The sequence below is a fragment of the Rattus norvegicus genome, chromosome 11 (genome assembly GCF_021556685.1).
Source record: "Rattus norvegicus strain SHRSP/BbbUtx chromosome 11, alternate assembly SHRSP_T2T, whole genome shotgun sequence".
Lineage (NCBI taxonomy): Eukaryota > Metazoa > Chordata > Mammalia > Rodentia > Muridae > Rattus > Rattus norvegicus.
The window spans coordinates 96,708,346-96,840,329 of record NC_141544.1 but is presented as its reverse complement, the minus strand read 5'-3'; the positions used below and the strand labels follow the sequence as shown (position 1 = coordinate 96,840,329).

The 131,984-nt window shown below is 49.7% G+C and overlaps 8 protein-coding genes and 1 long non-coding RNA gene across 21 annotated transcripts; 4 read left to right on the top strand and 5 right to left on the bottom strand.

Annotated features, from left to right (window-relative positions):
• Positions 1-23,646: 23,646 nt before the first annotated feature.
• LOC120095536 (protein FAM246A-like) lies at positions 23,647-24,961 on the top strand. Its single transcript, NM_001432639.1, has one exon. It carries the CDS (start codon positions 23,689-23,691, stop codon positions 24,379-24,381), a length of 693 nt encoding a protein of 230 aa, NP_001419568.1. The 5' UTR covers positions 23,647-23,688; the 3' UTR covers positions 24,382-24,961.
• Positions 24,962-25,227: 266 nt separating this feature from the next.
• On the bottom strand, positions 25,228-28,269 carry Ca15 (carbonic anhydrase 15). Of its 2 annotated transcripts, NM_001105901.1 has the most exons (8): positions 28,043-28,182; positions 27,801-27,836; positions 27,244-27,414; positions 26,659-26,819; positions 26,484-26,576; positions 25,871-25,937; positions 25,610-25,776; positions 25,228-25,492 (listed from the first exon to the last, which is right to left on the bottom strand). In NM_001105901.1, exons 1-8 carry the CDS (start codon positions 28,104-28,106, stop codon positions 25,280-25,282), a joined length of 972 nt encoding a protein of 323 aa, NP_001099371.1. In that variant the 5' UTR covers positions 28,107-28,182; the 3' UTR covers positions 25,228-25,279. The 2 variants fall into 2 exon arrangements, with proteins under 2 accessions (NP_001099371.1, XP_087432087.1); XM_087575961.1 differs by lacking the exon at positions 26,484-26,576 and having other exon boundaries at positions 28,043-28,269.
• Positions 28,270-30,838: 2,569 nt separating this feature from the next.
• Dgcr2 (DiGeorge syndrome critical region gene 2) lies at positions 30,839-81,329 on the bottom strand. Of its 3 annotated transcripts, none has more exons than XM_087576668.1 (10): positions 80,971-81,275; positions 60,988-61,110; positions 49,680-49,802; positions 48,208-48,418; positions 47,090-47,166; positions 46,580-46,756; positions 40,242-40,445; positions 35,448-35,753; positions 34,402-34,638; positions 30,839-33,231 (listed from the first exon to the last, which is right to left on the bottom strand). In XM_087576668.1, the coding sequence occupies exons 1-10, from the start codon at positions 81,047-81,049 to the stop codon at positions 32,975-32,977; spliced, it is 1,794 nt and encodes a 597-aa protein (XP_087432794.1). In that variant the 5' UTR covers positions 81,050-81,275; the 3' UTR covers positions 30,839-32,974.
• Positions 81,330-82,936: 1,607 nt separating this feature from the next.
• On the top strand, positions 82,937-84,360 carry Tssk1b (testis-specific serine kinase 1B). Its single transcript, NM_001011900.1, has one exon. It carries the CDS (start codon positions 83,053-83,055, stop codon positions 84,148-84,150), a length of 1,098 nt encoding a protein of 365 aa, NP_001011900.1. The 5' UTR covers positions 82,937-83,052; the 3' UTR covers positions 84,151-84,360.
• A 3,000-nt stretch (positions 84,361-87,360) lies between these two features.
• Positions 87,361-88,716, top strand: Tssk2 (testis-specific serine kinase 2). The gene has a single exon (NM_001012019.1). It carries the CDS (start codon positions 87,429-87,431, stop codon positions 88,503-88,505), a length of 1,077 nt encoding a protein of 358 aa, NP_001012019.1. The 5' UTR covers positions 87,361-87,428; the 3' UTR covers positions 88,506-88,716.
• A 728-nt stretch (positions 88,717-89,444) lies between these two features.
• Positions 89,445-99,393, bottom strand: Ess2 (ess-2 spliceosome associated protein). Of its 10 annotated transcripts, none has more exons than XM_087576666.1 (10): positions 99,207-99,393; positions 98,173-98,341; positions 97,995-98,090; positions 95,955-96,187; positions 95,785-95,868; positions 95,311-95,444; positions 94,502-94,604; positions 93,794-93,903; positions 91,565-91,680; positions 89,445-91,007 (listed from the first exon to the last, which is right to left on the bottom strand). In XM_087576666.1, exons 5-10 carry the CDS (start codon positions 95,798-95,800, stop codon positions 90,728-90,730), a joined length of 759 nt encoding a protein of 252 aa, XP_087432792.1. In that variant the 5' UTR covers positions 95,801-95,868; positions 95,955-96,187; positions 97,995-98,090; positions 98,173-98,341; positions 99,207-99,393; the 3' UTR covers positions 89,445-90,727.
• A 1,774-nt stretch (positions 99,394-101,167) lies between these two features.
• Gsc2 (goosecoid homeobox 2) lies at positions 101,168-103,156 on the bottom strand. The gene is made up of 3 exons (NM_001108846.1): positions 102,868-103,156; positions 102,479-102,732; positions 101,168-101,751 (listed from the first exon to the last, which is right to left on the bottom strand). Exons 1-3 carry the CDS (start codon positions 103,154-103,156, stop codon positions 101,650-101,652), a joined length of 645 nt encoding a protein of 214 aa, NP_001102316.1. The 3' UTR covers positions 101,168-101,649.
• Positions 103,157-116,539: 13,383 nt separating this feature from the next.
• On the bottom strand, positions 116,540-119,557 carry Slc25a1 (solute carrier family 25 member 1). Its single transcript, NM_017307.3, is given in 9 exon segments — positions 116,540-117,247; positions 117,353-117,426; positions 117,509-117,624; positions 117,785-117,889; positions 118,008-118,092; positions 118,523-118,661; positions 118,735-118,834; positions 118,914-119,021; positions 119,350-119,557. Coding segments are annotated over 9 exon segments (936 nt in total). The 5' UTR covers positions 119,444-119,557; the 3' UTR covers positions 116,540-117,132.
• On the top strand, positions 119,288-122,135 carry LOC102555762 (uncharacterized). Its single transcript, XR_015633700.1, has 2 exons — positions 119,288-119,865; positions 121,165-122,135. It is a non-coding gene; the product is annotated as an uncharacterized LOC102555762 (long non-coding RNA).
• Positions 122,136-131,984: the final 9,849 nt, after the last annotated feature.

Here is a 131,984-nt window from a genome sequence, read left to right as displayed (position 1 = left end):
ATGCCCAGTTTAAATTTTCATTCTGTCAACAGCTTCCTAGCTTCAAGTATCATCCATGTTGGCAGCTCCCGGGGCCTCTTTTTGGCCAGGCCCTTGTTCTCTGGCCACATAGTACTCTGAGGTCAGCTTTGGTCCCATACAGGGATTCAGCCACCAGAGGGGAGACAGCGTCCAGAGCAGCTGATGGATACAGTGCCCTAAGCTGGCCTGGCTGGGCAGCTTGTGGTTGGCAGCCCTGTTGTCTCTGTGCCAGATGCTTCCCTCGGCCAGGCAGGCACCTTCCTGCTGTGCTCTTGTGGTTTGATTGGCCTTGGATCCATCGAGGCACTAAGTCATACTAGCTGCCAGGGCTGACGTCAGGCGCAGCGCCAGGCAGAAAGGGGCAGAGGCAGGACAGTCAGTGTCGTGTGGAACATTGTTTGGCCCCACTCTTACTCATTCTGTGTCCCTACCAAGCCGTCCTGCCACAATGGCCTCTCACTCAGTTCCTTATTCCACACCTCCATTTCCTTAGTCTGCACTGGTATGATTTGGGCAGTTCAGGAATGTCTCGGTGCTGGCCTGGGGCCTTTCCTCCCACTGTCCAGGAAACCTGACCTGCAGGAGCCTCTCTGTGGGCCTCTCCTGGACAGAGACCAGTGCTTCCCATCATCCGCCAGTCCTGCTGCCTGTCCCCTAGGAGAGTTCCCCTTAAATGTCTTTCACCACCCAGTATTCCCCACCCCCTCTGGGCTTGCACTAGTGCCAGCTCTCGGGGCAGGCGCCACAAAAGGGAACCACGACTGCTGGAACCTCGGTTGCCATGGGGACGGGGACCACAGAGCTCACATCTGGTAGTAATTGAGGAGGAAAAATTATGAGTGGTGGAAAACGCAAATATTTTTTTGTAGCACAGAGCACAAAGGAATGTGGGGACTGGAGAGGGGCCTGGGCTCCGTCTGGTTTCCAGCAGGATGTAGCACACATCACTCAGAGAGGCCAGGCTGTGCCAGACAGCTCATACATGCACACACACCAGCAGTTTCTGTCTTGTGGTACACATACCTTTGCCACTAGATGCATGGAAATACCAACACAGTGCAACACACACGAATGTGCAACAAACCAGAGTAACTCAGAAACACAGAACAAACACGTGGCCGCGTGTGCCCTATGTAACTGCATCCAAATTAAAAGAGACAAATACTCATGGCTCCAGAACTCCCTGGGACACACAGAGGCACCCAGACACACCATCTGCTAGAAATGGACCTTCATGTCCAGTACAAATGGGCAGCAGCACGGTGCATGCAGACCAAGGGACACAGACTGTGCCACACACATGTCTAGACAGCCATAGTCATGCAGAGAGGACTGCCAGCCCTCAGAATACACAAACGAAGGGCAGGGAATACACAGCAAATCCAACAGACATGGGAACACAAGACACCCTACAGCACATGGGCTTCAGGCATGGTGAAGAATCAGACCATACCCTGTGAATCACATGGGCCACCTGGTGCGTGGAAACTGAATTCCTTGAAGCATGCCTACACATAATTCATGGTGCAATGAAAACAGAGGCAAGTTCTGATCCCACACACATAGCCACTACACACAGAAACAGGCAACAAACATGCCACACACTCACCAAACATGTTCTCTGTAACACATACCTCTCTGTACTAGACAAAATGTCAACACGTACCCAGCACTTCACCACACTCAGGAGCCTGCATTTCAACCTGTCACACCGACACCACGGTCACCTGACAAAAACATTGAGAGACACCCCTCTGCTATCTCTGAAACACACAGCAGACACAGACACAGTGACATGATCTGTAACAACCACACATTCTACCAAAGCCAATAGATACAAAAGACTACATGCACACACACACACACACACACACACACACACACACACACACACACACACACACACACCATGACCTCCTGATGTACAAACACACAAAAAAGACTCAGAAAAGCGTATTCAGTCCATAAGTAAACACACATGTGCAGCATGGCCACACAGTAACCAACTAAACCTGGAGGTGTGCATACTCCTGAAACACAGCCGGATGTGTTGGAAGTTACCTGAGTTCTGTGATCCAGAAGAGCAGGGGGTGTAGCATGCACAATGTCCTGGTTCAATCCCCAGCATCACCAAAATCAACAAGACAAGCAACAACAACAAAACAAGGGGGACAGAGGGAACAGAAAGTTGATCAGGATAAGGTAACAGGTCTTCTATATTTGCAAAGACTTGGGCTGAATAATGGACCTTCTTAGCCACTGAAGCTCCAGCAACCTCTGACTAGCGTGGCTGCTGGGGGTGGGTGGCTACAGAAGGATCAGTGAACACAGTAGGTATGAGCTTCTTGTTGCACACAGCAGCATAGGATACACCCCCAAGGACTTTTTTTTCCCCCCAGGTGGTGTTTCATTAAGCTCAGGCTAGCCTTGAACTAGCTTTGTAGCTGAAGATGACTTGAGCTTCTGATCCCCTAACCCCCAGCTGCTGGGATTCATGTCTGGTTTATACAGTGCTAGGAATCATGGTGTTTGCCATGTCTGGTTTATACAGGGCTAGGGATCGAACTCAGAACTTTGTTCAAGCCAGGTAAGCGCTCTACCAACTAAGCCACGTTCCTGAGTAAGGAACATACGTTCCTAAGCTGTGTTCAGTGGCTTTATAATTCTCATTTTATGTGTATGAATGTTTGCCTGGTACCTGTGGAGCTTAGAAGAGGGTGTCAGATCTCTTGGAACTGGAGTTCAAATAGGTGGCTGTGAGCTACCATGTGGACGGTGGGACTTAAACTCAGGTCTTCTGAAAGAGCAGCTGGAGCTCTTAACTGTTCACTCATCTCTCCAGCCCACCCCAAACCCTATTATTTTTAAAGACAGGGTCTTACTATGTAGCCCTTGCTGTCTTGGAATTCTGTGTAGTCTAGGCTCGAACTCACAGAGCTACACCTGCCTCTGTCCCCTGGGATTAAAGGTGTGTACCACAACGTCCAGCTTACAGTGGCTTTTTATTACTGCTTTTCTGTACACTTTAAAGCACATTGAGTGAGTGTTTAAAGCATTCATTCTAGAGGCATGACATTAGGCATTTTCTTTCTTTTTTTTTTTTTTTTTTTGTTGTTGTTGTTGTTGTTCTTTTTTTCGGAGCTGGGGATCGAACCCAGGGCCTTGCACTTCCTAGGCAAGCGCTCTACCACTGAGCTAAATCCCCAACCCCTGACATTAGGCATTTTCAATCACTCTGCTGTCCCTTATGTGGCAGGACACCCTTGATATTTTAGGGCTAGAGACGGGACCTTTTTGAACACGTTGAAATCCATTGTTAGCAAGGTAGAACTGTTCTAATGGTGCCATCTAGTGGTGAACACCAGCAACACCTGGAGCAGAAATGAGTCCTCGTAGAAAAATAACCCAGGGTGTGTTGCTAGGAGAGGACACTGAGGTGGGGATCCAAGGCTCAGGTCTTTGACCAAAGTTGGCAGTAGCCAGCTAGGGGAGAAGCTCAGAGATTGCTAGATGCTGGTGGTCTGGTGGGGTAGGAGTGGCAAGGACAGGAAGACACAGGGAAGTGAGGCAAGAGAGGTGAGGTGGGGGGTGAGTTGCACTGCCCACCTTGAGGGCACCTTCCAGACTCACAGACCTTCTGCTAGGCTTCTGTTTTTTTTTTTTTTTTTTTTTGGTTCTTTTTTTCGGAGCTGGGGACCGAACCCAGGGCCTTGCGCTTCCTAGGTAAGCGCTCTACCACTGAGCTAAATCCCCAGCCCCTAGGCTTCTGTTTTTAAACTTAAAAATAATTATAGTGTTATGTGATGTGCGTGCACATCTCAGTGCAGGCACAAGATACCATCGTGTACTGTGGCGGTCAGAGGCCAGCTTTGGAGAGGCAGAGCTCCCCTTTCACTGTGGAGAGAACCAGTCAGGCTTATGAAGTAATTGTATCTGCCCTGGTGAGCCATAGTGGCTTGTCATTGCTGGAGCACGTTGCAGGCCGCCCATCCCTCAAGATTTTCTCTCTCTCTCTCTGTCTTTCTCTCTTTCTCTCTCTCTTTCTTTCTTTCTTTCTTTCTTTCTTTCTTTCTTTCTTTCTTTCTTTCTTTCTTTCTTCCTGAGACAGAAAGGGTTTGACTTTGTAACCATGGCTGTCCTGGAACTTGCTATGTAGACCAGGCTTGTCTCAAATTTAGAGATCAGAACTGGCTTAGGATAGTTTCCTGGATTCATCAATCGAGTTTCCAGATTCCTACTCCTGTGACCTGGGAGCAGGACTCACGTTAAGGCGGACGTTACACTGTAGATCATCTTTGCTCCCTGTCTTTGCCCTCTGCTGGTTTATCCAGCTTTAGGGGCAGAGGAAACAGGCCATTCGGTAAAGTGCTTACTGCACAAATACGAAGGCCTGTGCTTCATGTCCAATGCTCATACTTGAGAATCCAGCTCTGACAAGGTGGAGGACGGCCAGAGCTCTGGGGTTCACCACACAGCCTCGTCAGAGTCCAAAGTCCTAAAGAAGGATGCTGGCAAATGGTTCTTGAGGAAAGATCCCCGAGCTTCCCAATTCAGCTAGACCTGCAAGCCCTAGGGGTCCTTCTGTCTCTACTTCCCCTGAGATTACGAGCATGTCACCAATCCTGACTTCCTGCGTAGGTGCTGGGGATCTGAACATAGGCATGCGTCGCTAATTTCAACTTCTGTTTATTGGTGTGTGTGTCTGGTGTGTGTGCATGCATGAGTGTGTGCACCCATGTGTTTATTTACAGAGGCCAGAGAAGGACATCAAGTGTCTTGTTCTATCACTCTCTGCCTTTTTCCTTCAAGACAGGGTGTCTTATGAACTTGGAGCCAGGCTAGCAGCCAACAAGGCTCAGAGATCCTCTTGTGTCTCTGATTCAGTGCTGGGAGTGTCTGTGCACTCTGGGGACTAGAACTCAGGTTTTTACGTTGGCACCTCTGTGCCAGTTCTCCAGACCCTTTGTGTGTGTATCTGTATACATATTGGAGTGTGTGCTTCTGGGGAGACACCAGGTGCCTTCCTTTATGGGTTTCTACATTATTTGTTTATTTCGAGACAGTCTCACTATGGAGCTCTGGCTGGCCTGGAGTGCTCTCTCTCTCTCTCTCTCTGTAGACCAGTCTGGCCTCAAACACACAGAGATCCTCCTGTCTCTGCCTCCTGGGTGCTGATATTAAAGGCATGCACCATTATACACTTCATCTTGTCCTACTTTATTTTCCAAGCCAGTTTTCTGTGGCCGGAGGGATGGCTCAGTAGGAAGTACACTGGCTGCTCTTCCAGAGGACCTAGGTTTGATTTCCAGCACCAACATGGCAGCTCAGAACCATCTGTAATCCAGTCCTAGGGAATCTAATCTACTTTTCTGGCCTCTATGGGAACCAGGCACCCAGGTGATGCACTAGCATCCATGCAGGCAAAACACGTTGAAGAAATGCCAGGATCTCACCAGTTAAGCCGAACGGACTGGCTGGAAAGCTTCAAGGGCTTACTGGTTCCTGTCCCGCTCAGAGCTGGGCTTACACCTATCCACTATACCTGGCTTTTAAACAGGATCTGAAGGGGCAGACTTAGGCCTTCGTACTTGCATGGCCAAAAGCATTTTACCCACGGACACATCTACATGGTCCTTATTTCCTTTTAAAGGAAAGTGCCAGCTGGGAGGTGGTGATGCACACCTTTAGTCCCAGTGCTTGGTAGTTCAAAGCCAGCCTGGTCTACAGAGAGCTCCAGAACAACCAGTGCTGCACAGAGAAACCCTGTCTCAAAAAAATAAAGAAAGAAAAATAAAGAAAAAATTTTAAAAAGAAAGAAAATGCCTATGTCTAGTTGCAAAGAAAAAACCAGAAGGAAATGTATGCAGGTGTTCACCATGCCAAATCTTCAGCCAATGACCCAGGAGCTGGTACTGGATGCTATTTTTTTCTTCTTATAATTTTGATCTTTCTTAAACTTTTTCAGTATATATATTTTTTTCCTTGATGTGGGAGGGAGACTGGTTAGAAACAGATTTAAGAATACAGGAAGATTTCACAGAAAAAAAGAAACAAGAGGCATATCCAAACAATTTTCAAGAAAGAAGTGTGATAAAAATAAACCCTGACACTGGGGGGGGGGGGGTTGCTCGGTGGTTATGAATACTTGCTGGTTTCCAGAAACATCCACACCAGGGAGTTCAAGCCCAGCTGCAGCAGACTCACAGCCACATGTATTCAAGTGCACAGACCCTCATACAGAAGTACACACACATACATGTAATTAAAAAAAAAAAAAACATGGCTGGGCATGGTGGTACATTTCTTCAATCCCGGCAATTGGGGAGGCAGAAGCACTACCTAGAGCTCCTGTCTCAAAAACAAAACAAAACAAACCAGACAGACTCTTGTAGACTGGGAAAGGGATTCAGTTGGTCCAGTGCTTGCTTAGCATACATTAAGCTCCAGATTCAATCCCGGCAACACATAAACCAGGCCTGTAATCTCAGTGTATCAGAGGTGAGACCAGACTGCATAGAAACTGCAAGGGCATTCTCAGCTATACAGACCAGCCTAGGCAACAAGAAACTGTCTCACGATAACCCCTCGTTAGTGGACTCTGGCACCACTAAGGAAAGCATGTTGGTGGGATGACTTCAAATCTCTCCCGAGGCTTGTCCCTTCTCTGGCTGTGACCATATCTAGTAGGAGGGAATGGCTTGTCAGAGCCTACTTTAAAAAAGCCAAGCCAGGCTTTTTCTCCTGGAGGGACTGCAGTCTGGCTCTGAAAGCCCAAAGGGCTGCTGACACATGACTTGGGGGAGTTAGGAAGTAACGAGTGGGTGTCACCCTGATTGCCAGGTTTGTTCTCCAGGGGACAGTTTCTATCAGCTGGAGGCTGTTTCACGCACAGCTTTGCTACACCCAAAGCGTGTACCAGGCCCATGCCAATCGCCTTAGTATTCCCTGCTTCCGACAGGCTGCCAGGCATGGAGCTCAGCAGGCACCTATTGAACTGAATGGTGAAGGGCTTCTCCTCATAGTGCAACCTCTGGGGCTCCAGGTGTGAGTTCCAGCCGAAAGCCTCCCCGACTTTGATGAAAGCTTTCTCTCCGGAGTGAACCTTCTGGTGTTTGGTAAGACAGTGGTTCTGGCTAAAGGCCTTGCCGCACTGATGGCATCTGTAGGGCTTCTCACCGGTGTGGACACGCTGGTGCACCCTGAGGTACTAGTGGCAGCTGAAGACCTTGCCGCCCTTGAAGGGCTCGAGCACTTGAAGGGTTCGTTGCCCGTGTGCGCCCTCTGGTGGAGGGCGAGGCGCGCGCGGCCGTGGACGGCCTTGCCGCAGTCCCAGCACTTGGGTTTGTCGCTGTGGTGGATCTCTTCTCGTGCACGGTGAGCGAGGAGTGGCAGGAGAAGGCCTTGCCACCGCCGCACTTGTAGGGCCTCTCGCCCGTGTGAATGCGAAGGTGGTGAGTGAGGTGCGCGCTCTGGTTGCAGGCCTTGCGGCACTCGGCGCATGCGTACGGCCTCTTCCCGGTGTGCGCTCGCGGGTGCGTGCGGAGTAGGGAGCTGCGGCTGAAGGCCTTATAGCAGGCGCCACACTTGAAGGGAACAAAAATATTCACAAGAGGAAATATGGTGACAAAGTTTGGCCAAGAAGTGCAAGCTGACAGGAGCCTGATCTAGCTGTCTCCTGAGAGGCTCTGCCAGAGTATGACAAATACAGAGGCAGATACTTGCAGCCAACCATTGAGCTGAGAATGGGGTCCCCAATGGAGAAATTGGAGAAAGGATTAAAGGAGCTGAAGGGGTTTGTAACCCCATTAGAACAACAATACCAACCAATCAGAGCTCCCAGGGACTAAACCACCATCCAAAGAGGACACATGGACAGACTCATGTCTCCAGCTGCATATGTAGCAGAGGATGGCCTTGTTAGGCATCAGTGGGAGGAGAAGCCCTTGGTCCTGCCAAGGCTCGATGCCCTAGTGTAGGGAATGTCAGGGTGGGGAGATGGGAAGGGGTGGGTGGGTGGGGGAACACCCTCATAGAAGCAGGTGGAGGGGGGATGGGATAGAGAGTTTATGGAAACTGGGAAAGGGGATAACATTTGAAATGTAAATAAAAATATCCAATTAAAAAATGTAATTTTGGTAAAGAGGGCAGAGAAAACAAAAGGAGCTGGGGCCAGAAATAGTCCAGACTTTGGGACTGTGGCTACCACAGTGCCTGTGCCAGGCTGAGGACTGGAGCTGTGAAGGCAGTGATGGCGCTGAGAATGGAAGAGGCTCGCCTGGCCTCTGTACCATGTGTCGAGGCGGGAGTTCAGAACTACACTTAAATCAATTAATTAAACAGTGTTTTGTTTTGAGATAGGTTTCTCTGTGTAGCCCAGGCTGTCCTGGAACTCACTTTGTAGGCCTCAAACTCAAGAGACCTGCCTGCCTCTGCCTTCAAAGGGCTGGGATTAAAGGTGTGTGCCACCACTGCCTGGTTCACTAAACAACTTTTTATGAGAAGTCACTAAAAAGAAAATGTCTGAGAGCTTATAACACGTTCTGGTAGTTGGGAGGCTGAAGCAGGAGGATCACTTTGAGTCTGAGGCAAGTTTAGAGCATAGTGAGTTCAAGACCAGGATGAGATCCTGCCTCAACAAGCCTACTCCCATTTAAAATAATAATAATAATAATAATAATAATAATAATGATGATGATGGAAGTTTTGCCAGCCTCCTACTGAAGATCTGCCCCTGGCTCTCCTTGATCAAGAAGTGGGACATGGGGGTTGGGGATTTAACTCAGTGGTAGAGCGCTTGCCTAGGAAGTGCAAGGCCCTGGGTTCCGTCCCCAGCTCCAAAAAAAAAGAAAAAGGAAAAAAAAAAGAAGAAGAAGAAGAAGTGGGACATGTAATGTGGCCTTGTCCTGCCCCTTCCTGTGCTGCCTCAGTCTTCTGCTTCTCCCACCAGCTCTCACTGAACAAGGTGCATATTCCTCGTCCATTCTCACAGACGCTGCACAGGGCGGAGATTTGGATGCGCTTGTCCACCCTGAAGTGTATTCTTGGGCACACAGCTGGTATTCAGTATATGGAAGAGAGAGGACAGGGCTGGGAGGGGCATAGAGAAGGCATAGATAAGGGTCAAGCAGTAGGGCTGAGGAAAGAAAGAGAGCTCTGACAGGGAGAACTACAAGGGGAAAAGGGACCCGAAGTCCATTATCCTTTAACAGTTACATGCTTACCTGGACAAACCTCTCTTTAAAAAAAAAAAAAAGATTTATATATAAGTACACTGTATCTGTCTCCAGACACACCAGAAGAGGGCATCGGATCTCATTACAGATGATTGTGAGCCACCATGTGGTTGCTGGGATTTGAACTCAGGACCTCTGGAAGAGCACTCAATGCTCTTAACCACTGAGCCATCTCTCCAGCCCTGGACAAACCTCTCTTGGGATCTTTCTGTGCTCCTCCCAGGGCTCCTCACCTCATTCCAGGTGGGAGATCATGTCTGGTCTGTGTCGTGGAGGCCCTGCTTCTGGGGGTTGTTGGGAGGGCAGAGTGGAGGGGGAAACAGCAGGGCTAATGTGCTCTGGTTCTAAGTTAGAAACCTCACAGGGCAACCCATGAACACAGACAAGGTACTGTAAGAGGCAGGGTGTCATCACCAGGGGCATGAAGCCTATGAGTCCCAAATCATTGAAGAGTCTCAGATACACACTTTCAGGTCCATATATGACATCCCCTCTTTGTCACCTGAAAAAGTTCTAAGGCTCCTAGCTCCCACCTTACCTTCTCAGCAGGCCTCCCTCTCTTAAGTGGTCTAGTCTGGGACCAGTCACAGCTCAAGGTCAGGAAGCTGTTTTCTGGGTACTTCTGGCATGATGGATCTGGCTGCAGATGTACCAGCACTGGTGCCCAAGGGCTCTTCCCTAACCTGTAAAGAAAACTGACAGCAGACATCCAGGTTTGGAGGAACCTGCTTACCAAGGGCAAGAAGGTTCTGGTAGTTCTCTGGCATCACCTCTGGATACAGAGCCTTTTGAAGAGAATGCAGCTGACCCCACTCCTCCTGGGTGTAGTCTATGGTCACGTCCTTGAAAATCACTGGTTCCTGAAATGGCATATACATTCTCATTCACCTAGGACAAGAGAGATGCTGTGTCCTTGGTTCCAAGGGATTAAGAACCTTGTAGAGTCCAATGTGAACAGAAGCTGACCTCAGAAGCAGAGAGCACCAGGCAAAAGAGTGAGGGGTGGGGCAGGAAGGGACAGACACTGAATTCTGGGCTTTGGCAGTGAGACTGAGTGCATACCTTGTCATGCTAACAACCCCAGGGACCTGGAGCCTGATCTTAGTTGTGCATGTCTTGGGTGGAATGTTTTATTTTCCAGGGCCAAGAATTACAACCTTAAAACCTTAAACTTTGGAGAGATGACTCAGCATTTAAGAACATTTGCTGCTCTTTGAGAAGATTTGAATTCAGTTCCCAATACCCGTTTAACTACCAGTAACTCCTGATACAGGAGGTTGGCCTATAAGCGTATCTCCAGTACACATAAATAAAAATAAGTATTAAAAAAAAAAAACAGGGCTGGAGAGATGGCTCAGTGGTTAAGAGCACCGACCTGCTCTTCCAGAGGTCCTGAGTTCAATTCCTAGCAACCACATGGTGGCTCACAACCATCCCTCTTCTGGTGTGTCTGAAGACAGCTACAGTGTATTCATATAAATAAAATAAATCTTAAAAAAAAAACCAGAACCTTGAATATATGGTATAAAGAACACAGCAATTTTATTGAAAATTTACCAACTCCAGGCTGGAAATGATTTTTTTTTTTTTTGGTTCTTTTTTTCGGAGCTGGGGACCGAACCCAGGGCCTTGCGCTTCCTAGGTAAGCGCTCTACCACTGAGCTAAACCCCCAGCCCCAGAAATGATTATTTTTAAGGAAGGAAAGTATGTATCAGAAAATACAAGCAGACTGCCATTGACTCCTTTTGGTGCCTTGAATATCCCAAGCAGGATTCCATCTACCACATCATCCCTGACTTGCTTCGTCCTTTAGAGGAGCAAACTGATGCCCCATATTTTTACTACTCCTGGTGAGTCTTAGAGAAATTTAAAGAAGTCCAAAAAGGCAATATTCACCAATGTAATTTGCAATGTCTAATATGCAATCAAGAAAAAAAGAAGAAGAAAAGAAAGGAAAATCACAGGCACCAAGAGAATAGCAAAACAGTGTTTGAGATAGAAACAAAATGGCACACGGTATAGCAAGCAATGGGTGGCAAGGCCACCAACTGAACTCCAACTATGTTGCTAATAACATTCAATGCGAATGGTCCAAACACTCAGCTAAAAGGTAGACCCTGGAAGCAGAGGAGCAGCTTAGTTGGTGAGATGCTATTAAGGGTGCATGAAGACCCGAGTTCAGTCTCAGAAGCCACAGAGCAAAGCCAGGAGAGTGCTGCATGCTTGTCCCAGCAGTTCCTCACAATCGATCGAGTCTGACTGGAAGGGATTCAGGTACCATCTGCACTCCAACTGGGACTTCTTCCACTATCCAAAGGCTCCTTAAGGACTGGAAAGCAGGTGCCCAATTGTGAGTGCACGGCAGACTGCAGATCCAGGGCTAGGCAAGAAACATGGCGATCTTCTTTGTCAATGAAGAAAAGACAAGTCACTCACCTCAGATCTGGCTTCCAGGAGTCTCCAGTCTGATTTATCCTGGGAGTATCTTTGGGAGAAAGAGTAGGGCCCAGAGCTGGGTGGGGATGGAGAGACTTACCAAGAAATGAATCAAGTTTATCTACATCCATCATAGCTGTACTAAAGCCCTTGGCAGAGTCAGAATTCAGAGAAGACAAGGCAGATAAAGGGCAGGGGAGGACCCCATATCTGGCACAGTCTAATACAATCTCAGGGGTCAACTCTGCCTCTCAGGGTCCCAAACACTTCAATTAAGGAGGAAAACCATGGCTGTTCTCTTCCTCTCAAGCAAGCTCAACAGACAAGAGATGCTCCTTCAGGTAACCTGGCCCGACCTCTCTTGAGTGTTATCCTCCTTAGGAACAAAGGTGTACCTGTCTGCTCGGGCTCCAAGCCCAGGGTCTCCATAGGGACCCTTCCAGCGTCACCAGAAGGAGTAAGCAGCTTTATAGCCCCTGCGATCCTGATCAGGTCTTGCTGTCAGGATCCAGGAACTGCAGCCTACAGGGCAGCCTCGAGGTGATCTTTTACCTGGGAGCTCAGGTCCAGAGTGCTTGAGTCTCCACCCTGTCACGGCCACACACCATTACCTACTACTGGAGACAGAATTAGGATTCTGTCACCTGGGGCCAGAGGGAGAGGAGCATGGCTGGCAAGGACACAAGTACAGATAGGCCGATAATTGCTCAGTGGTGCCACAGCCTGAAAATCTGAACCCCATACAAGAACACATAGCCATAGCCACATTGACAGTTGCCGAGGGTTAATGCTCCTGCTGGGAGCAGGTATAGACTACATTTCCCAGGAGGCTGTGCGTTATATAGGCATGGACTCCATTCTCAGGAAACCTGGGGTCCCCCACATAAACACTGTTCTCCCGCCCCGTCCCCACCGCCAGCAAACTATCCGAACCTCTGATTGAGGAGTGGGTAGCATAGGCTTCTGGGAAATATAACTGCCTGGTGTCAGCGCTGAGCTCTATATGTTTCTTCCTTGCACAGTGTGAGAATGCCTGGAGTCAACTTCATCCTTGGAGAATTTTCCTAGCTGGCATGCCTCCTAAGGCCAAAGGGAAAATCCCCAAAAGACAACCTCAGGGTGGCCAGGTGACGCGAACCCGGAAGGTCACTGGACCTCAGCTACTGGAAAGCTCTGGGTATCAGCCCAACTCTTGCGCTGTTCTAATTTTAACATAAGGACACATGGGTACTAAAAGTAACAGCCATTTTTTACGGAGCAGATCGTGCGCCAGGCGTGCTCCCAAGGACTTACCTATTTCCTGGCAGAATGCTTAGGAGGCTTTTGTAATTATTTTTTTTCTTTTTCTTTTTTTTTTTTTTCGGAGCTGGGGACCGAACCCAGGGCCTTGCACTTCCTAGGCAAGCGCTCTACCACTGAGCTAAATCCCCAACCCCGACTTTTGTAATTATTATCCGCACTTGAGAGACGAGGAATCCATGGTACAGGAAGGCCATTTGACCCAAGATTCACAGATAGGGGGAGACATAGTAACCTCAAAACTAGAGTTTATTACTAGATTGGTTCTGGGATATTCAGATTCAAATCCCTCAGTTGCCTACCTTGACCTCAGTCTAAGCTTGGCTGCAGACTCTCACCTGACATCTCTATATCTTGTGCCGGTGCAAGCTTAGCTATACTCGGTCTTGCCCTGACAAGTACTGCGCTAGGGTTCCAGCTGCAGGATTGTGTGAATCTGAGCTGGACACATAATTAGCAAGAGTGCGTGCGTGCGTGCGTGCGTGCGTGCGTGCGTGCATGTTTCTCAAAAATCTGTTGACGTGAGTCTGTTGGCCATGCAGGAATATGAATGTGGACATGTGAGCTTATGTGCTAGTTAGTTAGTTAGCATTGGTGGAAATGCTAGACTTAAGGTTAGGACTATGGATAGCTCTTGGTTTGGGGTTAGGGTTAGTGTTGGGGATCAAATTTAGTTAAAAATTATATCCTTTTACTAAACAAACCATTTTAAACAGTAGCTAGATTTTTCTCAATGCTGTTTGTATGTTTTCCCATTAGTCAATGCCTCTACTTGCTAGAGAACCAGTGCCTAACAGTGAGATAATTGTGTATCTCCCCGGAGGATGCTACTGAATATATAAACATACAACTCACATTGATGAATATACTTGAACTTCCAGGCTCTGTCTGTTAGTAAAAGATTTGATCATGTCTGTCCTCTACAGTTGTCTGCATTGGTGAATACACAGAAAATAAGCAAACATACATTCTTAACCTGACACTTTCATTAATTTTTTTTTAAAGATTTATTTATTTATTATATATAAGTACACTGTAGCTGTCTTCAGATACACCAGAAGAGGGCATCAGATCTCTTTACAGATGGTTGTGAGCCACCATGTGGTTGCTGGGAATTGAACTCATGACCTCTGGAAGAGCAGTGGGGTGCTCTTAACCGCTGAGCCATCTCTCCAGCCCCCTCATTAATTCTTCTAAATCCAAGATCTATTCCTTTTTAAATATTTTTTTTCCAGAGCTGGGGACCGAACCCAGGACCTTGTGCTTCCTAGGCAAGCGCTCTACCACTGAGCTAAATCCCCAACCCTCCTTCTTAAATATTCTTAATCTTATTATTAAATAAATGCTCAGTGTCTTGTATAAAATTTAAAAAACAAGAATAAGAATGTCTTGGTGTCACATGCCTTTAATCTCAGCACTCAGGAGGCAGAGGCAAGCAGATCTCTGTGGGTTCAAGGACAGCTTGGTCTGCATAAAGAGTTCCAAGCCACTTAAGGTTACATAGTGAGACCCTCTCTCTAGAAAGTTAAATCAACAACAATATTAGCTATCTCTGCTATAAGAAGACATATGAAACTATAATACACTTTAAAATACGATAACTAAAATCCAAAACTGGTTATAGAGCTTTTCCTCAGCTCCCAGATTTAAAAAAAAAAAAAAAAGCCAAGTGATTTCGTTAATTGGAAAAAGACAGCATAGCTAAGACACCTTTCAGCCTGAAGGAAAAGAAACCATGCTTTTATATTTTTATATTTATTTCTTTTAAAATAAAAAAATGTTTACCTGGGTTTTGAGCTGGTGTTTATTTATTCTGGAACTCCCTCTGTAGACCACACCTAGGAGGAGGGTTTTGTTTTATTTTTTAAATTCATCTGGTGTTGAAGCCCTATGGTTGGCATCTATGGGTTCCTTTCCAAGGACATGGTGCTTGAGCAGTAGTTGAAATCATGAAGCAGGATCTGTGTGTGTGTGTGTGTGTGTGTGTGTGTGTGTGTGTGTGTGTGTGTGTATGTGAAGAGCAGCCATATCAGGATTCTTGACAATATCCCTAGTGGGAGGACCTGGGATGAAGGAATAAAGAGTCAGAAGCTGGACTCAGGAGGGCTGCAAGGGCTCAAAACGACCTGCACAGCTCTTCCCGTGCCCCTCCAATGACAGCGAAGACAATGGGCAGCAAAGCGAGTACACAGCAGACCTGCGCAGAGCTCACATGCTCTGGGGAGGCAGACAAGCATTTCATATCTTAGTGTTTGCAACATTTGACCACATACATATGGAGGAACTGTCAAGCGCCAAGGCCCTGGCCCCACACCAGAGCTAGCCTTGCCTGGCAGGGACCTGGCTAGGTGAAGGCAGAATGTCCACATCTCATTGTCAGGGGCTCCCAGCAGTCTCCCATCCTGTCCAGCCCCCAACAGAGAGAAAGAGTGAATACAGGCCGCTTTCTTTATCAGTAAGAAACCATTATTAAGCAAACCACACAATACACCAACAATGAAGGAAATGACTGCTAGAATCAGTTGTCATAAGGTTTAAAGCTCTTGTTCATGGAACAAGGCACTCACTGCTGGAGAAGAAAGGTACACACTCCCTTCCATGGAATTCCTGGATGTTGCCTGTTGGAGGATGCTGACTTGAGGAGTTTTCTAGGTGCTAAAAAATCACAATTTGATTGTAGTGAGAATTGTGGATTCTTTTGAAAACACAGAAATATAAGTGTTTTCACTTTAATCCCAGGTGTGGGATATGTGGCTACCTCAGACTGTCCACAGCAGCTGACTGTGGTTTGTCCCATGCACTGGCAGGGCTGTGATTTTTGCTGCAGAAACTTTCTACAAGTGTGTGATGTCTGGAATTCTGAGGACTCTTCAGAGGGTGTATCCATCCTGGGGCCCCAAGAGGTGTTGTGGGTTGTTGGTTGGTTGCTTTGCTTGGTTACTATTGGTCATGATTTGTTAAGCAGTTATATGCCAAGAAGAAACAAGACATTAGATATACTAACAGCAAAGATCAAACTTGCTCCAAGGAGCTCGACAGCCCTAATCAGCAGGAAGTAGTCCAATGATAACAACATCCCCTTTCCTTTCTATCCTTTTCCCTCACCTACCTAGTGTTAGGAGGTTGGATGGGTGGAATAGGATGAAAGAAAGAAGCCAGAGTAGCCAAAAAGCCGCTCGCTGCACGTGGTCAAGGTGTTAGTCTCATGGCTGAACACCGTTGTCAAATTGTATCTGGATATCTCCGTGGGTTATGTTCTACATAAGTTGAATACTTTAATTAATTAAAAATGTTTCTTTTACTTAACTGGGGGGGGGGGGTACACACCTTTAATCCCAGCGATCTGGAGGCAGAAGTAGGCTGATCTCTGAGTTTGAGTTCCAGGACAGCCAGAGCTACACAGAGAAACCCTGTCTCAAAAGGCAGAACATTTTTTTCTTACTTTATATGGATGGGTGTTTGCCTGCATGCATGTCTGTGTGCTATGTGGACTGGTGCCTGGGGAGGCCATAAGAAGACATAGGATCCCTTGGAACTGAAGCCATTGAAGCCCAGATCCCCTGGAAGAGCAGCCAATGCCCTTAAGTGCTGAGCCATCTCTCCAGTCCCTCCAAGGTAATATATCTTAAAATAAATTAACTGAATGAGATGGCTACAATGTATAAGAAAAACAACAAGAAGTAGAAACGAACATTTCACAGAGCAGGAGCTATGCACGATTAACGTGCACAGAATGAAGCAGCTCTGTGTGGCGCCGTGTGGCAATGCATGCTGGGAATCCCAGCACTTTTGGGGGGGGGGTGAAGGCAGAAAAAGCAGGAGTTCAAGGCCAGGTTAAAAAAATGACCTCATAAATTAGCAACAAACATAAACCAGAATGTTTCAACTGTCCATTGCTAGAAGTATAAATAATTCAGTTGAAACACTACACAGCAGTTAAAATAAATGGCTAAAGCCACACAAGGACTGAAGTGCATCTCAGTGGCAGGGGACTTTCTTGGAGCAAGGAAGACAGCCCTGTACAAAAACGAAACACAAAAAGGAGTGTTGTGTTGCACAGCAAGTGCCAGAGACCACATACAGCATAAACCAATTTAAACTCAGAGACAGGCAAGCTGAGGCATACACGGTTTAGAGGTAATACTTGGTGACCCTGGCACAGGGAGGGAGCTGGGGGTCACCCTGGTTAAATAGTTGGTTTACCCATGTGCCTTAGGTAATGAGGTTTTGCTTTAAGCAGACAGTGGGTAGTATTTTGTGTTCTCTCGCAGTTTACAGTAAATGCATAATAAAAAAATAATTAACCAACTTCAGGCTTCCTCATTTGGACACAGAAGCTGGGGGGAGGGGGGAGTGAAACTGGTGGGGGAGGGGAGCTGGCTGAAAAGGTGCAAATGTCTGAAATAACCTGGTTCAGGTCCTGGGAGAGGTCTGTTGGCTGGTGACACAGTGAGCGCTCAGATGGTGTCTGCTGCTGGGGCCTCCTCAATGACCCCTCCTGGTTAGAAAGCAGCAGCAGCAGTCCAAGGGCCACACTGTCTCTTCTCCCCTCCTGAGATGCTCAGTTGGGCAGTCTCTGCCTCTCGGCTGAAGAAGACAAGAGCGGAGCAGTGTGCCCTGGGTTCTCACTGGGCAGGAGGCGTGACGATGGAGCCAGCACCAGCACCTGGCCCTGCCCAAATATTTACCTAATGCTTACTGAATTCCAAGCCCTGGGCTCACGCTGTATTGACAAAGAACATGAATTTGTTTATTGTATAGTGTGTGTGTATATGTCCCTGTGTGTGAGTATATGCATGTTCCTGTGTGCACATGTTCCTATGTGTGAGTGAATGTGTATTTATCAGTGTGTATATTTTCATGTGCAAGTGTGTGTACATGTTCCTGTAGATTGTGCATATGTGTACATGTCCCTTTGTGTGTCTCTGTGTATGTTCCTGTGTGTGTGTGTGTGTGTGTGTGTGTGTGTGTGTGTGTGTGTGTGTGTCTGTTTCTATGTGTGCATGTGAGTTCAGAGTGCAACCTTGGGGAGGTTCCTTACCTCCCGCTTTGAGGTTTCATGGCCAGGCTAGCCCGTCAATGAGCCTCTTCCACCATTTCTGAAGTAACATGGACTGGGCTTACAGGTGCTCTTTCTACCATGCCTGGCTTTCATGAATTTGAACTTGAGTCCTCGAAAGTGCTTTAGCAACTAAACTATGTCCCCGCTGACACCGGGGCCCAGCAAACAGAGTCATTACCAGGTAATGACCTCATTAGGAGGTCAGACAAGGTCATGCTATATATGGGTGTTTCTCCAAGAGTCTGAAAGTGTAGACAGACACCAGTCAAAAGGCAAACAGGACAGGAGGGGTCACAAAGAGAAGTAGGCACAGACTAAAGAGAGGGGCGGTTTGCACAAGGACGGATAAGGGACATGGGAGGCTGCTGTGACAGGGATGTGTAAACTGTCCTGAGGCTGAGCTTGTTTACGTGACGTTTTCCACACACACAGCAGGCACTTGCTGGAATGGGAGCAGCACAGGGTGCCCCACTGCAGTGGCACAGCCAGGGCCTCAGACTGGCTTCCTTCTCCAGGAACAATGAAAAAGATTCCTCCATAGTCTGGAAGATGGCCATGGAGGGGACAGCTTAGCAGGCAGGGGAAGGGAGACTTTGAAAGACTGTCAGACACTGGACACATCCTTCCCAGGTGACTAGCCACGCTGTGTCCCGCTACAGCACCTTACATGTTGGCCCTCTTGTGTCCGGGGCTACATTTAGAACGATTCAGAGGCTGGGTGGTGGAAGTGCACACCTTTAATCCCAGCACTTGGGAGGCAGAGGTGGGTGGATCTCTGTGAGTCCAAGGCCAGCCTGGTCTACAGAGCGAGTTCTAGGGCATCCTGGGCTACACAGTGACCCTGACTTGAAAAAAACGAAAACAAAAACCAAAGCCAAAGAAACAAAAAGAGTCAGCCATATATCTAGGTAGAGCCCGGCACTGTGGGTGGTGGTGCAGGTTCTGCTGTGGGAGGAAGAGATGGGATTCATCTCTGAACACAGAGTGACAAATGGGAATGTATAGCTGCGTAGCAGGTAGGGGCTGTGAGGAGAGTGACACAGAGGACCAGGTAAGGAGGGGGCTCTTTTTGAAGATGGATGAGGCCACCAGGTCGTCTGGGACACAGTAGAGGCTGAGCTGGGTAGACATTTGCCCTTGCTAAACGGCCTTAGCAGAATTCCTATTTGGTTTGTGTTTCCAGAAACAGGGTCTCTTTAGTCCAGGCTGGCCCTGGGACTCACTTTATAGCACAGACTGGTCTTGAACTCACAGCAATTCTCCAGTTTCTGCTTCCCAAACACTGGGATTACAGGCATGAGTCATGAGTTAGGCTGAGAATCCAGAAGGACCTAGGGGACTTTAGCAGCTGAGTACGTTTGGCTGGGCAAAGGATTTTCATCACTGTCTGTGGTAAGATGGAGCACAGCTTGAACAAGGCCTTCTCCACCCAGGCCTTTGGGAGGGGCAGTCCGTAGGAGCTGAGGCACACCTGTGATGGTGGGTTCATTTCCATCTCTCTCCCAGACAGGGGTTAGGGCCCAAGGCACAGACTGGTCAGAGCCACCTCAAGCCAGACATTGCAGGGCTGGGAGGCTGGTGACGACAACACCCAGCAAACAGAGTCATTACCAGGTAATGACCTCATTAGGAGGTCAGACAAGGCCATTACTGAGTAATGGGTCTGCCCCCTGCAGAGTCACCTGCCTCAGTACAGTTCCCAGAAAACCTCACTGTGGCCAGTGCCCAGGGGTGTTCAGGGCAAGATATGCCCATGTTCAGCCTCCATGGAAGGAAGCCATGGACCGTGCAATGACATGTAGGCCCCATTCTCTTCCACTCAGTTTGCAAACAGAGTCCCCAAGTCCAAGAGCCAGAAGTTTGCGATTCTGTGTGAGGACAAACACGCTTTTCCCCCCATGTTACTTTCTGGCAGCATAGACTCTCACAGAACTGACAGGAGGGGAACTAAGGTAAGGCAGTGGGAAGTACGACTGTCTAGCAGGAGCTAAGTCGTCCTCAGGAGATGTGTTTGCACACTCCCATGTGGCTATCAGACTGTTTGAACAATTAAGGAATTAGAATTTTCCCAGAAATTTAATGCTGGAGGAGAGGAAAGCCTAACACACCAGCCAGAGGGGCGCTTGTCTCCCACAAAGAGATTTCAGAGTGCTGAGAACTTGTTAGATGGCCTCGCAGGGCAGACTACAGCAGAAACAGCCGCAAGTCAGTAACTGACCAGGATGGCTTAGCTGTTGTACTCCCTGCTCTCCACTAAACCTGAGCCTACCAGAGTCACCCGGGGAGGTCACTGGGTCCCTTGCTCCTCTTCTCAGTGTCACCACAGGATCTCTCTCTCTCGTCTCTGCTTTTCCGTACTACTTGTCATTTTCTCTGTTGAGAGTGAACTTGTTAGGACTGCCAAGGTCCAGCTTGTACCCTAGAAACTCTGGTGACAGGGCCACCGGAGTTGTATGTATGAGCTGGGACCCTGATCCTGCTCCTTCCAGATCTCCTCACTCCCTGTCATGTTCGAGAGGCAATGCCAGAGCCCTGGAGCTGCACAGATGGCTCACACAGCCAGGCAGCTTCACCATGAACCAAGACAGCTTGAACTTGGCAGGTCTCCTGGGTTTGGGGGTACATGTGCTCTGAGACCCTCTCCCCAGTAAGGATGTGAAGCTAGTGCTGCATCCTCCTCTAAAGCCACCAAAGCCCCTCCATCATGGCTGAGTGCTCCCACATGCCCCTCTGGCTCTAAGAAATAAATCCTATCTTGGTGACTGCCAGGGCTTAATACCAAGAGCATAACAGTGGCAGTAGTGACGACATTTAAGTCACAGGAGGGGGTTGCCATCTCCATCCCTGCCTGGAGCCCCAGGTGTTCCACCCCACTGGCCTCGTTCATGAGTTAATGAGGGGTTTGGTCACTGACTGTCCTTTCAGGAGGTCCCACCTGGATGCACAGGGTTAAAGCAGGGGTCAGATGGGGATAACTCTGCAGCCAGGCTCCCTGGGCCACAGCGCCTGGCCACGCCCTGGTCTAGTCAGCCTCTCTATGCAGGGAACTAAGGATCTGGCTGACTCAGAGGCTCCCAGGAGGAAACAGAGGCTAGCCTGCCCTGGCTTCTTGTTCTGTGCCCTCCAGCTCTGTCCCTGCTTTTAGCCCACCTCTTCCTTTCTGAAGACAACATCCGAGTAACCATCTGGTAAGGGCTGGTGCTCTCCCACCACAGCTTCTGCCTCCAGACCTCAGCATCTGCTCTAACCCTGCCACCACCCATCAGACCTGGGCCAAGCACCCCACAGCCTTACCGTGCCCACCCCCAGCCCTCCGTGCAGGGCAAGATCCCAGGGTTTTGTTCACATGAGAGACAAACCCTCCCATCCTTGCACACACACTTGCCTTTCAGCTCTCATCTCTGCAGCTCTGCTCTGGAGTCCTAGGGTCCTCTGCCATGAGCATGGGACCCCTTGTCTGCAATGTTAGCAAGGGACAACGGGGACCTCTCTGTAGCTCAGCATATTCCTAAGTGCCCTAAGTCAGGTATTAAAAATACTGAGTCATTGGGGGCTGGAGAGATGGCTCAGTGGTTAAGAGCACTGACTGCTCTTCCCGAGGTCCTGAGATCAAATCCCAGCAACCACATGGTGGCTCATAACCATCTGTAATGGGATCTGATGCCCTCTTCTGTGTCTGAAGACAGCTACAGTGTACTCATATATAATAAGTAAATAAAATATAAAAAAAAATACTGAGTCAGCCACTACTTGACATAAAGTACTTCTCTAATGCTGTCTGCAAGCTTAGAGTCTCTGGCAGCCTCTCTCACCTTCCCAGTTGCTAGGCTTCCTGGGTGCAGACTTGGTTCAGAAAGGGGAGAGCTCCTGGGCCACACAACCTGGAAATCAGGCCTGGGGCAGGCATTCAGGGCTTTGTAGTCAGCAGCAGGGGTTTGGGGAGAGGCAAGGTTAATGAGCTCTAGAATTCATCTGGGCCAATACAGGAGGGCCCAAGGGAACAGGTAAATCAGCAAGAACAGGGGTGACACTGAGTGTCACATTCTCATCTCCTGGCTTTAACTACATGAGCCAGAGTGAACGAACTAGAAGGGAAACAGGTGGTCCCTACCAGGCTGCCACACACCGCCGGCAGACAGCACCCCACCCCCATCCCTGCACTTACGCACACATGCAGTTGCAGGGATGCAGAGGCTACCCTCTCTGCATCTGGGCACACGGATCCAGCCTCCCCTCCCAGCACTGCTGGATTTCTGCAGAGCTCTCCCTCCTTACAATTTTCTTGGAGGTCCCAGGGCACTGAGCACCCAGAGTGCTAACAATGCCCCAGGGGTACAGTGAGAACAACACGCTTGGTGGGAAGATCCTGCCCTCTAGAGGGATATAAAACCCATTGTACAAGGCATGAGTGCAGCTCAAGTCCTACAGGGGCAGGAAAGGACCAGGCTCCACAGAAAGAGAAAGGGTAATAAAGACAGTCAGGAGAGGAAAGATTAGAGTCTGGGGACACCACCAATCAGGCATGTGGTTCATGACACACAATGTAGGCAAAATGCTCATTTGCATAAAATAATAAAAAGAATCTAAAAAAAAAATCACCCTCAAACTAAACAAAAACCAAAGCCAGCTGGTGATGGATCTCAGTCAGTAGAGGGCTTCCTCAGCTAGAGCGAATTCCTGGGTCGAATCCTCAGTCTGTCTGCATTAACTGGGCATGACGACCCACACCTGTAACCCCAGAGGCAGAGCAGGAGGCCCAGGAATTCAATCAGTCCTGGCTACGTAACCCCGTTTAAGAAACAATGAATGTGGAAGTTACCTGTGGTTGAGGCTCCAGTTACTTGTGAAATTGGGTGGGTAAGGAAGGTTCAGTGTCCTAGTGGGAGAAGCAGAAGCTGTCGGCAGGGGGAGGCATGGAGCCTAGGTACGTAAAGACAAGAGGATAGCTAGGGTGCCTGGTCAGAGGAGGTTAAACAGGATACAGTATGAGATGGGCTGGGGCTCAGCAGTCTCTAAGCCCCTCAAAGTTTTGTAGAGGGACGAGAGCTTGGGGTTGGAGATGCCAGTGAGAAAGATGAATTCTTTTTTTTTTTTCTTTTTTTCGGAGCTGGGGACCGAACCCAGGGCCTTGCGCTTGCTAGGCAAGCGCTCTACCACTGAGCTAAATCCCCAACCCCCGAAAGATGAATTCTTGTGGCTGATGTGCTATGTGGGAGACACAAGAGACAGAGCGGCTAGAGTGGCTTGGGTTGCTGTGGCCAAGACAACGTGAAAGAATGTGAGGTGGGCTTTGATCCTGGCCTTACAGTGTCTAGGCTTTAGCAGCTGTTGTGCCATGTGCTATTGCCGCTGCCTAGAGGCCAACCTAAGTCCCCTATGGGGGCCCCAGCCGACAACACGGTCCCTACGGCCAAGTTTCAAATACCCCTGCCTACTGGCACAGCCCTCCCCCATACTCGTGGCCTCCTTGGAGCTCCAGCCACTCAGGAATTGGCCCTGCAGGGGTTCCCCCAGGTCTGGTCGTTCCCACAGACGTCCCAGAGGCGCGTCCCCGCGGGCTCAGCGGTCGCTAGGCTGCAGGCTGGTGCCCTGACCCTCTACGCTGAGCTGGCAGAGAGCGGTGCAGGCGGCAGCGCATGGCGGCAGAGTCCGGGCGTTCGTGGACTCAGGTGCGCGGCGCGTACGGCGTTAGAGAGGCGCTGAGGCGAGGCGTGGCCCGCCGGCTGGACCCGGACTCGCAGCCCAACGGTCCGGTTCCCGAAGATGCCCGCGCCCGGGGCCGCCTGGCTCGCCTGCGTGGCCAGCTGCGGGTCGAGGCGGCGGCGCGAGTCGAGGCACCGCGGCTGCTGCGGGTGGTCGAGCGCGCGGGCGCGCGAGCCGGGGCGACGGGGACCGGCGAGAGGAGCGAGGCGCGCAGCGGCGGCTCGGTGTGCTCGGTGTGCGGGGAGCCGCGCGGCGGCGCCACCTACCCCGCCGGTGTCCTAGAGGTGAGCGAGCGGCGGCTGCAGGAGGGGCTGGCGGCCGTGCGAGCCGAGCTGGGCGCGGAGCTGGAGGCGCTGCGTGCGGAGCTGCGGAGCGAGCTGAACGCCCTGCGCGCCCTGCTGCCGCCGCCGCCTCCACCGCCGCCGCCGCCACCCGCCCGCCGCGAGCCCCGCGGTCCGGCCCTGCTGCGGGTCCTCGGCACGGTGAACGCCTTGGCTTCGTCCTCCAGGGCCGCGGATAATGGCCCGGACGCCCCCGCGGATGGCCTGGCGAACCGAGTCGTGGCCCGCAAGAACTACAAGAAAACTCCAGTGCCTCCAGCGGCTGCCCAAGGCGGCGGAGACTGAGGGGCTCCGGTGTCCCCAGAAGGGGGCAAATCGGCCGATGTGCGGTGCTCCTATAGACTCCCCAGATGCCTCCAACTGACATTCCATTATTTAGAGGGTGGGCGGCAGAGGCTATGCAGATGGTTTTGCGGTGTGGTTGATGACCGCCCGGGACTGAGTCTGGGCTGTAGAGCTCCTTTTGGCCTTGGAACTGGGGAAGAATCTGGACTAGAGTGGCACTGCCTGAGAGGAGCAGCTGGCCGAGCCAAGGGATCTGCAGCCTGGAGGCAAAAGCTTGTCTTTTTCTTTAAAGTCCTCGGACTCAGCCTCAGACACTTACACGCTTACTTAGCCTCCCAACAGTAGGCCAACACCAGCTTCTCTTTAGAAAAGACTCCACAGGGCAATTATTTGGCAGGCCTGGTTTTGTAACGCTTGCTGTCTCTCACAAAACCAGCCAACTCGGTGACTCGTGTCGGACCCTGCTTTTACTTTTAAAGACTGGCCTTGGAATTTCAACCCGGGTCATCATTTTAATCGGACACAGTAACTCCCCTTGTTGATCACCCAGATTGTATAATAAAATGCAATTTCTGGAGTAGGTGGCATTTCTAAGGTGCACTGACTTTCTCCCTTTCCTCTGACCGGAAGACTCAAATAGCGTGTTGTTGCCAGTGCTTATCTTGACTGGGTCTCAGTTTTGGTTGAAGTTTCTATGGCTATGGTGGGCAAGAGGACAGTCACTCGGGAGCCTCTCGGTTCTGAGGACAGGAACATTGAAGCCGCAGTGAGGTTAAGGAGGATTCTCTATCCGCCATATACTTGACCACTAGGCACACAACCCTTCCCAGCCACATTAGGCCCAGGTCACTGTGCATGATTTATTGTGGAAACACTATTGTGGAGGTCACTGTGGATCCTAGGGACCCTGCCAGAGCCTCAGGCCAACTCCCAAGCCCAAAAGAGCCAAGTGCAAACAGGGCCGGATAGGGACTGATGATCGGATGGATGCTCCAGGAGAGGCTGATATTCTTCGCCCTCCAAGAGGCTGCTGGGGGCGGAAATTATCTGTGAGTGGTCTGGGGTGCAAACCTGGTGGCCCAGTCTGGGGCACGGCCTGGAACTGGACTACCTGAGGGTGGGCAAAGATGGGTCAAGATGTGACTGGGCAGGCAGAGAAGGCAGGGGTAGCAACTGAGACTGTGGGAAAGAGCCTGGTCGTGGGGGGGGGGGAGGCAGTGGCTCCCACCTGCGCATGCCCAATGGGTACGGTGTTTTCAAAGACAGTCCAGAGCACCGCGGGCTCGCAGCCTGGCGTGGTCAGAGACCCAGAGTATCGGTAGTAGCGCAAAAGTCCCAAAGCACTTGGCAGCAGAGAGGCCAGCGCAAAGGTGGACGTCAGATTCACAGAGACCCCTGGACGGGGGAAGAGAAGCTGGAACTTGCCTCTGGTGCTCTTGCTCCTCATCCACCTAACTTGCAGCCCAGAAGGGACCCCACGGCTCCTTACCAGGTGAAGATACATTTTTCAGACCAGACACGATGGCAGAGAAATTGGTATTGTCCTTGTCCTCCTCCTATGGAAGTTTTAGTAAGAGACGCTTTGATTCTCTCTCTCTCTCTCTCTCTCTCTCTCTCTCTCTCTCTCTCTCTCTCTCTCTCTCTCTCTCTTTCCTCCACCGCCCCCCCCCCCCGTGTGTGTGAAGGTAAAGCAGGAACACCAGTGGGTAGGGCGCAGTCGGAGGGTCTGGGAGATCTAGGAGTGAGGAAGATGACCTACCACGAGGTCCACCAACACTCCATTCCTTTGGCCCCCGCCTCCTTGGTGGGGAGTTCCCTGGCCATCCAGGGAACTGACTGTCCTCAGGGGCTGTGGCTAGTTTCATTTATAGGGATCTCTTACCACCTCCCTACATCTTGTGTAGAGCCTCCTCTGCTCTGTTCACAAGGATTTGGACTCCCCTGTGCACCCCATTCTTATAGATGACTAGCCCATTTGTGTGCATGTGTTAAGGGGCAGTGAGCTCTTCTGAGTTCCCTAGAGACCTGAAGATCCCTGGTCTCTCCACACAACTGTTTTCCCTCTCTCTGGAAACATGCACAGGCCACAGCCCTTTCCTCACCACCAATAGCACAGCCAGTATAGCCAGCCCATCTGGTTGGCTCCGCGCATGCCCCATGCTCTGGTACTTTGTGTTCATGTGGACCATGTGCATCTAGGGAATACAGACCAAAGCTGGTGTCCGGGCGCTCTCTGCTCGCTATGCCCGTCTTTCTCCTGGTCCCCCCTGAACCCACCTCCATAGAGCCATGCTTCTCATCCACACTGTGCTCCGAGCCTTTGTGCCCTGGGCTTCCCCAGTGGAAATGCAGCTGCAGTAACCGGTATTCTGATGATGGGAGCCCAGCACCTCGGATGGCTGGGCAGTTCTGCTGACAGGAATGTACTCGCAGTAGCACTGAAGGCAGGGAGCACATGAGAGTATTTCTCCCCAGCAGTCCCCCCTCCCCCGTGTAGAATAACACTGTCACTAGCAGTTTGGTTACGAGGACTTTGACTTCTTTCCAGCATCTTGGCATCTAGACATGAACTGACTGACTGTCCTTGGTGGTCATGGCTAGTTTCATCTATAGGGATCTCCTGCCACCTCCCTACATCGTGTGTAGAGCCTCCTCTTCTCTGTTCACAAGGATTTGGATTCCCCTGTGTATCCTGTTCTTATAGATGATTAGCCCATTTGTGTGCATGTGTAGCGGGCAGCGAGCTCTTTTGAGAAGTTGGTCTCTCAGCTTGTCTGAGTCCTCATCGCTGTGCATGTGAGATTCCTGTAAGGTGTGTGGAGTCCTGCTTCTGGGTAGCAGTCTTAACCTCATGGTGCTGACCTGTATGGCCATCATTTTCCAGGATCCAAGGATCTTGAGGTGCTGAGTCATAGCCGTGAAAGATGAAGGGCTTAAGAGCGTAGTCCCGCTGGACCAATCGAAGGTCAATGTTGACAGGGGACTGGGTTGGGCCCCCACAGGCAGGTGCTAGCTCCTTCCAGTGGGCAGGGCCTGAGGAAACAAGGACTGGAGTCTACAGCAGGGGCGTAGGAGGCAGTGTGGGAGTACAATGAGGAGGGTGGATTCCATATACCCAGATGCCCTCCCTCTGCCCTCCACACATCTGGTTGCAGAAGAACCTTATCTGACTTAGCTACCAAGTCTGCACACATACCGGCCCACAGAGAGATTAAGTAGGTGGGTTTGGGACATGGCTGCATACTCATGCTGAGGACCATCCCAACACACACATGGTCTAGCCACACCCATAGGCTCACAGACCCCAACAACAGACACACAGAATCACAGCGTGCCTGCTGTCTGGTGTCCAGTCCCTTGGAGCACAGGAGCTAACAGAGACCAGACAGATCCACATAGCCTGTTACAACTGTTCTCACCACACTTTGGGTCTTGGGAGTCATAGCACCAGGTACCTGCAAACAGGAGGCAGGGACTGACTGAGCTGAGAACCACTATGTGGGTCTTTAAAGTTTCATCCTGGCCTCAGTCCAGGAATGGAGCCAGGTTAGACAGCAGAGGCCGTTCCCCTGTCACTGTGTCTCCTCCCAAACTCCCCACCCCCAGTGGGTAGATGTATCAGGTAGCTCTAAGAACACACAGGCAGAGCCTTGGTGCTCACCATTGGAGTCCACCTGTGCCGCCAGCATGAGGAGGAAGCAGAGCCGGAAGCCCAGGGCCCACATGATGCCGCAGTGACTGACTCTGGAGAACTGCAAAGTGGACGAGGAGTGTACAGGCAGACTACTGAGAAGGCTGCTCATATCCATTGGTAGGTGAACTTGAGGTCTGGATAAATTCTGTGGACACCCTGGGGTGGGGCTAGAGTGGGTGGAGTCCAGGTAGAGCCACTAGAAATGGAGGTGGGCTGGAGCCTAAACTTCAGAGCTGCTGCAGCCAGTGTAAGGCTTGGCATTACTCCTTAAGGGTGTCTGGTTATTACTCTCCCAGCAGTGAAAATGGGTGGCAGAGAGCAGGAGTGACGTGCCAAAGCCACCAAGGGCACTTTGGATCCTACTGCCTAAGACTTAAGAGGCTAGGGCAGGAGGCATGGATGTTTCTTGTGACAAGTTTGAGACTCCAACCCCTGTTCCAAGTCCAGGTCTGCACCTGCCTTCCTACCGATGCTCCTGTCTGAGGACTACCCTACTGAAAAAAGGGTCTTGGGTGAAGCTGCAGCCCTCCTGTGGTGGGGATACTACAGTAAGTAGTTCAAGCCCCTGACACTCTGGAGGGAAGTGTCTGACTCCTTGCCTTCCCGATGTGCCATGTGGTCACTTGACAGGAGCTCTGCACATGGGCACCATGTCTGTGGGTGTGAGCAGCTTAGGCTGAACAATGACCTCCAGAGCATAGACTGGAAGGCTGCCCCTCTCAGTCTTCCAGTCTCAGCATCTCTTTCCCATAGCCCTAGAGAGGCAAGGTACAGCTTAGTGGAAGAGTACTTTCTTAGCATGTCTCCCTGGACTCACTCTCAGTGCTGCAAAAACTAACAGCAACTACTGGAGGACCAGGTCCATCCCTGCAGAGGAGGAAAGGGCGGTGCTGACAGTGACCTAGGCACCCGGATTCATATGTGCTGAGGGTAGAACGAGGCTCCAGTCCCTACCAAAGGCCTCATAGGTCCTTAACGCCAACCCCTTGCCAGCCTTTGTGGCAAGCCTGGTATCACTGCCCCTTCTGAGCTAGGTTAAGCTGGTTAGGATAGTGAACTTGATCGATCACAGCTAGAAATCTAGTTCCCAAGTTTAATCGAGGGCTCTTGTATATATGGGGTGCTAAAACATACACTCAGGCACAAACACACAAAAAACTATCAAAATTAAAATATGCGGGGCATGGAGGTACACACCTTTGTTGTGTGTAGATTTAAAAAACACACCACCGCCTGGTTCCCTTTTGTTCCAACCGGCTTAGCTCCAGGATCATTGAAACCAGTCCTAATCCTGTTTCCTTTTCTACCAACCTTTGCTCTGGGAGGGGTCGTTACCAGTCCACCCCCCAGACCATAGAATCCGAGAATTAAAGACACACACTCAGCCTTGTTACCTTGACTGCTAAGCACAATTGCTGGCACAAATATCTCCTGCCTGGAAATTTGTGCTCTTTCAAATTTATTATCTCTGTCTCTCCTTCTGCCCTAAAGAATGGCTAGTTCCAATTAGCCCCTGCCAAACATCTTTGGTGATTTGCCTGGAGGGGGGCTGCAGGCCCTAGCTGCCCCCAAGGTCCTACATGGTTGCTGCATCCCTTTTCCTCCAAAGCATGGCAGAGAAGCCCTCTCCTTCCCTCTTTGGATCCGGATAATAAGTTACCAGTGGGCTGGTAATTCGACCCCTCCCGGAGCAAAGGTGGGTAGAAAAGAAAGCTGGGTTAGGGCTGGTTGCGATGATCTAAAACGGGCAGAACAAAGGGGAGCCAGAGGGGCTGGTAGAACGGCAGCTTCCAAAGGTAGCAGGTTTTTTTTTTTGTTTGTTTGTTTGTTTTGTTTTTCGTTTTTTTTTTTCTTTTTTTTCCGGAGCTGGGGACCGAACCCAGGGCCTTGCGCTTGCTACCACTGAGCTAAATCCCCAACCCCTGTTTTGTTTTTTTTTAAACTACAGGTAACACACCTTTAAATTCAGCCCTTGGGAGGCAGGTGGATCTCTGTGAGTTCAGTGCCAGCCAAGTCTACCATAATGAGTTCTAGGATGCTATACCATGCAGAGACACTGCGCGCGTGCGCGCGCACACACACACACACACACACACACACACACACACAGAGTTTTGTTAAAAGGTGGACTTAAGGACCCCTTCCAGATACTGCTCTCAAGAACCCTGGTATCTCACAGAAATGATAGAAATAATAGTGTATAGGAGCCTACAATGCTGTCCCTGCTTCTCACCCCGACAGGCCAAGTGCCATAGTGAGTGGGTGTAATAACCCATCTTTAAAGGAGGGGCCCCAGCCCAAGCAAATAGCTGTTAGTCTTCAGCATCTCAGGACCTCTGGAAGAGACAAGGTCATCTGATCTTGTATGGAGGGTAATCTTCTCAGAGAGCTCTCGCCTTTCCCGCCCTGTAGGAAGGGCACTGTCTAGCCTAGCCTTGGGTGTGCACCTACCCTCTGAGAAGCAGCTCTTGCTGGAAGGAGCTGCGTACACCCATCTGAGTGGCTGGAGACAAGTCCCAAGCCCTTCCCTGCTCAGCTCATCTCACACCGGTGGTCATTAGTAACTACATACACCAGCCCTGCCACTGACTGTAGTGAAACTTCAGAGGGAGTAGTGTGGCCATGTACCCTGCACAGAGGCTCCAAGCTCAGCCATCTGGTCCTCAACCAAGGGCTGTCAGAAGCCAACTGGATGCCAGTAAGGGCTGAAAACTTGGGAGAGCCCTGTTGATGGGGCTGGGCCACAGCAAGAACTGACCGTGCTTTTTCCATAACACAAGTTTATTTGGCATTGGATGAAATGGTTCTCACAGCATCTTAAGAAAAGATCAATGCCAACCCGACCAAAAATACACCCAAACTAAAACCTTTAATGAAAGGAATATGTAAAAACAGGCATTGAGACAATGTACAGTATCAAATTCCACTTCAAGGCAGGTCAGAGGGCACCTGACCTCTCAGAAGAGTGGCAAGGCAGGCCTGGGAAAGGGGCCTCCTAGGAGCCTGTCCCTCTGGGGCCTTGTGGGATGGGCAAGGAAACACCAACATCAGCAAATCCTGGATTTGGGATTATTCACCAGTAACTGGAATCGCAATAGTGCGAACAGCCCCAAACACAGGCCTTCCATGCACCCTGAAGGCATGGGGGACGGGGACCCCCGCAATCCTGACAGGCCCACCACTGCAGCACCAGCCCACTTTAGACCACCCTCTCCACCTGGGCCTCCTATTCTCAACCCCAGCAGCCATTTGGTCCCCACTTAAGTTCCAGCCTGTACAGTCTTCTGAGGCACTGGTGTGTGGTCCTTAGGGTTCTTTTGGGTGGCCTGGCACCAATACAGTTCCCAACTGTTGCTCTGGAGCATGGCTGCCCAGTGCCTAGCACTTAACACTTGCTGGAGGCATGATGAACTTCCTGCTGTTCTCAGCAATGGGGAGGGGCAAGAGCCCTCTGGCAGAGGGACTTCCGCAGCAGCTGGTCTGTGGGCGCAGACATGGGACAGATTATCTGTGAACAATCATATACCCGTCGGCCCTGGGGATCTGGTCTGAAGATGCTCCGTATGGAAAGAGGAAACGTAGGTTTCCAAGTGGTGTAAGGCTGTGCTCAGAGCTGTGTGGGTCTGATCAATCCCAGCAGACCGAGGTTAGTCACCTCCACTCCTGTTCTCACCTGGACAGGAATTGCACCGAAGTCCCACCAATCACAGCCTAGAAGAAGCTTAGACAGAGGTGGAAGAGTGGCCCCAGGGCAAATGGCTCATGTAGGGTATTGGCCCTGTCCTGAGCTCCTGTGAACCATTATCACCTGCAAACATTTGGCCATGTGAGGACACACACAGATACAGAAAGACCCAGACATCCAACATAGAAAAGACAAATGTGCTAAAAATCGCACAAACCTTGCTCATCTCCAAACCTTAGAAATGCTAAAGGCCTGTGTTGGGAGATGAGACCACTGCCCGGAGCTGGATCTGGATCTGGAGCTGGGGCCTTTGGGCCAAGCCCGGGGACCCCATTGCTGTGGAGGGTCAGGAGGCAACGTATGTGATGTATGTGGCTGGCAGGCGCTAGGCTCCAGCAGTGTTCATGGGCGAAGTGGACTCAGATGACACAGCACAGGATGTCCACTTGACCATTCTCTTCCCAAACAACCGTGTATGGCACAGATACGGTGAACGGGCATGGCTAGACACAGCGGTCATGTGCCAGCAAGCAGAGCACAGGGATCTAGAGTGTGGCAGAGAAAAGCCAGCATGCCCAACCCTCCGCAGGGGCTAGAGTCTACTCCTGGGGAGCCATGCAGAGGTATACATGGAAGAGTGCTAGAACGAGCAGGAGCCTCCTGCCACAGTGCTGGCCTCAAAGCAAAGCTAGAAGTGGTGTGGCAAGTTCAATTTCCTCCCAGGGATGGGCACCTTGAGAGCTGCAGTTGGACCTGGGCGGGAAGCCCCCGAGAGCCAATCAGCAGCTGCGAATGCTCTCCTCCGGAAGCAGTCCAGACGCTCTGCTGCCTCTAAACAACCCCTAGTGCTAGCTCTTCTGTCTACACTGGCTGACGACTGGCTTCTAAGGGGAGAGAGTGCAAGCCCATCCAAAGATGTATTTGTGTGAGTGAAGCCCACTGCCGCTGCTCTCTTGGAAACGTGTGGTTTCAACGCCTGTGTCAGTCCACCATTTAAAAACGAGACTACCAGCCCCCAGGGAAAGACAGCACAGGCACTTGCTCCTCTGAGTGCCTGGCTTCAGTTTCTATGTACACACCTGTGCTGGTGGGGATGTGGCAGTCAAGTAGGTCTAGGCTATGACAGGACCCCTTCCAGTCCCCCACTGAGACAGGTGTCTTCTGAACAACAAACATTCACTCCTAGCCCATGGGGGTGCCACAAGCTGAGCCACCTAAACCACAGTATTGAGGGAGCCACGGGAAAGGCGCCCAGCCCCTGGAGGTGCTTCTGTAGCTGGAGTGCTTCCACTCTGGGCAGGATCAGGAGGCACCAGCAGGGCACTGCTACTGTCTGTCGAGTCTTCCAGATCTGCTAAGGAGGTCTCTGCAGGGGGCAGCGGCTGATCCAAGTGCCTGGGCAAGGCACCTTCAATGCCACCATCCCTTGGGGTTGGCAGGCTGGCCTCCACGGGCTCAAAGGCATCGTCATCTGCGGGGGAACAGAAGGATGTAAGAAGTAAGTGAAGGCCCTGTCCTAAACTCACCTTCATTTCTGAGCACTCAAAGGACCCAGGGGAGCTCCCTGCTTAATGTTCTGGCAGACTAAGTTCATCCTGCTACCCGTTTATGGTAGGTGAAATGCAGTGACCAACTCGTCAGAACAAAGGGGGAGCAGAGGGAAGCCACCTCTGGCTCAGCAGGGACACAGCACCCAGGGGTGCAGCAGAACTACAGCACCTAGAGCCAAGGGGGCTGGGTGGGAGCAGGTAGTCTGAGAACGACTGGTGTCAGCAGACATCCAGAACAGGGCACTCCTTAAATCTACCCTGCCTTGTACTCTGGGCTGTTTCCAAATGCATTGGCTATGAGCAGTCTCCAGGACTCCAACCCTGCCCTGAGGCTGGAAAGAGTGGGGATCTATAACCATCTAGAAGTCTTGGCAGAAAGCTTTCTATCTCAACCCCTTTGTGGTCCAAGAAGGGCTCCTATGCTAGGCCAACACATTATCAGTTGAGCTGTGCCCCCAGCTGTGACTGTGGCCTCTTAGAGGAGTTTCTGACAATCTGCTCTGAAGGGAAGAATCACATTCTTAGAGCCCTAGACTAAAGCAGTGTTAAAAGTGCCACAGAGTGCAGGTCTGTAAGGAGCCAGGCATGTTCCACATAAGAAATAGGCAGGACTCCTGTCTAAGGAGCCAGGCAAGGAGCGCACATGGAAGGGGCGCACTGGACACTCCTTAGCTATACAGTCTAGGAAGGACAGCTCTACAGCCAGGTGGAGAACAGCAACCCTAAAGCAGCTTTTTGACACGACAGGAGGAACTGTTACAATGGTTCAGTATACACTCTTGAGCTGGGTCAGGACCAGTTCTGTCCTTAGAATCCCTACTGCCCACAAAGATGGGCTGAGAGGTCTGAGGGCTGTACCACTAGTAGGTGCTCATAGGAGGAAGAGAAGGATGCTGTCCTCTGGGTCCCCAGAACTCTCAACACCCCTAAGGAGGCCAGGACCAAGCGTCTTCTGCAGGGGCAATCTCAGAGAGGGCCCTAAAGATTGGGAAGGCAGCCAGAAAGAAAGGAGGGCCCCCAGGTCCCAGCAAAGTCTGAATTCCTGGTAGCTTGACAATTCCATATTCCCTCTCCCTAGGGTGAACAGGCACCTGCAGGGTCATAGAACACGCTGTCTGGGTTGATAGAAGCCTCGTAGGGTGGTGGTGGATCGTCCGGCTGGTCCAGGTCTGGGCACTTGTAAGCAGTATAAGGAGGTGGAGGGTCATGGAAATGGAAAGTCCCACCTTCCCCATCGTCAGAAAGGTGGAGTGGAGTGAGTCCTGTGCCAAACCCATCTGGGCCATAGTCAAAGCCAGGGATCCTCCGGCCAAGGTTGAAATGGTGCACTGAGCCATCAAACAAAGAAAAAGGAGGGAAACTGTGTGACTCAGAGCAGGCTGCTGGCTCCTGAACCTCCATCCCAGTGTCACTAGCTCAGAACCAGCCACCCCCTTGCCAGCCACATCCAACATGTCACATGAGACCTCCCATCCCTGGGTCTCTCCAAACAAAGTGCCCTCACCCCACTTAGATGCAGCCTGTCTTAGCCCTGCCACTTGACTGTAGGAGCAACCTTTGCATTGCTATAGCCCCAGGCCCACCTCACTTTTGGGTATCTATGTGCTATGGAAGCTTAAGGAAACATAAAGGCAGATTAGGAGAACTGCTGCCCATGGCTAAAATCAAGGCACTAGTTAGTGATGTAAACATCAGCCATGCCCTAGGAAACACTGGGGACCCCTTCAAAGAATAAGTGAGATCCCTCGTAGCTGCTGGCAACTTGCTCCCGAGCCTCTTATCGCTAAGGAAGGACAGGACACTGAGCCTCCCCTTCTCACAGTGGCCACAGTCACGGCTCATTACGAGAAGTCCATGACTCTTCAGGGAGGCTGTTCCTGATACAGAGCTGGGAGGACAGAAGGCCTACCTTGAACTTTCAGCCCGTGTGTACCCTCTCGGGTATCTTGCTTCTCTGCTTCCCCAGGGTGGGGTCAGCCCTGAAGAAAGCAGGTGTGTGGCTACAGAGGGACACCTTTTCCTCCTATCTCACCACAGATTCCACTCTGCAGGGATACAGCTCAGACAGGGGGACCTGGAGACCTAGGAGGGCTGGGCTGTGTGTGTGTGACTACTGTGGCCCTTGGAGGACACTCACAGTTTGCTCCAATCAGGGACTCGATGCGCTCCCGGCGCCGCTGGCGCAGCCGGTGGACCATGAAAAGCAGCAGCGAGAGGATGAGGAAGGAGGAAACGCAGCTGACGACCAGGCGCATCCCACTGGCCATGGAGTCAAACAGGCTGCTACCATCTATGAGGAGGGTGAGGAGGAAGGAGACCAGCTGCTCTGAGAGGAGGAACGTGCAGGGGTACGGGTGGGGCAGACAGATGCAGGCATGCTCTGGGTACTCGGGCTGGTCCCGGCTTCTCCTAGACCCAGTAGCTTTTACAATGCTCTTGACAACTTTTTAGTACAGAGGAGAAAAGAAAACTTTTCAAAATTGAGAATATTGACGCAACACTGAAAAAGCAAGAGAGGGAATGGGCGCAGCCCAGAAGTTTCCAAAGGAACTGCACGACGCCTTCTCTGCTTAGGGAGACAGTGGCTCTCTGGCCCCACCCCGCCCCTTCTCACCTGCCACTGTGTGAAATGCTGCTGTAATTGCCACTAAGCAAGGAAGCAGAGACTTCTGTTCTTGACTGAGGTAGCTGGGCTGTGACAAATCTTGGGGCCAGGTGGCTTCCCTAGGGTATGTGTGTCTAACAGCGATGGAATGACAATACGGGCAGGACAAGCCTGAACTCTGCAGGACTGCACGGAGGACAGGAGGGTTGCTGCTACAGTGTTCTCCAGTAACTGTCTGGGCCAGGACTCAGCAGGACAGCTAACCTGGTCATTGTCCACCAAGTTTTTCACTGCAGCTCTGAGTCCTCTAGCTGCAGCAGAGAAGTAACATCTCAGTGCACACAATGCCCTGCAGCCTGTTAGCTCACACGGGACAGCATCCGTGCCCGCTCTGCACACAGCAGGCTTTCTACAAAAGATCCAGTCTACTGTACACACTTATGCAGGTGCAGGAGGGCAGGGCAACACCAGCAACCTCTTTACTGGATCACCTTTGGGAAAAGAAGATGCTGGATTGGCCTCCCATTGCACTGGAGATCAAGAAGCTGGCCCTGCCTGTGGAGCCTTCCCCAGTCCTTCTGTTCTTTTAGTGGTCCTGACTCAGGGAGGGGGCACTACTGGCATTTAGTAAGTCTAGGTCACAAGAAAGGTAGCCAGGAAACCCCTTACCAACTCCACATTGGCTCTGTACGTCTACACACCAAGATGGACATGGCACACACCGGGTCTCTCAGGAAGCAGGAGGCCCTGCATATGTGATGACCTAAGCTTCAGAAGATCTAGAGCTATCTACTCCCCACCTCTACAACAGTTTTGGAAGGCAGGTCCCCAAAGACTGGTATAGAAAAAAATTCCCCACAACTCACACATGAACAAGCCATTAGAGCCTTAATAAACCCTGCTTCTAGCCAGCTTGATCTAGACAAATAAAATTGGCCCAGGTATTTTTGCCCTCTTCTCATATGACCAGGAAGTGATGCTTAAAACTGTGGAGTGGATACATGAAAATCATCTACCCAGTCAATCAGCTACTTCTTTGCCTCTAATGACCCTCCAGGACCCTGCCAGTGGGATGGTGATGGGCCTGTTTGGTGGAGGCTAGCACCAAGTTTCTAAACAAGCGGCTTCTTTGTAAGACTAATTTCAAACTGGTTCTAAAAGCAAGCGCCAGGGCTGGCTTTTCGCTGTGGGGAGCAAGAAGACACAACTTCTAAGACCAAGCCGTAGTCAGGTACAAATCCAAACCGCAGGCCCAAGGTCCTCAAGGAATCATGAAGTGTTTAACCACTCCACACCAGGACTTGGTGCTATTAAGTTTAATGCTTTTCCTGGTCCACATAGATTTGTTTCCCATATGACTGATACTGAACATTTTATAATTTAAATGACTTTTAATACAGTTGTATTTTCTTATTATGGAGGTTTTAGGAGATTTTGTCTGGTTTTTTTGAGACCAAAATCTCACATGTCCCAAACTGGCCTGGAACAAGCTCCATAGCCAGGCAGTGTGGCCTTCTCCATGCTTCAGGCCTGTGCAGGGTGCTCTACTTTGCTGGAGACCAAACCCAAGGACTCGTGTGTGCAAGGCAGACACAGTATCAACTGTTGTGTTCCCAGTCTCCAGAGGTCCTCACACATTCCGGATGTAAGAATCCTGACGGACTTGTTGTAGACATGTTCTTGGTAAGTGCTGCATGTGTCTTTCATCTATCGATGGACATAAAGCAGTAGGTTCAGAGTGTAAGGACTATAACCTAGCAATCTTTTTAAGGGCCAGGCTTGTCTTTAAATTTCATTACATTTTCAAATCTGACGAATGAGAATTTCAAGTTACTTATGTGTGGTAGCAGGTGTGGCATTAAAGACCTGTATGGACAGCTGTCTGTCCCAGCACCGTCTGTTCAAAGACTGCTTTCTCTACTGAGTTTCTCTTCCTTGTTATCAAACACAAATGGATCACACTGGGGTTACTTCTGTTCTTTAATTAATTCATCAACCACAGTTCTTAGCTCCTATCTACAGCTCACTGTTCTGATTAATAAGGCTGTAGTCTAATGCTGTAAATCAGGCATCACAGACCCTCTTTCTGGGCTCTCCTACGATTTTCCCATATTTTGTCGTTCCGGGTAAGTCTGAAGACCAGCTTAAGAACACACCAGCTGAAGTCTGCTAAGGCGTATGCTTGCATCTACAGTTAATCTGGGAAGAATTAACACCCATGAACATTTTTAAGTCTGGTCTTGTTCTACCCCAGTGTTCTATGCTGGCAGCATGTATAATGTGCAGGACTTACAGCTAGACATTCCTGTGTTGGGGGTGCTATTTTACGTGGCACCTTCTTTAAGTTTTCACTGTTCAACTGTTATAGATAGCGTATAGAAGTACAATGGACGGTATAATGCATTGACAATACATCTAAAAAAAAAAAAAGAAAAAAAGAAAAAGAAAAAACAAACAGAAAAAGGGGTTGGGGATTTAGCTCAGTGGTAGAGTGCTTGCCTAGCATGCGCAAGGCCCTGAGTTCGGTCCCCAGCTCCAAAAAGAAAAAAAAAAAAAAAAAAAAGAAAAAAGAAAAAGACAATACATCTAGGCCTTGCATTAGTACTTCTAGTTTCCTGCAGATCCCCCAGGACTTTCTTTGTAATTATACCATTTGAAAAGAGTGATGTTTTCACTTTTCTCTTCCTCCTGCAATGACCCTGGCCTTGAAGAGATGCTGACCCCTTGCATTGCTGAAAAGAAACTAAAGGTGATTGTGGAGACTCACTTCCTACTGTCTCCACTCCAGGTGGCAGGTTGGCTCCTTGGTGCAGTGAGCAATTCCTGGGAAAGGCCTCTATGAGAAAGACAAGAGCCTGTGGGGACAGGCACAGCAGGGCAGATCCTAGTGAAGCCGCCCACCTGCACAGCAAAGCAGCCTGCTCAAACTCTGGGCCTGCCCTGACACACCAAGGGTTCTGCTCTGCCGAAAAGTCGCCGGGGTGGGCAGGCTTACTAAGCTAACTGTACCACAGAGGGGTCACCTGTCTAGCCTTGTTTCTGCAGAGCCCAACAGAGTGGCAGAGTAGCACTGGAAGATTTCTAAGGCGTGGAACCATAACCCTCTATCAGGTAAGCAACACTATCAGACGATACAGCTTGTGCAAGCTCCAGTTTGACTCCCACAGCTGACAAGCTGGAAAAATGTAGCAATGTGGCTGGCTCACAGGAAACTTTGTGACTACCCAATTAGTATTTGTCTGATCATGATGCTGGATAGATACATCCATACAATGAGAAAACTGATTATTCTGTGGAAAGGAAGAGGCCCAACTGTCAACCTCCCTGATCTGTTCTTCCTGTTCTCTGCACCCTGGTGTGTTTTGCTAAAAGCACAGCCTCTGCACTGACTGCAGTCATCTGCATGTCTGATGTACACGTGCCGGAACGCCTGCCTCTAAAGGACCACTCTATTCTCCCTACCTAAGCTCCTCTCCTGAAGGGACAGTGATGACACTCTGCTCAGGGGGCAGTACTCACTGTCATGCCTCCCTTCCACAGAGCTCCTGGAGAATGAGGACTTAATTTTCATGCCTGCCTAAGCTGCTATTCTGTGGGGCTACCCACATCACTTTCACACAGTGGCATCCAAGAAAAAAAGAAATTCATGCTTTTAATGCATACTCCCCAAGACCCAAGTTCATGCTGAGACATCAGTGGCTCTGAGGTACCACAAAGGAGGGCACCATGTGGTGTTCTGAGCAGGACTCAAACCTGCTGGGTTTCCTCCCAGGAGTGGATATAGGGCAGGGCTTTGCACATGCTAGGTAAGTGCTCTACCACTGAAAACTTCCAGCCCCATGAACGTCCTTTTGTTGCAAGTAGAACAGTTATCCTGAAAGCTGACTATGCAGTGTACACCTCACCAGCACCACCTAGTGTTGAGTTTTGTCTTAATGCTAGGGCACAATCTTTAAAACACGACTGACTCTAAGCAAGGATTGTTTGCTGCTTTTCATATCCCACCTTAACATGAGGAGGAGGAACTCAAACGCACAAGTAGATTTCAAGTTTAGCTCTTACTTTTAGGAAGTGAAAGACAGGTCTCAGGCTGCCAAGTTGACCTGTAAACAGTCAGCCACCGTGAGATTCAAGTTTATTTGTAAATATTACCTTAGAGTGAGGAAGCAGGCAACATGAAGGGTGACAGTCACTGGGCATGCCACAGATGCCCACTGAGGCTCTGAGCCAGCTATATCAGTATATGTTGCCAGCACTGCTGTGTCACCGACAGCAAGCCCTTGAGAATTCTCATCACTGCTTTTGGCCACGAGGTGGCTATCTCACCTGGGTCCAGACACATGAACTTGCAGCATTCCTTAGGGTCTTTGCGGTACTGCTGGCATCCCTGGGGCCGCTCACACAGGGCAGCAACACACATCTCAGGCTCCCCTCGATGGCAGGTACAGCTCAAGCATGGGTCATCTCCCTTGGGAGTGAAGTAGAACCCTTCATCCACCACATTGTCTTTGATATCAACACATGTCTGACCTGCAAGGGGCACATGTGCACGGATGTATGTGTTACCAGCAGCACCGCGCCCCAACTCCCCTCCACCACCTGTACCCTTGAAGAGAAAAGGGCAACTGAGGAACTGGTCAGCTCTTTTGAGTCTTCCCTGTAGGCATGCTATGGACCTGAGGTGGCCATCACACAATCTGGAGAAGCACAACTAGCCAAGACAGACAGGCAGTGCCCACTGCCTCAGGACAGGGGCAGCAGGTTTCAGGGCCAAGGTCCCCTGCACAAGTCTTGGTTAGAGGCACCTGGCTCATTTATGGTGTTTTCTAAGCATGATGGACATTAACTATTTAAAACTTGGAATGTGTTTAGAATGAGTCTCTAGGCACTGCCTACAAGAAGGTCCCCTGAAACAGACATGTGTAGTAAACTGCACAGAAGTGACCTGGAGACTAGAGCAGGGCAAAGAGCTACAACCAGCCCCTTAAGCCAGTAAGCAGATGTGACAGATGCATGGGGAGGGGATGGGCATGAGGTAAGGAAACCAGAACAAGAAGCTTAGTCTACTCTCCAAATGGCATGGAGGTGTCTGAAGAGAAGTCTGACAGTTCTTCTCAGTTAGAACTGGATCATCTTCTCCACATGGCCATCGTGTTCAGGGGAAGACAGAGAACATTCTCTGCTACAACAGAGAACCATGGGTGCGACTGAACACCCCAAAAACGCTAAGTACCACCATGTGTCCTATGCAAGCACCAAAAGGAGAAAGGAAGCAGAAAAGCAGTTAAAAATGATGCCTGGGAACTCCTCCAATCCAGTAAAAGCAAAACCCTACATCAGAGTGTGCAACAAACTCCAAATAGGATTAAAGACAGAAAAATTCGGACAGGTATTTACAGTAAAAATACTGAAAATCTAACATCCAAACTTCTGACATCATCTACGAATGTGTCAGGCCCCAGAGCTACCTTGTGATCCATGTACCTGTAGGCCTAAAAAATTTTTTTTTAATATTTTCTTTATATATATATATATATATATTTTTTTTTTTTTGGTTCTTTTTTTTTTCTTTTCGGAGCTGGGGACCGAACCTAGGGCCTTGCGCTTCCTAGGCAAGCGCTCTACCACTGAGCTAAATCCCCAACCCCATATATATATTATTAAGGCAACTCTTATGAAAAAAAAAAACATTGAATTGGGGGCTTGCTTACAGTTTCAGACCTTAGTCTGTTACCATCATGGTGGGGAGCATGGCACTAGAGCAGGAGCTGAGAGCTGGATCCCAATCCATGATGGGAGAGGCACATGACAGACAGACACAGACAGACAGACTGACAGACTGACTGACTGACTGACAGACAGCGGGCCTGGCCTCAGCTTTGTAAACCTCAAAGCCCACCCCTAGAGACACACTTCCACCAACAAGGCCACCCCTCCTAATCCTTCAAACAGTAGCACTACCTGGTGACAGCATTCAGACACCTGAGCCTACAAGGGCTATTCTCATTCAAACACCACAGACGGGAAGTTTAGTCACCCTTTAAGAGGGCCTTGAGCACACCTGATGCAGCAACGGGAAGCAATGACACCAAGAGGACATGGTAGAAGATGCCATGTGTGACTCTGGACCGGACTCAGAGGCTGGAAAAAATTAGCTTAAAGGACATTACTGGAACCACAGACAAAACTGAACCAACACATTGTTCATGATGGCAAGGTGTTACAGTCAAATGAAATGTCCTGAGGTTGAAAAATGTACTATGCTTATTTAAGAGTGTGCCTTTGTTCTTAGTGAATACACTGTATTGCTACACGTCCATGGGACTTCTAATTTCGCAGATGTTGAATTGGTAAGATAAACACAGGCACGTCTCATACATGCATTACACTCCTTGCAACTTTTCCCTAAGTTTAAAATTTTATCTAATAAGTTACCCGAGGTTACCCCTGCTCTCTCTGCCCAATGCAGATGGTCCTATAAGTTCTTATGTATCAAACACTCAATACTCATGTTGTGTATTGTCAACACATATAGATTTAAAGACTGGCATGGAACTGCTTCCCAATTTACATGATAAAATGAATATGAATGCTGACAGAAAAGCGAGCCGCAGTCTGGGTGGTGAGGTGGTCAACCTGCTCTGCTGCTGCTGCTTCAGCTTTCCAGTCCCAACCCTGAGGGAAGCTGCTGTGGATGGTTAGAGCTCTCACTCGTCGCCTGCTGTGCAGCCAGTGGCAGGACAGACAACACAGACAACACCAGGCTAAGCTGGAAACAGCCACAGTTCACTGTCTCTTCTGCGTTGCTGCTGAGGACTCAGCTAAAGTAGGTGATCAAAACTCCAAAGGAGGGTGATAAAGTGACTTAAAAATCTACATACACAATGAGTGGCCTTGCCGCCATGGTCCAGCTGAAGATCTCCGTCCAACGGAAAGGGTTGGGATCTGTGAGCTAAGGATGGAACCTGAAGGCCATTGCTCTGCGTCTGTTAGATGTTACCTGCCTACAGCAGGAAGGACCCGACTGCTCAGACAGCTGAGTCTCTTAAGGCTCCAAGCGCACACAGGCTGTTCTTACTCTGGCTACATTCTAAGTCTCAAGCCATGTAGGAGAATGGGCTTTGATGAGTGTTGTACCAGAGAGCAGAGGAGCCACTGGCCGGTTCCAGAGGTGGAAGGGCATCTGACTGGCGGCTGTGTGAAGCACATTCTAGTCACAGGACAGGGTTACTGGATGCAGCAACTGCTGAGAGACGCACAAGTACGAGCCCTGTAGAAAATTCACGCCAACTGCTAAGGAGCTCAAGTACTGCAGCTCCGTCTGCCCTGCAGCTCCGTCTGCCCAGACTTGGTCAAAGAGTCTAACTAGTACAGCAAGGACAGTGCAGACTGGAATCAACAGTACACTGAAGTCAACTTGATTTAGGAAAAGAAAGATCTTGGGGAAGACATTTGTCTTCCAAGCCAATGACCTGAATTCAATCTCCAGAAACCACATGATGTAAAAAGAAAACCAACGCACTTCTGACAGTTGTCCTCAGATCTCCACATGTGTATACACGTGTGCTCACAAAAATAATCTTTCCACTAACACTGAAAGAGATTCTTAGGACCTGAAGCTTAAAACAAAAAACAAAACAAAACAAGACAAAATCCAATTTTAATTATGTGTACATGTGTATGTGTAGGTATGATCATGTGCGTGGGTGCCTATGGAAGTCAGGAGAGGGAATCCAGTCCCTGGAGCTGGACTTACAGGTGGCCGTGACTGGCCTAACATGGCCAACTGTGTGTTGTACATGGCCTTAACCACTGAGCTTTGGCTTCAGCCTTTGGAAATCATTTTTCTTCTTGAGTTTGATTTAACATAACCTATCTTGAAGTTATAGATGAAATAATTCAGAAATCCTAACGGGTATTGATGTCCTCTACAGGAAGACTGACCTGAGCCATTTTCAGGGACTCTGGCGTGGCTGGCATAGACCACAGGGATTTGAACAGAGTGCAGACGCGAGGCTGAGGCTGGAGAATGAGCAGTGACAGCCTGGGGCATCGATGCAGGCCTCCAGAGACCAGACCCAGTGTGTCATCACAACCCTGGGTCATGTCATAAAGTCAACTTCATAGTCATTATGGTTAGGGAGACAGAAGAGAGACAATCTTTCTAATGACCTCGTAGGTCTCGATGGTTGGTATTGAGATTTTAATCTGATGTGAAACAGTAAAAGTAAATATTCTCACACAGAAATGTGTAACGAGCACATCGGAACACAAACCATTGTGCTTAACTTCAGACTGAGAATTTGCAGCTTATATGAATTAAATACAAGTGTTTAGTTCTTTTTGTACCCTGATATTTTGCATATTACTCAATTGTCTAAGATTTGATGGGATATAATAACATGTAGATAGTTCGATAGATAATGCTCAGATTGTTTTCCCCCCCTCTCCCTGGCTGCCCCACCCCTATTTTCCCAGCCTGCCAAGGGTTGTTTTTTGTTTTTTTGGTTTTTTTTTTTTTTACAAAGGCTTTTGGAGCTAAGAAGCTTGTCTCCTGGATGCCTCTTGATTACTTGCCCTTCTTGTTTTAAAAGAAAAGACTGCTGGAACCGCACTATATTGCCATTTAAAAACAACCAACTTGGGTACAAAAATTGGTATATTCAAAGCTTAATGACTTTCTCATGTTGTGAGACTAGGTCTCAGTGTAGCCGTGGCTGGCCTAGAACTTCAGAGCCCTACCTGCTCCATCCTTCCAACAGGCCCAGCAGAATGTTACTTTTTATGTACTCTACACACATTATTTTTAAGTTTCAATATGTTTAGTAATTTCATTTAGATGACTGGATCTCTATTTGATATTTTCATTTCTATCTGAAAAACTTTTTTAAAATTTTAAATTATATTTATTTGTGTGTGTGTGTGTGTGTGTGTGTGTGTGTGTGTGTGTGTGTGTGTGATGGGTATGTATGTGCCATGGTGCAAATGTGCAGGTCAAAAAAACAACTTGGGGTTGGGGATTTAGCTCAGTGGTAGAGCGCTTGCCTAGGAAGCGCAAGGCCCTGGGTTCGGTCCCCAGCTCCGAAAAAAAAAAAAAAAAAAGAACCCCCCCCCCCCCCAAAAAAAAAAAACCAAAAACAACTTGAGAAAGGTGGCTCTCTAATACCCAGTGGGCCCTGGGTACTGCACCCAGGTTGTCGGACTCGGCAGCAAGCACCTTTACCTGCCCAACCATATCCCGGTCCTTGGGGATATTGTTTAGTGCCAATCACTGACTTATTTATTGTGGGAGACTAATTTTCTTCACATCTTACAATCTGGATTATGAAGAAAAAGTTGTGACAATAAATGTGAACTTTATTTAGAAAACAACAGAAACAGGAGCCAAGGAGAGAAAGCAAGCACAGAATGAGAATGCACTGGGCCCAGCTCCCTTCTTAGAGAATCATAAAGAACGTGAAACCAAGTGTCAGCAAAGGAAATTCAGCAATGTACGACACACAAATCCACAGGAATGGTTAAACAGCAGCTATGATGGCAAGGGCTTGAGCTCCCAGCTACTTAGGAGGCTGAAGACGGTTGCCTGAGCCCAGGTGCTCAAGATCAAAGAAAATCTAGATCAAAACAAAGTCTAACAAAAAATGAACCAAGTAATGAGATTAAGGAAGGAAACCCCACATAACTCCAGAAACTAGAGAGGCCCTCTAGTAATGCACAGTGTACTCTTGTGCTCCTGGACAAGTAGGAGTAGAAAACCAACTGCTCTTCTCCCAGGACCCATCTAAAACCTATAGAAATCAGTAAACTTGATGCTGACCCACTAAAAGCATGCTTGGTACTCCCAATCACCACAGCAGTGGAGTCCTCGGCAAGGAGAACCCTAGGAGTAGGATTCTAAAGTCACAAAACTGTATGCACAGACAAGTAAGAGAACCCCACACTAAAGGAATGAGTAAAAAAAGAAGAAGAAAGCCAAAAGCCCTAAAACTGGTGTAGAAGAGAAGGCCCAGAAGAGCAAGAGGCAGAGAGAGTGGAAACACATGCCAGACACGGAGGTCCAGCCTGACCTGATAGCCCTTGGAGTGTGGTACTGACACAAACTGACAGAAAGCAAGGGTCATAATAGGCCAAGACCTGGAACACAGGCCCGTGACAAAGTGGGGAGGCCGGGAATATCAACACTTCAGCTGAGGACACACCTAACCGGAACCATGTATCAACAGCTGTCAGCAGGTGTCAAGGCCAGTCGTGCTCCTCAGCCCTTCCCAGAGGACTGGCTGTAGGAGGGGCAATCCTAGCTTTGCTTGATATGGCTACACTGTGAGTAGAAAGAATCCTTGATGTAAAATTTGGATGGATGTGTTGGCAAAGGACTGGAGGGCTCCCAATCCCGTATACTAGGGAAGAGGACTCACACAGAGCACACAGCCAAGAGGGTGCCCAGCTGCCTGCCACAGGCTTCCCAAGTCCTCAGATCGCTATTCTCACCCACTGTCTTGAGAACATGGAAGCCATAAAGTGAGAATTGTCCCTATTAGGGGAAAGGGAAACAGAGGCCAAGAACTCCTCCTCTGTGGCTGCCCAGGCCACAGAGGCCAGGTGGGTAGCGCTACTTCAAAGCACCATGAGGTGGGTGCCTACTGGAGGCTGACCGAGGGACTCACTTCTTTTACACAGAAATGACGACTTCTCAGAGCAGCTCTCGGCGTGCCAGCTGTGGAGGTCATGGTGCCTCAGGGTAGGAAAGTGGAAGCATTGGAGCTGGGCACAGAACACGTTGTCATTCTCAGACATGGCGGAGGCAAAGATGGGATCTGGGGGCAGGAACACTTCTGGGGAGCCTGTAGGAAGACTAAAGGTGAGCCCAGACACACCAAGCCTTCAGCACATTGTCACACACAGTCCTCAAGGAGGTCCTAGTGTCAATAGGACAGCAACAGCAGGGCTGGAGGATTGCCAAGAGTTAGAGGCTGCTGCAGCTCCAGAGAAGGTCCCAGAAACGCAGGACCTGACAGACCTGACAGAGGGCAGTATACTGGTCCAGGGGCCTTCTCTGTAAGTTCCCCATGTCCACGTGCCTTGTCCTACTCAGTGGAAGGAGACAGGGAGACTCCAACAGTACCTTCTGAGTTAGGGTAGCTCCCTATTTCCAACTTAACACCCACACTACTTACCTTTGAATGCCACTTCCCAGCGACCTTCTAAGGAATGGTTCCGGCCAGTAATGACATACTGATAACCAACCCAGAGCCTACAGTGGACAGAAGGAAAAGCCTCAGCACCTGAGCAAACAGCCATTGATGACTACATGTGTACATCTAGGAGTCCTGAGGACATTTACCTTTCCTGGTCCCGGGCCTTGAGTTTGCGAGGCCAGCACTCTACTCCTGCACAACAACGGTCTTCATTCTGGGGCAGACTAGAACCGAGCTTTTGACTCTACTGGCTCAGCTCTATAAGGAGCTGGTTTGCCATACACTACATAACTGAACTTTATCTTGAAACAGCCCTCTGGCCACCTGCCTCTTAGGTCATCACGCTCTCCTGGCAGAATGGCAGCTGCGCCATTGTCGGGAGGCAGCAGGTGACTGGCAGTGAACACTGGCCATTGTTTGGACCCAAAGAACTGTGCTTCCTTCTAGAGAAGGGGAGACAACTGGCTACCATTTCCAGTTTCTGCCCCTCCAGCATGGATAGGGTACCTTTCGATGTGGTTTTGAAAGGCAGCACAGTGAGGATTTTGGTACATTCTTGTTCCTTAAACACAAGCCCCACAGATGCTGAGCCACTTCTCTGTTTCCTCTGGATGAGCAGGTCCTGGAGCTCAGGTGGCTGGCTCTGGGCAGAGGCTGGCTCTGGGCAGACTGCCTGAGCACATGCCTGGCACATGCCCCCGCACCCAACGTCATATGTGCATGAAACTTGGAAGCCTAAGGCTTTTGAAAGGTAAGACTCAGCAGGGCCCCAGGAAGCACCCAGCAGAGCTGAGAGTCCTCCCTTTCTCAGAAGGCACCCCGACCTGCCTGTGTGCCCTTCTTATCATGCCCAGAGCCCCATGTGGAGCAGCTCCATGGGAATCAAGCTAGTACACTCTAGCCACTAGCCACAGTCACCAAGTGTAGCTGTATCCACAGGGAAAGCCAACAAGGCCCTGTCCTCCTTTCTTCACAAGCCCTCTACTTCCGCCGTGACTCTGCCACACTCTGCCCTCCCCTGCTGAGGGGATGCCTTCTTCAAGTGTGGCTGCCGGCGAGTGCTCAGTAGCGAGCGGACTCTCGGCCCCAGGACTCACTTGCGCTGGTCTTTCCAGCCGAAGCTCCGCTCTGGCTGGTCCCATTCCTGGGCTAGGACGAAGCGCAGCTCTTGGTCAGTGGAGAAGGTGGCAAGGGAGCCGTTCACACGCTGGCAGGTCTGTGCGGCGTCCCAGTAGTTCTCTCCACTGAGGTAGACCCGGTAGCAGCTGGCTGTGCCTTCATAGTGGTGCCACCCGCTTGGGCATTTCCCTAGGAAGCATGAAGAATGGAAGGGGAGTTTCCCCAAAATTAGGATCATGATTTCAAAAGTAAAATCACACGTGCTGCGTCAACACGAGTTTTACTTCAGAATCCCCTTGGAGAACTAGGGCTGTGTTTTTATGTTCGTCTCCTGAGTGTGGGTGTTTTGTCTACATGTCTCTGTAAACCATGTGTCCAGGGGCCAGAAGAGGGCATCAGATCCCTGGCCCTGAAGTTAGAAGTCACAGCCGTCTCACCAGCCGAATCCTCATGTTTAGGTTTCAAGTGTGTGACTGACTTATTAACAGACACAGAGTCGGAGGGAGGAACAGGCAAGCTGTGCCCCAGCTGAGGCATGTGAGTCACACTGTGTGCGAGGATGGCAAGCTAGGCAGCACATCTGCTCACTGTTCATGCCTTAGGTAAGCACAGGTGAGTGCACAGGGACTAGGAGCCTCCTGGAAGAGACAGTATGGCTCAGTATACACAGGACACCTTTCCAAGGGTAGGGATGGGGCAACATTTAATTCAAGTTTCTCACACACACTCAGATACCTGCCTACACATTCCCACATTCACTTAGTCCCACTCAGACCAATAACTATGGCTCCATGAAATGGTAGGAGCTTTGAGGTATGCTGGGGGCCTGCAGGGTCTGTCCCTAACCTTCCAGGGCCATCACTGAATGGACTGTGTTGGGCTTAGGTGGTCACTGTAGGTTGGTAGCCAAGCCTGAGCACTGGTGATGGGCAGCACAAGCGACAGGCACAGGCTGAGTCCGCAAAGCGGCTCTCTTCCATGCTGAGGCTATGAGCTCAGAACTAGCACAGACAGAAAACAGACCCTGTGCTCAGTGAGCAGGCACGTTAGACATGTTTGCTAACAATCCGGCTATTCTTGTACATAAGAGAATGCTATCCCCTTAGCATTATGCCTGCTCAGGGTAGGGGAGCTTTAAACTACGCTTCGCACGTCTTCATCTTTGTCCACTCATTCACAAGTTTAGTCATGGTTACTGTCTCTGAAGGTAGCCCCGTGAGCACAGGCAGCTTGGTTTAAAGTCTGCCTGGGCACCAAGTCTCCTTTACCACTTGGGAGCTAGATGCTCCTGGCAGGCCATTCATGTTCTCCAGCCCTTCCAGGGCAGCTTTAGTTCACTGATCCCCTCAACGATGGCCTGAAGAGAGCCAGGGCTGAGTGAAGCTGCAAACTCAAGGTGGACTAACAAACACTTTAGTGGGGACTGCCTTAGGGCAGGTCTGCAACTTACTGCTGAAGCGGACAGGCTGAGCCACATTCACTGTGTGGAAGTGTGTGGGGTCCCCTCCTCTGGTTCGCCCCTGCCGCAGGTCCACAGTTTCCTTCCCATAAGGACGGGCCTCTCCAGTCACTTCTGAAAGCACAGGAAGTATGCTATGAGCTTATTAGCAGCAACCAGGACACAGTGCTGGAAAGGCCTGGTGGGGGTGACACCAGGAGTTACATTTGACCTTGTTTGGACATTCCTATGAATAGGACAAGCATGTTTCTGGTGAAGTGTACCTTTCATTTTATTGCCATTATGAACAGGGTCTTGTCCTTTCTAAGCCCTCGTTGCACAGCCCTGAGTCAGCTATGCCTGCTTCATAACCCTCGGCCTACAAGCTCTATAGGGCACCTGGGGAGGCAGTTCTTCCATAGGTCCAGGCTGCCCTCCCCAGCCTCAGAGGCCTGGGAACCTCCTGGTAAGCGTGCAGGGGACACCACCACATGCAATCTTCTACCACACTGCCACTGGCCTGTAGGTCCTGAGTCTGTTAACCTTCAGACCAGTGCCTCAGGATACAAGGCACCTGGCACAGGTCCTGGCGTGCAAAAGATCTCCAAGTATAGTTAAAAGTCTAACTAGGAGGCTGAAGATAGGAAGAGCCTTCTAGCTTTACACAGAATGGCCTAACAATTTTCAGGTCATTCCTTTCACTTCGCGAAGGAAGACTAAAAGAAGTGAGGCAACTGACTCAAAGTCTTTGAGCAGGAGACACCAGAGCCAATATGACTTCCTGGGCTCACCCCCTCCCACTCCACCTATATGAGGGCAAGGTGAAGCCAAGAACAGTGGGTATGCATGGCTGCCCTCAGACAGGAAGATTAGACCAGACTCTGGCTGTAATGGCTAGCCTGAGACTGAAGAAGTGGCAAGGGATGACCTACTTCCTTGATTTTATCGCTGACAGATTCTGTTACTATCCTGGGCTCTAAGTTATTTTTACCTAATAGAATTCAACCCTCTCATTATGAAACAATATTCAATGTAAAATATTTAAAGTGCTTAAGTTTGAAAGTTAAAATGTATCAACCATTACTACATTAAGTCTCTCTTAAGTCTCTTAAGTTTTTCTATGCAAATCCTTAAAAATCCTGGGCTGAGGTCTGTGGAAGTACAGCCGGTGAGCATGGGTCTGTGAGCTCATCTTCACATATGAAAAACAAAGAGGCCTAGCAAGCGCAAGGCCCTGGGTTCAGTCCCCAGCTCCGAGAAAAACAAAAACAAAAACAAAAACAAAGAGGGAAAAGCGGGGAGGGTGTCTAGTTATCTTTCTACTGCTTTGAAGAGACACCATGACCAAGGCCACTTGTAAAGGAAAGCATTTAATCTGGGGCTTACAGTTTCAGAGGTTAGAGTCCATGACTGTCAGGGAGCATGGCAGCAGGCAGGCAGGCGTGGTGCTGAAGTAGTAGATAAGAGCTCATATCTTGAGATCCAAGCCAGAAACAAAGAGGACAAAGCTAGCTGGGAAGGAGGGAGCTTTTGAAACTTCAAAGCATTCCCCAGCAACATGCCTGCTCCAACAAAGCCACTCCCACTGATTCTGTCTTTTGTACTTGGATTGAGCTCACCTTCCCTAGACTTGGGACATTTTCTGCTGTTTGTCCTAACTTATATTCTACGCTTCTGGCGTGGCCTTCCTCTCTGGCTATGCCCAGTTTGTAGACACGGCCTTCTCAGTGTTCCTTGCACATGCTGTTTGTATGTGTTTAAGATCTTTTTCGAGTTCTTGAGTGATACACTAAGTCCTTTCTCTTGTCTTTCAGCCCTGATGTTCTGCCTGCCCACGGTCCACTCTATCAGTTAGGCTTTCCAATGTACTGGTCATCTGCCTCCCTAACTTTGTTTTCAGTATCATTTCAGTTTGCTTTCCCAGTACTGCTCTTTATATTTTCATTCTGCACTCACTTCCTTGTCTCGCTCATCTTTGTCTCCTTGACTTCACTCTTCAGTTCCTTGAAGTGTTTCATCATACTTCTGAGTTCTTTAGAAATTCATCTAAGTCACAGTCACTGGGGGATTTGATTCAAGGATTGTGCATTTTAGATGAAATGTGTTGTGGGAGTCAGGCATTTGTGCTCTAAAGTTTTATTGTGTGTGGGTCAGAGGACAGCCTTCAGGACTCAGTTCTTTCTTTATCCCTGGGATCTGGGGATTAAGCTCAGGCTGTCAGATTAGTGGCAAACATTTACTTGCTGAGCCATTGTGTAAACCTTCATTCTACTTGTGTTTGGGATTGGAATCAGGAATTAGATTACTGGCTAAACTTTTATTTTATCACCTTTCCTAAGGAAAAACTAGGTAGTAATAGGAGTTGAAGTATTGCTTTTGTTACTCTAGTGTTTAGAGTATGAGGCTCCATTAGCACTCCTCCTCCATTAGCAGAATTTTCTGCAACAACAAACAGTCAATATGTAGGGATAAACCCTCTATGAAAATAGTCAACTAAAAGTTATCGCCCTCTGAAAAAAAACTACAAACAAACCCCACAAAAACAGACAAATCATACCCCCACACACACACGAGCAAAAACTCCTCCCCAAATAATCATCCCTTAAATTCTAATCTGACATGTTAATACTGTGGGGATTTGTATGTCAATATGGACATGAGTAAAAAGAAAAGTAAAAAGACTCTGCCTGTCCCCCACTCCCCCAGCAAGATTGGTGATCAGTGCTGGAATGATGGAAAGTAGAGGAGACAATAGAAGGGGAAAAAAGCTGGTGGGAGGGAACATGAGGGAGGTTTAGCAAAGGTAGACTGGTATGAGGAGAAAATACACTCAGATAACAGTTCCATCCCAGGAAGTCAAGACACAGAGACCCAGTGAATCCAGCCAGATTGTGTTCTGGTAAAAGCAAAGATTAAGGAGAAATATGAGGAAGGGAGAGGGAGAAGGAGAAGGAGAGGGAGAGGGAGAGGGAGAGGGAGAGAGGGAGAGGGAGAGAGGGAGAGGGAGAGAGGGAGAGGGAGAGGGAGAGGGAGAGAGGGAGAGGGAGAGAGGGAGAGGGAGAGGGAGAGGGAGAGAGGGAGAGGGAGAGGGAGAGAGGGAGAGGGAGAGGGAGAGAGGGAGAGGGAGAGAGGGAGAGGGAGAGGGAGAGAGGGAGAGGGAAGGAGAGAAAGGAACCTGGAGCAGGTCTCCTACATTACACAAAGAGGGAGACTACAGGTAGAGACAGACAGATCATGGAGACCTACTGGCCTAGTTGTGAATTCCCTCGAGTCTCTTGCCTTCCTTTTTGGACTTCTTCCCACTCTTCTGCAGTAGCTTTTCTGCTAGTTACTGTTCCTCCCTCCCAGCTTCCCTCGGCATGATAGTGATGTCTCGAGAGGGTGGTCAAATCTCTGTGGTTCCCTTCAGGTTCTGAGTGCAAATGCTGACCACACTTCTAAGCAGCTCTTGCCAGTGTCCTGTGTGCTGCTTGGAATCTGTGCAAATTCCCACACATACTTAAGTTCCTACCAAAGGTTTTCAGCCGGCTGAGTACTGTGCAGATCTGATTTTAAAGTTTTCTTTCCCACAGTCTCACCGGATTCTACTTGACAGGTTTTATTCTAGAGTACCATGGCACTTGGCTCTTGGGTGGCCAAACTACCACAACAGAACTCTTCTGCTCTGTAGAGCGGCCAAAACCCAGCAAGGAGAGAGGGGTTTTCCGGGCTTCTCCATCTAACTGCCTCTTGTTTTCTTGAGTGTTTATAGAGTGCCTAGGACACTTTTAAGACTGTGCCTGAGTGTCACCTGCCATGTTCCTGAGGGAAAATGTTTTTACTCTTCAAGGCAGTTTCACTCTGTCACATGGGCTGTCACGGCCCCCGGAACACTAAGAAGTTGTTCTGGGTTTGGACTTCTCAGCTTGTGGCTCCCCTGGAAGCACAAAGCCCTACTAGGCAAGCATTCTGCCCCTGAGCAATAGCCTCGACCTGACTTCGTTATTTCACTGTTTCAGGTTTTTGTCCATACTCTCCTTTGGTTCCTTCAACACACATTTAAGATATTATTCTAAAGCCCGTATTTCTTATATAAAAAAAGACATGAAAATAGAAAAGGAACTTCATGGAAAGAGAGGCATGAAACAGAATGATAGGGAAGGACTAAAACGTATTATATACATGTATGAAACTGCCAAAGAATAAAATGAAACATGGCTGCTAGGCAGTGCTGGCCACACCTTTGATCCAGCACTCAGGAGGCAGAGGCAGGGGGAATCTCTATAAATCTGAGGCCAGCCTGCTCTACAGAATGAGTTCCTGAACAGTCAAAACAACACAGAGAAACCCTGTATTGAAAACCTGATTGACTACTTAATTAAAATAAATAAAATGAATATTACCTTAAAAAAAAAAGAAGACTCTTGTTTTTCTACAGAGATAGGCCATGTTCTCCTTTTGTCTGGGTAAAAGTACCTATTTGTCCTAGTCTTTAAAGACTTGCCCTGTGCTGGAGAAGACAAAGGGCTTGGTGGGAGCCTTGACTCACTGTGAGATGGCGTTTTTTAAGGTCTTCTCAGATCTCTTTGTGCATGCTCTTACCAGTGCCCATGTGTAAGTTTTTCCTGATTTCCACACGTACTACTTTATTTATGTATATGAGTACACTGTCACTGTCTGCAGACACACCAGAAGAGGGCGTCAGATCCCATTACAGATGGTTGTGAGCCACCATGTGGTTGCTAGGAATTGAACTCAGGACCTCTGGAAGAGCAGTCAGTGCTCTTAACCACTGAGCCATCTCTCAGCCCTTTAAACACACTACTTTAAATGTATTCACCTCCCTCAGGCAGCAGCTCTTTACCTTCCTAATTATATGACCCTTTAACACAGTTCCCCACATTGTGTGACCTTCAATCAAAATTATTTTCATTGTACATCATAACTGTAATTTTGCTACTAAACTGTAATATATATTTTTGAAGACATAGGTTTGCCAAAGGAGTCACAATCAAGAGAGGGCGGGGGGGGGGCCCGGGGGCGCAGTGTGTTTAAGATAGGATTTCTCTGTTGTATCCTTGGCTGTCCTAGAGCGAGCTCTGTAGCCCAGGGTGGCCTCAACCTCAGAGCCCTGCCTATGTCTACCTCCAGAGTGCTGGGATTGAGGTGTGTACCACTCCCCTGCCCCAGACACCTGCAGGTGCACAGCCCTTTACTTTCAGAACAGCTGCAGCTGCTCTGCACAGCGCCTTCCTACCCGCCACATTACATCATCAGGAGAGACCGACGTCTGTGTCTCAGAAGCCCTATCCAGCTAGGGACACTGCACACAAGGCTGGAGGTAGACACTAGGACCAAGTGGAGTAAACACAAATAAAAACAATGTTGAGCTGGGCATGCTGGTGCACACCTTTAATCCCAGCACTGGGGAAGCAGAGGCAGGGGGATCTCTGAGAGTCCAGGGCTAGCCTGGTATACATAGCCCATTCCTCCCTACATAAATACCTTGTTTCAACATGCATGCACACATACATGTATGCGTCCTAGTGCAAACTTAAAAGAGTCAGATCAGATCAGAAAGGCTAGCCTTTCCATCCTCTTGCCTCTATCTTCCCAGTGTTGGGACTCCAGGCATGTGCAACCATACCTAGTTCATACAATGCTAGGCTCAAAGTCTACCGACTCAGCTGAGCTCCCAGCCCTTCCCGTTCTGTTTGTTTTAGACAAGGTCTTGCTATGTAGTCCAGGACAGCTATGAACTGGCATTGCTGCTTCAGCTTCCTAAGAGCTGAGACCAGGCATGTAACCATCCCAGCAGCTGAACATAGCTGTGATGATTCGAATATGCTTGGCCCAGGGAGGGGCACTTTTAGAAGGTGTGGCCTTGTTGGAGGAAGTGTGTCACTGTGGGGGTAGGCTTGGAGACCCTCCTCCTAGATGCCTGGGGGTGCTCAGTCTGTTCCTGGCTTCTTCCTTTGGATGAAGATTTAGAACTCAGCTCCTCCTGCACCATGCCTGCCTGGATGCTGCCATACTCCCGCCTTGATGATGATGGACTGAACCTCTGAACCTGTAAGCCAGCCCCAATTAAATGCTGTCCTTTATAAAACTTATATTGGTCATGGTGTCTGTTCACAGCAGTAAGACCCTAACTAAGACAATGGCTTTGTCCTAACTAGGTGTCTTCTTGGTAGATGCAGACTTCCGATCTTTCCCAGAGAGGCTACAGAGTGCCTTTGTCCAGCCTCTGGTTGCATTGGAATGTTTCTGTGGCAGAGTGAGAACTTAGAACTTCCTAGACTGCCATTTTGTTAAGTAAGAATATACATGTGCATGTGTGCGTGCGTATGTAAGTGTGTGTACACGCACGCGCGCGTGCACATACACACACACACACACACACACACACACATGTATACACACACAGCTTTTTTATTTTGATACAGGTTTTCTCTGTGTAACCCTGGCTGCCCTGACCTCAAACTCAGAGATCCACCCACCTGCTTCTGCCTCCCAAGTGCTGGGATTAAAACCATGTGCCACCGCTGTGTGGCCAGAGTATATTTTGAAGTTCTCGTTTACTCCTTAAGTTAAGATAACAGTGCTGGTTGTCTCCACTGTAAGATTACTGCGTGCTACGCCCTTTTCTAAGGACCTCACTGTTCCGTGTATCCTGTTATCCAGCAGACATCCTGGATTTAACCACTATTTCACATGCTGCAGTTGCCTCAGTTAATCATGCTCTGACTCTCCTGGCTTAGAATCCTGGGTCAAGTCTGTTGAGCATCCATGGAGTCCAGACGTACTGATTGTTCTTCATGGGTAAAAGGAGCGTGGTTGAGGTAAGGCAGAGTGTGGGCTCTTGAATGAGGCATAGCTTTTTAGCTGGGAACTTTCCGTGATGGCTATTCCTGTGACACACCTGTTTATCTCTAGATAAGACTCTTCTGTCTCTTCTGAGGTAATCCTTCTCGATTCTTCCCTATCTATGTGTGCCCAAGTAGCTTCAAATTCCAACAGAAAGAGAACGCAGCCAGCTCTTCTTTGACAAGTAAAAAGGACCAGATGAATCTCGGCTTGCAGCCTCTTTATAGGCTTAGCCGCTGGTGCCTTCAATTCTAGATGTGCACTGCAGCTGCTAATTGCTACATATTGTAGACTTCCCTCAATCTTCATCCCAAATAGTCCTTTCAGGTACCTGTCTCTTACCTGTGTGCCGTGAACTCGCTGTTACTACTGGATTGCACAGGACTAGAAAATACACCTATGATGTTTTGGTGGGAGGAGTCAGCTGTGCAGAGGGCAGAAAGAAGGGTGTAGTACCGAGACTCTCACCTGTCACCTCTCAGTTTTCAGGGACCCCACAGGGCAAAGTGCAGTCCTTATTGCTCTTTTCAGGAGGTCCGTGCTGTGGCTGCTGTTGGGGTAAGTCAGCCCACACTCTGCTCCTACTCACGTGCTTTAAAAACTACAGGCTCGTGTCTATAGCTTCAACACTTAGACCTCAGGCAGGAGGATCTCGTGAGCCTAAAAGTTTGAAACCAGTCTGAGCAGCATAACTTTCTTTCCTCAGACAACAATGGCAGTCTACCCCAGCGTCCAGAGAATGAAAGCTATAAGCACAAGTGAGATAGAATACTGAACAGAGGCTCACCTGATGAGCTCAACTCACGATGCCTGCTCCTCCCACTATCTGTTCCTGACCCCACCCAGGAGGGAGCCAGAGTAACTTTGGAGGAGCCGTCTGCCACTGAGCCATGACTCCTGTGCAGCTCCTGAGCCATGACTCCTGTGCAGCCCTGAGCCATGACTCCTGTGCAGCTCCTGAGCCATGACTCCTGTGCAGCTCCTCTGCTTCCTTCAGCTTACCTCATCGGCTACAGCACAGAAGGACCCACGCCTACACTCCACTGGGTGCAGTTTTCTGTCAAAGTTGCCTACTGACATAAATGTTGATACTTATACCCAATACCATTCTCTGTCACTGGCACAAAATATCTTATCATGTGATCATGTGCGCTGTTTTCTAAGATGTTAGTACAAGAATGCTAAAAGCATGTCTCCAAAGTTCTCCCAAATAAGAATCCATGATCACGAGACGGTATGACATGGAAGACAGACCTGTTTTCTAAAGCAGGCAGATCAACTTACCCTCCTTACTCAAACAACAGCAGAGCCCCAAGCGATCACAGCCCCACCACCTAGTTTGGCAGTCAACTTAATTTCTGCCACCCTCAGGTGTGTAGGCGCCATCTTACCCAGCCTTTAGAGTGCTGGCTTGTTTAACTCTGCCTAATGTAACTGTAACTTCTCTGAGAAGTAGCTATGCCTCAACTGTGGTCTTTTGGGCACAGACTCTCACTGGGACCTGGCGGTTGCTGATTTGACCAATAAATCCTAGGGGTCTGCCCATGTCTGACCCTCACACGTGCCGGGATAACAGCCTTAGACCACAGTATGGGGCTCAGGACTCAGCTCTCATGCTTGGATGGCAAGCACCTCACCAACTGGTCCCTGCCTGGCTTCCATTGTCCGTTTAGAGCTAATATTTTCATCTTTTATTAGTGTCCTTTTGTTTGTTTGTTTGTTTGTTTGTTTTTCAAGACAGGGTTTCTCTGCATAACCCTGGCTGTCCTAGAATTCACTCTTAAAGTAGGATGGCCTCGAACTCAGAGATCTGCCTGCTTCTGCCTCCCAAGTGCTAGGATAAAAGGTGTAAGCCGCCACTGCCCAGCTTTTACTAGAGTCTTTTAACAAAGGGAAGATATTTTTAACCTCTTATCAGAGTTGATAATCACTTAGAGTGCCTTTAAATTTTTTTCTTTACCCTAAACTGTTATTTTCTATGTGTTATGAGTTAGGGATCCAATTTCATTTTTCCCCCAGCTGTCACAGGGCCATAATGCAACTCTGCCTCTGCTGTGTGGCATATGTCTTGCGTCTTTCTGTAGACAATAAAATTTTCTCTTACACGCTATTTGGTGCCTCCCTAAAACAACTCTGAAGTAAAGCTAGTTTCTTGTAGCCACAGCTCTTTACTCCTTCAGAATGAGCTAAAGAGATGCCCCCTCACATCTTAGAACTGAAGTCCCATTTCCACAGAGCCTTCTGGAGGAACACAACGTTGTTTACTATATAGAGAGAAAGACTCCCCAAGTGGGAAACAAAGCCACAGAGGAGTCGAGTGGACACCTCTGCCTTTTGTTTCACCTCCACAGCCAACCCTGAATGCTGTTGGAAGCTAACATCAGAGGTGCTCTTAGCTCTAAGGCAGCTGGCGATCATAGCAAAAAACTGTGCTCCAGTCAAAGCTGACGCTCTCACGTGATGGCAGGGAGAGCGAGTCTTGCCTTCCCTTGTCCGCACCTCCTAGAGTCAAAGGATACACTAAAGGCTGCTGGCAGGGTCCTGAGAAGCGAGTTTAGTCTTCCAGTTTCTGAAAGACCAGAGCCCAAAAGGCCACAGTGCACTAAGAATGTCCCCCATTTCTATTTTCAAAGCCCATGAAGCCGGGCACATTCTTTCTGTGATGGCAGCACTGGGAGAAGAGTGGGCTGGCTTCCATCCTAGGCTTTAGGCCAGCTCGGGCTACACTATTTGTCTCAAAACAAACAGTACCAAGGCGAAGGCTGCAATGGCTCCTCTCAGACTGCACTCACTCTCTTTGTTTCTGTAACATTCTATCCGTATGCACTGTTTAGACATGGCTTTGGAGGGTAGGGCCATGAAATCATCTAATGTGGCCGATTCAAGAAAAATCTCATGTTCATACACAAAAGTGGCCCGCTGAGAACGGCTGGGGCTTTCCATTGGCTCATTTATACACTATGCAGGAAGACCACAGCTTTTAGAGCACAGTGGTTACACACACACACACACACACACACACACACACACACACACACACACACACACACAATAAATCTAGGGAAAAAGAGAAAAAGAGATATACCTCTAGCAGCCAGCCCTGGAGGTGAGTAGAAAGTTAAAGTGGAATACAGTAGAGAAGACTAATCACTAGATACTGACTTAGTGAGTCAAGCACTTAAGCACTGCTGTACTTCAGACTTGCAAAGGCACGACTTCACTTGTCTCCTGAACAGAATGATCAGAGAAGCTGACGTGATAGGCTATCGCTCTTAACTGCCTGCTGTCCTCTAGACCTCTGTGCAACGTTGTTTGCATGCTTGTCCATCTTGGGGTATCAGAGAATAAACGAAGTGCAAACTGGGCTTGCATGGGTGACATTTGCTCTCATCCATGCTCACTGGTGTCAGAGTGCTTTTTCTACAAAGATTTCCACAAGAGGGTCACAACTATCATTAAGTCCAGGCCTTCCATAAAGTCCTCTGCACTCTCTTGTCAAGAAAGACATAACTCTGTCAGGTGGGCAAGATGACTCTGTATAATAATTACTTAAAACAACACACTGGTGTACTTAAATAATTTTGGTAATAAATAATCTTTGCTATGTAAACCTATCTGCCCAAGCTAAGCCAGATTTGCAGCCTCCTGTCTTTGTTTAAAGTATTCAAGTGTAGCCTGGGGCTGGAACTCAAAAGAGATTTAAGGATGCTGGTGTATGTAGAATGCATAAGCCTGAGGTGTATGAGCTAAAGAAATCTTCTGTTGGGAGTTGATTGTTATTCAGGCATTAGACCAGCCACTCAGGGGCTTAAGTAAAGAGTGTCCCTTCACCTCTAAGGGTGTGGAGTAATTTCTCACTGAGAAAACAAATTATTTCTATTACATGACATGCCTTCTGCTGACAGGCTTCCTCAAAATCCTGAAAGATCCAGAATCAGTGTGCTCATGTGCTCATCAATGTCAACTATGACACATATGTGATGCTGGCCCTCCCACCTATCACAGGGACTGATGGGTGGATGAATGCTAGTATTCGTGGTGCCTTAAATTCATCAGGATACTGAGGTGGAAACCAGTGGATATCCAACAACATCAAACTTTTGTGGCTCTCCATGCCTTCAGGCCCTGAGAAAACCCAAGTGCCATGTTACTAGAGAATGCCTTCCCAGGCAAGGGAAGTAAGGGCAGTGCTGGCTGACAGTTTACACTTGTCCAGCCTCAGCAGGCACCAATACCCAGAGCCAGTGAGCACACACGCGCTCCCTCTCAAGGTTCTTTGACAACAGGGCTAATAGCACCCCATATCCCCAGTGCTGTCAACTCATGAGTTCTAGCTCAGTCTGTGTCCAACACTTACTTTTACAAAGCGAAGAGTGGGTCAGCACACACTACCCTCCCATGTGTACAGAGCATAGGACTGCCTCCCTCCCTGTGGGAGACTATGGCCAAGAGACAGGTGGATCCACACACTTACCCGGACAGTCGGCTTCATCACTCTTATCCTCACACGTTGGCCAGCCGTCACACTGCCAGGGGAGGGGTATGCACTGGATGATGCCACTGTGACATGCAAACTGCCCGGGGTGGCACCGAAGCTCTGTGAACAAAGGGTAACAGGCTTTGAGGAAGTAGCACAGAAGCAGAAACCTAGAAGGGAAGTGCTTGGTCCGCACCACCGTAGGGGTGTAGTAGTCTGGGAGCTGAGTAGGACTGCTTCCTCAGCAGGGTCTGAGCATGCTCCAAAATAGAAACAAGAGGTTATAACCTTTTATCAGAATATACAGAATATTTAAATGGTGTGCCAAAACAAGGCGAAGTCAGGGGACTCTGGAACACCTTTCTAAAAAGGTGGAGCTTGACCGGTTTCCTAGAAAGGCGGCACTTCCATATGTTCTGTGTGGTGTGACAACAACAATGGTTCCCGAAAATAAGGGCTTATAAGACATGTTGAGGTGACATGTGAACAGATGGGACCACTCAAGAAACTGGAAACCCAGCTGTCAGAGGTTGCAGGCTGAGATTCCTGACTTTTATGGGCACATTGCAGGAAGCCAGGTTACTAAGGCAGTAACATGAGAAGATGTGCTTGAGTAAGGTAAGTGGCAGTGGTTTCTGACATGATAAAAGTGCTAAACAAACCCAGCAAAACACAGGCTTCAAGAATAGGCAGCAACCGACATGAGCCAAGTGCCCAATTCTTCCCTTGTTGACTTTCCCTTTACTCTCCCCTCATGCCCTTTTCCTTTGGAGACGGGCTCTCACTATGTAGCCCAGGTACACACCAGCACACTAGCGGCTGCCTGTGCTGGGCTTGGAGCCCAGGCCTTGTGCACAGAGGGCAAGTGCTCTCCCTGAGCTTGGCCGCGAGCCTGTCTGACTTTCATACACTGTGTATTTGTTATGTGGATTATGTGTTTTTCTCAGGTGCTATCCACCTTCTTTTTTGAAACAGTTTCTCATTGGCCTGAGATGGCTGTTTAGGGTAAGGCTAGCCAGCAAGCCCCAGGGCTGCCTGTTTCTGCCTCCCCAAGCACCCAAGACAGTAAGTATGCACTAAGGGTGCTCAGGATTGAACCCAGGCCCTCATGTTTACATAGAAACACTTTACTGACTGAGATATCTCCTAGACCACAATGCTGTTTTATAGAGAATCTCTCCAAGATTAGGAACTGGACTTAAGGCTTCATCTTTTGACAAAGAATATGAGGAGCAGTGTGGTGGCTGAGTGGGTCAAGTGGCCTGCAGCCAAGTCTGGTGACTGAGTTCAATCCCTGGAGCCCACACAGTAGGAGGAGAGAACTGACTCCTGCAAGTCATTCCCTGACCTCTACATGCACCACGGCATGCATGCACCGACACCCACACCAAAAGTTTAAATGTAATAAAGTTTTCCCTTTAAAGGGGTGTGTGTGCGAGTGCGTGCGTGCGTGCGTGCGTGCGTGTGTGTGTGTGTGTGTGTGCGCGCGCGCGTGTTGGAAAGATGACTTACTGGTTAAGAGCACTGTCTGTTCTTCTAGAGGACCTGGGTTTGATTCCCACATAAAGCCTCACACATGCCCTCCTTCTAGGGAATGGATCAAAAGAAGGGTGCACCTCCAGCTGGGGTGCAGAGCTTACACCGCGGTGGTTAATCCTTTTTATTGCGTGTGTGGGTATGTGGCCATGGATCATTTGCATGCAGCATCCTGGAGGCCAGAAGAGGTCATTGGATCCCTGGAACTGGAGTTATGGATGGTTGTGAGCCACTGTATGGGTGCTGGGAACTGAACCTGGGTCCTCTTCAAGAATAACAAGTGCTCTTAACCACTGCAACATCTCTCTAGTCCTGTTAACTTTGTTTCTTTTAATTTAAATTTTATTTTATTAATGAACACAGGTGTTTTGGATGCCTGCATGATGCCTTTGTGGAGGCCAGAAGAAGGTGCTGACCTCCCTGAAACTGTTGCCAGTTACCATTCTGGTGCTAGGAATCAAACCCAGGGTCTTCTGAGAGAGCAGCTAGCACTGTGAACCACTGAGCCACTTCTGCCACCCTCAAATTTAAAAAGAAAAAAAAAATCTTAAAAATAAAATAAAATTAGAACAGTGTGAAGAAGCAGAGAGGATGACCCCCAGACAGACCAAACCTGCGCGCCGCTGTATACCCGTGTTCAGTGCCACTGCCATGCCCAAAAGACAGGCTGAAGGTGCTCTTAACCACTCAGCTGTCTCTCCAGCCCAAGAAATTTTCTTTAGCAAGCAAAAATTAAATATGAAGAATAACTCTTTAATTTTATGAAAACCATAACAAATCCACAAATCTAAGAAATCCAATGAGCCTTCAACACTAGAAACAGAAGAAAATGACTTCAAGTCACATGACAATTGAACTGGTTAAGAACTAAGAAAGCTGGGGCTGGAGAGATGGCTCAGCAGTTAAGAGCACTGACTGCTCCTCTAGAGGTCCTGAGAGTTCAATTCCCAGAAACCACATGGTGGATCACAACCATCTGAAATGGGATCCGATGCCCTCTTCTGATGTGTCTGAAGAGAGTGACAGTGTATTCACATACATCAAATGAATAAATAAATCTTAAAACATAAAAGATTATTCTATAAAAAAAAAAGAAAGCCAGGCTTTCTTGTATAGGGTTTTATTTGTTTTTGTTTTTGTTGTTGTTTTGTTTCAAGACAGGGTTTCTCTGTGCAGCCCTGGCTGTCCTAGAACTCTCTGTAGACCAGGCTGGCCTCCAACTCAAAAGATCCACTGCCTCTGCCTTCTGAGTGCCAGGTGCTGGGATGAATGGCACCACTGCCTGGTCACATTGCTTATTAGAAGTAATAAAAACTGGCAGGCAATAGCTTTTTTAATTTTGAAAGGAAAAAGTTGTCCTAACTACAGTGATAAAATTCCATAACCAAAAGACACTTAGGAAAATGTATCCACACACAAATGTGCACACAAGGAGCACACCACACACATCAAGACCTCCTGTTCTCTCATGGGGTGCTTCCTAGGTGGTAGGCTGGGCCTTTCCAGCCACTGGCCATCAGCAACTAAATTATGTAGACAATGAACTCAAGCTTCGTACTTTTTTTTTTTTCTTTTTTCTTTTTTTCGGAGCTGGGGACCGAACCCAGGGCCTTGTGCCTGCTAGGCAAGCGCTCTACCACTGAGCTAAATCCCCAACCCCAAGCTTCGTACTTTTGTGTGGCCACAGAAGTTGCTGCTGCTGCTCTGGGTGAAAAGTGGAAGGATTATGAGGTCTCAGTCCCCATCAGTGATTGGAAGAACAAGGCTTCCCCATGAATCAAGGTGTCCTGACCCATAGCAGTGTGTTTGCTGCTGACTGAGAGGCATTCTTGTCCTAGACTAAGGAGAACTGGAGAGAGGAAGCACAAGCCTCTTCACAGATGCAGTGTGAACACCAACTGGAGTGTTTTCAACTTGGTTACTGTTTAGAAAGAAGAGAGGAGGGGTTGGGGATTTAGCTCAGTGGTAGAGCGCTTGCTTAGCAAGCGCAAGGCCCTGGGTTTGGTCCCCAGCTCCGAAAAAAAAGAAAAGAGGAAAAAAGAAAGAAAGAAAGAAAGAAAGAAAGAAAGAAAGAAAGAAAGAAAGAAAGAAAGAAAGAAAGAAAGAAAGAAAGAAGAGAGGAGACTCTTGGACTGCTACACGACTATGTCCTAGTGACTGGGGACCAGGAGCTAGCAGCATCTGAAAGTCTTCTCATCTCTGTCTACCAGTGTTGTCAGGAAGCCCTTAAGCAAAGGTGGTGAGACCAGGACCAAAGCACCCAGGATTCAGTGTTACTCCACACTCCTGCAACACAAACACACTAAGAAAGACGAGGGAGCAAAGGAAGCTAAACATTCTAGCTAAGAGAATGAGAAAAGCCAAGGGCAGATGCAGGAGCAGACGGCCAAGAGACATGAAAGGCTACCCTTGCTGAGAGCTTCTGCTTCTGAAGACTTGCATTATTTCTAACTGCATGTGTCTGTTTATCTGTGTGGGTAAATGAATCCAACTGGCACCAGAGCTTCCGGCACCATAGGCAGTTGGGCACTGTGCTGGGAATCAAACTTGGGTCCTTTGCAAGAGTAATACATGTTCTTAACCTCTGAGCCATCTCTCCAATTGGGGACTGTCTACTTCTAAGTCTGAGTCCCCAAAGATTAGTGTTTAAAAGTACAAAAGTTGGGTGTAATGGATCAGACCTTTAATCTTAGCACTTAGGAAGCAAGCAAGCAAATTTCTGTGAGTTTGAGGCCAGCTTGGTTCACATAGTAAGTTCCAGGATATTTAAGGGACACAGTCAGATCCCATCTCAGAAAACACCCTCCCCAAACAAACAAAAGAGTAATAAATAATCAGACCCTTGGGGGTAGGGGGAAGAGGCTCCTCAATGCTTACATCTCGGTCAGTAAGATCGGTGGCTTTCTCTACAGCGGGCTGCCTTACCTGGACAAGCTGAGCTTGGCTCACAGTTCCCACCTCAGCTCCAGAGCAGGGATCAGGTAGTCACAGTGCCAGGGCTGGCTGACTGCCTACCTGCTGAAAACTGTATTTAATGAGGAATGAGAGTCTCTTCTGGTCTCAAGTATCTATCCGTAAGCATTAAGTCAGGTACCTAAGATACTCCATTCTTCCTATTCTATGCCATTCTAGGCATTCCAGATTTTTTTGGTTAAAAACTAATTTCTAAACTAAAATCAGAAAGGAAAAAAAAATTAGCTGAGACCTTTGGGAAATGGTCTTCCCGTGAAGTTTTCTTTCCAAACATCCCCATTATTTCCTTTAAGTCCAACTGTTTTTGCTTTGTGGTCAGCATGCCTGCTGGGCAAACAGTCCCTTACTTCCACACACACCCAGCTTTATTTGCTGCTCACTACTTAGCACTTGGGGGTGAGGGAGGTTGTTCTGTTTTCTCACTTTCGAATGCAAACTCCTTCTAGCAAAGGGTCCTGAGGCTCCAACACTAGTTGGAAACTGCCTGTGTAGACTATTAACTGCCTGGATGGGCAACTCTGTCAGACATTGGGAGTTGATGTTGAAGCATGACCACCTCAAGCTGTGTGTGCACCTGATGCAGGATGAACACCAGGGAAGATTGGGACCCTTCCTCAGTTCAGAGAAAGGAGCCTCTTCCTCCTACAATTTCGATAAAACTGCTCCTTTAAACTTTTATTTAAAGAAAAAAATGTTGTGGGGAGCAGACAGCTCTCAGCAGGGTCCTTTGTTTGCCTCATCCTGGCCTCCCTTCTCTGGCTTAACTGGACCTTAAGTTTCAAAACACACCCTCTTCTTAGAACCTTTCCCTCCTCCCCAGTGGGGTTGTTGGATCTCTTACCCCAGTCTGTCAGTAAGTAGGCTTGCGTCCTTATCTCCTTTAGCAGGCATCAGTACACTCTTAGAGGTGGGCGCGAATTCCCACCTCTGTTGGGTTAACTCCATGTACCTGACGGAACTGTGTTGCTCCAACACCTTCCTATAAGCATTTGTGGATGACCGAGTGTTGAGAAGGAAGGTTCCTTCCTGAACCCCTCTGAAGGAGAGAGGCTGTGCTGGGAGCACCTGAACAGGTGAGTTCCTCACTAGCACATGGGAATCCAGGCTTCTAACAGTGTAAGGAGTGTCTGGCCTTAGCCAGGAGAGTGGGCTGCTGAGGTATGCAAGTGAATTCCAGCATCTGGAGTCTGCATCACTCACCAGACATACACTCAGGAGAACTGAGAGCAGAGACTCTAACAGGTAGTTGTGCACCAAAGTCCACATCAGCACTTATTATGGAAGCCACTCATATTCATCAGTGGAGGATGAAGAGGAAATCCACAGTTTCTGATCCGTATAATGAGGAAACTGCAGGAATATGTAGAGGTATTGGCTATATAATAATCTATATAATAATCTGGATGTACTATATGCCACTGAACCACGTGCTGGCATAGGCCCCACAGTTAAGGGCTGAAAAGATGGCTTAGTGTGTAAAGCATGAAGGACCTGGGTTCAAGTCCCTAGAACCCTTATAAAAGCTGCCTGTGATATGGTGTTTCTGTAACCCCAGTGCTCCTACAGCAAAACAAGAGGCAGGCAGAAATATGAGACTCCCTGGAAGTTAGCAGGTATAATGGAGACCCTATCTCAAACAAGGTAGAGGGCTAGGACAGATACCTAGGTGGTCCTGTGACCTGCACATGCATGTCCATACTCATATAAACTACATAGTCACACACATGCACAGACACATGCAAAACCTAACACAGTTAAGGATGGGAATGTAGCTAAGGCAGAGTCATTCCCAGAATTTACAAGGAAGGCCCCTGGGTTTAACAGGACAGCAAAAGTGAAAATAATTAAAACAGTTAAGGAGCTGAAAAGATTGAGAGCAGGCTTTGCACAGGCTCTCAATAGGTACCAGATGTTTCGAGGGAAAAAGTATTTTTTCCAGGACCACACTCCAAACCACAGCAGAGCAGAAAGGATCTGAAAGGATATCTGATATGATAAATGTCATGTGATGTATATTGTACCACATTTTTTAAGTCTTTAAGAAGAGAGATCTCCAGCACTTACCTCATTAACTTCAAGAGTAATGAGATCGTATCATGAAGGCTCCAGAAACACTAATGTTCGTGTGGTAAGATGAGCGGCAGACGATACTCTGAAGTGAGCAATTTTCCTTCTGGATCCTGACAGTCAGGGATATCATAGTGGCCCCTGGGTATTTGGAGATTACTGATAATACATAGTGCTGTGGGTGTGAACTGAGAGTTTTTGTAGTTTGTCTCTGTCTTAGCAATAAGATTCTTTTTCTAGAATCACCTTCTCTGTCAGCAAGATTTAGCCTCGTTTTAAATTATGTAAATTGAGTTGTCTCAAAGGCCTGTAGGAAAATTTAGAATACTTTCTAAATCATTTGAATGAATTTCTCTTCAATATTTGCCCACAAAGTCCATTAGCACAAGTACACGTCACATTCACATCACAAAGGACATTAATTTCCAGCAAAGAAATTGCCCAAGACAATGAGGACACGTGGAGAAGTGGTCATGCACAGCTTGTGCCGCAAGACCAGGAAGTGCCCTGTGCAGGCCTGCCATTTACCCATCATCCCGCTCTAGACTGAGCTAGCAGCTGCGTCCTAGCAGGCTTTGCACAGGCTCTCAACCTGTACCAGAAGCGTCTAGAAAAAAAGATATTTTTTCTAGGACCACACTCCAAACCAGCAACAGAACAGAAAGGATCTGAAAGGATCTCTAGAAGACTCCTCCTTTTCCATTTGGCCACACTATTCTGGACAACATCAAGAAGAGACACAAACCACTGTTAACAATAGATAGCTAACATACAGAACAGATCCCATCCTGAGGTAAGTGAAGAAGGACCCAAATAAGGACTCAGACAGAGGCCAGCATCTAAGCCACCGACACTGCCTAGGGCAATCCTACAATCAGCACTGCAGCCTGGACAAGAAGTAATCAGTAGCTAAATGGTACAATAAAGAGGGCCCATCTATGTGCAGCACAGAGGACTGAGCCTAGCTGCTTCATAAAATATGGTCTGGCTTCAAGGCCTGCAGCTGCCAATGAAGGGGAAAATGTATCAGAGTGTTTGTCCAACACATGCCAGGGAAGACAGAGCCAGGAAGGGAGGACAACCATGATCAGACCTTTGTAATGTTTACAAAACTTCCCACGACCTTCAAAAGTACCATTTGTGCTTTCATGAGAGCCAAGGGACATTTACACCCTTTCCTCAAGAATCCCACCATCTTCTTAGGCTGATCTGGCAGTCTCCGCAACTCTGTAACCACGTAGCTCTTGTCTGGTCACTGCCATGTACAATTACCTGGCCCTACAGCTCCCTGGGATGGTATATGAGGAGATCAGTAGAGAAAGAGGCACCAGAAACCCATCTAAGACTAGCTCAGCTCCAGACTACTATCTTGTCAGGCCACATTCCTTGTTCTGAGTTGCATGGAGGTAACCATTCCTGGCAGTCCTGAGGGCTGAGAAGAACTCACTCAAGCACTGCTCCTTACTTAAGTCTCAAGTGGTCTGCTGCTAGCAATGACCTTGAAGAGGTGAATGCTCTGAAAAGGTCCCCTAAGCAAAGGGGAATCAGAACCTAGGGTTTTGCAGAGCACAGCTCACTGCTGGGTCTTTCCAGTAAAGCCCTGGTCAGGGTGGCCAGTTCCCAACTGAACCTGAAGCCGAATAAATTCAGAGGCCACCTGGCCACGTACCTTGGTGACTTTCTATTGCTATGAAGAGACACTATGAGCAAGGCAACTTACAGAATAGCTTAATGGAGGCTCACAGTTGATCACTGCTGACTTCAGGGTGGGGAGTATTGTCTCAGGCAGGCAGGAATGGTGCTGGAGCAGTGGCTGAGAGTTTGCATGTAGAGACAACATACGAGGCAGTGGTAGTTTCTGAAACCTCAACGCCTACCCCAGTGACACACCTTTCCAACAAGGCCACACTTCCCAGTCCTTCTTAAACAGTTCTACCAACTGAAAAACAAGCATTAAAATACATGAGCCTAGAGGGGCCATTCTCACTCAAACTATCGTACCTACATAGCTGAGTTGAGGCTTCATGAGACACTGCCTCAAGAAAACTTAACTTTAGGACTGGCAGACTGTGCACATGCACACACATGGACACACACACAAACATGTAAATTTAACAAAAACAAGAAAATTAAACTTTGCTCCCCCGTATCTAGTAAACAGCCTTCTACAGTACATTTTAAGTACCATCCCTATTAGAGAAAAAGAGATGAGGTCCCCACATGCCTCTGAGGACCAACTTTCCAAATGCAATGGCAGACAATTACCTGAATCACAAAGCAAATTCAAGATATGGAAAGATTTCAAAGTCCTAGAGGTAAAGTTTTTGTTGTTGAGACGAAGGTTTTGGCTTTGTAGCCCAGGCTAACTACCAACAAAATTCTCCCTCCTCCCTGGTAGTGTAGGGTGAAGTCAGGACCATGTACACACACACACACACACACACACACACACACACACACACACACACACACACACACACACACGACAAGCACTCTACCACTAAGTTACACTCCAGCCCCACATAAGGGCAATACTACATTAAACAAGGAAACCCCTGAAGCAAAGCTGGGCTGAAGTTCTGAGGCATACAAAAAGATGATCTAAGGCCAAGCAGCAATGGACAGCTTTACTCTACCCCTCTAGATCTAAACAGTATCACCCCCGGTCTCTGCTGAGAGTTCTAACAGCCTAAAAGCATCATTTCATATACTCCTTGGGAATCTTAAGTCAGCACAAGACCAACACACCAGAAACAACCTGAAAAAGAATGTTATCATTTATGGTTATCTAGGCTGTGCACCCAAAGTGCTTAACAGAGTGTGGGATACTCAGACATGATGTGGAGGCAGAGGGACAAAGACAGAGGGCAGCTATGCCCAATACAGACTGTAGGACAGGTGAGATGTGCTCAGTTCCTGACAGGTTGAGTGTGAGAATTTCTGAAGGGCAATGCTGGGCACAGCAGCAAAAGGGAACAGCAAGGACAAAGAGGATTGTGGTGATGGTGACAGGTGGCAGAATGTGGGGGCTGAGACTCAAGATGAAGAGGTACAAGATGAGACAGAGCCAAAGGTCCCCCACAGAGCAGCACATATCAGAGCGCTGATGTCAGGCTTAGACTCCAAATGTTTGCTCTACTTTACCAGGTGAGCTCTGGAGCTGTGTAACCTTGGCCAAGTAACTTAAGACCCTGCATGTCTGTAAAACAGGGTTAAATCCCACCTCACATGGCAACTATGAAATACAAACATGTAATAGCATTCAGCTATAGTTTTATGTCTTTTTTTGTGTTCTAATCATCTTTATAGTTGCTTTTTGGTTTTTTGTTTTGTTTTAAATCATGTTTTGGGCTGGAGAGATGGTTCAGTGGTTAAGAATACCGACTGCTCTTCCAGAGGTCCTGAGTTCAAATCCCAGCAACCACATGGTGGCTTACAACTATCTGTAATGGGATCCAATGCCCTCTTCTGGTGTGTCTGAAGACAGTGACAGTGTACTTATATATAATAAATAAATAAATCTTTAAAAAAAAATCATGTTTTACCTTTAGTTACAGGACCTATTTCCTTTTAAAATAGCTTTTCTTAAGTATGGTTCAGGAAGTAAAAAATTAAATAAGTAAATAAATAATAAGACAAAAGTCTTGCTACACAATTCTGACATCTAAGCCTGATCCCTGGTACGTGTGAAAAAGCTGCAAAGAGTAGTTCACAGCTGTGATCCCAGCAATCTCGGGTGAAATGCGGGGCAGAGAGAAGAGAACTGAATCACATAAGAAACTCTAAAAGAAACAAGGAGAGACAACTATCCCTCAAAAACAAGGTAGAAGAGGCTTCACTAACCCAGGCCAGTCTGGTCTACAAAATGAGTTCCAAGCCTCCTAGGCTATACAGGAAGACTGTCTCAAACACAAATTGAGGTAGGATGAGAAAACTGCTTCCCAAAAACTGATCTCTACACAAAGATTGTTTAAATGCCCCCAACAGCGTGCGTGCGTGCGTGCGTGTGTGTGTAGGTAAATGAGCTCCAGAACCTCTCTTCACTTTTCACAGCTGACCCATACTGTTGTTCCAATTTTCATGTGCTTGCTAGGGATCAAACTCAGGTCCACAAACTTGCTTAGCCAGCATTTAACCAGTCGAGTCATCTCCCCAGGCCTAGGAATACTTGTTTTCAGTGACGGTCTCGGTCACTACAGAGTCTGGGCTGGGCTGGAACTCACGAGCCTCTCTGGCCCTTCTGGGTGTGGTTGAGTAAATACCCTTTTCTGACCCTTTACTTTCACAGAAATGTCTTCAAAGGTAATATGACCTCATGGTTCAAAATACAGTCTACATAAAAGGTGACAACAAGGTTAAAATTATGAGCAAGTCTTCCAAGCTTGTAGAAATGCATGCCATGCAGGTGTTCTTTTGAACACAAAGATACTGTGGTGAGATCACAGGCCGAAGCCACTGATGGACTATCCTGAGTTGGTCACCAGGCCAAAAGAATTGTAAAGCATTAGTGCCCACCCTTTGAAAACTATGGACACTGAAGGGTCTCTGCCCAATGACAAGGTACCTATCTTCAAGCAGGAGGACTCTGCACTCCTCAACTACTGAGTGCTGTCATCTGGTTTTGGAATTGTGACACAGGAGGCAGAGCACACTATTACACTGGTCCTGAGTGTCCTTCTGTTTCTGTTTCTGATTAAAATCTAAGTGATGCCCTCTCTGATCTCTAGGGACACCTGTGTATAGACACACATAAACAGAAGTAAATATTAAAAACCAAAACAATGGGGTTGGGGATTTGGCTCAGTGGTAGAGCGCTTGCCTAGGAAGTGCAAGGCCCTGGGTTCGGTCCCCAGCCCCACCCCCAAAAGAAAAAAACAAAAAAACAAAAACAAAAACAATAACAACATACAAACAAAAAAGAAAAAGGGCTGGGTGTGGCAGCACATGCTCACTTGGGAGGTTAAGGCAAGAGAATCACCACGGGTTCAAGTTCTGCCTATGCTATGCAGTAAATCCTAGGACATCTGGGCTGCAAAGTAAGACCCCGTTTCAAACAAAACAGATTTAAAAGCCAGTTGGTAAAAATCTTACCATGCAAGGACTTGAGTTCAATCCCAGAAACTACTTTTTTTTTTCTTTTCCTTTTCTTTTTTTCCGGAGCTGGGGACCGAACCCAGGGCCTTGCGCTTGCTAGGCAAGCGCTCTACCACTGAGCTAAATCCCCAACCCCCAGAAACTACTTTTAAAAACCAGTTGTGGGGCTGGAGAGATGGCTCAGTGGTTAAGAGCACTAGCTGCTCTTCTAGAGGTCCTGAGTTCAATTCCCAGCACCACTTGGTGGCTCACAAACATCTGTAATGAGATCTGATGCTTTTTTCTGGAGCTACAGTGTACCCATATAAACAAAATAATAAATCTCAAAATAAGCAAAAACAGCTGTGGCAAACTGGGCATTGTGATGCATGCTTTCAATCCCAGCACTTGGGAGACAGAGACAGGCAGATCTTTTGAGTTCTCAGCCAGCCTGGTCTACAGACTGAGCTTTAGGATAGCCAGGACTATACAGAGAAACCCTGTCTTGAAACAACAAGCCCTAAAACAATAAACAAACCCAGCTGTGGTAGTGTGAGCTTGTAACCCCAGTGCAGGGAAGGGAGGCAGAGGTGGATACCTGGCTGGCTTAGGGGGATGAGTACCAAGGCCAGGGAAAACTTCATAAAACCAGATTGGGGATGTGGAAATGGCTCAGTCAAGAAACAGCCTTTGTACACACATGAAGACCTGAGTTTGGTCCCAGAATCTATTTAAAAACTGGTGTGGCAGCATGTGCCTGATCCTAGCACTGGGAAGGTGAAGACAGGACTGTATAAGGCTTACTGGCCAGCCAATCTATCCAACTCCATGTGCTCTGAATACAGTGAGACCTTGCTTCAAAAACCAAGATGGAAAATGGATTGAGGGGCAGTCGATGCTTTCACACATGCACACATGTGCACCTGCACCCATCTCCATATGCATGCATTGGAACACAAACATATATACACATACCATCAGATGGTGGTACCTAAGGAGGGAGAGCGGAGCTTGATCCTGGCTTCCATACTCATCTGTTCACAGTGTCCCAAGACCCTCCCACACCTATGGCTATGATCCCCTAATGTTCCTTCAGGAACAAGAGTGGCAGGACCACCCCGAGAATGCTCTCAAGCCAGCTAACTCACCTAGCCCACACTCAGCCTTGTCCTGCCCAACAGAAAGCAGCCCCCCAGCTGATGGAGACAGACAAGCTGAGTGAAATGATGGCTGACCTCAGCAAGCCGAAGTCAGCAGAGAGGGAGCAAGGAGAGTAGAGGTAGAAGCAGCTCAGGATAACTGAAGTAACAGCTTCTCTGGGCAGGAGAGGGAAAGTGCAGCTTCATATCCAAGCCAGCCCCAACCAAGGCTACTCGATGAGCTGCCCAGCTCATGCAGTCAACTCTGTTCCCAAGTCCAGATGCCAAGCCACACCTCCTTTCTCTGGGACATGCCGTCTGTACTACAGACTGAGTGGCTGGTAAGCTTTAGGAAGGATCCACATTGGCAAGAATCCCTCGTTCTTTGTCTCTCAGTATAACTAATACCCAAGGAGCAAGATCCACCAAACATGAGGCCCAACCAGATGGCCCTGCCTCCTCCCTCATCCAACTCCCATCCCTACAGAATGACTACAAGGACCTCATCCTCTCTGCCACCTCCATTAGGGCAGCTGCAAGGCAAAATGACTAAAGGAACTACTGTCCTTTATGTTAAAAAGATACAAATAGCCATTTCCTCTTATTTTTTTTTCTTTTCTTTTTTTCGGAGCTAGGGACTGAACCCAGGGCCTTGCGCTTGCTAGGCAAGTTCTCTACCACTGAGCCAAATCCCCAACCACAAATAGCCATTTTAATATGTGTGCGTATATACACACACACATACATACATACGTATGTACATACATACATATAAATTTTATTTTTATTTTATACACATTCCTGTTTTGCCTGCATGGATGTCTGTGTGAGGGTGTCAGAAGCCCTGAATCTGAAATTACAGACAGGTGTGAGCTATGGTTGCTGGGAAGTGAACCTGGGTCCTCTGGAAGAGCAGCCAGTACTCTTAGCTGCTAGGCCACCTCTCCAGCTCCTCAAAACTGGTTTCTAAGTGCCCACTCTGTGCCTGTTCAGGTACAGGGGACACACACAGAATGTGTCAATGAGTAAAACCTGTCACTGTGAATCATCCTAGCATTGTGAGAAGTGTAGTGGCTGCATGTTTGCTCTTATTTACGGATCCTAGCTCCAAATCTTTACAAGCGTGTGTATAGCCTAGAGTAACCACAGAAAGTAAAGGGGGCGTGGCCCTAGGGAAGGAAACAGTAAGACCCAAGTACCATGAAAGGAGAATGGGAAAAAGAAATGGGGAGGCTTTACCTGGGGGAAGGAGAGGGCAGGTAATATAGAGGGAAGAGGGATAAAGAAGAGAAGGTAAACTGGAGGCAAAGGCAGTGATGGATCTGTATGTGATTTGAGGCCAGCTTGGCCTACATAGTGAGCTCCAGGACAGCCAGGACTGTAGAGGGACCCTGTCTCCAAAAACAAAAAGTAAAATAAATAAATAAATAAATAGTTTTGTGCTTATTTAAAAATATGTGCACATATTAAATAAATCGAATGAGTTCATACGACTTGGGAGTAGTAATGCTCCTCCCAAGAGCTATGAACTAACGAAAACTGAAGTACCAGGCATGGAAAACCTCCCTTCAAAGTACTGGTTAGGAGAGTCTAAGAGACTCCCAAAACAATGCAGGGTACTGCTGTTACCCTTGGTTGCTTTCCAGAACTTGAAAGTTAAGCCCCTATTGCTGAAGACACTATACATTTTGCATGCATTAGGTAGAAAAGTTGAACTGGAGCTGACCTTGAATCCTTCTCACTGAGGACTAGCTAACATCCAAAGGTGTTACACCAGCTGCCAAGGGAGAAAGGCAATCACCAGCCTTACCCAGCTGTGAAAGCTATAGAACACAGTAGTCACCTGCATAGTAGTCACCGAGGGCAGCAGTGGCAATCGCACCTTGGAAGTAACCAACAATGGTTTACTAGACTCAAGGAATTCATGTCAAAATACAGAGAACAACTGAGAAAGAGGTGTCCATCCACAGTGGATAAACAATTCCTACAATCAAGGCTTAGGGAACACACAGAAGAGGTCACAGACGCTGAAAGGGACTGGGAGTAGGGCAGAAAAACTGTAAGAGCAGAGGACCAGGATATTTTTTTTTTTTTTTTTTTTGGTTCTTTTTTTCGGAGCTGGGGACCGAACCCAGGGCCTTGCGCTTCCTAGGTAAGCGCTCTACCACTGAGCTAAATCCCCAACCCCAGGACCAGGATATTCACTGCAAGATAGTATCTTTATGACAGGGAGCTGCACCCACGAAATCTTAACACTGTTATTTCCTCAAACAAGACTGCAGAGAGACTACCAACTCACATCCAACCTGGAAGAGCTGCCACAAGGCGCCACAGCTAGAGGAAGAGCTACAGGTAAATAATGGTTGCTAAGAGAAGAAAATCATTCTTCTTTCCAGAGGATGAGCCCAACAGGCTATTCAATCCCAAACAGTCAGCACACAGACCTTCATAGACGGCCACACTAACTGACTCAGCAGTTGTATTTATGTACACGTATGTATATGCAATAATAATCAAGAAAAAGAGGTCAAGAATTTCTAGTGGGGACACAGGCGTTGGAGAGTGGGGGTAAAAATGATACACAGTATTCATACATGACATTCTCAGAAATAACTAAAATAATGTGAAAACAAAGAATACAAGGTGAAAATGAAAAAGTGGGATAGCAAAGAAAACCCTGCAGTGGTTGCTATGTGTGTGGCACGATTTAAAACCACTGCACTGAGCTCGGGGCCTCCTAGAGGGAGGCCTGCTGACTGGCATGCACACACCATCTGGTTCATAGACTCCTCCAAATCTACCTGTGAACAATATCAGCAGATGATCTGGGTAAAGCACTTGCTTTCTATCAGACACCTTTTGGAACAGCTCCTCACCTTGTTAGTCATGGAGATGTAAATCTCCATGAATCCATACCTTGATGCTTACTTCAGAGTGAGGAAGCTGAAGCACAAAAGCAATCTAGCAAGGAGGGAGGGGAGGAGGGAGAAGGACGGGGACAGGGGGAAGGGAGAGGAAAGAGGAGAGGAGGAGGGGAAAGGAGCAGATGAGAGGGAGGAGACCCTAAAGCACTATGACAACATTGACCTGGCAGTGTAGCTTCAGGGTACACGGTTTGAATCCACAACCACCAGTTATTGACTAGAATGAGAACAAGACCTTTGCATAACTTGTCATAGTTTTGTCAACTTGACCAGCAGGCATGTCTGTAGAACATTTTCTTGATTACTAATTGATGGAGAAGGGAAGAGCCCATGTGGGCAGTGCCATGCCTAAGGTGAGTGGGCCTAGGTTCTATAAGAAAGATGAGGGAAAGCAAGTCTATTCCTGCCTCCAGGCTCTTGCCCCAGCCTCCTCATGATGGACTATAATCTGTAAAGTGAAATAAACCCCTTCTTCCCCTCATTGTTGTGGCTGTGGTATGCAGCACAGCAACAAAGCAAACTGTAACTTGCACTCCTGACAGACAGCTCACTCTTCTACCAGCATAGCCACAGGCCTCCATGTGCACAGCCACACCACCAAATCCACAGGCCTCCATGTGCACAGCCACACCACCATAACCACAGGCTGTCCACATCCATAGCCACACCACCATAGCCACAGGTCTCCAAGCTACCTACCTCCAGCCTGGGTTTGTCCTACCAACACCTGCCACTGCAAAATACGACCCCACCTCCACTAAACTTTCTGAGACAGTTGGTGAGTCAAGCCAGAAAGAAAACCAAAGCTGTCACAGGATAACCACACTTTACACTCAGGTATCCCTCTGCTCAGTTGCCTGGGACCTCAAATAGAGCCTCACAGGTCACCAGTATGCTCTGTAGGCTGGGAGGAAACCAGAGCTTAAGACATCCTCAGCACACATGAGCACAGGCAGTGAACACAAAGATGACAGAGCTGCACACCTAAGAAGACATCTGCTTAGTCATGGCTCTTTATCGGGCCCTAAATATTGTTATTGACATTTCAGAATCAGAAACCCACCAAGAGTCAGCGGCTCAGCCCACAAGGGCTGGATTGCTGCCATCCCTTAGAGGGCCTGTTGTCACTGCCAAGACGACAAAATGCACAGCTAGATCAGCTCTACAGTATGAGAACCCACAGACAGACAGCATCTGCCATCGCTGCTAGGGCACTACCTGGTATCCAGACATCTCTCCTGACTACAAAGGGGAGAGCTTCTGTGAAGTAGGCCAGGGAGAAGCAAGTGGTTTCCTTAGTCACTCCCAGCTGGGAGCAGCACAGCTGGGATACACAAGCTAGCTGTCAATGCTACTACCTCTCGGGGTGGAATACACAAGCTAGCTGTCAATGCTACCACCTCTCGGGGTGGCCCAAGCAGCTTTCAGGGGCTAGCAACCAACCGGGAGAAGGACGAGGATTCTTGGACTGTGGCCCTGCTGGGAAGGCAAGTTTTCTTAACTATGAATGTTGGAATCACCCCGAAGAAAGCTATTGCTGAAACTGTGGCATAACTTTGTTTCCCAATGAGAGATTAAACTTAAAACAGTACTAGGGTGAGCAAAAAAAGTATAATGCTGCACTCCCTTTATAGGTGCATAACGATCAAAGCAGCCATGTTCCCAGAATTAAATCTCATCTAGGTCACTTAGCTTTATTAAAGTTTTCTATTTTAGTTTCTCTGTCTATAAAATTGAACTAATAACAGTCTTCCAGGGACCACTTTAAAGTTATCACATACATTAGTACTTAGAACAGTATCTGACATGTAAATATAATACCCTCAAGATTAAACATTTTTTTTAAAGGAAATTTGGGGGCTGGAGGTAAAGATCAGTGGTAGAGCGCTTGCCTGCCATGCATGAGGCCTTGGGTTGAATTACTTGGCACCACAAAACAGTAGAAAACGAGTTTAGACAAGTGAAGCCCAACTCTACATGCTGCCTCCCCTCATCACCACTGGAAGATTTAGCCTGCATCAAAGAAGAAACCCACAACGCCCTGGCTCTCCCTCACAACACTGGGTAGGATCAAGAGGAGAGCCCTCCGCCTCCCTCCTAAGAGGTGAATTCTAACTAGTCCACCTAAGGATGGTTCAGACCTTGGACCTTGAAAGGAAGCAAGGAAATCTAGAATAGGACTTTCATTTTGCAAAAGTCAGCTACAAAGACTGCCCAACACTCCCAGGACAGACATGATGGACGTGTAAAGAGACATAATAGCACACAAGAAAAAAACTGACGCAGCAAGCCCTGTCTTTGCTCCCATGTCAAGGGACAAGAGGGTGCTTAGAGTTTTGCAGGACAACTTAAGACAGAACCGGGGGCTGATGCCGAGTTCCGACCTAGAAAGCCATGGGTTCAAGATCACATTATTGCCTCTACTGAAGTTCCACTGTATGTCCCATTCAGGTTGAATGAGGGCTCCTTGCTGTACATGTACACATGGGTGGCCTCTGCCATCTCCCCAGGAACACCCGACACACAGGCATACACTGAAGAATTCATACTTGCTCTCTCCTTCAATATTGAGCACTTTTAAAAAGAAGGCTGTGTTCTCTGCATTTGAGTATCTCTACCATTGGACAGGCAGCAAGGACTCATGTCCTTTCTGAACTGCTCTCAGCCAGCTGACAGGATCTATGACCAGACTGGCAAAAGAAAAATGGTTAGGGACATCGGACGCCTATGCCATCGAGTCAAGAGATGCTGGCCCTAGAACATGAGGCAAAAAAAGGGCAGATGTGTGGACCTCACCTGCAAAACTGGACCCAAGAATCAGAATGGGTTCGCTATAAGCAGAGGTATACAAATGTGTTTACCAAGGTATAAACCACAGGACTGGAGAGATAGCTCAGCAGTTAAGAGCTCTGATTGTTCTTCCAGAGGTCCTGAGTTTAGATCCCAGCGAGCACATGGTGGCTCACAACCATCTGTAATGGGATCCAATGCCCTCTTCTGGTGTGTCTGAAGATAGCAATAATGTATGTACTCACATACAATAAATAAATCTTTAAAAAAAGAAAGAAAGAAAGAAAGAAAGAAAGAAAGAAAGAGGTGTAAACCACAAGATTCCAAAAGTCCACTATCCCAACAAGAGAATCAAATCCTGGGTTCCTGGCAGGCTATTTTACAACCAGTCGGCTCACTCTGCAGAACAGCTGGCTGTTCCTCCTGGAGCCCAGGGAAACACTCTGTTCAGTAGAGTGTTGGCTTAGGCTAGGTCACTGAAACACAGACGTTTCCACATGGGACAAAAGCAAAAAGCCAAGCAATGAAATATGTTGCAGGATGGGAGCTGGACTAGGTCACTGCTGAAGGTGCACCCACCTATTCTGATACCCAGCCATGATGTCACCCACAGAAGACTTGCCTTGGGCATTCCTTAATGGGAACCTTCCTCTGCTAAAAGCATTAAGAGCTCTACTTACCCCTGCCCTAGCACAGAAAGGAGTTTCTAACACAGAGTGTGCACATTAAAGCGTCTCCTCTCCCTTGAAAGTTCAAAGACAAGACCTTCCTGCTGTTGGTAAAACTTTTCCACAGATCCCTAATGGGACAGTGATTCCTGTGCCTGATGGGTAAATCACCCTGCTTTGTTTGGGAAGTGGGGAGCAGTGAGGGGTTTTTGGCACAGTTCAGAAGTATCTGAAATAGGTAGAAAAAGGACCTGAGGTTCCCCACCACACAAAACTCCAAGGGAGTACCAAAAGTAGTTAATCACACCACACAAAGCACTAAGTGCCAGGCACCGCTGAGAGCACTCTCCCCTGCACAAGGCGCTCGGTTTACTCCCAGTACCTCCTTTGGGCCGGGCGGGACTTCTGTGATACAGCGTTTCACTAAGTGGCAATAAGCAACCAGCCATCGCTGTCCAGGGCTGAAAGGCTGGCACTAGGCCACAGTTGGGAGGACACTTGGGGCACCAGGTGCCTCCACAAGCTGCTTCCCAGACTTCCACTCAGCCCGGCAGAAGGGTGCGCCGAGACGCAGCTCCTGGCCATTGGGTCCAAGAGCACGCGGCGCTCGGTAAACCTGGGTCCAAAGGCGACATCCTCGAGGCTCTGAACCCTGGTACACTCCAACTTGTGCCGGGGCAGGGGACGCCCAAAGGCCCGCAGACAGGCCTCGCCTGTGTCCGGCCGAGGCGCAGTGGCGCCCAGCAGCCGCCGGTGGACGACCGCCGCAGCCCCACCCCCGACCGCGCCCCCACCCTCAGCGCCGCGCACCTGGCCGCAGCGGCTCGGTGACAGTGAGAACCAGCAGGAAGAGCAGCAGGAAGGCACCGCTGTCTGCCTTGGGCACCATTTATCCTCCGTTCATCGTCCCCGGGGCAGCCGCGTGACCCCGCGGGGAGGCCGGACCTGGCCGAGAGGAGGGGGTGAAGGCCGGACTCCGGCCTGGGGCAGAGGGACGGCAGGCAAGGGATCCAGCTGGATCGCAGCAAGAGAATGCCGACTCGCGCACACTCTAGGCCGCAGAAGCGGGATGAGATTCCGGCTCGCGCAAGATGGCGGCCGTCCTGCTCCAGCCCGCGCTACCCCGCCTCCAACCAGCATTAACCAATGAACGCAGAGCTGGGCGGGAGGTGGCGGGGGTGGGAGGCAGTACCGGAGCTTCAGACGCCGGGCGGGGCGTGAGCAGGAGAGGTCAGACCCAGGGACTGAGCGGCAATGGGCGTGGTCGTGGGCGGGGCTAAGAGAAATGAGACGTGCCACTGGCTGAGCCGAGAGGCGGGACTCGGGGGAGGGGGACGCAGAAAGGCTGCAAGGTACCCAAAGGGGACCCTAGAGCTGGTAGGGTCACCGGGACTGACAGTGTTGGCGCCAGGGCTGGGGTGGGTAGGAGTGGAGATCGGGGATTAGAGAATCAAAGAAGTATAGCTGGACTTGAATGATCTTTATTCCTGGAAGCCCAGGTCTGTCCCAGTGCCAACACATTCCCTAAAGTGGTCTTCTAAACGCGGAACCGCTGTGAAGACAGTGAAGAGCTCTAGTGAAAATAAAGGACCAGCAGGCTCTGTGGATGGGAAAGAATACAACACAAAGAATACAACAGAGGAGGAAATGGTTTAAGGGATGTCAGAATAACAAGAGAAGCCCATAGTCTCTGGACCCGATCTAGGGAAGGAGCTGCCTATACAATGAAGATAAAAGCCCAGGCAGAGACCAGACTAAAGCCTGGGAACAAGGCTCCTCGTGTTAAACTCACACCTGCCTTCATGAACAGCATGTACCTGGAAGGACAGACAGCAAATGAAGGACCAATCTGTTCAGGGGAAGGAAGTGAAAAGGGGGTAAGGTCAGTCAGCTCCAGCATACCTAACTCACTATTGCCCCTCCACCAAAGGCCCAGGATTCCAACCAATGATAGAACCGTGGAACTGTGCGAGTGAAAGATGCTAACTCTTATAGGTGGATAAAGCCAAGGTCGAACCATCAGATATTCCAACTTTCCCAGGTCTTGGCCCAAGGCGTTGGATATAGGTCTTGTCACAACAGAAAGGGAGCTCCTTGCTGACAGCAGCAGAGGTACCTGTCCAGTACTACCTTGGCACTTGGAGAGTTTTATGACACGTTCCCGGCACTCAGTACAAGATCCAGGCTTAGCCTTCTGCCCCCATACCCACCACCACTGCAATCTGCCCTGGGAGCTCACTCAGAGCTAGGAGTTGGGCAGGTCCTTTGGAGGGAACTCAGCCAAATGCAGACTTCCTGCCAACTGTCCACCTGCAGAGCCACCGTTAAGAGTCCAGGAAAGGTTAGGAAGAGAAAAGAGCAGGACAGGAAGTAAGAAGTCTGGCCGAACGGTACGGTGAAAGCACAGTGTTAACTCCCTAACCCACCAACCACCACCACCACCACCACCACCACCCCTGGGCCAGGAGATAAAGAACTCGAAGGATCTTCACAGCTGTAGGTCAGGTCTGTCTCAGGGCCCCAAAAATTTAAAAGTGGTCTTTTAAAAGATGAACCCCCTTACCTCAGGCCAGAGCCAAGCATAAACCATTTTGTTCACTTTTAGTCTGCTCCAGTAGAGTGGCAGACCTTCCAGGTTCGAAGTCAAAGCACCCCAGGCAATAGCTGCATTTCCCCCTGGGCATTACTCCTTTGTGACTTCACCCACTGAAGTCACCCGGGAGACGGCGCTGAAAGTTCCATGTTAGAGTCTTGGGCCTCTTAGGAGGCAGGGACAGCAGGCCTGGCCAGCTCAGAGGACTCTCTGTCCACAGTATAAATGAAAACACTGCTGGCCCATGTCTGGCAGGGATGTAGAGGGCAGCCTCAGAGGCACTGGGCACTCCCGGCACCATGGATGACGCAGCCGTCCTCAAGCGACGAGGCTACATCATGGGGATAAACTTAGGAGAGGGCTCGTATGCCAAAGTCAAATCCGCTTACTCTGAGCGCCTAAAGTTCAACGTGGCGGTCAAGATCATCGACCGCAAGAAAGCCCCCACGGACTTCCTGGAGAAATTCCTTCCCCGGGAGATTGAGATTCTGGCCATGCTAAACCACCGCTCTATTGTCAAGACCTATGAGATCTTTGAGACGTCAGATGGCAAGGTCTACATTGTCATGGAGCTTGGGGTCCAGGGTGACCTCCTTGAATTCATCAAAACCAGAGGAGCCCTGCAAGAGGATGATGCTCGAAAGAAGTTCCACCAGCTCTCCTCGGCCATCAAGTACTGCCACGACCTGGATGTCGTCCACCGAGACCTCAAGTGTGAGAACCTTCTGCTTGACAAGGACTTCAACATCAAACTGTCTGACTTTGGCTTCTCCAAGCGCTGCTTGCGGGATGATAGTGGTCGGCTGACATTAAGCAAGACCTTCTGTGGGTCAGCAGCTTATGCGGCCCCCGAGGTGCTGCAGGGCATCCCCTACCAGCCCAAGGTGTATGACATCTGGAGCCTGGGTGTGATCCTCTACATCATGGTCTGTGGCTCCATGCCCTACGATGACTCCAACATCAAAAAGATGCTGCGCATCCAGAAGGAGCACCGCGTCAACTTCCCACGCTCCAAACACCTGACTGGTGAGTGCAAGGACCTCATCTACCGAATGTTGCAGCCAGATGTCAACCGGAGGCTGCACATTGATGAGATCCTCAGCCACTGCTGGGTGCAGCCCAAGACTCGAGGTCTGTCCTCTGGAGCCATCAACAAGGAAGGGGAAAGCTCCCGGGCCGCTGAGCCCTCATGGACCCCTGAACCTGGTGCTGATAAGAAGTCTGCCACCAAGTTGGAGCCTAAGGAAGAGGCACGAGCTGAGGCCCAATCTGAGACAAAACCCCAGGAAGATAATGTGCAGGTGGCCAGGCAGTCAGAGAACGTGGGCCTCAGCAGCGAACTGAACAGGGCCACAGAGGAAGGGCATCCCCAACAGCCTTCAGAGACACATACTTAGTGAGCCTCTTGCAGCCCAGGGGGCCAGCAGGGAAGGAGGCAGAGCTCATGGCTTGAAGCCTGAGCCTAGAAGTCAAGGGACGAGAGAGAGAAGGAAGACACTCCCGGATGAGCTATTTTCGTCACTTTCTTCTCCCCCTCCTTTGAACTTGGTAACTCACATGGCTAAAGAAGCAATAAACCACTATATGGGTGCACACCCTCAGGTGAATGTCTTTACCCAGATCACTGTAGTCCTGGGCTCCCCTTGTCTTCCTGTGAGACTGCAAATCGTCACTCATAGGGAAGTCCATTCCTGCGCCCCAAGCCCAGACTGTGTCCTTAGGCCGAGGTGAGGCAGTTGTACCAGTGAAAGGCTGGTTGGGGGAGGGGGGGCATTTGGAGGAGCAGAGCCCACGGAAGATAAGAAGAAGATAACTTCCAGAGGGAGGCTGAGGAGTGCAAAGAAGGGTGGAGAGAAGACAATGGGAGGCTAGCCCAAGGATGAACATGACTGCCTGTAGAAGAAGGAGGGCTGGAAGCCAAAGCCCTGTCTTGCACCAGGAGAGCTGGCTTCCTGCATCAGGGGCTCAGGGTCAGGCAGGTGTTTTAACACTATCCCAGGGCTGCAGGCTGCATGACCATGCCTGAGGGCTGGGGAGAGTACAGAAGGCATACTGACCAGCCCTATAGTCCCTCTTGGGACTTGCTTAGCAGTCCAGCCTAGGACACGTTCCTCCCTGTCCAGCTGGTACTCAGTCCTCAACTGTGCTCTAAGTTGCTACACACTGCTGTTTCCCAGCCCAGGAGTAGGGGCTCCACTAGCTAACTCAAGCATGCCCCACAGCCCTGTATAGCTTTTGACTGTATCCCATTCCCCTCCAATCATGCCCCAGTAGAGCTGGAAGCTGACCTCTGCAAAGCAAAACTGGCAGCATGTCGGAACTCTATGGGCAGGAAGGCGGCTATTGGTATTCCAAATGGGCATAGCCTGCACCTGACACCACTGGTTCCCATGTGCTGCCTGCCTTGCTTACATCATGACCCAGGCAGTCCTCACCTTGCCGTTGTGGCCCCTTCCTTCACCTCACTCTGGGCAACATCATGAACATCTATGGGTTTAATACACAAAACCAAAAACATTTAGACTCATCTCAACCCTGAACCCACCTATATCTCTACCTTGGGAAGACACCAGTGCCAAGTACCCTAGAAAAGTGGTGTTCAGTGAGTTCCTGGACTTGTCCTTGCACCCACACCACATCCAGCCCACCTTTGCCCTACTGTATGCTTTTCTACCCATTGCCTCCCAGTGTTCACAGCAATACCCAGGCTACATCCTCCCATGCTCAGACAGGATTTCAGTGCTACCTGCTGACCTGCCCATCAGTGCCCCACCCACCCCAACATGTACGCCATAAGCATACTTGCCAATTCACCTTTTTTTTTTTTTTTTTTGTTCTTTTTTTCGGAGCTGGGGACCGAACCCAGGGCCTTGCGCTTCACCAATTCACCTTTGAAGACTGCCCATCTCCCCAGGCTCAGCAAGGGGGTTTGTCCTCAAAGCCTTCTGGGACCAAACAACACTTTACAGCCTGCTTCTGTGAACTTTGCTGTGAGAACCAAGTATCTAGGGTTCAGGCATAGTACAGACTCTGAGCAGCACTGCCATGAAGAAACCTGCATGGGGCAGAAGGCTCCAAGACATGGGGCTAGTGGTGGGGTGTTCTGAGAAGTGTGTAGGCACCTGGCTTTTCACCTCTGTGGTTTTTGCCAAGGTTTTGGGGACAGAAGACACCAAGGTGGCCTGAGGCTGCTTAAAATTCAATGAGGAGACAGTTGAGATAGAAGTGACACAAGGGCTCCTGCTGTGTGTGTCACTCATGGGCATTAGAACCAGAACTTCAAGGTGGCCTCTATGGTGTATTCTTGTTCCCCTCTGCGCCTATGTCACTTCCTGTTTGATGCTGTCTGTCCCACCTCCCATCTAGAAATGGGCCTTCTTGCTTGCCCTCTGAGCACAGCACTTACACATTCTGGCAACTCACTGAAAGTGTTTGACTTTCATCTGTGGGATGTGAAAATGAGCATGGGACTTCTAAAGGAGCCAGGAAGATGGACAGATGATGCCACCTTGCAAAACAAACATCCATGCACAAAACACAAGACACTCCAACTGCGAATAATGAGCATTGCCACAGCCCTTCATGTGGCCTGGCTCACCTGCTCACAAAACTCCAAGCTTGCTCTTCATGGGCAACGCTAAGGGCTATCAATCCCTGGGCTGTCCAGCACCAAGCCTAACACAGTCCCCTCCTCACTACCAGGCCCATTGGCTTTTCGTAACCCTCTCCCCTCCCCTCGACCCTCAGATGCCTGCTCTGGCCCGAGGCCCTGGGGCTCCACATGCATCCCAAAGTCACCTGGCTTCTCTTCCTAACAGCAACCATCTTAAAAGGGTGTTAGGCTCTATAGGGGCTGCCGATCATTTGCAGACAAAAGCTCCATGACCTTTTTCTTCCCTGACTTACACTTGAACCATTCTCAGCGCTTGTCTGCTTGGGTACCTCGCCACCTTGTACATCTGGTTGAAGTCTCCCTATCTTCCACACCGCACTCTCCCAAGCATGCACCTGCCTACCTGGACCCTCAGTCCATCCTCTTGTACAACCTACCCTCCCACCCCCACACACCTGTTCACCAGGGATGTGGGTCATCTGCCCACTCTGTAGCCCAAAGACCCTTGCCAACTCCAGGCCCCAGACACGGGGCTGCTTTCATCCAGTAGACTGGAACCACCACTGGACTGACTGGACCTGGGCAGCTTCCACTGACTGACACAAACTCATAGGAAGTTTTCTTCAAACCCCAACCAACTGGGTCCAGTCAAGTGAGGACCGACACAGGCCCGACTCCCATGGCCCCACAGTGAAACAGAGACTGAACCTGTATGGCTTCTCTTTGGGCCTCACTGGTGACAACGAAGTCACAGCAAGAAAAAGGGCCAGGGAGGGTTACCACAGGCCTGAATGCCAGCTTCATTCCAGTGGGTGGGGAGGGGGTGCTCCTTCTAGGCCTTCCTGGCTTCCGTCCAGGGGCCCCATTCCCCCAAGCCTAGTCCCCACTCCCAGCAGCCCAGCTTTATGACTTCATTCGCTGGTCACTTGGTGACAATGCTGAGCGTTCCACTCCAGGCCCAGCCCAGCCAGACGCCTCCCCACAGTGGGAATGAGGACAATGCCTGCTGGCCCGTGTGGGGAGGGGATGTAGAGGGCGGCGGCACCGGCCGCTCCTGGCACCATGGACGATGCCGCGGTCCTAAGGAAGAAGGGTTACATCGTGGGAATCAATCTGGGCAAGGGCTCCTATGCAAAAGTCAAATCTGCCTACTCAGAGCGCCTCAAGTTCAATGTGGCAGTCAAGATCATAGACCGCAAGAAAACACCCACTGACTTTGTGGAGAGATTCCTTCCTAGGGAGATGGACATCCTGGCGACTGTCAACCACCGTTCCATCATTAAGACCTATGAGATCTTTGAGACCTCTGATGGACGCATCTACATTGTCATGGAGCTGGGCGTCCAGGGCGACCTCCTCGAGTTCATCAAGTGCCGAGGAGCCCTGCACGAGGATGTGGCACGCAAGATGTTCCGCCAGCTCTCCTCAGCCGTCAAGTACTGCCATGATCTGGATGTCGTCCACCGAGACCTCAAGTGTGAGAACCTTCTGCTTGACAAGGACTTCAACATCAAGCTGTCTGACTTCGGCTTCTCCAAGCGCTGCCTGCGGGACGGGAGCGGGCGCATCGTCCTCAGCAAAACCTTCTGTGGGTCAGCAGCTTATGCGGCCCCCGAGGTGCTGCAGGGCATCCCCTACCAGCCCAAGGTGTATGACATCTGGAGCCTGGGTGTGATCCTCTACATCATGGTCTGTGGCTCCATGCCCTACGATGACTCTGACATCAAAAAGATGCTGCGCATCCAGAAGGAGCACCGAGTGGACTTCCCACGCTCCAAGAATCTAACTGGTGAGTGCAAGGACCTCATCTACCGCATCCTACAGCCAGATGTCAACCGGAGGCTGCACATTGATGAGATCCTCAGCCACTCGTGGCTTCAGCCCCCCAAGCCCAAAGCCATGTCTTCTGCCTCCTTCAAGAGGGAGGGGGAAGGCAAGTATCGAGCTGATTGCAAGTTGGATACTCGACCAGGCTCAAGACCCGAACACCGGCCTGACCACAAACTGGGGAGCAAACCCCAGCACCGGCTGCTGGTAGCACCTGAGAATGAAGACAGGATGGAGGAGAGGCTGGCGGAGACTTCCAGAGCTAAAGACCATCACATCTCTGGAGCTGAGGTGGGGAAAGCAAGTACCTAGTGGCGGAGAGGGCCCTGGGGGATCATGGTGTGCAGTCTGCACCCACATAAGCTAAGTAGGAGGTAGGAGCTGAAGAAGGCACAGGTGCAAGGAACAAGTAAAATCCGTCAATTAAACCACTATTTTGATTACGTTCTATTAGCTTTCTTCCACTTCGTAGCAAAGCCATTAATTACTGACCACCAAATAAACCACAAAGTGTATACAAGCATTGAGAGTGCCCAGTGGGGAGTCTTTTTCTCTAGGACTCATCCAGCGCGGGGATCTCCAGCACAGGGGTTTAGGAACCTGTACACAGGCACAGGCAGACTCAGTGAGGCCTGTGGCAGGGGGACCTCTATCAAGGTCCTTTTGCTAGGCTCACACATGTTGGCTTCTGACTTTCCTCCATCCCCAAGGCCTCTAGCACTGGACAGCTCCATGCCTCTCTCTTATCTTAAGCAATACAAGCCACCCCGCCCCTGTTTTGTTCTTACACAGTGCTCATTGTCCATTCACTTCAGGGGCAATCAAATTCAGACCTTTCCTGTGCAAGTCTCACCCTCACCATCCCCAGGAATGGGGCAGCCCGCCTGGAAACTTGTTGCTATTTTACCCATTCTGTAGACCTGCAATGTAGACCCTTAGCAGCCCTCAATCAAAGTTCCTTAGGCACCATTTCCTGGTTCCACCTCTCCTTAAAGACTCCCTCATACTGGCCAAATGCTGGAGGTGGCCAGCACCCAGATCACACCCATTCTCCCTGTCTCCAGTATCTGCTTTCTCTTACTGGAGGAATCCTTGGTTTAAATCTCAAGCTTCCTGAGCAGAAGATCCCAGCTCCAGCCCTGAGGGTCCCAGGGTTGCCTCACTGTGGGGAGCTTCTGGTTAGTAGAGGCCTGGCCTAGTTTGTCTCTGTTGCCTTGATAGAAAACACTAAACACTTGATAGAAAAGTAACTTAAGGGAGGAAATGGTTTATTCAGCTCACACATTCAGGTCACAGTCCATCACTGAGGGAAGCCAGAGCAGGAACTCAAGTAGGAGCTGAAGCAGAAACCATGAAGGAGTGCTGCTTCCTGGCTGGCTTCCTTTCTAGCTTCCTCCGAGGCTTTCTTACACAACCCAGCACCACTTGCCCAAGCACCACTATCAATTAGCAACAAGAAAATGCCTGCAGACATGCTGTCAGGCCAATCTGATGAGGTAATTCTCCAATTGAGGTTCTGTCTTCCCAGGTGATCCTAGCTTCTGTCAAACTGACAAAAACTAAGTACAAGGCCCGAGGAGGAAGGTACCCAACCTTGGTGGTCTCCAGAGAACGTGAGTGCTGGGCTTGATAGGCCCAATGCCAGCAGACTAGAAAAGGTGGCTCTCATGGAATCGAAGCAAGATCAAGAGTGAGAAGACTCTGGTGTGCTTCAGGCTGCCTCAACAGCTTGGGCTGTTCAGAGGGCGGCCCTAGGAAGCCACTTGAGGCCTGAAAACTAGATCAGTGTTTTGACTCTGTTAGGCTGAGCAGGGACCCTTTAGGTCTTTCTGTAGGCACAGGCTCACAGGCATAGCTGGCCTCTAGTTTGCAGGTAGTCCACACTCTTCTCAGAGTACAGCTCAGGCTGAGGTAAAGCTGGTGTCTCAGCAGAGTCCAGTAGGCAGAGCTGAAAACACTGGGAGGCAGCCAGATTGCTGGGAGGAACTTGCTCAAGTCACAGGAAGAGGATTGGTTCTGGTGAGCCTCCCATAACCAACAGACCCAATGGTCAGCCCTGGCTGAGAGGCCCATGAGCGCAATGGTGCAATGTTTGGGGTCTGTGCTACCCTTTACAGTAGAAGGCTCTGGGGTGATCTCAGCATAGAAGGCAGCTCTGTGAGCCAAGGTTTCCTCCCCTAGAGCCCCTTGCTTCTAACCCCGAGATCCCAAGACACCCACATGGGCCCCAGGACATGGATCGGCAGCCCGGCCAGACAGTGCCAGGTGTTCTTTAATGAGATTCAATTGGGGGTTTACTAGAAGGCAGTTTCAGCAGGGCCCTGGGGGACAGCACCAACGCTATACTCCCAAGAGAGTAGTTAGCATGATGTGCCACCCTGGTCATGCAGCAGCACTGTATACTTGTGGTTCCTGGAATAGTCAACTGCCTGTGGCCTGGGGCTCCAAGGCCTGGATCCTCTGAGGAGTACAAAGCTGCCCTCGACGCTCCACAGTGTCCTACAAAATATCCACAGGTCCAGCCAGGCCTGGCTTTAAAAGAAGTCTGAAGCTTTGCGCCGGGCAGGGAGCTGCAGCAGATTGTCTGTGATGGAGGCTGGGTCTTGTGTGAGAGGTGTGCGTGTAGCAGACCCAGGGGCTGGTGTGCTTGTGGGTGTCTGCGGCCCACCAGCTGGGGTCTTGAGGTGGGTAGAGCGTGCTGGGGATGGTGTATAGCTGGCCCGCAGGGCACGATCCGTATACTTGCTGGCTGTCCTGCTTACGAGGCGCTGTAGGGCTGGGGACATGGCTGGGCTCAGGCCTTTGGGAGTAAGACTGTAGAGAAGGAGCAGAAGAAAGCAACCATGTTAGGGGTAAGGGCTGCTTAATGCAAGGCCTCCTTCAGCCCTTCAGGAGGAGCCCTATCAAGAGACATGGTCAGTCTGAGCTGAGAAGGAGAACACTGTTCACAGAGCAGTCAGGCCAAACCTGAGGCCCTATGGAACTGCTTCCTTTGGCTGTGGGGCTGAATGAATCACAGACTTTTGAGAGCCGGAGTCTCCCACCCATAGCTATGTAACTCGAATGACATTGACTCCACAGGACTAACAGGAGCTCGTGTAGTTGGGTAAGGAGCCAAAAGGTATCTCTTAGGGAAAAGCCAAGGATACTGAGGAAAGATGAGAGAGGACTTCCTAGCCTGCTCCACATAAAGCCACACTCTGCAGCAGAGAAGCAGCCACAGCACTTAGAGAAGAACCCTGTGGATGTCCTCTGGGCTCTGTTCGTCAAGCCATGTACACACATGGCCTTGGAGGCTGAGAGAGTAGGAATGAGACAGGCACAAACTTATCTCTGCTCCCACGCCTAACCAGGGACCCAGCCGCTCTCACCTGGCCAAGTTCTCTGTCACTCTCCTCAATGCTTCCTGCTTCTTGGCCCGGTTTTTGGCAGCTGCTTCATTGGCCATCTTCAGGCCCAGACGCTCCCTGCGTCCTGGCTCCAAGATCTACAGGGAAGCAAGCATGTGGGTGACCTGTGCTGGAGCTGCTACCTGGCCAGGCAGTCCATTATCCAGAAGAACAGCTATTGTGCAACCTTTTCCTCATGGCTGCTACAATCCTAGTTACTCGTCTTTCCCAATAGCCTATCAAAAGGCTTCCCAATACCCTCACCCCCAAGTGGACATGGTGGTCTATTCCTGAAATTCCAGCAACTGGCAGAAGACTGTAGAATTTGAGGACACCCTGGGCTACACAGTGAGACCTTGTGTTAAGAAACAAACAAACAAAAAACCCAAAATGGCCAGTGGTAAAGGTGTTAAGAGACTGACAACTGGGTTTGGATCTCCTCCTGAGACCCCACAGGGTGGAGAGAACCATTTTACAGGCTGTCCTCTGACTCCACACATGTGCTGTGCCATGTGTTACGTATGCTTATACACATGCTCACACAAATAAATAAATATAAAACAAAGCAAAACAAAGGGCTGAGAGCTGGAGTGGTGGTGCAAGCCTTCAGTCTCAACACTCGGGAGGCAGAGCTCTGAGTCTAAGGGCAGTTTTGACCCACATAGTGAGTTTCAGGCAAATTTGAGCTACATGGTAAAACCCTGTCACAAGAAACAAAAATAAACAAAAGCTCGAGTCCCAGCCCTTCAGATGGGAGGTGTGTACAGGAACCAGGTCCTGGGTAAAATACCCAGCACAGCACAAAACAAGAACAAGATTAAACAAACAGTAACAGTTTAAAGCATGTTACCTTCTAGCTGTTTTTACAACTGTTTATGTTGAAGGTCTTCACTTTCTGGAACTTCCTTTGATGCTACCAGGACCTAGTTTACTTTATCTGCAAAGGCCAGGCCATCCTGCACCATCTGAAACATCGTCTGTTCCATACCCTCCCCAGCTTTCATCCTGCTTGACACTTGGGCAACAAAGGACACAGCTACACTTGCCCTGTCCCCTGCAGAGCCAGCCCAGGGCTTATTTTGTCTCAGAATTCTCTGCTTTGGTAGAGGCCACTGGGCTCTATTGTTGCTTCCTGTGCACCCAGTCAGAGCCTAGGCCACACAGCATCTTGGTTGTTGTTTTCTCCTGTTACATCCTCTTACATCCCAGACATGGTAACAACCAAGACCTTCAAAATCTTCACCTATGATTTGTCTAGGTGTGTATGTAGTACACAACCTCTACACTCTGCTCTAGGGACCCCAGGGCCATGTTGGGGGCCTGTGGCTTGGATGAGGCCACAGCAGAAGTCTGATGCTCACTTTCTGAGAGCTATGCTATCCTTGGTGACTCTGACTGAGCTGCTGCACTAACGGGATCCTTTCCCACTGCATTCCAAACTGATCACAGGCAGTTTGGAAAGGTCTGGCTTAGGATGATCTGTGACCCAGCCACTAAAGCATATCTGTCTATTTACTCAGCACTGCACTGATCCACTGGGTTTCCAAAGAAGATTCACATTCTTGGCCTGCCCATGCATACTGTGAGTCACTGGTCTCAGCATGCTCATAGTACAGATGCTCTCAAGTATCAGAGACCTTTCTTTGTTCACTTTCCAAACTACACCAGACATTGTTTTACACATAAACTTCCAGAAGCCTTTTCCCCATAGCTCTCAGGGGCATTATTGCTCACCCACACACCCAAGCCATCAGAGGCCCCCTGATGGGATGTGCTGTCTGCCTGCCTTTAGTTTCCTGCTCCACCTGATAGGGCCACATGATGTATACCAAGCCCTACCTGACTCAGACTTTCTGGTCTGCTCTAGGTCTTGACCTCCATTCAACCCACAGCTACAATACTGGGTTCATACTGTATCTTTAACTATGCTATGTAACCAGAGGCTAGCACACAGTCCTTCTGGGGACACACATGGTATCCCATAGCCTTCATGACTACAGTGCATTTGGAGTTCCTGGTCTGAATGTGTGACAGTAAAGCCTCTGGGCCTGCCTTGTTGCCTTGGCATGGCCTCCACTCTTCCACATCTGTTTGACAGTACTACCAGAACGCCCTCTTCTGCACAAGTGCAGTGTCTGTGCTGAGTGCCAAGCAGCTCATTCTAAGGCATTCACATAGAGCCCCAGACTGACTCTTGCTAGCACAACGCACCTTGAACGTGGGTCCAGGTGTCCTGTCCACATAGGGGCTCTCAGATCCTTCAACTCGCAGGGGTGTGTTCTCAACCTCTCCCCACGTCATCAGTGGGGACTCATTCATACCTGCAAGGGGAGAGCACACACCTTAGGCCAGAGTACCTAATTCGGCAGTTTTCTTGCTTCCTAATACATGTAGCCTAGCTGACATTAAGGCCAACAAACACCTCTCCTTCCCTCACCATTTGATGAGAAAATTCAACGACAGCAGAGCACCAAGACAAGATAACTGTATTCTGTATTTAGGTCAGGGAAAGTGGGTCTATTGGACACTATCCTAGCACAGGGCCAGGGGTGTCAACAGAAGAAAACATTTGCTTTCCAAGGTTTCCTAAATGCCAGTGCAATCATATGGTGCCTTCACATGTGACACCCTACGGTGTCATTACAGCAGCCAGCTCCTGGTGTGGAGGCCAGTGTGCAGTGCAGCACTAAGGACAGCCAAGGCTCACCTGCCTCCCTTGCAGAGACAGTGGGATTAGTGTCCAGAACCTCCCCACCTACAGAACTCTCCAAACTTACATCTATAACTGTGCATACCTGCAGCAGTCTGCCCATTCACCCCACAGGCAAGACCAGAGCAACCTGAGGCATTTCAGGTCTCATGTAGGACTCTAGCCTGTGCACAGTCCTGTCTAGCCTGGGCTTATAGCCTATTTCTTACCAGGAGCAGGAGAAGGAGTAGCAACGAATCCAAAGCCACCCACTCTGGGGGACTCCTGGGGAATGAGCTCCTTGCCATCAGGGCCAACCTTGCCCTGTTTGTGCTGGAAGAAGCAGAGACAGACCAGTGTCAGGGGCTCTACGCAGCTGACTATGGTAGGTGCTGAGGTGCACACAGGAAGCACTTCTCCTCCCCGGGAAAGAGCTGCAGCTCTAGGAGAAACCCCATTCTCACCTTTCCCCAAGGACATTGAGGAACTGTAGCAGCAAACATCAAGTAAAGGGTGCCCCTCCCTCCACCCAAGGAAGAGCCTTTTGGGTTGCAATGCTACAGAGGGCCAGTGCTGGCTCTCCTCTGCGGTATCTGAGTCTTCCCATCTCCTGCTTCGCCTCCAACCCCATGATGATTGGGGATACTGAGGGCACTCACTCATCCTGATCCCAGGCTCTTAGTTGCAAGGCTATTTCCCAGTATACACGGCTTTCCTCAGCTCCCTGAGAGCTATATAGTATGACATGTATGTACGGTATACGAATATAGGTATGGCGTCCAGAAGCTTCTCTCCTCTCTGGTCAACATCTTAGGGGTTGGTACAGGGCTGGACCCCATAGGTCATATGTCTAGCTCCAATGGAAGGGGCCAAAAGGAGGTACAGGTCCTGCCACACAGGGGCTGCATAGTTTTGACAAGTAAGCTCCATCTAGCCTCGGGAAAATCCTAACTTGAAGGACAACCAAGATAGGAGAGGCACACCTCTCCACAGTCTTCCCAGTGTACCTACTCAGCTGCTGCTGGTTCTGCTAGCTCACCTGGGCATTGAGGGCAGCTGCCTGCTGAAGCTGGGACCTGCTCAGAGCCTGACTGAAGGGGTCCCGGAGGAAACGTGTGTTCTTGTGTACTATCTGCCGTGGCTTCTTAAACAACTGCTCTTCATCAGGGACACCTATCAATGAAGAATAAGGTAGCAGAAAGCCAAGGGGTAGGAAGCCCTATGCCTCACCTCAGCCTTACAAGTCATGCAGCCTGGAGGCTCAAAGTTTACCTCCTCAGCTAAGTCACCCCTAGCAGCAGAGACACCTTAGCTCACAGACCCTGAACAAAGCAGCAGAGGAGACCACAATGTCCCCAAAATGTCACACATTTCCCCAACCCCAGGATGAACCAGGACTTGTCTATGGTCCACGCTGCAAGTGAACGCATACACACAGACTTTAAAAGCTGGCTCAAAGGTAACAAGACAGACCACTTGTCTTCTGTCCTGTCCCTCCGCCCTACTCACTCACCCTCGGGATAGTACATGAGAGAGTTCTTGGCCTTGTACTTCCAGGTCTCCACTCCAGCCTGACTGCTCTCAATGGCTTGGTGCTCTGCCGATGGGAGTTCAAGATTATCTTTCTGTCGCTATAGTGACATGGGGGGAAAGTAGGGTCAGAGAGGCACCCAGACCCTGTACCTGTGGCCCTGGGACTCCATCCCAAAAGAAGGTGCCTTTGTTTTCAAGCTCCAGGGCTACCTTCTCAAATTCCTCCTCAGCCTGGTACAGCCACGCATGGCGAGCATGGCTTTTTTCCTTGGCCACCTCCATGATCTCCTGGAAAGAGGCATTGTCCTCGCTTGTGTAGCGGCTCAAAAAGACATCCAAGCTGGGCAGCGGCTCCTTCTCCTCCTCCTCTCCAGCCTCTCCTGCTAAGGGGTCACAAGCAGGGAAACACAATACCACACACAGCATGATTACCACTGTAGGGCTGTGGAATATGACACAGCTAACCTCAGGAACCACCCCACTCTGTAAGAGCTAGAACACTAGTTCCTGCTGGGTGACACAACAAACTCCGACTGTTCAGGCAGACCCAGGTGGCAACCACAGCTGACTGGCCAGCTCCATTCATCTTCTGGATGCCAAGAGAAGTTGGGGTCTGGTTGACTAGGGAAGCGGCGGGGTCAGACACTAAAGCCAAAGCTCATGACAGCTTAGTAGGCTCTTCCGCTGCCCAAAGCGCATTAATCATGTAGATTCTACCTCCAGAGCCCCACAAGCTCCTCTTTCCTTCCTGGAATTATCTTTGCCTTCCCTTTCTGATGGATATTAAAGGTGAGTAGAGGCCACTGATGCCTCAGGGCATGACAGTTAATTCCTAAGGCCCATATGACCCAGGGAGCACCACACAGACCCTGGGCCAAAAAGCCAATCAACCACTTCAATCCTGCTACCCAGATTGTAGAGGTAGCACTGCAAATTTCAGGGGGGCATGTGAAGCTGAGGTTTCTTGTCCGTTCTACTGACAGTCTTGACCACAGGCTGTGTGCCAGTCAATGCCAAACAATGGTTATAAGTTCAAGTCCTGAGGCTAGAAAAGGGCAAACTTGGGCCAGGTGGTGGTGGTGGCACATGTCTTTAATTCCAGCACCCAGGAGGCAGGCAGAGGCAGATGGATTATCTGAGCTCAAGGTTAGCCTGATCTAGGAGCAATCTCAAGGCCAGCCAAGGCTACACAGAGAAATCTTGTTTCAAAATAAATAAATAAATAAGGAAGGAAGGAAGGAAGGAAGGAAGGAACGAACGAACGAACGAACGAACAGGGCAAACCTGGGCTCCATTCTACTGTTATTCCTCACACCTACAGAAATTACAGCCTTTTGAAGCCCGTTTCCTGCATGTGTAATTACACGAACTCCTATGTTTACTGGAATGTATAAAAAGAACATCTTCCAATTGCCCTATTACTCTCCTGTATTTCAATTAAGGGCTAAGCTCCAAGAATAACTACTAACATAACATGTCCATGGCAGAAAAGGCTGGGCTGTTGACGAAACAGGCTTCATCTGTTCTACATGTGTCTGCTGAAGGTACGATACACCATGTGTCCTAAATGTGCACTAAATGTGGAGCACACTGGTGGAAGCAAGACCTAGACCTTGCTCTCCGGGAGGGCTTGCCAGTTAGTAATTAGGGGGACAGCAATAAACGGAAATGCCTCCTGAACGGTGAAGGAAACACAGTGAGACTCTCTGGTCTCAACAAAACAAACAAATCAGAAAACCAAAGACAGTGAGGATTAGAGTCCCAGGTGGCTCCAACTTTACACAAAAGATCAAGAACTCAGCGTCCAGACGAGCTTCTGCCTCTTAGCCCAAACAATTAACACCTGAAGGGAGAGAGACAGAAAGGAGGTAGAGGGCCCTGAGATGTCATCAGAAGACGTCAATGAAGAGCCTTGTAAGCCCACAAAGCCCACAAGGCAAAGGCTGGCACACTGGACGCAGACTGGGCTCTCCTTCCAGAGATAGGCCAGAGGCAGAGAACATAGCTTCTCCACAATCAGGAGCTGGCCTCGGCTCTTCTGCCTCCCAGACCAGTGTCTCTGATCCCAAAAGTTGATACTTAGGAGACCCCCTCAAAGATGAAATGAACCCTGAGAAAATTCACAAGAATATGATTCCCAGGCAAGTCTTGACCATGAGACCAAAGAAGTGAATTCACTCACACACTCACCATCCTCTGGGTCTCGGCCCTGGGGCCGGGGCTTGCTGCCTAGCACACCAGAGCCCGGGTGTACCTCAGGAGTTTCAAAGGTGGCTGGAGTAACGTCTGAGGGAAGCAAATTGGAAGTTAGAGTGAGTCTTAGGTGACAACAGGCCTCCCCTAAGCCCTTACAGCAGCCTCCTCTTACACGGTGGCGGAGGTTCCCGAGAGATCTTGCCCAAGGCAGAGCCAAACTTGATGGCAATCTGGCGCATGCGCTCCAAATCTCCATTTTCCTCAGCCTCCAGGTACTCCTTCTGTGCCTGTAGTTTCTCCACATCAGGGAAGAAGTCTCTCTGGATAACTGTTTGAAGTCCCTGCAATCAGAATAAAGCCCAGAGTTGGCATCACGTTCCACCCCTTAGACCTCTCCCTTCTGATTACCTGGACGACTGTGATCTGCAAGACAGTTTAGAGGCGTTTTTTCTAGTAAGGCTGTTCATCCCACATGGCTCTGATGTATTATTTAACATGACTCAACGATCTCTTGAAGCCCATGAAACCCCTCACTAACTGCCCTTTCTCTTTGCTGGCCCCATCTAGAACACCAGGACAGACTAATGTGTACATTGTCACCCTCATCCCACCCATAAACTTTCATTTCAATCCAAACCTTTCTCTTGAAAGCCTGTCCCCACTACCACCACCACCACCACAGGATGAAGTCCGCAAGATTTCATCTCCAGCCAGACCTTGCTGTGAAGCTGCAAGTCTGTAGAGTCAGCTGCACGGCGATAGTACAAGCCAGCATATCCCAGACGTGTCCTAAATCTAACCAGTCTAAAACCAACCCTATGTCAGCCTGTCCTCCAGCGTGTTTGCAGTGGAACCCTTAATTCGAAGAGCAACTGAGACCCACTCAATGACGTGGCCAGTTCCACTGTCTAATTCCGGGACCCCAAGCCTTTGACACTTTACAGCCTTCCAGGAAATCGTCCTCGATAAACTTGTCAAAATTCTACCTATACTACAAGAAACTATTTCCTTGACCCTCAGCAGAAAACTAGATGCCCATTTCTTCACTGTTTCCTTGGTTTTCAATGCTTTCCAAACTCAAAGACAGTTGTTACGCTTCCATGGGAGGCTGAGAGTGGCAGGACCAGAAAACATTCAAAGGACTAGAGAGTGACGCGAATCGGGGGAGGGGCCCGGAAGTCGCCAGTGCTCGCACTGAACTGGTACCTCGATGTACTCTTCTTCATCCAGGACCCGCTGCTTGCTTTTCGCAACCCCGGCCTCTCCGGCCTCCCCAGCCGCGCGCTTCCTCGGGGGCGCGGACGCAGAGGACAGAAAGAGAGCACCCGCCGAGACCCCGGGCGTCCCCATCGCTATCCCAGAACCGCCCGGGCGGCGTCGGCACCGCTCCAACAGTCAGCCAATGGAGAAACAGTATTTTTGTAACAAAGCCGGCGCTCCAATGATGTCACTGGAGCGCCGGATATTAAGGGAGTTGTAGTCTTTTATCCCGACCGCGTTGCTTATGCCTGTCTAGACTGTGGTCACTAGGGGGAGCTGTGGGGTGACTGACGCCACAGTCCCTCTGTTACAAGCAATTCTTAAAATATATGTATTGCAGATGCTTCAAAGACATTATAAATACTTCAAAAAATTCTGTTATATATGACTTCCAAACTCAGAAAAATAACACTAAGACAATTCTTCCCATAGAGTTATCTAACGAAATTTAAATGAAAAGAAAGAACAAAAGGGTACTTAAATCTCTGGTTGGATTTATTAGTTCCCTGCCCGCCAGGGTGGGTTTCCCAAAAGAGGCCTTTTCTCCTTGAAAGCATTCATGGCGCTTTCTTCCTAAGGGAGGTCATGAAGTAGGCGAAACAACCTCTAGCCCAGAATGATTTGTTACAATTTTGCTTTTCCAATGATCTCTTCCTTCATTGTGAGTCACTGGGGACTTTATGACGATGTCTCTGCCTCCATAGAGTTGACCATACAATAGAAAAAACACATGTTAAGTCATCCTGCAAATGTGTAAAATTACATCTGTGACCTGCAAGAAGTCTGCACTCAGAGACATGTTCCCAGGCAAAACATGTTTGTAGATGGAAAAAGTTAATGAATAGGCATCAGGCAAGTGAAACTGGTAGACACGTGCAAAGGCCCAGGGGATGGAGCAAGGCAAATGCTAAAGCAGATCTTTGGTTACACAGTGCACTGAAGGATACGACACCAGAGGGGTAGAGCCAGGTTATACAGTAAGTATCTTTGCGGTCCTGGCAAGAAATATTTTTATTTTGAATTCAGGGAGGTCAGAGTTAGCTCGGGTGAAAACCAGAGAAAGCTGCAATGGTTGTCGTGCAAGGGGATGCAGCTTTCATGGGGTTAGCTCCCCTGAAGCTGCAGGGGAGCCAGTTTAGAGGTGGAATCAGCTGGATTGGCTATGATTAGGTAATGGACAGAAAGCAATCAGTGATGGAGAACTCTGTGATTCATGTGCCTTAAACACATGTGAATGGAGAGATGACTTGCTGTATATACGGTGCCTGCAAGGAGCTTGTGGGCTTCCAAGTGTCGTCAGAGGGATAGACTGTCAAATACCTAGCTCAGAGGAGACAGGCCTGGACTGGAGACAGAGATATATGTGACAAAGAGGTGGGAACTTGAGCCCAAGGATGGAGAAGATACCTCAAGAAGAGTGTGGAGGGGCTGGAGAGGCGGCTCACCCTTTAAAAGCATTTGCTGCTCTCCCAAAGGGTCTGGGTTTAGTTCCCAGTACCCACGACTATCCATAGCTCTACTTCCAGGGTTCCAATACCCTCTTCTGATCTCTAAGGGCACCAGGCAAACCTGTGGTGCGCATGTAAGCATCAGGAAACACACACAGGTGTGCTCTTGCACACGCGAACATGCACACACAGCCAAGGATTCCTCCCATCTGTGAAGCCGCTTGGTAGAGCCTAGAGGCCCGAGGTAGCAAATCTGCAGGGGGCCTTGCCACCACCAACTGGTTTTAATTCTGATGGGGGGAACTTGCTACTGGACTGAGGACTTGTTGAGCTGTGCTTTTCAGGACATGTTGATCCCTGCCTCCCAGCTCCCTGGAAAGGGGGAGAGGAGCCAGCTCCTCAGTAGTTGTGGAAACAAAGCCTGAGACATGGGGAAAATTGGCATCCTGGACTGTTTCCTGGTCTTTGTAATCTCGTTTATGTCTTGGCATCAGCTCAAGGCTGAGAGGAAGGCTCAGATGCAGGGATCTGGAAATTACCAACTATAACCTTCTTCCACAGGTCCTGACACCAGGGCCCAGTGCAGGGCCTTTGAGGACAGAGTAAGCCCAGAACTGAGCAGACAGCACTGCCTTGCATAAGAAGGTGGAAGGACAGAGAGGAGGCCAGTCTTGAAGACTGCCATGAGGTGGGGAGGGAGGCTCTTTATCCTGTGTGGCTTCTCTAGGTGGCCGAGGAAGTTAACCTGCTCTGTGTCTGCCCTTTACCTGCAGGGGGTCTCTGGTTCCTGCCCCGCATCCCCTCCCTTCATGGGTGAGAAGGCTTTGGATTCCCCGTCTCTCAGTACTGACAGCTTTAGTTCCTGTTCAAGTGGGTCTGTCCCCCTCCTACTTCCTTGTGCTCCACTTCACCGCCAAAGCCAGAAGAAACTCCGGACACCATCAACAACTCTCCTTGTGGGGCTTCCTAGACCCAGGCGCGAGCCTCGATGAAGAAACACGCTTTTGGTGTCGCCACTTGGCCCTGCGGTTCTTGAACCAGACCTGAGGAGGAGGAAGACCAGGACAACTCAGGCCCCAAGGACCTACCTACCATCCAAAGAACCTTGGAAGGACTAATAGGTGGGCCAGGATGTAGGCTTCACCATGGAGATGTAGGTGAATGGATTCGTGACACAGCCTTCCCTCACACACAGAAGAAAAGGACCAAGACTTACTATTTTCCTAGTCTCCCCAGACTGAGCAAGCAACCAAGCTCTCTCTGTCTCTGTCTCTCTGTCTCTCTGTGTCTCTCCCCCACCCCACCTCCCCACTCTTTCTCTCTTGTGTAAACCGTGTGACCGTGCAACCTAGGTGGCTTCTCACTATGTGAGGAGAAAGACTTTGACGAACTCACGATCCTCCTGCCTCCATCTCCCCAAGTGTTGGGATTACAGATGCATGCCATTAAGCACTATGCCTGGCTAGTTATGCACATTTCTTAACTTTCTCACATCTGGGGCAGGAACAAACGCGTATTTCTTCACCATGGGAAACTGGGGAGGCGGACAAAGTCAGAGAGAACGACTCTAGACACCTCCGAGTTCCAGCGACATCCAAATAGTGTGTTGGAAGAACTGGCCCCGCGCCCCTATCGAGTGATCATGGGGTGGGGCTGGGAGGTCTCCCTCCAGTGTAGAAGCCTACAGGTGAAGCACCATCGGAAGGTAGGTCTTTGAAAGAGAAGAGGTGGCGCTGGAGTTGGTCTCCAGGCTGCGGGCGGAACACCCACCTCCACGCGCTCCTCCCGCAGGCGGATGCGGACTGCCAAGCGTTCGCGCGTGCCTACGTCGGGATACTGGTTCTGTACGAAGAGTGCCTCGAGCGCCTGCAGCTGCTCCTCACTGAAGATGGTACGGTGGCGCCGCGTGCGCCGCTGCGGGCCGGGGCCGCTTGTGCCAGTCAGCGCCGGAGATCCTGTGCTCGGCGCCGTCAAGGGGGAGGGCGACTCGGGCGCCAGCCTCAGTGGCCACCCTAGCCTCAAGCCTACAGGGCGGGCGGGACGGGGCGGGGCAGGGGGTGCGGTCAGGTGTGGGGTTAGGGTTAGGTTGGGAGCCGGGCTCGCCCTGCCGGCCGCCCTGAGAGATCCCCGTCTAGCCTTACCACTCCGCGCGCACTCACCCGGCCCGGACGCGGTCTCCGGGGTTCCGCGGGGCGCGGCGCGCGGGTTGCAGCAGCAGCAGCAGGCGCAGGGAGCAGCGGGGGCCGGGGCCTCGGGTTCGTCTGGCTCGGCGGGGTTCCGACCACCGACGGGCTGCGGTGGCCGCGCCACGGGCCTGCGCTCGGGCAGACTAGAGAGGATGTGCTCGATGGAGAAAGGGCAGGGTCGCCCGGGGTCCCTGTGGCTCGCCGCGCTGCCTGCAGTCGCCATGCCCGCGGGCGGCCGGCGCAAGAGGCGCAATATATACATAGGGGGGTGGGAGGTGCGGTAATCCCCAGACCGGCGCCGCGTTCGCGCGTGCTAATCCCGTCTCCAGTCCTCAGAGAGCTAATCCCCGGCCACGGAGGAGGGCGAGCCCCTCCGTCAGAGTACAGGGTGCTGCATTGCGAAGAGAGAGCCTTGCTCTCCGCCACGTACAGAGCGGGAGGGAAAGAAAGGGCTCAGGAGCCTACCTTCTATATCTCCTCTGGCATTGCCAGGAGATATGCCAAAACCCTGGAAACCTCTAACTCACAGGGTTCCGCCACCGCTCTGCCCCTGACTTCCTTAGTTCTGTCGCTACCCTTGAAACTGGAGATTACCGGAATGAAGATTTCTAGCTCCCCTACTTCCTTGAGCTCAGAACCTTTGTCAGTAGGATAACCCCACTTGGCAGCTCTTGCCCACTTTGAAGCCCCGGTCTGAACCTCCTGTAGAAAAAAAAAATACCATCTCCAGAGTGGGAAGCTGAGGCTGACTTCCAACGCTTAAAGATTCTCTTGCTTGTCTCTTGAGTGCCGGAATCAAAGGCACCAGCCGCCAAGTCTGTGCCTTCTTTCTAGAGTTGAGAAGGTTTTCCTAGTCCTTTCTAGGGCTGTTACTCTTGTTATCTCCTGTCTTAGAAGGTTCCCAGGCCTTTGCCCGGCTCCGTGGTACATCGACAGCTCTCCCACAACCACTTTGTCTAAGAGCTGTTTCACGTGCCCCTGCCCTACCTTTTGCCCAGGCCAGTTCTGCTCTGTCTGTCCGCTATTCTTTCCAACCCCGAGCAAATACTTGGCCCTATTTATGTCATTCTCAACTGTGAAGCTTTGGACCTCTGGCCCTTTGCTTAAGACACATCGCTCTTGGGGCTGGGGATTTAGCTCAGTGGTAGAGCGCTTACCTAGGAAGCGCAAGGCCCTGGGTTCGGTCCCCAGCTCCGGAAAAAAAAAAAGAACCAAAAAAAAAAAAAAAAAAAAAAGACACATCGCTCTTGATCTCTGAAGGTATGTTGTGCGTCTTGCAGGACAGAGCACCAGACTGCCTCACTTTTACTAAGCTCCGTGGCTCATCTAATGTCATAATACTGATCAACTATCTCTTCCCAAGGGGACAAATGTTGAGAATGGTGGGCCAAGTCTATAGTCGCAGGATTCCAGGGGCTCCAGAGGCTGAGACAAGAGGATTACTGGGAGGGAAAGGCCAGTCTGGTGATATCTGGTTTTCGTTTTTTTAAAAGCCTGGTATGGTGGTACCTTTAATCCCAGCATTTGAGAAGCAGAGACAGACATATCTTTGTGAGTTCCTGGCCAGTCATAGCTACATGGCAAGACCCTGTCTCAAAAGTAAAATTATTTGTTCTTAGGGTTTAGGCAGTCACTGGGTGTGAGGAGGGCCCAGGAATGTTAGCTACCACGGTAGGCAGCATACTCAGTCACCCATCTCCCACACTGCCAAGTCCTCTTGTAAGTTCTTCTGTTGACTGCACTCTAGTACCAGTGACGACTCTGTGAAGCTGAAGTGATGGACATTGCTGGCTCCTCTCTGTCACGAGAGTCCCAGAATGTGTTCATATGAAAGGCTTCCCTAAGTAGTTAGCACTGCTAACTCCGTGTGACCTTTCAGCCTGTCTCCTGGTTACAGAATGGCTGCCACAGCCCCCAGAACTCCTATGTGTTCCTTTGGTTGTAGAAACCTTGTCTAGCAGAACTTCATGTAGAACCATATAGAACACCTGTGCCTAAGCACACCACAATGCCCAGGGGTGTGGGGCGGCCAATTACTCACTCAAACTGGAGTTCTGCTTAGAATGGGACAGCAAGGCCAGGGGCCAGGAAGGCCTCTGTGATATCTTCCTCTTTCCCTGCCCATGGCCTTCTTCCTTTCTCTTGTATTTCTCTCCCTGTAGCAAGACATGGTGCTCTGCCAAGGCCGTGCCCTTGGGAACTTCTCCCTCAATGCTGCCATTGAGGACCACGTTGAGGTGAGCCAGTCCCTGTGCAGGTAGCAGGTATGTGTTCACGTGGCTCATTTGTGTCTTCTGAATTTGCTTAGAGCTGATTGGGGCAATGCCATTGTGTGTGTGTGTGTGTGTGTGTGTGTGTGTGTGTGTGTGTGTGTGTGTGTGTGTGTGATAGTGTCTTGTAACACTATTTCTGAAAGTATCAAGCAGACAAGCATCTACTTACCCCAATTGGGGAACCAGTGATAGCCTAAGTAAGAACACTACTGGTCTAAGGTCTAACTTGGTAGGGTTACTGAGAATATGGTTGAGGGTTTACCTACAACAACAGAAATGACTCAAAGACAGCTGTGTCACTGTGATGGATTGAGTGACACTAGCCCCCATGAGCTCAGATGTTTTATTGATCCCAGTAGGTGGCACTGTTTGCATAGGTTTAGGAGGTGTGGCCTTGCTGAAGGATTAACATCACTGAGGGTTTTGAGGTTTAAAAGCTGTGATAGGAATGAATTCTTATTCCTCTAAAACTGTAAGCCCACAAACCCTCCTTTTGTAATTTGCCCCACCATGTTTTATCACAGTAATAGACAAATAAGTAGTGCAGTGACTAAATGTCCTGTCCTGTATGGGTGACAGCTCTTAAAAGCTGCAGGCAGCTGGTCTTTCTTTGGTTTCAGATGCAAGACAAGGGACCAAAGCAGACCTAGCCTCCAGGTTCTCCCAGAATCCCCCAGTCCCTACCAGGCAAACCCTGCCCCCAAAGGGAGTGGGAGGAGGGCTGTCACTGAGCTGCCCTTCCCCTAGAGGGAAGGTTCCTCTCTATGTAATTCAGAGATGGCCTCTGCTCATGAACATTCTCTCTCTCTCTCTCTCTCTCTCTCTCTCTCTCTCTCTCTCTCTCTCCCTCCCTCCCTCCCCCCTCCCTCCCCTCCCTCCTTCCTTCCAGCCTTCCCTACCTCCTCTCTCCTCTCTCCTTTCTCTGCACTCCAGCCTCTTTCTCTTTCTCTCTTCCTACCTTATTACCCTGTCCCCATGGTGACTTCCCTGGCCTTCGTCCTTGGGGCCAGTGAACTCACCCACCTGAAAGCAGTTTCTCTTTTTTTCTTTTCTTTTCTTTTTTTTTTTTTCTTTTTTTCGGAGCTGAGGACCGAACCCAGGGCCTTGCGCTTGCTAGGCAAGCGCTCTACCACTGAGCTAAATCCCCAACCCGAGAGCAGTTTCTCAAATGAACCTGCCTCTAATATAATCTAATCTGACTTGAATTGGCTAATTTCAGTGGTGGAGAAATAACCTATTAGTCATGTCTGTTTTCTCAGTGGCTCTTACTGCTTCTACCATAATGGGTAGGGAGAGGTCTTGTGAATCTGGTTAGTTTTAGCAACTTCCTGAGATTCTTAAATTGTTTCCTCCCTTCGTCTTAACAAGGTTCCCTTTGAAATGTCCCCCTTTAGAACTTCCTAAGTCCCAACAAGACCTTGGAAGACACTGCTGAACAACAAGAAAAGAACAAAAATATTTTAAAAATTGAATAAACCAAATTTACTTTGTCTTTGGTTGTGTATGTTGGTGGTGCCATAGCTAAGAAGCCACTGCTATATCCAAGACTTACTGCTAGGGGATGGGGATCTACTTCAGATGGGAGAGTACTTGTTCAGAATTCATGAAGCCCTGGGATCCAGGAGCGGAAATTGGGGCAGGGGTGTTGCAGCCTATAGTTGTATAAGCTTTATGCTTTACAACTCTTACATTGATCCATTTAAGTTAAGTTTTGTAAATAATGTAAGATATGATTTAATACCACCTTCCATCTCCGTCTATGTGGTGGGGATAGAACCCGTGGCCTTGACCACTAGGACATATGCCTACCCCACCCCCAACCCACGGTTCAACCCTTTTCTTTTGTGTGGGTCTATGCTTTGTGTTTTTGGGTGTTTTGCTGTTATTTTGAGGCAGGGACTCAGGTATCCCAACCTGGCCTCAAGCTCACTGTGTATCTGAGGATGACTATGAACTCTTAGCCCTCCTCCACCCGTCTCTGGGAGTACTAGGAATACATACATGTGCCCCACATCTCACTAGGATCACACATGTGTGCTCCTTATCTCACCCCGGCACCATATGTTAACAAGCTTATTCTTTCCCGATTGAGTTTTGTACTTCTGTGAAAAACCAATTGACCTCAGGTGCGAAGTGCATCAATTTATTTGTTGGCCACACAGAATAGAACCTTGGGCCTCATGCATTCTAGGCAAGCATCCACCACAGAGCTGCAGCCCTCACCCGTGAAGCTCCTTATTGCAATTCTACTCTATCAAGCTACCGCTTTACTTTTTAAAACAACGGTTTTATCGCTTATTTTTATTTTTTATGTGTGTGGGCGTTTTGCTGGCAGCCTTGTTCATGTAGCCCATCTGTGCAGTGCTTGAAGAGGTTAGAAGACATTGGACCACCTGGGAGTGGAGATACAAGCAGTTGTAAGGTACCATGTCGGTGCTAGGAATGGAACCTGGGTCCTGTGGAGGAGCTGTAAGTCCTTTCCAGTCCATGTATGTTTATTCTCATGCTAGTATTATGCTGCCCGTTTTTTAATACTGGAGAACGAACCTAGAGTCTTATGATGTGGAGGCAGGTGCTCCTTCACTGAGGAGAGGCAGGTGCTCCTTCACTGGTGTGAGGACACCATAATGAGACTTACAAGCTTGGAGGAGGGGCACAACAATTAATAGTCTTACCCAGCTATGATGCCTGTGGACAAAAGCAGCAACCAGCGTGGCACTCACACTGTGGTAGTAACCAACAGCTCTCGAATAACACTGGTGAAGTCATGAACCCTGGAGGAGAACCCACAGCTACCATTTAGTAAACGGATGGGGAAACAGGAAAGCAGTGCGAAGGAAGAGTTGTAATACTTTATCTCATGGGTCACCCCGCCATAAAAGGTGCCATGCACACTGGGCAGGCTGGCATTGTGATGCAGGCCTGTTGGACCCTCCTGGGCCTCTGTTATCCCAGTATGTGGGAGCTGGAGACAGGGCGTTACTCCATCTGCTGAGCATCTCTTTCCCCTGGAAAGAACTGAACCCCATTAGCATCGTTGACTTTTAGCACAAAGACCCTCTTTTGATATTTCTTTTTTTTTTCTTTTTTTTTTTTTTTTTGGTTCTTTTTTTTCCGGAGCTGGGGACCGAACCCAGGGCCTTGCGCTTCCTAGGCAAGCGCTCTACCACTGAGCTAAATCCCCAACCCCTTGATATTTCTTGAAGCTCATGACTGAAGGTCATCTCAGCTTTGCTTACCTAAAAGTGCCTTTATTCCACCTTTACTCCGGAAGGATCTCTTTTGATGTTAATGGATTCCTGGGTGTGTGGCATTTCCCCCACCCTATAAATATGCTTCTATTCCACTAGGAGGGGGGCTTGCTTGCTTGTTTAGGGACAGGTTCTCACGTATCCCAAGATGACCTTACAGAGATTATTTATGTAGGAGAATGATCTTGAGAACATGTCTCAAAAAGGAAAGGAAAAATTACACATGCACACATGCACACACACCCATCAGTTCTGTATTTAAAGCTAGACATGGCGGCAAACATCCCTACTCTCAGAACTTATGAGACAGAGCTGGAGGGTCAGGAGTTCACAGTCATTCTTAGTTATATAGTCAGTTTTAAGTTAGCCTGAACCACAATGAATTCCAATTGCAAAACATACAAAACCTAGAAATACCTAGGTGGAGCTGGGTGTGGTGCTGAGGCTCCCAGTACTCAGAGGAAGAGGCAGGCAGACCTTTTCAAATCTGAGGGAAGCATGGTCTTCCATAGTGAGCTCCATGCCAGCCAACGCTACATAGTGAGACCATGTCTCAGTGAAATGAAATGAAATGGAGTGAAATGAAATGGGACTGTGATATAGCTTACTGCTGGAGTGCAAGCAGGAGGACCCAGGTCCCATTCCCCACACTGCTGTGCAATACAGGTTGTGTCTTTAGTATTACTACCTTTTACCCGAAGCGTTATTATCTGTAACTGAACTGTAAAAGGTAAGGTGTTACATTGTAATTCCTGTAGATACCAGTAAAAACAAAAACAAAAACAAAAACAAAAAAAACCAACAAAGTGGTATAGCTAATAGAGAAACTAAAGTGGCCGGGACAGATGACACATGCCACTACTCCAGAGACGGAGACAGGAGGATCATTCAAGCCCAGGAGCTTAGAGCCAGCCTGGGTAACATTGCAAGACTGTCAAAAGGAAAGGGGAAGCAGAATGGGCTGGGGTGTAGCTCAGTGGTGGTGTAGCTCAGTGGTGGAGTCTTTGCCTCCCATGAACGAGGCCTTGGGTTTGGTCCTGAGCACCATAAAAAGAAGAGAGAGGAAACTGAAAGAAAGAAAAGTGGAGTGGGTTTGCTGTGTTAAAACAACTCAAGGGGCTTTCCCCCTCTCCTCCTCCTCTCTCTCCTCCCTTCTCACCCTCCCCTCTCCTCTTCCCTCCCTCACGTCCTCCCCCTCCCTTCCCTCTCCTCCTCCCCTCTGTCCTCCTTCCCTCTCTCCTCCCTCTCCCTCTTTTTGTTTGCACTTCTTTTGTTTCTGTTTAATGTGCTCTGGTGATTGAACCCAGGGTCATAAGCACACTCCTTGCCACCCACTTGGTTTGTGTTTTGAGACAAGTCTTACTATTGAAACCTAAACTGGTCTCACACCACACAACCAAGGCTGGCCTTGAACTTGATCCCCCTTACCTCCAGTTCTCGAATGCTAAGATTACAGTCAACTGGCTCAAGTTGACGTTTTGTTTTTAAAATGTAAGACCTAACTAGGAGGGATTTACTTTTAAGAGAAAGCCACCGATGAGCTAAAAAGGAAGATAATGAATAGACACATAGCATGCCTAGAAAAGCTAGATGCTTGTTACCCCAGTACCCATGAGTCACGGGGGTGGGGGTGGGGAACGGAGACAGAGACAGAGAGACAGAGAAAGATTAAGAAGAAAAGAAAGGAAAAAGGATTGGGCAATGGTGTAGAGCACAGAGCATTTAGCATGTCCAGTAAGATCTCATCCTAATTAATCTTAACTGCAGCTACAAAGGCCATATCTGCAACTTCAGTGGTCCCTGGGGTTAGGGTTTTAATACGCCTTTTTGAGGGCTGCACAAATGCAGGTATACTGCAAATCCTGACTTTCCCAGGAATTCTGCACGTTTAGTGTTCAATGTCCTGTTCTCTCGAGAAGTTTCTTTGATCTAAGACTACTGACAGTATTGATTAGTCACCCTGGGGAGAACAGGGCTAGCTGATAGAACAGAGGAGGCAGACAACAATTAAGCGGAAGGCGTTCTCAGGACCAGTCTCCAGACAGAAGTCCTTGGGCTTCATCTGTGACCCACTCTGAAATCAGAGCCAGCCTTTGGTGGGGGGGGGTCTGAGGAGTCATAGCTAGTTCTGTTCAGGGTTTGGGTGGCTCTTATTCAGATAATGACCCAAGGTCAGCAGCAACCCTCACGAGCCGGAGGGCTGATGAGTCAGCTCTGGACAGAGCCACAGTACACATCCTCCTCCTTGGTATGGCCTGGCTTTTTTTTTTTTACACACCAGTAAATTAACATGTCAGCTCTTGTTTACCTTAGTAAATACACACTTGTCCACCCAAGTGGAGAGCACCCCATCTACATGTCTTGGAAAACTCTCATGAATTCTTGCAGCTGCCAACCCCTCACCCCTAGGACCTCGCTTAACCCTCTCCCAGCCCTAACCTTATCAATACCATTTCAGCCATCTCTGCCATCTGCCCTTTTCTTTGATGAATGATTTTTTTGTTTTGTCTTACTTGTTTAGCTTTATTTGTGTTTTTTGGTTTTTTTTGAGACGAGGTCTTATATAGCCCAAGTGGGTCTTGAATTCACCATGTAGCTTACTAACCTTCTAGATTTTCCTGCCTCTACCTCCCAAGGACTGGGACAGAGTCAGGAACCAACATGACAGCCCAGGAATAGCCTCCCACTCCATTTCCAGCCGCTTCCTCTCCTAACCCCATGCTTCAAGAATGGTGATTCTACCCACACAAGTCCCATCCTGAGGCTTCCTTGCTTTGAACCCCCACTACCAGTAGTCCAGCACTCTCCACCTCTCCTACCCACAGGTTTCTCTTCACTCTCAGCTGCCCAAGCCTCCAGCGTGTAGACCTCATGTCTAGCCTAGCTCTGTGAAGCCAAATCCCAGAGCCTTGCTGGCCTTTACAATGGCCCCTTCCTGGAACTGTCAGTTAGTCACCCCTCTTTTTAGTACTCCACTAGGGACAAGTCCAACAGTGCCTGTTTGCCACCCTTCCTTTTCCCAGTCTGAAGAGAGCATACTGTTTTCAGCATCATCCCTGCCCAAAGAGGACAGATGAGAGGACCCTACCACTGACAAGCTCCGGGTTCTCCACAGGCAGAGAGGTTGAGCAGGCAAGGGCAAATAAAGCCAAAGCCAAGGTCTTGAAAGTGCAATGGTGAGGCTGGAGGTGGGGTGGACCCTCTTGCACTCCAAACATTCAGAGCTGGGGAAGATGGGTTGGAGATGTCTGAAGAAGCCAGGACCCACGATGCCTTCTGCTGGGCCTCGCTGCCCCTCCCCTTGTCCTGTAGGACTCGGGCGTCCCCCTCTCCTTGTTGTCCTCATTCGCTAGCTGGTTTGGACCAGGCCATCAGGATTCCCCTGATTGCATTCTTTCATGCCAGTACCTTTTCTACAGCAAACGTCTGCTAATGCCTCCTTTATCACAGAATTAGGGGATTTGGGGCCGATTGCACAAAGGGTCCTCGATAGCGCGGTAATCAAACGCCAATCGGCCCCATCTCAGGCAGGCAGGGGAAGAAAGCAAGCACCGGGGATTAGCACGGGTTCGCTGCCAGGCGGGGCCGAGATAGCATCGGCGCGGCTGCAGGCGAAGCTTCGGGAAGGGCTTCAGCAGGCCGCGGAGAAAGGCCGGCTTAGCGCCTCGCACCGAGGATTCTGAAACCATTAGAGGGGATTAACACCCAGGTTAATCTGCTTTGGCCGCTCAATTGTCACAAGCAGGGAACATTCCTGAGCTGGACAGACCTGGGGCCAGCTAACGGGTCTCAGTTTCCCCAGTTGTTCAGAGGCAGATCCCAAAATGCCAGATGGGGGTGGATCTGGGCAGCTGCGGAGTGTGAAACCTGACTAGTCTTTTGTTCAGTGCCATCCCTTTCTGGGGACCAGCAGGGTATACAACATACTTACTGCCTCTGCCCTTTCCAGGTAAAAGGAAGAACAGTTCTTGCCCCTTTATGTACCCACTCCGCAATGAGGCTCCAGTTTTCCTAGTTGGGCTCCCCAGGAAGGTGCACATACCTCCCATTGTGCAGCTCTTCTCATCTATCAATGAGGTTGGCCCATAGTAGACGGGGCCAGGCATGTAGCAGGTCCAGCAATGCAGCCTGTATACACTGCTGCCTTCCATAGAAATATAACTTCCTTCTGCAGCTACAACATGACGCAGAGCAGGGTACTCAGGGATGTGCCTGCACCTGGTCTCCTTCCCCATGGAAATACAAATACTGTGCCTCTGATAAACCCACAATTGCAATAGGAGCCTGGACTGGAGCAAGCCAGGTAGGGAGGATGTGGAGACCAGCACAAGAAATAAGTGAAGATCTTTGGTCCCCAACCTGTACCCCAATCAGCACTGGACCATTAAGATCCAGAGGAAGGCAACGATATGCTGTTTTTCTTCCTTCGTTTAATAGTGAGCAATAAGTTTCCAACCTAGTCGCTGTAGAGGGAACACTGAGGAAGAGTCACATTGTCATCAGTGAGTTTGGATATGAACTCACAGGAAGACAAACAGATGAGAGAGTAGTTCAGGAAAATGATTAAGTTCCTGACCTGCACATGGATTACACAGGACCTTATGGGCAGTTAAAACCATAGGGCATATACGGAGAGCCAGAAAGCATGGTCCAGAAGGAAGGAACCACAGGGGGCGGAACTCTGGGACTTGGTGGGGAGTGTCCCCTTAAACTGAGCGGTTAGGAATTGCCAGGGGCTTCGTCAGGCTCTGGAGAGTAGACTGTGGCAGCTGAGCAGGCCAGTGTGGTCGGGCTTGCAAGCGAGCGCGGGAAAATCTAAGGACCCGGAGTGTCCGCGAGGTGCCTCCAGATTAGACTGGCGGCAGAGAGTGAAACCGAAGGCTACGGTAGTCAGATCTATTGCAATTCCTGCATCCACGGCCGCCGACAGAGCGCGTGCGCGGCCCCTGGCTACGGGCGCGTCCTTGTGATGTCATCAACAAGCGCCGCTTGGCTTATTAGCTGGCTTGCTCCGGTTTGGGGTGAAGTGCTTCTGTCTTGGAGGCCGTGTTTCCCTTACTCCGGTGTTTCCAAGGCCTTGGAGAGCGCTAGGTAGCGTTTCTTCCAGAAGTGAACTCCCGGAAACCTCGCTCGCACACTAGACGGTCTGTGCTCTCCATGGTGCACGTCAAGGCAGGCACAGCCCGTCTCTTGTGTTCTGCTCCGTCCGGGTCAGCTTTTGGATCATGGGAGCAGCGTTTTGTTTTTCCTATTTAGAGCACCGGGAGAATCTCCCAGACACCCGAAGAGCTGGTCACTTGAGGTGCTGTCTTGGTGGAGAGGTCCTGGCACGTGGCCAACTGGTGTAGGTCTGTGTGGGCCTTTGTGCAGGCTGGCCAGAGAGCCTGAGCTGTCCCCTACGAGTCAGTGCTTGAAAACTTCCCCGAAGCGTGGGAGCGCTAGGAGGCCGTGCTGCTCTGCTAGTCAGGCTAATAAGGTAGGCATTTCAGCAAGGCTGAGGACCGAAGGGTGGTTTGTTCCTGGGGTCACTTAAGATAATGCCTTTGGAGCATAGGGTACTTAGGCAGTAGCTTCCAAGTTAAGCGTCACCTTGGAAGATAGAATGTGGTGGAGAGGTGGCTAGCCTCCACTGAGAAGACAAATGTGACAACGGTGTTAAAGGCCATGTTGGGGACTCAGGGATCGCCACAAACAGATCAGAAGGGAGAATGCTCTCAGTATTGCCAGGAGAGATGTGATAAGTTACAGGGCCATGCTCTCCAAGGCTGCTTCCACTGTCTTTTTAGGAGATGTAGTGCCAGCATCCCCATTCATTGTCTCCTGTCTAGGACCTCGTGGTCCCCAGTCTTGAGGCCACGAGTTCCTCAGACTCTAACTCTGTGCTGTATACCTACGAATGTATAAGTCCAGGAATCTGTGAAACAGGAAATTAAAAGCCAGCAAGGAAAATGTTGAAATCATAAACCGAGACTGTTTTCTTTCTGAGTTCTGGGATACAACGTGAAAGCAAGAATTCTTTTATTTGCCTAAAACGAGACAGTCCCTGGGCTAGGGCATGGCTCAGACTCTTTGAATCTCTTAGTTTTCTACTTTGTCTTTTTTTTTTTCCTCTCAGGAAACAAGCATTTTTCCAAAGTGTGGCTTCTTTGAATTATAATTGTGATTTGCCATTTCATCACCTTCACAGGGGCACACATAGAAAATACCAGGGGCCACCCATACAGCTGTAAGAGAAGCTTCATAGAATTTAGAATGGGACAGAAGACATCAGCTTGGGGTCCAGCACTGTCCCTCTGTCTAAGCACTGTCCTCACTCTGGAGCTATTGTTCCTCCTGGCACAATTCTATGAGGATTGTGTGCCTCTGCAAACTTAGTCACCTTCTGGGATTCTTCCCTAGATAAACTCTGTCTGCCTCCAGGATTTTAAGAACAGGTAAAGTTCCATTCTGTAAGTTGCATTTGTTCTGCAAAGCATCTTGATCAAAGACCCACATTACATAATCTAGATAATTATGCTATCTAATTAGCATAATTACTGCTATCTAGAGAGGCAGTGGCCCCAGCAAGATCTGGGGACAGTCAAGGGCCATCAGATATAGCTATGGGTTCCTCCTACAAAAGGTATGGGCCTCTATAAGTACAGTGACTGATGATATTACTGTGACCAGAGGAGGATATAGGAACTTGTCTGGGGCAGTTGCTGGCCTTTTCCTGTCTCAGTAGCATCAAGCTCCTGGGGAAACTACAAGCCACTTCCTGCAACTCAAGAAAAGCAACCCTTGTGAGGTTTCCAGGTGCCAAGTTCCTCCCTACAGGAGTCATTTTAGATACGAAGCCTAGTGGTGTGTTCTTTTAACCCTATTTCTCAGATTAGGGAATTGAGGTTAGGTAACTTGCTCAAGGTCATGCAGAAAATGTGGGCGGGAGGAGCAGAGCAGGACTTTCATCCTTCTCAGGTGCTTCTTGGGTGTGGACTTCAAGGCTAGTGCCACTTTACCACCACAGCCAAGGCGGAGGAGTCTGAAAGTGGCCTGTGCCGGGTCTATATAGCAGGGGCAACCCACTGGTGGAGGTAGAAGTAGGCTCTGTTGCTTGGGGGCGAGGGCACCTTTCTCTGTTGAGGACTGGGATAGCCGTGACCACTGAGATCAGTCTACCTAAGTTCTACTGAAGGCTTCCACACCATATCCATCTCTTATCTACTTTGCACTGACTTCTCACCTATCATGTGTTCCACCTAGAATTCACGGCTATCTCCACCTCATCTGCCAGGCTCCCCAAAGGCCCCGGCCTACAGGGATGCTTATTCTGTCAAGTGTTCCTCAGCTCTGAACAAAGAGCTTGCCACTCCCATCCCCCTTCCCTAGCTTCCAGGCAGGAAGCTGCCTTTCCTAGCATAGCTGGGAGTACACTGGCCCTGTCCATTTGGGTTCCTACTCTTAGCCCATGGTTATGGCAGAAGGGGTCAGGGTCAAGGCCAGTGACTTTACTTCAGCTATATAGCTGCCAGCCTCGAATTGCCTCTCATCTGTGCCTGGCAAGGGACTTCCAGGTATAGGTATTCCATTAGAATACCTGCTGATGCTCAGGGGCAGGGAGCAAGGCACCAAGATGTTCCCTGGCTTTAGGGACCCATTCCTGCACAATAGCTGTGTCCTCCCTACCACCTCAGCTGTTCATAACCTTAAGGGAGCACAGGGTCAGTGTCTCCATGCCTCAGCCCTGAGCACCTACCTGTCCTTTCCCTGCACTTTACAGGGTGGGTTGGCTACGCCACAGCAGACAGGCCAAGAAGCTCTACAATTAGCCCTTCTCAGCGATGGGCAGAGGCACCCTGGAAACACTATCCAGTGCCAGCCCTCTATCCTGCCAGTTCACCGAGGGCCTTGTGGACAAACCCCTTCAGCTGATGGCAGGACCCCAGTTGCTGTATAAAGCCAGGAAGCAGCACAAATCCCTTTTGGTTCCAAGCTGGGCCTCCTAAAGGAGCTCTCACTAGGGGCTGCTGAGCTTTCCGATTGCCCAGCCAACTGCAGTGAATTCAGGTGGAGGGGAGGTTGGTCTCTAAGGAGGCTCAGTCAACAATGCCCCACCAACTACAAAGGGATGGACAGGAAAAGTGCAACAGGATCCGGTTTATTCTCCTTGGCAAGGTGGTCCTGAGAGTGGCTGGTGCCACCCTGTTCCGGGCAGAGGGAGGGCCCGAGGGCCATTTAAGGCCAATGGCGGGAGAAGCAGGGGGGCCTATAGCCCCTGGAATGCGGTGAAGCCAGGCCGAAGCCCAGAGGCAGCTGTGGTAGGCCAGGGCAGGGCGCCCTTGCCATAGGGGGTGGAAGGCACCGGACTGTGACCTGACCATGGCTCCAAGGCCATGGACCAGGGCACATAGGCACCCCAGGAAGTGGGGCACAGGGTCACATGACATAGAACATGAAACAGGCACATGGCTCACAAGCAAGCACATGGGTAAGTGAGCACGTCTTCACAGGCCAAAGAGACACCCAGCCACGGCCAGGCTGGACACAGATACAATAGTAGTGTTACACATAGACCACATGGGAGTACAGTACTAAGGAACACATGACAGTCACTATGACACACCAGGCCACAGAACTTGAGGGACAAAGGAAGGGGCCTTTTGGCACTACTGCACTGGAATCGTCAAGAGTAGGTGGCCTGGAGGAGCTGGGACGCCCCATTGCACCCTCCAGGGTTAGTCCGTCTTCCACACTTTATTGAGCAGCTTCACCACTTCATCATAGATGACGAATACGATGGCCACGTCCAGGCAGACTCGGCCCAGCCGGGGAACGGTGCCCTTGTAGAATCTGGGTAGAGCAGAGAGCCTAAGGTGAGCAACGGAGGAAGACCCCACCTAGGGCAGGCAAGAGGGCCTGGAACGGGGACGACAGCTCTGCTTTTATCCTACTCACGCCTTGGGCCCCTCATTCTTCAGGATCTGCACTCCACAGTCCAGGGTGTTCCGGTATTTGTGTGCCTCCAGGCCCTGCAGGACGCAGCAAGCCATTGCTTAGCCACTAGCTTCTGACTAGGGCTCCTGTCCCCACTCTCCCAGCCTCCATCCATACCTGCATCCTGGTCTTGATCACATCCAAGGGTGTGTTCCCAAAGACACTGGCTGCACCTGCGACAGCTCCAAAGACCCCGGTGATCAGTGGGTTCATAGGCTTGTTGGGGTTGTCTCCTGGATGGAGTACAGTTGCAGTCAGAATACTGGGAGGATTAAGTCAGAGGGGAGTTTTTAAGTCTAGGAAAAATCTGGGGTAGCACCAGATGCCTGCCTCCCCCTCCAGCATCAAGCCAGCCTTCAGGGTTTGGAATGTGTCTCTGGGCCACAGATTTACCTTGGTACCAGTTGCGTAGGGAGGTCATGACGAAGAATCGGATGGCTTGGTTTGAGCCCTGCTTCAGTACAGTAGCTGTGAGGCCTTGGTATGTCCCCTTTAGCCCTTGGGGCAGGCAGACATGGGTCAAGCTGGGGCCTTCCAGGCCCCTCCTGTAGTCAAGAGGGAGCCACTCAAGTAGAGGCTCTCCCACTTGGCAGAGGTCTTGATTCTCCAAGCTTACCTTGTTCCCGAACAATCTCTCTAACCCCATGGAAAAATCCTCGGTACTTTGGATTGGAGGAAGTCTGGTCATGGATGAATTTCACCTAAAAGGAAGGAAGCAATGGCCCTGATTCCTGGCCACATCTGGACTTTAGTTAGCAGATCCAGGACCCCCGAGGTCACGCCAAAGCTGGGAATTCCCAGCTCTTCTGCATGAAACCTTCCCTGAGGCTGTTCTTGAGTTCCACTACACATAGGCCTCAAGACCTCCGGGGGTTCCCCTGGCTGAAGGTCCTCCGGGATCACATTTGCTAATTCCTAGACTTTGAATAGTTATGCTAGGTTTCCTATCAATAGAAGTAGCTTTAAAGACATTGCTTATGCTTTTGTTGTGGATGGTCAGCCTCCACGTGAAACCCTTTCTGTCTCCCATTCACCATGAACCTGGTGTGTATATATGGGACCGTCCCCACCTTGACATGGCCCTTAAAACCTGGGACACCCTGGCTGTCCCTAAAAGACTCAATCCCTCACCTTCACGGTCTCCATGGGGCACACGACTACCACTGCCTCTGCCACGCCGGCACCCAGACCGCACAGCAGTCCTCTCCTGCTGTCCAGTCTACCTTGGGCATCCCGCATGTGGTTGCTGAGGAACTCGAACATCCCAAACCTAAAGAAGAAGTCATGTGAGGGGGCCGCTCTGGCCACTCCCTCCTGGTCGTTCCTGCAGAGCCGAGTCTCACCTGACAGCCGCCTTGGGGATGGAGCCGTAGAGCAAGGAGCTGAGGCCGCGGTACAGGCCCAGGACGCCATGGCTGCGGACAGTTTGCCGCACGCAGTCCCCTACGGGAGGCGCGGTCAGGACCCTAGCTCCTCTGCCCCGCAGTGTCGCCCTCGCCGCCCCCGGCAGCCCCCTCCTTACCAATGCCCCGGTACCGCGGTGGGTTCGCGCGTTCATCTAGCTGTAGTTGAGTCTTCACGTATTCGGTCGGGAAGGTGATGCAGATTTCGATGCCTCCAGCCAGGCCGCCTGTGGGGATCAAACATCCGTGGCTAGGGATACCCTTGCCTAGTGGACCCAGCCGCCGCCGCCGCCGCCGCGGCCGCCGCGCAGCCCCTCCCCCGCCCGGACTTTGCCCGCGTCGCTGCCGGCGTCCGAACGATGCCCACGCCCCCACCCCGTGGTCTCCTCCTGGAGAGCCCGAGAGACTCCGGGGGAGAGCTGGCGCGTGGGCTAGGGGCCCGGGTCGCACCCCAGACACCTCCGCCCCTCCGGAAGTTGGGCGGGGCCTGGGTGTCCCCGGCCCACCCGGAAGCGCGGTCGGACAGGCTCTGAGTTGGGGTTCCGAATGACCCACCTGCTAGGATCGCCTTCCCGGGGTGCGTCAGTTTGGCTTTCCCGGACCCGGGAGCGGCAGCCGTCAGAGCGCGGGGTGCGCGAGGCGCAGCCATGGCGGGCAGGAGGAGGGGCGCCCGGCGTCGACCTCGGGTCCGAGCCTCCGGCGCGGGGCACTCGGAAAGCAACGGGGCCGGAGGCTACAGAGACCGCAACCAATTCTGGTCCCGGAGGCGGGGTGGTCACGTCAGCTCCCCGGCTCCGCCCCGCGTGGCCTGAGCTGAGCCCCGCCCACGCCACGCCCCGTGCCAGCCGGGAAACTGAGGCTTGGGCGGGATGCACCGAGGCACGCGTCGGGGCGGAGAGCTGAGATCAACCAATGGCCGGTGCTGGGTTCCGGGGAGATGGAGAACACCGCCGGAGGCGTGGTCTCGGGACAGCAACTCTTTGCCAAAGCGGGTAGCAGTGGGTCAAGGTGCAGTTTCTATTAACTCTTGAAGTGGAGACACGTGCGTCTGGAGCGCGCCTTGGTGTTAAGGTGGGTCTCGAGTGACCGGATTCTCTGAGATCCTGGAGGCGGTGGGGGCACATCCTTCTCTGTTCGTGAGTTCAGCCTTCTGGACACATTGTAATCACAGAGCTTCTGCAGCCTACCGGGCAATGATCACTCTGCCCTTCCCGGATACGTCCGGAAACAAAATTCTAGGCAGGTTCCCCGGACAAATGCTGGTTTCCCTTCTTCTCAGTTTCTAGCGAATCTTTGAAGGGCCTATTAAGTTGGCCTTTGTCCCTCCTACCCACACAATCACCAGGCAAAGCTGCTTTGCTCTGATAAACACGTTTTAATATTTATGGTCGGCAGGAGACTCAAAGTCTTGAGAAGTCTTTGTTGCCATTCATATCCTCAAAGCCGCCTGGAGGGGGCAGCCCTAGCCGGCTTGGGGTGAAGCTCCCAGGAGTCTTTGCAGACCATAACCTTTGCTTGCCAAGGCCTAGGGGTCCACCTCCTTGCGGTCTGAAGAAAGCAGTCGCTTTGGGTGGTCAGTGACATCCTCAGGCTCTGGGTTGGCTATCATTGGGCTTTAGCAAAAACAAAACAATGTCCAGACATTGCACCTCCCAGTTGGAGTCCTTTGTGACTCCCGGAAATGGTTAAGTGGGTTGAGGGTTGGGTGTGGACACAGTACCCAGTATAAACAAAAGCACTCAGAGAAGGCTCCACGCAGACAGGAGCTAGAGTATTACTAGGGGAAGCCTACTGGCTGGTGGGCAGCAGAGGAGAGCCTACAGCTAGCCTGGCTTCTGGCCTGTAAGGGGAGGAGCTCATAGCCAGCACAGATCCTGCCACCTGGTTTGTTTGGGGATGGATTCTCATTCTGGATGCCATTGAGTGGTCAAGGGCAGAAGGAACTCAGTTCCACTCATCAGAACATGAGGCATCGGCCCAGCTGATGTCTGATGGCAAGGAGTATGGGGGTGTCTATTGGGGGGCAGTGGGAGGCTGGCCAGGCTGGAGGTGAAGTTGGACCCCCAAACTGGACTCTTAGTCCAGTCTGGTGAGGGCCAGCTGGCATACTGTCCTCTCTCACCAGTGTTAGCACTCATTATACCCAATGTACTCAGGACCCAACAGCCTCTGAGGGGCTTGTTCCATGCAATCCCGGGTGGGCTTCCAATGCCAAGCCCTTTCTAGCACACATCAGAAGAACTTCCCTCCCACAGCAGCAGTCCACACCTGGGCATGGAGGCAAGAAGAATGCTGGCTGCACGTGTTTCTAGACACACTGATTGCCACACCTGGTCCTCACTGGGGTCTTTCCCATCTCTACCCATCCAGCTGTCGCCAGTGCAGGCTGCCGTGGATTTGCCTTTGTCCCTCTCTACTCCGAGGCACCACCTGACAAACACTAGCATCCACCAGGCAAGAGCACAGCCCTCATGCTCTCGACATGCTCCTCTTGTTCGCTCAGTCTCCTGCAGGCACTGAGTCTGTCTGTCTATGAGAGATGAGAGCACATGGTCTGGAGCTCTAGCTAAGCATGGAGAGAGGGGCATGAAGGCAGCCTCCAGGAGAACCGAAGCTGAGGACCTGCATCTCTGAATTCTGGGTCGGGCCCTGAGTTCCCTCATGCTTTACTCATGGGTCTCACTGTCAAGAGAGATTCAGGCAACACTCCTTCATTATATCAGCTTCTGCGTATGACTACTCACAGGTTAACGCATTTTAGGCAAAGAGAGAAGCTGATCTACAGGGAGGGCTGTTCCCCCAGGGAGCTGCTGTCTGTGTTCATAGATAATTAAGGACCCTTGTAAACCTAACCAGTTCGTGTGTCCTGGCAGCTCATGCAGTGTGGCCCAGGTGTCCGTGCTGTGTGGATGGGACTCTTGGCTATAACAGGGAGATTACCCTTCACTGGCCTCTTTGTGGGCCCTTGATGAGAGCAGGCAGCTTCTGGAGGAGCTCAGGCAGCTGCCAGCCATAGCCTACGAAGGCACTCAGGGCTGCTGCCCTAGTTCAGGATACTGTTTATTTTCTAGTCTACCCCAACCAGGATAGCTTCCGTGCCTGAGAATCATAAAAGCCTCAGGATATCGCCTTGGGACCCACATGGCTTGAAGTGGCCTTGGTACCCAGCAGTGGGTTAGAAAGTGCTCCTGAGAGATGGAGTTTCCATAGCATTAGAAACAACAGGCCAGGTCAGGCTACGTGGTCCCTAGAGTAGAACTCGGAGACTCAGGAAGAACTTTACAATCATGTATTGTCATCTTGTCACCTCAGTGAGCTAAGTAAAGTCACCCAGCCCCCAACTGTTGAAAGGAGTCATTCATTTATTTGTGTGGTAACATTCCTACCAAGGGTTTGGCAGAAGGGCTTCACTCCACTGGGGTCACTAACCTGTGCACCTCAGGCTCCACTGAGGAATGCAGGAATACAGCCTGGCTGCACAGAGCCCAATGGGCTGTGCTGAAGGTTTCCCTGGATAGCAGTACCTCACTGCCATTGATAAAGCCCGGGGCTGGCTGGCCCGCCTGTCTTACACATTGGTGGTGTGCAATGGTGAAGTTCCCGAGGGGTCTAAGCAGAAATGCTGCAAGTGACTCATGCCCAGCCTCTCAGGGATAGAGTGGAGCAATACTGGGCAAAAAGCTCTTGAGCCTAAAGGGAAGAGGCCACTCCTACAGGTAAGGAGGGTTGGGAAACAATCAGGCCTTGTCTAAAAGTAGCCCACTTACCAAGAACTGGCCCAGGCTGGAGTCACCATTGGTCATTCGTTGTGCTGATGGAGGCCAAGGGAACCACTGTGGCTGGTGCTTTTCTGGGGCATTGTCTCATCACATAGATGAACTAGGATCCAGCTAAATCCACAGAATTGTCTCCTGGCTAGCTTGTACACCAGGCAGCAAACCATAGCATGCCAAGTTCCCAAGGCACTCTGCTCACTTCCCTTCAAGAGTCATGCGGCAACTCCTTGGCCAGCTTGGGACTGTATGACTGCAGCACTCTGCATGTGGGGTAGCATTCCTTGTCTGCATGCAGATAGCGGTTCCACAGCAAGGCCACACAGCTCGGGGCCTGCAGGCCGTTCTGTAGCAGAGCAGCACTAACTCTGCCTAGAGCTCTCCTTACTGTAGATCAAGTATTCCTAAAAAGGAGATCCTACCTCCAGGGCTCCGAAGGATCAAATGTGATCTGTGACCCTGCCATATTGCCCAAATGTGGCACATATGGGTGGGCACTCAGAAGACAATGAGTCCAGCCTAAGTCCAGATACCTTGATACACAAGAAAGGTGCGAAGGTTGCTGTGGGCATCATGGAAAAAAAAAATACTGGTCCAGATCCTAACCCAGCATGGACCAGCCATCAGTGTGGCTGGTGCTTGAGAAACAGGGATCTACTTTCTCTCCACTTCCCTCAAAACTTTCTGACGGAGAGCCAGGCATGATGGTACAATACAAGAGGCTCATAAGTTTCAGGTGATGTAGAAAGACATCTGAAGAAATCCCTAGATTCTATTTCTGTACTTAGAAAAGTGAGTCCCTCCCCATCCCTCTGTGTGTGTGTGTGTGTGTGTGTGTGTGTGTGTGTGTGTGTGTGTGTGCATGTTCAGGCATGACACCCAGAGCCCTGTGCATGTTAGCATTCTACCACTAGCTCCACTCGCATGCTCACAGCCTCTTCTATGAACTCCCACCAGGAGAGAAGCATGTGCCTGTAGCTAGTGTTGCAAAGCAAGCTGCAAGTTTGCCACACTGATGGCTCTCCCACTGGGCCATCAGTAGGTATTAACTACTGCCCCTTTTGGAAAGAAAGGAAACTGAGAAGTTACTTGATCCTGGTCACACAGCCCAAAGTACCACTGTGACCTGTGCTATCTAGGAGCAACTAGTGAGGTTAGTGAAGTCTACTGTCACAGGCTACCACAGAGCTCTGGAGCAATTTTCAATTTTCATGATTACCTGACTGGGCTCTCTCTGGCTGGCTTGGTTTAAAATTGAGTCTCATGTGAGTCTCTGTCCTTTTCCTTTCATGGGCTTTGACCAAATAGAGACATTCTCTGAGGATGAAGCCATAGTCTAGTGGCTCTCAACCTTTCTGACGTTGTGTGTGACCCTTAACACAGTTCCTTATACTGTGCTGACCCCCAACCATGAAATTATTCTCCTTGCTACTCCATAACTGTGATTTTGCTACTGTTAAGAATCTTAATGTGAATATGTTTTTCACTGGTCTTAGGTGACCATTGAAGGGTCGTTTGAGTCCCCAAAGGGTTCGTGATTTACAGGTTGAGAACCACTTCTGTAAAGAAAAGGGCCCGTTTCCAGATCTCCAGTGCTTTGGACCAAGTATAGCCACCCAAGGTGGCTTCTTAGAAGACTCAGAGTACAACGGTGCCCTTGCCCTTGGTGAATCCTGGTCCTGCTGCCTGGAGCTGGCTCTGGGCTGAGATCCCTACATTCTCCCTTTCTCAACACCATCCTGCCCTGAGCCCTCTCAAGGCAGTTTTGTATGGTTCGCCTTGCCACCTCTTGTCAGACCACTACTGGGACCTGGTGATCCTCACCCATGACTGTTGCTCCATTGCCTGGCCCAAGTCCTTCCTTCAGTGGTGGGTGTGGCAGGGCCCTGTCCTTTACTGGCCTCTTGTTTAGATTATCTTCTCTAATACTTACAGTGGTTAGGCTTACTGCACTCCAGCCCTCAAGACTGTCGTTGTCGACCATTTTTTATCTTACCACTGCCATCTGCAAACACTTTTCACTGTGCTTCCCTGATTGGGCATTGTAACATGACCGCCTACTTTCTTCAGGACTCCAGTGCAGGGTCCTCTAATAGGGAAGCTAATTCTTGAGAAGAGGGGCTCTTGGGCACCACTCCTGGCCACTATCTCCTACACATCCCAAGTCATGAAAGAAAGACCAAAAATACTCTTATGTGGATTATGCCACTTTCTACTGGTGGCTTTGCCCTGCCTCTGGCTGGAGGAGGCAGGTTCCCAGGAGCCCTTCTGGTGGCTTTGCCCTGCCTCTGGTTGGAGGAGGCAGGTCCCCAGCAGCCCTTCTGCAGCTCGCTGATCATTGCTTATGACAGGAATCAGGGTAACACTGAGTGCCGGTTAACTGAGCTAGGGTACAGCTGAGCTTCTCCACATCCCACAGCAGGCAGCACTGAGCCACCTCCCAGCTTTACCCCTCACAAAGGGCCACGTTCACAAACACTGAGGGACAACCAAAACCAGCCTGCTTTGAAGGGTAATCTGATCCTGACCTCGAGACTCGTGGGTTTTCTGGGTCGGAGCTACAGTGCATGTTCTCTGAGAGTGAAGTGTCCGTGCTGTGTGCGTGGCAGTCACTGCCTGTGTACCCGGGGAAGATACTTAGGAAAGCCCAGGGACAACAACGGAGAGTCAGACTCTCGGTCAAGTTTGCCAGCTGCTGGGGCTCTCGAGAGAGAGCAAGCATGATCTGACCATGGTAGCTGGCTTGTGCAACTTCACTTTGCCCCACTGGGACAGGCTCAGGCCAGACAGAGCTGGCGATGCCTTCAGGGTCTTGGCAGTCCCCCAGGCTGTCCAACCTGACTAGCAGATTCTGGGATTCAGGTCTGTGGCACCTCTCGTTGGCAGGAACATCTTTTAGGATCGATGTTAGCCTAGGTCTTTAATTCCTCTCAACCGGAAGTGAAGTAGGTGACAGGAAGTGAGTTTTGTCACACTGGTTAGATTGAGTTACAGCCACCTACATTCTGGAGAAGATGCCTTAAACTCTGCCTTTTGGGGCTGAAAAGGTGGCTCAGTGGTTAAGAGTGCCAGCTGCTCTTGCTGAGGACCCAGGTTCGGTTCCCAGAACCCACACGGTGCTCACGACCCTCTGTAACTCTGACGCTCTCGTCATGCCTCTGGGAGCACTGCATGGATGTTGTGTACAGACATGAAACAAAACACTTATACACATGAGATACATCTTTTTAAGAAAAAAAAGATTTATCTTTTTGGGGGGCTGGAGAGAGGGCTTTGTGGTTAAGAGCTCTCGTTGTTCTGGCAGAGGACCTGGTTCGATTCCTACCCCCTACATGGCTCACAGCCATCTGTAATTCCAGTTCCAGGGAATCCAGCTTCTGACTTCCTAGGGCACCAGGAATGCATGTGGCACAGACATTCATGTGTAACTGAAACACACACACACACACACACACACACACACACACACACACATATATATATATATAATACATCTTTTTAGTCTATCCTTTCTCCCTCCCCCCTTTTGTTCTACTGGGCATCAACGCTAAGATCGCATGCATGATAAGCAGGTACCCCACCTCTGAGCTACATCCACAGCCTTCTCTTTCCCTTGAGCTATGGAGCCCAAGCTGGCCTCAAAACTTATGTGGACTCTTGAACTCCTGCTCCCCCTGCCTCTACCTCCCAAGTGCTGGGATGGTAGGTATGCACCACTCACCAGCTCACACTTTCTAAGCATTGAGACAAGTTTTTATAAAATTATTCAGGCTGGTGTTGAACTTACTGTACAGCTGAACCTGCTTGAATCTTCTAAGCTTCTGTCTTAGCCTTTAGGGCAGCAAGGATGACTGGACTGTGTCACCAGGCCTGGCATAAGAGCCTTTCAATCTGAATAAATTTAATGGGGCCGCATATCCCTCCCAGTTCTCAGCCTGTGTTGCCAGTGCCCCCACCACCTTTGTCGCTGGCAAGGAGCTCAGAGCCAGGTCAGACAATGTCTGCGTCTGCCTGCAGAGTGCTGGGATTATATGTGTGTCCAGTATCAAACCAGGACTTCATGCCTGTGAGGCCAACGCTGTACCATCCAAATGCCATCCCTACCCACTCACCCAGCCTGTTTGTCTTGAGCAGTGTGGTAGAGTCATAATGTGTGAACTTCACTGAAGAATCAGAACATAGTAGTGGCTAATTCGAATCTCCTGTAAGCAATCTCTCGGCAAAGCAGGACAGCTAATCTTGTCATCTCCTTATGTATAAAGGTTGCCCACTTAGAGATGACTGACATCATTGGAGACCTGATATCAGCCTGCCTTACTAACTTGCCAGAAAAGATCAATAATATCAATTTCTACTAATTATACCACAAATATCATCCCTTGACTTAGAATCAGAGTGATAACAGATGCTGTGGAGCCCATGCTGTTGGAGTCTACCAGTATGACACTAAGGCCACCAGGGCCAGTGGTTGTTCACTGTGAGGCTCTGTACTGTCCTGGAAGTCTGGGCTTCTTACCTGGAAGGGCTGGGCACACCTTTCACAACTAGGTGCTGTTGGCACCAATGTGGGAACACAGAGGAGGCCAGGAAGTCAAAGTCAGAAATACAGTTCTATGGCAGTGTGGTGACCTCATATGCCCCTCCTAACAGCAGTCTTCTGCTGTCAGCCAACCAGGAGCTCCGCTGAGGTGTCCTGACGTGGGATGCTTTTCCCTGACCTGGTTCTCAGAGACTGGATGGTGTGTTTTCTTGTGTCCTCAGGAAGCAAGTATGTTCCCAGTCACTCAGAACACCTGCAATGCAAGATGATCCTTTCATTCCGGTGACACCCGCCTCCTCTCCAGGGCGTCTCAGCCTGAGTGCTCCCATGTGACTGTGGCTGTACCTTCCCCACCTGCTCGGCACTGGGTTCCAGGGAGACAGACTCTAGTTACCCCCAGGCTGTGACTGAAGCTGGTGTCAGACTTCTCCCAGTGGCCCTTGCACAGAGACCTTCCTTATCCCCCAGACAAGGTCTTCAATGGCCTGTACTCTGAGAACTCTGCCTTCCTTACCACGGAAGCCATTTGACACCATGCCCCAATGCTGCCATACAGAAGCCCCGTCTCGGCCACCTACTCTGCCTGCACTTGGCTCCGTCAGAGCACCTCCGCTCCAGCTCGGATTGGCACCTGCTCCCTGCTAAGCACCTACTCTGATTTCAAGAAGCTCAGCTCATGCTGTCTGACCCTTGACCCTCTTGGGTGTTCTTAGTCCTGTGCAGAGCCACTTCTGTGCCTGACCTACTCTGGGGCCTGGAGAGAGAGAGAGAGAGAGAGAGAGAGAGAGAGAGAGAGAGAGAGAGAGAGAGAGAGAGAGAGAGAGAGAGAGAGAGCGCCTCAGCAGAGTACTGCTGGGTTTCTGAGAATCATGAGCACGAACCTGGGTGAGTTGCAGTCCTCCTTTCTGGTAACTCCTTTCTATTTCTCTCCTCAAACCTCTAACTCCACATGGGGAGCATATAGCTTGCTGTTTCCTATGGAAGTGAGAACACTCAGAAGACCCCTCCCACCATTCTGGGACGGCTCGCTCACGGCACTCTGGATCACTAATTTCTGGTCTTGCTTCCATAATAGGTTCCCGGCCATCTCTTACCAACCTGCAAGTGCATTAGGCTTAAGGAAATGCCGTTCTTTCCCGAGAAACAAGCACAACACAGTGATCTTATTTGCTCTAGCCTCATGTTACCCAGAGGCTGCCACTGCTCCACCTTTCTTTTCTGTTCCAACCCGAGACTTTACTTCCAGAAGGTGATGTGGTATTCAGGACGCTACGGTCTCAAGCTTCTCCAGTCATTTTCCAGTTCTATTTCTCACTCCGGGACATTGAGCTGTCAGGCCCGTTCACTCCCTCTATGAGCACCAGTCTGTACGTCATAGGCTGACATGTATCTGTCTCTCTGAACTGATACCCCAGCCTTTCACGTAGAGCTATGTAGCACCTAGCAGAGCGCAGACATGTGCACCAGGAGCCCTGCCTCCCCTGAGGAGGCTGTCTTCCCACTGTTCCCATATATCAGCTTCGTTACCCCAAGGGGCTCAAGTTGGTTCCCTTCTCAGACTAAAAGAATCAGTCATCCCTGTCAGCTCTTCCACCAGGATGCATCCTGAGGGGGAAGCACTTCCCCTTCTCCCCAACCACTGTTCTAGGAGTTGTGCTTGTCACTGTGGCCCTCATCTGGAGCACAGCAGGGGACTCTTCTGAGAACTCCACCTCACTGCAGAAGAAAGCTCGTTCGTCCCAATGCAGACCTGGGTTCAGCATCTACTTCATCCCCACCTCCTCCAATCCCTCCTTCCCCATTCAGCCACCAAAGAGCTAGTGCCAAAACAAAACTGGACAGCAGAGATGTCCATGGAATAGAGTGTCGGTCAGCAACCTTTTAATAGCCACAGCAGTGATTGTGGCGGTCAAACCACCTTATGTAGTGAGCTGAAGACCAGAGCCAAGTGTGGCCTCGACACTCTGAGGGCTCTATGCACTCAGGTTCCGGGGGGCGCTCTTCTTATCTTGATCAGGATTCTCACTAGAAGAAACACAAGAGAAGGAAGGTTTCAGAGTCTTGTTCGCCTGCCTGCTCCCCCTTATACTAACAGCATGCCGGGCCCCTGATGAAGTTTATGGTTCCTGTAGTAAGGCCTGCCCACAGTGGGTCTGGCAGCTGACTCCATGTGGCTGGCTCACCTCGATCATTGCTGCAAATTCACAAGTCCAGTCTGGGTTTCTACTGCGTCTCACAGGACCCAGGGTTTATAGTAGAGCCTGCCTACATGGCAGCTACTGGCCACTCCTAGAAGCAGACATACTTGTTTTGTTACCTAATCTGCTAAAATCACCTGAACATTTCAATTCAGTGCAAAGCAGTTGGACACCAAATATTCCTTGGGCCACCTGGGGTTTTGTTTTGTTTCATTTTTCTTTTGCCTTTTTGAAACAGGGCTTCTCTGTGCAGCCCTGGCTACTGTTCTAGCACTCACTCTGTAGACCAGGATGATCTTGACCTCACAGAGATCCCCGCCCTGCCTCTTCAAGTGTTTCTCAAATAAAAGTATTGATGGAGACAGGAGCCAGTGTATGGATAGGGGCTTCACAGACAGGGAAACAGCTAACACACAGGAAATGCACGCAGTCTCCTGCACGAGCGTTCCTGACTCGGGGTCCAACACCAAAAGTGCCTTCTTTTTTTTTCTTTTTTCTTTTTTTTTCTTTATTAACTTGAGTATTTCTTATTTACATTTCGAATGTTATTCCCTTTCCCGGTTTCCTGGCCATCATCCCCCTAACCCCTCCCCGTCCCCTTCTATATGGGCTTCTGCTCCCCATCCTCCCCCCATTACCGCCCTCCCCCCAACAATCACGTTCACTGGGGGGGGGGTTCAGTCTTAGCAGGACCAAGGGCTTCCCCTTCCACTGGTGCTCTTACTAGGCTATTCATCGCTACCTATGAGGTTGGAGCCCAGGGTCAGTCCATGTATAGTCCGAAAGTGCCTTCTGATCTTGAGAGGGGAGACAGTGCCACTGTGTGAGTGTGGGGAACAGGCTAGCTCCTTGGCCAGAAGCAGGGTTGGCTTGGCTGGGCCTGGCAAGGCTGCCCCCAGGTGGTAGGACAGGTTTTGGCAGTGTGCTGTCTCAGAGGGAGGACATAGCTTGTGCGTAGGCACAAAAAAAGAGAAAGGTTCTTAGAAGTTTCACTTGCACGTGTGGGTGTAGGAAGATGGGAAAGAAAAAGGCAAGAGAATAAAGAGTATTTGTTTCCAGTTGTTCTGGTGAGAGGCCAGGTCTAGGCAGCGATAACAAACTTGTCTCTGCCACTTGAACTCAGGTGCCAATTAGGGAAAGAGAAAGCAGAGAGAGGGGATTTTGTTCATGTGGCCACGCTGGGAATGGGGCCAGCTAGGGCACGGATGGGAGGCTTAGGTGGGAGCAGGCTAGGGGCATACATAAGTGTTTATCAGTTGTTGACCACCAGACAGATTCTATTTCCTTGTGAGTACTGGTGATTTGAACCCAGGACTTCATGCTTGTGTAGCGTGCTCTTATCCACTGAACCACTTTCCTGGCTCCCCTTGAGCTGCGTTTTGATTGAGCCCCACGCCCTGTGTTCTCTGTATGGATATCAGTCTTCTCTGAGACACAAACCTGGCAAACACTTCCTGTCCCCGTGCAGTATTTTCTTCTTGTGTAGTGTAGAAGCCATGGGGCTCCCTCTGTCCATCATTGGTTGTATTTTTGGAGAAACTAGTGTCCTGTTTAGAAAGCCCTTGCCTGTGCCTGAATCTCAATATAATTTCTGCTCCTGGGGTTGGGGATTTAGCTTAGTGGTAGAGCGCTTGCCTAGCAAACGCAAGGCCCTGGGTTCAGTCTCCAGCTCCGAAAAAAAAAAAAAAGAAAAAGAGGGGCTTGGGGATTTAGCTCAGTGGTAGAGCGCTTGCCTAGGAAGCGCAAGGCCCTGGGTTCGGTCCCCAGCTCCGAAAAAAAAAAAAAAGAACCTAAAAAAAAGAAAAAAATAATTTCTGCTCCTAGGAAACGATAGTTTCAGACTTTCAATCTCAAAATCTTTGATCCATCTAGAGTTATTTTTACTAAGGGCAAGAGATAATCTAGATTCATTTTTTCTTCAACGTGTAAATATCCAGTTTTCTTGGCTCCATTGTTAAAGAGGCCAGCTTTCCTGCAACATCTACTTTTTGGAGTGTTTGTTTGTTTGTTTGTTTGTTTGTTTTACTGTTTTTTTCAAAACTCTGGGGGCTGGAGCTTCATGGGTTTATACCTGGATCTTCTGTTTGGTTTCACCGATCAACATGTGTGTTTGCGTCAGTACCATGATGATTTTGTTACTATATCTCTGTAATATAAGCGGAAATCAGCATTATTTTTTCCCTTATGATTAGCTATTCAGTCTTTTGAACTTCCACTGCATTTTAAGATATATTACCTTGTATTTTACTGAGCATGGTGGCACACCTTTAAGCCCTATATTAAGGAGGCAGAGATCGGTGGATCTCTGAATTTGAGGCCACCCTGTATGAGAAATAAAACCAATAGCCTCCTTCTTACTGAATGAGGTAGGCTGGAGAGACGATTCAGTGGTTAAGAGCACTGACTGCTCTTCCAGAGGTCCTGAGTTCAATTCCCAGCAACCACATGGTGGCTCCAAACCATCTGTGATGGGATCTGATGCCCTCTGCTGGTGTGTCTGAAGATGGCAACAGTGTACTCACATACATAAGATAAATACATCTTTAGTGAATGAGGCTGAGGCTGAGGCTACCCTACCCTGGTGCTGAAGGCCTGGGGGATTCCTGGAGACAACAATGCCCAGTCCACACTGGAAGGCTGAAGCAGCTGGGTTCCAATGTCAGCAGAGCTGGCAGCGGA

Coding starts and splice junctions, on each gene's coding strand:
- LOC120095536 (NM_001432639.1), top strand. CDS start 23,689: ATGGCGGCAGAGTCCGGGCGTTCGTGGACTCAGGTGCGCGGCGCGTAC.
- Ca15 (NM_001105901.1), bottom strand. CDS start 28,106: ATGTGGGCCCTGGGCTTCCGGCTCTGCTTCCTCCTCATGCTGGCGGCA. Junction 27,837..28,042: donor GGCACAGGTGGACTCCAATG/GTGAGCACCAAG, acceptor TCCTGTTTGCAG/GTACCTGGTGCTATGACTCC. Junction 25,777..25,870: donor GAAAAATGTATCTTCACCTG/GTAAGGAGCCGT, acceptor TCCCCCGTCCAG/GGGTCTCTGTGAATCTGACG.
- Dgcr2 (XM_087576668.1), bottom strand. CDS start 81,049: ATGGTGCCCAAGGCAGACAGCGGTGCCTTCCTGCTGCTCTTCCTGCTG. Junction 61,111..80,970: donor CACCGAGCCGCTGCGGCCAG/GTGCGCGGCGCT, acceptor CTTTGTTCACAG/AGCTTCGGTGCCACCCCGGG. Junction 33,232..34,401: donor CGTGTTCTATGACCCTGCAG/GTGCCTGTTCAC, acceptor GTTCCCCCGCAG/ATGACGATGCCTTTGAGCCC.
- Tssk1b (NM_001011900.1), top strand. CDS start 83,053: ATGGATGACGCAGCCGTCCTCAAGCGACGAGGCTACATCATGGGGATA.
- Tssk2 (NM_001012019.1), top strand. CDS start 87,429: ATGGACGATGCCGCGGTCCTAAGGAAGAAGGGTTACATCGTGGGAATC.
- Ess2 (XM_087576661.1), bottom strand. CDS start 99,350: ATGGGGACGCCCGGGGTCTCGGCGGGTGCTCTCTTTCTGTCCTCTGCG. Junction 98,091..98,172: donor TCGGGAACCTCCGCCACCGT/GTAAGAGGAGGC, acceptor TGCTTCCCTCAG/ACGTTACTCCAGCCACCTTT. Junction 94,605..95,310: donor CAGCTGCCCTCAATGCCCAG/GTGAGCTAGCAG, acceptor TGCTTCTTCCAG/CACAAACAGGGCAAGGTTGG.
- Gsc2 (NM_001108846.1), bottom strand. CDS start 103,156: ATGTATATATTGCGCCTCTTGCGCCGGCCGCCCGCGGGCATGGCGACT. Junction 102,733..102,867: donor GGAGACCGCGTCCGGGCCGG/GTGAGTGCGCGC, acceptor CCCGCCCTGTAG/GCTTGAGGCTAGGGTGGCCA. Junction 101,752..102,478: donor TGCGGGAGGAGCGCGTGGAG/GTGGGTGTTCCG, acceptor CCTCCTCCTCAG/GTCTGGTTCAAGAACCGCAG.